This window comes from Ictalurus furcatus, chromosome 26 (genome assembly GCF_023375685.1).
Source record: "Ictalurus furcatus strain D&B chromosome 26, Billie_1.0, whole genome shotgun sequence".
Classification (NCBI taxonomy): Eukaryota; Metazoa; Chordata; class Actinopteri; order Siluriformes; family Ictaluridae; genus Ictalurus; species Ictalurus furcatus.
Genome location: NC_071280.1, coordinates 13,102,824 through 13,247,002, shown reverse-complemented (window position 1 = coordinate 13,247,002; position 144,179 = coordinate 13,102,824). Strand labels below are relative to the sequence as shown.

General features: G+C 39.2%; 4 protein-coding genes and 1 long non-coding RNA gene across 17 annotated transcripts in view; all 5 read right to left on the bottom strand.

Annotated features, from left to right (window-relative positions):
* Positions 1-50,010: 50,010 nt before the first annotated feature.
* atf7ip (activating transcription factor 7 interacting protein) lies at positions 50,011-107,406 on the bottom strand. Of its 4 annotated transcripts, none has more exons than XM_053615192.1 (16): positions 107,090-107,406; positions 86,804-86,874; positions 67,385-67,451; positions 66,089-66,516; positions 65,696-65,846; positions 64,253-64,437; positions 63,929-64,069; positions 62,915-62,989; positions 62,682-62,749; positions 61,306-61,370; positions 60,476-61,165; positions 59,835-59,878; positions 53,246-53,303; positions 53,028-53,123; positions 52,740-52,774; positions 50,011-52,571 (listed from the first exon to the last, which is right to left on the bottom strand). In XM_053615192.1, exons 4-16 carry the CDS (start codon positions 66,497-66,499, stop codon positions 52,104-52,106), a joined length of 2,487 nt encoding a protein of 828 aa, XP_053471167.1. In that variant the 5' UTR covers positions 66,500-66,516; positions 67,385-67,451; positions 86,804-86,874; positions 107,090-107,406; the 3' UTR covers positions 50,011-52,103. The 4 variants fall into 4 exon arrangements, with proteins under 4 accessions (XP_053471167.1, XP_053471164.1, XP_053471166.1 ...); XM_053615189.1 differs by having other exon boundaries at positions 50,012-52,571; positions 65,477-65,846; positions 107,090-107,405; XM_053615191.1 differs by lacking the exons at positions 86,804-86,874; positions 107,090-107,406 and adding an exon at positions 80,386-83,174 and having other exon boundaries at positions 50,012-52,571; positions 65,477-65,846.
* Positions 107,407-109,719: 2,313 nt separating this feature from the next.
* Positions 109,720-111,374, bottom strand: LOC128601805 (uncharacterized). Its single transcript, XR_008384751.1, has 2 exons — positions 111,198-111,374; positions 109,720-109,926 (listed from the first exon to the last, which is right to left on the bottom strand). It is a non-coding gene; the product is annotated as an uncharacterized LOC128601805 (long non-coding RNA).
* Positions 111,375-118,042: 6,668 nt separating this feature from the next.
* septin3 (septin 3) lies at positions 118,043-132,600 on the bottom strand. Of its 6 annotated transcripts, none has more exons than XM_053615854.1 (10): positions 131,410-132,446; positions 124,951-125,187; positions 124,685-124,813; positions 122,735-122,816; positions 122,466-122,603; positions 121,883-122,000; positions 121,612-121,707; positions 121,237-121,333; positions 120,271-120,322; positions 118,043-119,482 (listed from the first exon to the last, which is right to left on the bottom strand). In XM_053615854.1, the coding sequence occupies exons 1-10, from the start codon at positions 132,200-132,202 to the stop codon at positions 119,350-119,352; spliced, it is 1,875 nt and encodes a 624-aa protein (XP_053471829.1). In that variant the 5' UTR covers positions 132,203-132,446; the 3' UTR covers positions 118,043-119,349. The 6 variants fall into 6 exon arrangements, with proteins under 6 accessions (XP_053471829.1, XP_053471834.1, XP_053471831.1 ...); XM_053615859.1 differs by lacking the exon at positions 131,410-132,446 and adding an exon at positions 130,253-130,694; XM_053615856.1 differs by lacking the exon at positions 131,410-132,446 and adding an exon at positions 127,610-127,983.
* Positions 132,601-132,624: 24 nt separating this feature from the next.
* On the bottom strand, positions 132,625-134,180 carry LOC128602409 (putative protein TPRXL). Its single transcript, XM_053616184.1, has 4 exons — positions 134,152-134,180; positions 133,230-133,879; positions 132,735-133,124; positions 132,625-132,640 (listed from the first exon to the last, which is right to left on the bottom strand). Exons 2-4 carry the CDS (start codon positions 133,772-133,774, stop codon positions 132,625-132,627), a joined length of 951 nt encoding a protein of 316 aa, XP_053472159.1. The 5' UTR covers positions 133,775-133,879; positions 134,152-134,180.
* A 4,908-nt stretch (positions 134,181-139,088) lies between these two features.
* Positions 139,089-144,179, bottom strand: part of serhl (serine hydrolase like) — a 9,971-nt gene continuing 4,880 nt past the window's right edge. For all 5 annotated transcript variants that reach the window (XM_053615822.1, XM_053615824.1, XM_053615823.1 and 2 more), the window contains 7 exons: positions 143,887-143,961; positions 143,212-143,321; positions 143,055-143,134; positions 142,575-142,609; positions 142,242-142,318; positions 140,369-140,450; positions 139,089-140,272 (listed from right to left, as the gene is read on the bottom strand). In XM_053615822.1, coding sequence (XP_053471797.1) covers positions 140,126-140,272; positions 140,369-140,450; positions 142,242-142,318; positions 142,575-142,609; positions 143,055-143,134; positions 143,212-143,321; positions 143,887-143,961 — 606 coding nt within the window. In that variant the 3' untranslated portion in view covers positions 139,089-140,125. The remainder of the gene's footprint in view (positions 140,273-140,368; positions 140,451-142,241; positions 142,319-142,574; positions 142,610-143,054; positions 143,135-143,211; positions 143,322-143,886; positions 143,962-144,179) is intronic.

The window sequence follows — 144,179 nt, the reverse complement described above, 5'->3', positions numbered from 1 at the left end:
ACATGATCGAATTATTGTGAAAATGAATATGTATACATATGTATTTTTTGTATATGTGAACTCCAGCTTTGTGTGTGTGTGTGTGTGTGTGTGTGTGTGTGTGTGTGTGTTACTATCCTTGTGAGGACCTTCTTTTGACATAATTGTTAATGCAGCCAATTAATACTGTGCCTACAACTAAATCTAACCTTCAACCTTAACCTCAACTTCACTAACCAAAAAGAAACCATTTGGCTCTTTCAGCTTGTTAAATAAAAGCTGCAGTTTTGTTTTTTAAAAATTAGCATTTTACTTTGTGAGGACCAGCCAAATGCCCCCACATGGTCAAAACGGACAGATATTCCTATCTTCCTATCATCTGGTCCCCATTAAGATATAAACACAGGCCCCCATCATCCTGTTGAAAGACTAGATATGAGAGGAGTATAAATAAGACAGGTTCCACCTGCAATCCCTAAGCAGCTTCTAATCACTGGCACCCAATCTTGAACACCTGAGTCTATTTTTGTATACCTGAGTATATTTTAAATTATGAAAATTACTCCAAAATGAATTAAAAGGCACTGTTTCAAAGATGATTGAATGTTTGCTTGTCCAAATATGCTAAAAAAGCCAACCATTTTCCTGGGGTGTACTTATTTTTTCACATAACTGTATAGCTAAGGGGCTCTTCTGTTGCAATGTTTACCATTTAGTTCTGAAAGGGACAGATCCATTAAGTTTCATTAGCTTAATGAATCAAAGCTATTCACTAGGCTGTGAAACTAAGCGGCACACTGAAAGTGCAAAAATGTCCCCCGTTTATGAAGAGCTCTGATTGTGTGTGTGTGTGTGTGTGTGTGTGTGTGTGGTCTCTCCTGTGTCCATTCAGTCTCTGCACTTTCTCTCTATCGCTAATGTAGGTATGTGTCTAATGAGTGTGCTTGTTTTTCTCTCTCTCTCTCTCTCTCTCTCTCTCTCTCTCTCTCTCTCTCTGTGTGTGTGTGTGTGTGTGTTTCTCTCTACCCCTTCATCTTAAACACACTCGTTTCCACTCCAGCTCACATCCCATCAACTCTTTCTCTCTGCCTGTTTTTTTTCCTCCTCCTAAACTCCTACACCACTTTTCATTTCTCTTCTCATCTCTCCCTCTTTAAAGCTCTCCTTTCTCTCACCCAATCCTCCCTCTGTCAGTTTTCCTCACTGAGTGTGTCTGTCGTACACACACACACACACAGACACACACACACACACACACACACACACACAGTCACTAACGCCCTTCTTACATCTGTTATCCAATGCTTCTCAGCTTATCTCGCCACTCCAGTCCCACCACTCTTCTTCTCTCCCTCTCTCACCTCTCCTCTGCCTATCTCTTTACACAGGCAATTATTTCTTTAAGTTTCCTGTCAATGAAGTCTACCTGTCTTCATATTTCTAAATCAAGACACTCCAGATACTCGCTCGCCTCTGTTTTAAACAAGAATTTCTGCCTGCTTCAAACACTTTCCCACAAGGAACACCTGCACTGACAACAAACAGGCAGAACAAAAAAGAGACTAAACGGAAAAAGGATTAAGAACATAATACAGCCCTCAACAGAATGTATTCATTTCTCAGCATGGTTTTAATTCCCTGACAAAACTTTTGCATCCAGGCGACTATTAAATAATATGTGACAAGTTCCTTTACCCAAGAACCTGGATGTTTGATTACATTTTTAATCGTATTATTTAATAAGAGAAAATTACATTCATGATTTTTCTGCAGATTTAAATCTAAAGTGGGGGTGAGTGAAGTTTCTTCATTTTATCACCTGCCAATTCTCACCCAACATCCAGTTCTCCCCTATCATACGGCAGCTATGTACCAACCAGGGAGGGTGAAGCTAACATGTGCTTTCTTCGAGCCAGCTGCATTTTTTCTAACTGATGCTCATGTGGCAGCGTAATACACTCAGAGGAAAGCGCTATCCACCCGATACACATATATTGTGAGCTCACAGACACTCACAATTGGCTAGTGTCACAGTGATTGACAGGGGAGAGAGAGTATGCCATCCGTCTCACCCAGAGAGCACGGCCAATTTTTTCTCTCTGGCTCCCGGCCATGGGTGGCTGTGGCATCATCAGGATTCGAACCTGCAATCTCCCAACAATACAGTTTCCTGTTTCCAACAAGCAAACTACCAAAATGCCAAATACCAGATTCATAGAGAAAAACTAGTGCATTTCCCATACTTTATTTCTTCTGATACGCCATTTTACTATTAAATTCACGTTATTTTATCACATACTCTACATACATGCATTTACTGTTTGCATTAAAATTACAGTCATGAAACACATCCACCTTACAAATTGCAGTCATTCAAAAGCAACCAATTACATAGAGAAACTGAGGACCTGGCTTGTCAAAAAAACAGAATTTTGGCTACAGTAGGCCACTGAAAGGATCCGTATGAAAATAAAATCACACCTGAGTAGCACCTTTAAAGGGTGGAATAATCTCACTGGCCCACGGAAAACGAATGCCATGGAATAGGGCTGTAGAGAACTGGTGCAACTGGCACTGTAAGAGTGACAAAAACATGAAGGAAAGGAAAGGATAGATGTGATTTTTTTTATGTCATGGAGAGAAAGTGCGCCCAAGGGTCAGCAAGCGGCACCGATAACACATTTCACACACACAAGTGCATTTAGAGCTACAGCATTCCTAGAGAGAGAGAGAGAGAGAGAGAGAGAGAGAGAGAGAGAGAGAGAGAATGGGAGAGAGATGGGAGGAAGTCAGGAGAGATGTCTAATTCAAAGAGACATGCAGCGTTTCCATGGCAACATGGTTTCCATCGTAACGGTCTCGCTAAAGATGCCATTAGAGTGAAAAAATATCCACTTGCACTCCGATGCACTGTACACACATACACACACACACACAAGTACACACACTCATATATACACACAAACAAACAAAATTGCACGTAGACACAAATATGTACTCTATACTGGAGCATTCAGCACTGCAACACACACACGCACACACACACACACATACACACAAACACACACACACACACACACACACATTCACAGAGTGTGCTGCAGTAATGCACAAGAATTTGTCTCCCATAAGAACAAGCCCTTCAGCACATTAAACCTGACTAATAATCTCGTAGAAACATCAGTATGGTTCTAGAAAAATATCTCACTTTAAGCGTGTCCATCTGTATGTGTGTGAGTGTGTGTGGGCATGGATTTAGCTCTTTGTGGTACAAAAGGTTCTCTTTTTGGATATTGAGGTTAACATTAGGTGAGGTTAGGGGTAATGATAGGGTCTTAAATGATATTTCAATGACTACCCCATCATAAGCCATTAGACTCTGTGTTTACATATGGTGAAAAAAGGTGAGGGATTAGGGATAGTGAGGTTAGCGTTAGGAGTTAGAATTATGGTTAATGGGGGTATGGTTTAGGATTAGGGTTAATGATGTTAAGGATAGGGATTAGTGTAGGGTTAGTGAGATTAGGTATTAGGATTAAGGTTGGTGAAGTTAAAATTATGGATTGGGGTTGGGTAAATGAGGTTAGGGATTAGGATTAGGAGTTAGTGAGGTTAGAGTAAAGGATTAGGGCAGGGTAAATGAGGTTAGGGATTAGGATTGGGGTTACTGAGGTTATAGTTAAGGAATAGGGTAGGGTAAATGATTTTAGGGATTAGGATTAGGAGTTAGTGAGGTTAGAGTAAAGGATTAGGGCAGGGTAAGTGAGGTTAGGGATTAGGATTAGGGATTACAGAGGTTATAGTTAAGGATTAGGGTAGGGTAACTGAGATTAGTGATTAGGATTAGGGGTTAGGGAGGTTAGAGTTAAAGAATAGGTTTAGGGGTTATTGAGGTTAAAGTAAAGGATTAGGGTAGGGTTAGTGAGGTTAGGGATTAGGATTTGGAGTTTGTGAGGATAACGTAAAGGATTACGGTAGGGTGAGTGAGGTTAGAGTTATCTAGGATAGGATTAAGAGTTAGGGTGAGATTAGGATTGAGACTGTAGGGTTAGGTGGAGAGTCAGCATTATTTAGCTACTGTAACACATACAGTGCCCTCCACTAATATTGGCACCCTTGGTAAAACCTGAATTTTGTTTTCAATTGTTTGATATCCATGAGAGCAGAGTATTTTTGTGATTTTCTTATGAAAAGATCAGAAGGTTGAACAATAAAGACAATTTACACAGCCTTTTTTGCTTATATTTACCAATGGTGCCAATATTAGTGAAGGGCGCTGTAACTTGATGGACATATCCCACACATAGTAATACTGGACTGTCTGTGTGTGTGTGTGTGTGTGTGTGTGTGTGCGTGCGTGCGTGTGTGTGTGTGTGTGTGTGTGTGTGTGCGTGTTGGTGTGTGTGTGTGTGTGTCCCCTTTTCCTTTTTCATGTTTTAAACTGCTGAACAAGCTACATAAATATTACACTGTGCTGTATGATAAATATTGTATATTGAATGATATTGTATATCACTGCAGAGGCTGTGTGAGTTTATTGGGTGTGTAAGTTAGAAATGTCTTGGGAAATATACATACACCTTGATTAACAACACATATGTGTGTATGTGTGCATAGCACAGGATGTCCACACAGTATTTACTACTCACCAAATGATCTGATAAGATACCTAAGGGCATGTGTGATGTGTGTGTGTGTGTGTGTGTGTGTGTGTGTGTGTGTGTGTGTGTGTGCACGCACAAGTAAATGTGTGTGTTTGTAGGCAATGATTCAGAAAGGGACAGAACAGAGCTTGTGTCAAAACAACTGCTACGACACTGTTATGTCATCATGTCATGCCTCTGTCCCTCGCCCATCTAGATACCAAGTTCCTTTGCATATCACCATGGTCACAGGCCAGGGCCTCTCACTCGTCATGACAACAAGGGCCCCAAGGGTTCTATATTTAAATGGATATCAGGTTCTATATTTAAATGGTGGCTCTCTTAGAACATTCCAGAGGTGAAGAGAGAGATGGAGGCTGTACCTCTACCTGACTGCCATATTACATTATTGAAAAAGGAGAGATATGATGAGGGGAAATGAGATGGAGGGGATGAGATAGATATGAGAGACATCAGGGGAAATGTCAGAAGAACAAAAATGTCCTCTTGATTCTTGGTGATTCAGATATAATTAACAGACGTGCTTCCTTCTCTGTACTTAAACTCTAACCCTCTAACTTGTGATTCTCTCAGCTTTCATGCTTAATATAAGAAGGGAGCAAGACCTTCTTTCAGTCTCAGATGAGAACATTCTTGATAAAATAGTTTAGTGTAGGCAGGCAGTTTATCAGGGTCACCTAACATATGCCATATACTACACCAAAGTATAGTTATGGGTATAAATGCATCATTGTAGTTATACAGTTTTACTGACTGTACCCCATCTGCTGCTATGCAAAATTCGTCTACCCCAATGTTTCCAAAGTTTGTCCTCAGGGACTCAATACAGTCCACATTTGAACACATTCCAAAGCCCCAATGGACCCAAACCAAGCACTCAAGCCCACTAAATACCAAGAAGGAGCATGGTGGGAGACAGAAAAATGTGAATGGTTTTGGGTCCTGGAGGACTGGTTTGGGAAACACTGTAAACCTTGTCCATCATCACATAAACTCATTTATCCATACATCTTCAGCATCTTTATCCTGGTCATGGGTGCTGTGGATCTGGATCTGGAGCCAATCCCCAGGAACACTGAACAGGGGCAATTTCACACTCCAATCTACCTAATTGCATGTTTTGGTTAGTGGAAGGAAACTGGAGAACCCAGAAGAAACCCATGCAAACAGCAGGAGAACATGTGCAACTCCATACATACATTGGAGACCCTGGAGCTGTGAGCATGCAACAATACCTCAGCAGGGAACATATTACAAAGCCATAATCCCTTTTTCTTTTATTTATTACAGCCTATAATTGATTCACAGGATTGCTCTTTTTTTAGTTTATTATATATCATTTTACTTTATTATATATTATAGTATACACTATGCATTATATTGTATTTTATACTTTATATTATATTATACTCTACCATGCAATATATGTAATATTATATACTGTATTTTGTACAATACACACTACATGTTTAATTATATTCTATATAATATTTATACATTACTTTGTTTAACATACTTTACAATATATTATGTTATATACAATACAATACAATAAATATTGTATTATATTACACTATATGTCATATTATACAGCATAATATACATGTGAAGAATGTGAAATGAGTCATGGGCGCTATTGTGGGGTGTACACAATGTGTGTGTGTGTGTGTGTGTGTGTGTGTGTGTGTGCTGGTGTTACATTAGCAGAGTTAATGTCTTCAGGGAGACTAATACGCTTCCTTCATATATCACACACAGTTGACTCAACTCAGCCCGCAGCCATTGTGTGTGTGTGTGTGTGTGTGTGTGTGTGTGTGTGGATCCTCCATCTGCGTATCTGTGATTCTTCCTCTTTTTTCATTTGTCGTGCTTGTGTGTTTTTGTGACAAAACAGGGTGTCTAGAGGTGATGGTTCATCATGTGGTGAGGCATGTTGAGAACAAACTCCTAAAAAAATGCACACACTCTCTCACACACACCTATAATGAGGCATAATTGCCGGTAATAAATACATATCAACCGTACAAGCATACACTCCCACCCACAGCGACATATGGTCTGTACTGTAGTCTGCTGAACAAACACACACACACACACACCGAGTCACAGACTCTAATTTTAAACCATTAACCAAAATGCTCCTGATTTGGAACCAAGAACTGTCGAGGTAAGATGTTTAGTAAGATTGAGTCATTTTGAAACCATGACAACCACTCGAGCAACTCAACTTTGGGGAGGTTACCACATCGCTATCCTCAAGTAATTAGCATATATTAATAGAGCAAGATGGTTTCAAGCCGTTGAGTCTATTTTGTGCCTTTCTTTTCACTTTCGCTCCAGTGATGATTATACATACAGAATAAAGGTATCTTCTTTTTTAGCTTCATTGAAGGATTAAGGTTTCTTAGCCTATTTAAAGTGTTTTACATAGAAACTTTAAGGGTTTCTTCAGAGGGACAACCAATAAAAGTTCGATATTTTCTAAAGTTTTCATACTTATCTTGCAAGCTATCTGTTTTGTCTGCATATTGTTTTATAATAGAGTTATAAATGCTACTTTGATTAACACTTTAGTTTGAGGACATCATAATACACCTGCATCTGATAGATGTAGGTGTATTATGATAGATACATAATATGTGGATTTGAATGCAAGTGGACCACCAGCAGTTCAACTGAAAAGCATTCAGTTCCATTTTTAATAAATACAGCAAACACACCTCCTAAAAGGTAAGATGACAGGTTCATAGATATGGTCGGGAATTAGTCAAAAATAGTTTTGGGATGGGGGCACGGTGGCTTTGTGGTTAGCATGTTTGCCCCATACCTAAGGACTGGGGGGTTCGAATCCCGCCTCCACCCTGTGTGCATGGAGTTTGCATGTTCTCCCCGTGCTTTCCTCCAGGTTTCCTCCCCCAGTCCAAAGACATATTCTATAGAATGACTGGCATCTCCAAATTGTCTGTTGTGTGTGAATGTGTGTGCAATTGTGCCCTGTGTTGGATTGACACCAGGGGGTCCCCTACCTTGTGCGCCAAGTTCCCTGGGTCCCCCATAACCCTGTGTAGGACAAGCAGTATGTAAAATGAATGGATGAATGGATGGATGGAGGAATGGATGGATAGACTCAGGTCCCACTTTTCCCTGGTAGGTTGCTGTGCGAGTGCAGAGAACTAGCTAGTGGGTGGGAATTGGCAATGACTAAAAAATTCAAGATAATATATGGGTCTGCTGCAAACCCAAGTCAGTACTGACTCTGGCACCATGTCAATGAACGGGTTCACCACACACACACACACACACACACAGAGGCCTTGTAAAAATTGGCATGCTTGGTGTCTTCACCACTTTCCCCTTTGATCTATCACACACACTCAGACCCCTGTGATCTTTGAGAAGAGCAGCACACACACACACACACATATGCACATTTCAGCCTAGTACACCACTCCCAAGCACGATCAGAAACTGAATCCCAGAGAGTGTGTGGAGTGTGTTTGTGAGAGGGAGATACTTTAAAGTACCAGAAAATGGACACGAAGGACGTACACTGGACCCAGAAGTTTTGTTCAGCAAAAATTATTTTTAAAAAGTGAAATAAGGAACATTTGCAATATCAGAATAAACATATGGTCCAACTCTACTAAACACCTGGACACCAGAAGGTATATAAATATTTGGGATAGAAAGTGGGGGTGGGGGGGGGGCAGGTGGAGGAGGTAGGAGTGGAGGACGGCAATACACACAAGTGCTCAAGAGAGGGGAGGAGAGGAAACTTTTTTTTTAAAGGGAGACGTGAGGAGTGATAAAGAGAGGAGAGCTAAAGCAGGAAACAGTGGCAAACGTACAGGTCAAGAAAGAAGGAATAAAAGGAAGACAGAGCAGATGAGAGGAGTGAGGAAAGGATAGGAGCGATAAATAGAGACAGGATGAAAGGAAACAAGGAATAAAGACAGGAGACAAAAAGGGAGGAAATTCGATAAAAAGAGGACTGATAAACAGAAGAGGAAAGATAAAAGAGATGAGATGAGAGGATGAATACAGTTAAAGAAAGGATAGGAGAAAAAAAGAAAAGCTAAAGAGGGGAGAGGAAGAGTAGAAACAGAAGAAAAGGGGGGGGGGGGTGGAGCAGAGATAAAGAGAGAAGAAGAGAAGAAAGAGGAGGAGATCAAATGTGATGGCAGATGAGAGGCCAAGACAGAGAGAGAAAAGGAGAGACAGAGAGGAGAGAATGCGTGGGCTGCTTTCGCATTTAAACAAGTCACAGAATTACTTAGCACTAAAAGACCTGGAGAGAACATGATTGTATTTCTTTCTCTTCCTTCTCTAGCTCTTCGGAATAATCTCTCTGTACAGTAGGTTTCATTCCATTCCTCAGTGGAACAATCATACCAGCATGAACAGAGAGAGAGAGAGAGAGAGAGAGAGAGAGAGAGAGAGAGAGAGATCAGAGAGCACTCATCCCTGCAGTAACAGATTTTACACACACACCAGAGACACACCACTAGGGGGCCTTCGACTAGCATAGATATAAATTGTCTGACTTAGACCAAGTGTAATTTCACTTAGTCGCTAATTCACACACCTAACAAAGACATCAGAGAGTTAATTCAACATAAGCAAATGAATATAAATTCACAGAATCTGAAAGAAATCTGGAAATGTTATTGCTTTTGTGGGGCTGAATTTGTTCTTGGAACATTTTTTAACACACAAAGGAAAGAGAAGCCAAAGGAGCACTCTTGCTAGAACATTCCTTACGCTAACCAGGTATCACCAACAAAACCTCTTAACACACACACACACAAAAATACTCCTCATCAGAAAGGTATTGTTTTGTGGAAAGCATGCGATGTTTAGTAGGTATGTTGTCAAGTGGTCAAAAAAGTTGTGAGAACACTGTTGCTAGGCAACTAGGAAACATGGACACTAACCATGGGAGCTAGCTAAAGATTGAAGCTAGTAGTCTTTTATACAGAGAATGTGAAAGAACACTGTCAGAAATATTTTCCTCAGCTGTGTTGATAAATTATTAAGAAAAGACAGTGTACTGCTAATATTACGCTGTAATTGCACTCCAACACACAATTAGGGTCAAATCTGAAATGGCTTCCTATTTAATATATATGCTCACTTTATAGGGTATAAAATGACATTGTTAAACCCTGTGTAGTGAACATTATTTGAGATTCAGATGAAAAAAATTATGATTCAGTCAGTGGCTATTGTTAATTTTTAACTATTTATTTATTTAGGATATATATGGCATTAATTATTTTTAATAAATTAAAATATACAAAATATAATTTGTATGTAATTCCTGCAATTATATATGATATTATACACCTATAATTGACATATAATTGCAATGTGTGTGTATGACTGCATGTCTTTGCAGCACATACAAGCCTAATACACCATCCCAACACAGGATTACTCCACACCTCCGTAGCAACCGTTTGGACCCGTGCGGTGACACTTGGCCCCAAGACAGGCATCCCAGAGCAGCGAGTATTATGGGATGGAAGCATAAATCTCACCTCTTGCCGGTGGCCAGAGCATTATTGCATTGTATTGCCCCAGCTGTGCGACAATAACCATGATCTAATATGAAGAGGATTATTATCAGCACTTTCTAACCAATGGCATAATCGCAGAGAACAATACTGCTGTCATTATCTCTCTAGTGCACACACACATGCATATGTTCACACACTCCTTATTGAGCTAAACAATGAGGAAATGCTGGTTGTTTTGCCAGGACATGAGGGAGTTTGTACTCAGGAGGATAATAAAATCCACACTCATGTGTAGAAGATAACAATGATAATTTAAGAACACCTGAGTCTGGCTAGAGCTGTCATGTCGAGACATTCAGGGAATGGTTTTGCGTCTAGTCATAATACAATGAGCAATTTGTCCACCATTAGTCTCTATCACACAGTTTTTTTTCTCTCTGTCTCTCTGGTGCATGCTGGGTATGTGGCCAGATGGAGTGTGTGATGTGGTAGGAGAATGACCATTTGGGTATCCCTCTTTTCTTAAAGCTTTATTTATTCATTTATGTTTCACTGTGATCATTTCTAGGTCTTACAGGTTAGTACATAAAGTCCAGGCTAAGAAAGAACATCATCAAGATTGTTCGTTAAATTCTATAGATTATAAAACTGTGACATTTCTGCAATGTTCTGAAAAACGTGATATGAATCACAATATTCTTATAACATTGTTCACACAATGTTCTAAGACAAAATAGTGAATTTGTGATTTTGACATGTGGACGTTTGAGATGTGCGCTGTTCATGTGTTCAAGTGCTTGGGAAGAACACTGTTGCTAGGCAACTGGGAAATACACAGAGCATAAAAGCTAACGTCTGAGGCTAACAATTTGAGTAGTTAGCATGTTAGTATCCACAGAATCTTAAAGATTAAAACAGATCTTACAATATCTATTTCAATGCTGCACTCCTACACATACTGTGTAATCATTTTCCAGCAAACTGCATTTCGTTGTCATGCATTATAGAGGGTCCCACTTGTCCTTTTTTTTTCTTTTTCTTTTTTTGTGACAAATTTAAAAAGGCTTTTATGAATCACCTACTACAGTAGACAATCTCTACAGTAGTGCATCTCACTGCAGCTGATCAAAGTCAGGTGTCAAAATCGAGAGCGTACTTTTGGTTGTTACATCCACCCAAGTTCAGTACTTTGATTTGATGCACCCTATGCACTGAAACCCTACTTCACACGAATAAGTGTTAGCAAATGATAGCAAGAGTTTAGTCGGTTTAGTCAGGTTCGTGTATTGCATTTCACCTAATATTTTCATGAACGTCAATCCCATTTCTCTAAAAAAAACAACTCTGTTTGGTATTAAAACATATATTACTACTGTAAAAAATCATCTAAAGTTTGTTAATTTTCTTTTCTGTGCACTCTTTTCTGTACGTTTAGAAAGTTTGTATTTTAACAGATCTGAATAGTTGGTAGAAATTTCTATACGAGTCCATCTGCATCTCGGGCAACCCCTTCTAATCCTTTCCAAGTGACAAAGCTGGACTCCAGTTCTGTCTAATGACTAATCAGTGGTCTTTCTCATAAGTTATGTGCTTGAATAAATCAAACGTGTACAGAATGTTCATAAATATGAATAACCTAGCTACAAGTTAATGATGTCATGCGGTGGCCATTACAATGCACCCAGGACATATAGGCATTCAGATTCAAGGTTTGATTGACAGCTGTTATGAAAGACACTTCCTGTCTATCTCATTCTGTCATAGGTTCTGGTGTGAACTGTTTATCTTGTTAAATTAGTATCACCTCCTACTTTTTCCTGGCCATAAATGTAATTGCTAGCATTAGAGTTAATTAGATAATCAAGTCCATAATTGTGGTAAGTACAAGTTTTTTATTTACTCATCCTATCGCTTTTGCCAGTGACTAAAATTATTTACTCCAATGTACCACCATTTTCTCCTAAAGAGGACATTAAGCGTGAACTTTCTCATTTTGTTAAGTGGGATGGTGCCATTTAACAGAGAGGTATGTTTTCAGATGAGTTTACTTCGAATGTATTGCAGATTGTGGCACAGAGGAAAGATGTGTGTGAGTACACAATGTATTGAGAGCAGCAATGTCAGGAAAAAAAGGCATAAGTGCCCACAAAGAGCATAAACAAATGAAAACACTGAATTGCTATTGGCAGAGGAGGAGCAGTATGTAGTGGACCAAAACAGGGATCAGTCTAACCCCTGAGCTACACACACTACTGCTATTACCAAGACTATTTGCAGAATATTTTGACGAATAGGTTAAAGATACAAGTGCTTTCAAAAAAGAATTTCTACCCATTTCTTTAACATGGATTTGAGCTAGTCTCAGAACTTTGACTATAGAGCCTGCAGATTGCCACTGACTTTTATCCAGACCTTTACTGTACTGATGCTTGTGATCCATCTTGTAGAGAGGAGTTATTGATGGGACTGCTTAAATTGGGGACAGTACAAATCAAATCACTGCACACTGATATTGAATTCCAGGAACTAACTATTGCTGTTCAGCAGCTTTCATTTGGCTGTGCACCTGGTATTGATGGCATACCGAAGCAATCTTATAAATGTTTTTGTCAAGGACTTGGAATGTATGAGATTTTTAAATGGTTCTTTGGTGTTGCAAGACTACCTACTGGTTTAACAAGGGCAGTAGTGCTTCTACTTTCAAAATAGAGCTTTTGAAGAACCGGGAGGCTGGTGATATTATTGTTTCTTGACTACAAAATACGATTAAAGTGCCTTTCTGTGCGAATATGAATATTCAGCTTAAGCAAGTTGCTAGCTCTAATGAACAATCTCTTCTTGGTGTGTAATGGGATTGGATTGGTTGGGCAAGGATTTTTATGAGGATTCAGAAAAGAATTCAGCAAGGTTGCCCACTATATAGTCAAGTATATTATTTAACAATAGATTCTTTGTTGTGTAGCTTGACGACTGAGCTGCAAAGATTGTGTGTTTCCACTGCAGGAACCTTTTCAAGAACTTTAGGTATATTTCATCTGGAGGAACGAAGGACAGTTTTAATTCTTGGGTCATAGGTTTACCTTTTCTATTATATAATGTGTAATATTTTCTTTTTAACATACTATATTTGGCTGACAATTTTATCCAACAACTTAAAGTTTAGACAGGATACAAATGAGCGGTTGAAGGCCCAACAGTGGCAACTTGTTTGTGCTGGGATTTGAACTTTAACCAAAGAGCCACATTCTGCTCAATTTTGGAACGTTTCTGAAACTGCTTGGGTGGAGCTTCCCATACACATTGCTGATTGGTCAACACAAGCTTCACAGAATGACCAAAACCCTCTGCGAATCTTCAAAGCCCCATCTTTATCTAACAAGCATTTACTACTTTAAATCTGATGGTAAGTGACACAATATGCAATGCATAATATTTCCCCACTGCATTTGTTTCATACATAAGTACAATCTTAGGAAAAAAAAAAGCTAATCGATATTTCTTTGCATAGTTGAAGGTTCTCAGCTTTCTAAAATAGTTTCTACTTGAACTCACTTTGTAATGAATCTGTAATTTCATCAACATGTTTCAGAGTATTCACAGCAGCTGGGGAATGTTATAGATGTTGTAGTGGTGATTAATGGCTCCTCACAGTTATTAGTTTGTTGATGGGATCCTCACCTTAGATAAGCTGAGAGAAGGGTTAGAGATTTATCACAGAGCAGGGGTGAGGATTTTGATTTCCCCAATTAATAAGCAATTTACAGTGAAGGAGCATACAAATAAAGAAATTAGAAATGTTTCCCAGCATAGCAGAATATAATTATTTTAAAAAGGGTGGATGGAGTTTTGTTGAACTTTTATAGGCCCTATAGGTTTGTTCTTTGTCATAAACATTTTGGACCAGGTCTAAATGAGAGTTGTGGGTTTTATTCTTGGATGTGGCCTGTGTTTCTGTTCTCTCTCTACAGGCTTGATTGATCTGTTTGGCTGTATGAAGGCTTTCCAGCTTGGTACAGAGACAATCATGAGGAATTATTGTGCTGTAGGATTACACATTGTGCTTTAGACCACACGATGAATTTAGAATAGTTACACACCGCAATGATGATGTAAGACTTATTTTTAATTCAAAATGGCTTTTTAATAAATTATTTAAAATGTGATGCTAAGCTAAGTTAAAACTCTCACTCTCCTTCACTTGTTAAAGTTATTTCTTTTTTCTATTTCTTTTCATGTTCATGTGTGTGTGTGTGTGTGTGTGTGTGCACAAGATCATCCCTTTTGACATGTCCTCTGCATCTCTACTATCAACTCCTGAAGCTATTACCCCCCATCAACTCCCTCAAATACACACTCTCTCTTTCTATCTCAGCTGATTTCTCTCCATTCTGCTCTCGCACGTTCTCTCTCTCTCTCTCTCTCTCTCTCTCTCTCTCTCAGCATCCTTATATATATATATATATATATATATATATATATATATATATATATATATATATATATATATATATATATAGAAATGTATGTGCCACTGGTTGCCATGGTAACCGATTCAGCCCACAGAGCTAGTGTGTGTGTGTGTGTGTGAGTGTGTGTGAGAGAGGGGGAGTGAGAGCGAGGTAATTATTAAGAAAAAGACAGGGTTGAAAACACTCCTCAATCCCCTCTATTTAACCACCTCCTCCTGTGGCATGTCACAGATCTCCCTCCTCCTCAATCCACCCCGCCCTCCTCTCTCTCTTCTCCTCTCCTTTTTGTTCACATGCTTTTTCTCGCTCTCCATCTGCATCTCCCAACTGCAGCTACTCGCTTGCATGTTTTTTTTTCTGACTTTGTGCGCCTTTCTCTCAGCTTCCTGTGCCTCCTTCTCATCTCACTTTCTCTTCCTCTGTATCTTTCTATGTCCCCGGATGATGACTCCAATGCTCAGGTTCTGCCTTCTTTCTGCTGTTCCGCTTTTTTTTTTTTAAATCTTCCTTTTTCAAACTTAAACATGTTGTAATTGCATGTTGAGAAGCATCCTTTATTTGACACCCCCACAGCTCGCTTCGTTTCATAACACCCCCCTTCTTTTTCTTTCTTTTCCTTCTCTCTTGGAGTGTACAGTGTGCTCCTAATCTACCCATCTCTGTCTCCAGATGGCATGTTTATCCCTCCTCTTTCCTGTTCTCCATATTCTCCATCTCTTTTTAGTAGCATTCATATGGCCATTCAACAGTGACTTGTTTAAATCTGTAAAAATACATTTAATCAAAATGGCTTGCACTGTTATACAGCAGTATTGATCAATTTTATTTCATTTAACAGTAACTGATAAATGTAAAATAAACATACACTATACAGTAATTTATTGAAGAAAGCAGGAGTTTCAATTCTAACAGAAGAATATATAGATTACAGCTAGGAAAATTTATATATTTTTTGGTGATGTATAATTCATATATATTTTTATACATGTCATAAAGCTAATATTATGCCTTATATGACATATATTTTTATTTTAATTGCCATTTCAATGTGCTGAATTGTTCTTAATCTTATTTAAAACCTTTATTATAATTGTCTAAATCTTTATAAAGCAAATTTGTTTTGTTAATAATTTGTTCCAAAACTTTAAACTGCTCTCTATACTACCTGTGTAGTTACACATAAACTATACATGCAATCGACTGTATACTGAGAATGTATGCATTTGTATAGATGCATTACAGCAATATATCATATGTAAATGCATGTCTGTAACAATGATAATAAATGTGTAATAAGTTTTTATGGGCTGCTGATTTTTCAGTAAGAATTTTAGTTCCTGTTTGTGACTATTCCCTACACACTAACAGGTATTGTCTACTTATTTTTAAGTGTAGCTGATATAAAAGTTGTAACATCATAAACCAACACTACCTATTGTATGTACAAACTACAATGTGCAAATCCACATTTTAGTGTAAGCTCTACACTGCTAACAAGAAAACCCTACCAAGCAGAAAGAATGAACAGAACTTTACCACCAACAGAAGAGCAATCAGGTTTGCCAAGTTTCAGCAAAATTTCCAGCCCAATTACATCTCAAAAACCACACAAAAAACTGAAACTGGCCCAAAAAAATAATAATAATCTCCATTGGAAAATGGAGGCACATTTTCCCTCTTTTTCTCAGCTTTAGCATGGGAAACAAGGTCACTGTGGTGTACACGTATTTCTGATTTACAGATATTATCCACTCCATAAACTCCCTTTCCCTCTCCCAATATATCTTACAATAGAAGTAGTTCTGTATATCACAGAAACACATTTTGCACTTACACTTTGTCTGTGGAAATTTATTAGATATAACTAAATTATTTGCTATAAAACAAGATCTTGGCTGCCTCGGAATTTGTTTAAACTCTCCAAATTTGGCATAAACACTGTGATCTGACAACCTTGAGATTACTCGTTGTGTCTGCTGCTCCTGCTCCACTGAAGATGTTCATGGAATGAGCATAGGGCAACGTGATTTTTGCCCCAATGGGCCTCTATTAGTGCATTCTGCAGTTCCCATTTTGAAAGCAATAATAAATCTATATATTTGGGCCTGTTTTGCTGCATCTGGCCCAGGACGGCTTGCCTTCATCGAAGGAACATTGAATTCTGAAGTATATCAGCGAATTCTAAAGGAAAATGTCAGGACATCTGTCTGTGATCTGAATCTCAAGAGAAAGTGGGTCATGCAGCAAGACAACGACCCTAAGCACACAAGTCACTCAACCAAAGAATGGTTAAAGAAGAATAAAGTTAATGTTTTGGATTGGCCAAGTCAAAGTCCTGACCTTAATTTGCAATTTTGCAGGTCAAAGTTCACCTATAAAGTCGACATGAAGCAAAGGTAAAACAAATGTTCCCTTAGTAAATTGCGTTTTTTCGCTTAGCAAACAGAGCAAGTGAAGTTTTCAAGTATATCTTCAAAAATTGTAGAAAATGTACACCTCTGTATATGTGCTGTAATATGATAACAGGTTTACTGTCAGTTTTACCCCATAATGTAGGTAAATTAAAACATATCCTGATAGAAACAAAAAGAACAGTATTACTGGAAAACCCACAGTTCATACAAATGTAATTATTCTCACCTTATCACACACATATAATGGCCTGTGCAAGCATGTCCTGTTAAATCTGTTAACATGCACTTGCATACTTTAGATAAAAGTTTACTGCTGTAATCCATTTGTAACAGTACATAAAGTACATGCCCAGTTACAGGATAGTCACATGCATATCTTATATGAACATAAGCACACATTTCACATATCTCTTTGTGGGATCATATCTGTTAAATGTCCCCAAGCAAGTAGTTTTTGTTTACAATTCTCGTTAGGAACAGCAGCCAACAAGCGCACAGCCTGTGTGGAAACTTGTTGAAGACTGCTGGAAACGTGTCCCAGGTGGAAACATCATGAAACCAGTTGAGAGAATGACAGCTATTACAAAGCTGTAATCAAAGCTTCTTTGAGGAATCTGGCGTAGAACAACTTTTAAGAGCTAATTATAAATGTAGGCAAGAATGACGCAAATGAGTATGAAGATAATCAGCATGACCCACATTTTGTGAATCTACTGGTCATTTTTACACACAACTTTACTAAAATATTAATAAAAGAGTACTATTAAAGGCAAGCCTACATATTTATAACTTTAAAAATAGATAGACAGTAAGAGTACTGAAATTCTTATACTCAACTAAATGAAAAACTAATCATCCAAATAAATCCCTTTTGAAGTACAGCTTCAAATTCTGAAGTGAAGTTAAAGTAGCAAATCATAAACTCTTAAATTTACTAAGAAGTATTAAAAAGTAAGTTCCTTTTTCACAAAAGGAAAAGCTGCCTACCTTACATCACACCCTGATTTTAGTTACAGATGGTAATTTAGTGCTTCTTTCACCAAGGATCCAAGGAAAGTCAGAAAATAAAAAATTGGCTAAGGCTAACTTAGAACAGCTTTATTCCTAATCTCTCAAATGTTAGACAGCATGATAATACGTAATATCAATGCCACAAACTAGCTGAATGCTAATTTCTAACTATTACTATACAAATAAAGTGTATGTACAGTAATGACAGATTACAGTATTGAGTATCAGGTCTCATTCTTGCTGTCACATCTGTTATATTTATTAGGAATGGAGATTGACTTCTTGAAGCTGCCTGATGCTAAAAGGTCACGTTATGTCCTAATGTTTAAAAATGTAGTTAATGGAAAGGAGAATTTTTTTCTTTTGGAATGTAGTAAGTAAAAGGCCAAAGTATTAGCTGAATGAAAATAAAATGTAAGGTACATTTGCTTAATTAACAATGTACTTTGTTACTTCATGCAGCTAGAAATATCCATAGGTGAGCTTGTGACTCGATGGCATGAGATATTTTGATGAATATGATAACTATATATGAAAGCCAGCTCATTATAGAACTAAGACAAGCACCAAACCAACTATCCCATCATTTCCATGGTAGCCATCATAATTTACCACTGTACACGTTGCATATTCTGCTCGTTCTAGTTCTGTTGAAGGACAAGGTTCTCCATGCCTACATAATCATCAGCACCCGTAATTCATCTGTTATACGATTCCTGAATGATTTCTGCACACAATTATCCAATATTATCTGAGAAATTAGAGAAAGCAAAAGAGAGAACATAGAGGAAAGAATGTAAGAGACAAAAGCAGGCAGAGAGAGCAAAGGACAAGAATAAAAAAAAATACTAGCTAGAGGGCCCTCCACTAATACTGGCACCCTTGGTAAATTTGAGCAAAGAAGGCTGTGAACATTTGCCTTTATTGTTTAACCTTTTGATCTTTTGCTAAAAAAAAAAAATCACAAAATACTTTGCTCTCATGGATATCAAACAATTGCAAACACAAGACAGGTTTATCAAAAAAATATCTTTGTTAAATATAGGTGTGCAACAATTATTGACACCCCTATGAATTCATATGAGAAAAATATATTTGAAGTATATTCCCACTGATATTTATTTTTTTTTTAGTACACCTGGGTGACTAGGAACAGGAAATTGATCAACCATTACTTCTGGTTTCACAGGGGTATAAATATGAGGTAACACATAGGCCAAATTCCCTTAGTCATTCATTTCAATGGGTAAGACCAAAGAATATAGTTGTGATTTGTGGCAAAAGGTTGTTGAGCTTCACAAAATGGGGCGTGGCTATAAGAAAATAGCACAAGCATTGAAGATGCCAATTTCCACCATCAGGGCAATAATTAAGAAGTTCCAGTCAACTGGAAATGTTATGAATCAACCTGGAATTGTGTGTGTCTATATTGTCTCAACGCACTGTGAAGAGGATGGTTCGAGAGGCCAAAAAATCTCCAAGGATCACAGCTGGAGAATTGCAGAAGTTAGTTGCGTCTTGGGTTCAGAAAGTCTCCAAAACTACAATCCGAAGTCACCTACATCACCACAAGTTGTTGGAAGGGTTTCAAGAAAAAAGCCTCTACTCTCATCCAAAAACAAATTCAAACATCTTCAGTTTGCCAGACACTACTGGAACTTCAAATGGGATCGGGTTCTATGGTCAGATGAAACCAAAATAGAGCTTTTTGCCAATAAACACCAGAGGAGGTTTTAGAGCACACAGAGAGGTAGCCAATAATTGTTACACACCTATATTTAACAAAGAGTTTTTTATAAACCTGTGTTGTGTTTGCAGTTGTTTGATATCCATAGGAGCAGAGTATTTTTATGATTTTTATTTTATTTTTTTAAAGATCAAAAGGTTAAACAATAAAGACAATTTTTCACAGTCTTCTTTGCTCATATTTAACAAGGGTGCCAATATTAGTGGAGGGCATTGTACATTATCAATAAATGTATTGCCTAATTATTGGAACTACAGCATGTGATTGTTGTCTTTGCATAGCAACAATATAACCTAATGGTGTCATATAGTGGTGTAAGAGTTTAATTCTAAGCAGGTTTTAGGACAACATCACTCCATTCCTCTAAGAATGAATGAATGAGCCGTAATAGCCTTCATTCATCACAATGATTATGTAAAGGATAAGTGATTATGTGACTTTCTCCTCCATACAAAGAAAACCAAATATTGCATTATATTCTATCCTATATATAGGATTTTTCTACTTTGTATGCCTGCAGCATTATAACCAGGGAGCAATTCAATATATATATATATCACTTGTAGTGTAATATTACTATAAGACTTAAAGCCTTAAGAAGAAGGTTTTTTTTTTCCTGTAAGAGGGAGAACTATAAAACTAAATTATAAAACAAATAACCGATGGATCATACATAAACTGATAAAGAATTTTTGGTCAGGCAGTTCAAATCTCTGTCATGTCATAATTTCATTCTGCAGTAAAATGTAATCAGAGATACACCGTACACTGATGATGTCATGCAGAAAGATATTTTGGATCCATTCTAGGGAAGGATTATTATTTTTGTGGCAGCTGTATTTCAGCAGTTAAGGTTCTGCTCTATTGACCAGAAGGCTATCAGTTCAGACCCATGGACTGCCAAAGGACTGTAGTTCTGCAGGGCCCTTGAGAAAGATACTTCAAGCATTATCTGCTCAGTTATATAGTGGCTTTGGATAAAGTGTCAGACAAAGAATACATGTAAATATAGAATATAATAAACGAATCATCCCAATTATTACATTGTTTTATTTATACCCCCGTGTTGTTGAATTCTTGAATCTGATTGGTTGGAAGGTATTACTTTCTAAAACAGCAGCTCTAACAGTAGCGCTGGCTGTAAATCGAATCGCAAGTTTATATTAATGTGCTCATTTTAATATGCTATTGTTCTGTAGTAAACCTGAGTTCAAAGGGATTTTTATGGAAGATTCGCCACATAATCTCATAAGTCTAAAGACAAAACAAATGTGTTGTTCTCGGAAAAACAGAAAACATTTTATTGATGTGGTGAAGCTTTCTGTAAGGAGGAATTTATTTAACATTTAAGGAAGGAGTCTCCAGTGTCATAGGACTTTGCGCTTTCTAGTTTCTTGGTAATTGCAAGTTTATTTTTTTTGTCTTATTAACATCAAGAGAGAGAAAAATGAGAAATGAGAAGAGAAAACTGTTTACGGCTGTTCCACAAGATTAAATGTAACTACAAGTGGTTGTAAAATATGAGGTGTAGTTCATTAATAAATCAAACTTTTTAATCATTAATCTACAAATTGCAGTATAACATAAATAAAACTCTTTGAGACATGCTGTTATAGGAAAAAATGGGACCACCCTGTTGTTGATTATTTTCCTGTAGCAGCATGATCTGTCATGTTTTATTTCTTACTCATTGTTATTGGAATTCATATGATTGGTTGGTCCAATGATTTCTCAGCATCACAATTTAGACTCATGCTGAGACACTGGTGCTTTTGTTTTTCTTTTTTCGTTTTTTCTACCTTGTTCCCTTTCTTCTTCTCCAGCATGACAAAACAACTGTATTTGACTCCCACTCTATCAGTCGGTGGCATTTGCTAAAAGTTGTGCTGACATTTCCTTTCTTTCCACGAGCTTTTCTATCTCTGTCCCTGCTTCTATTCATTCCCCTGCTTTCTACAGGGTAAAACCAATACCAGTTCTTTTAGCCTGGCCTTCTCTCTCTCTCTCTCTCTTTCTCTCTCTCTCTCTCTCTCTCTCTCTCACACACACTTTTTTTCTCCTCCCTGTTTACCACTTACTCTTTGACCTTTTTTTCTTTTCTTCATTCTCTCTAGCTGTCGTTCATCAAAGTCTGTTGGTGCAAAAGGCAGCAATGTACTGGTAATAGCAGAAGTGACAGGAATACTAATACTGAATCCATGAGCCCATCGCATTACTACCTAACACAGCACATCTTCAGCTTTCGACTTCAAAGTGCTTAGTTCAATCCCCTTTGAGCCATGTTACCCACGAGCTTTGGACCAGATAAAAGAGTCTTTGACACGTTGGACACTGGGACAGTCTGGATCGCTTTATTACATGACACTCACCAACTGGTGCAATAGTGCAATCACCTTTGTAATTGCTCTGAATAAAACACACAACATTATATACATATATATTTAATATACACCAAAAAAGAGAAGGGTGAATCCAAGAGGTAGTGTGACCAAAAGAGATAAGACAGATAGAAAAATAGAGAGAGACCAATACAGCAAGAGATAGATGCCACAGAGCGATATACTGTAGAAATCACAGTGACCCTGAGCAGGATAGAGCAGTTAGTGAAGATGAATGAATGAAAAAGAAGACAAATAGAAAAACAGAGAAACCAACAGAGACAGAGGCTAAAGGTAAGAGAGAAGAAGCCAAAAAGCAAAAGTCTAAAAGAGGTAAAAGACAAAAGGACAGCTAGAATGACCAAAAAACAGAAGCAGAAGAACGTCAACACAAAAGAGAAGACAGATTGAAGGAATTAGAGAGACCAAAAGAGCAAGAGAGAGAAATCAGATAAATTAGTACAAAAAAAAAAGATTGAATATTGGGTGTGGTCAACCCTAAATCTGACCTCAAATCACATCTCTGAGAGGCTCATTCTTCCTATGCAATTCATGCAGGCTTAATTAATCCTATCATATTATCACTGGAGTATTGTAGGTATTTTAACCACATCCATTAAGTATTCAGAATTATCCAGCAACTATTAAGCCAGCACAGTAATGTCATTACGCAGCCATTCGTTTTGCACAAAATCAGATAATTTGCAAATGGAATTTGAACATGTACATAATTAAGTGTCACCATAATAAGTGTACTCTTACCCCACCTTTTCCACCCCATGTCTACAAACCTCAACATGGCATTGGATAGAGACAAAAAAGGGTCATGAGACCAAAAGAGGGCAGAAAGAAAGAGAACAGAGACAAATTAGAAAAATTTGCCAGAAGATGTTACACTCTCAGAAATAAAGGCATTTCCTTGTCACTTTGATGGTACCATCAAGGTTACATCCTTTGTATCTTTAATTCGTATATTGTACTTAGGAATGTGCATGTGGTTTAAGGATAAAATGGTCCTTGAGGTCTAGTTATTTACCTTAACTTCATGTTTCCAACTGAAAGATACATACTAAAGGTACAAAATATTAACTTTGATGCCAGCTGCAAGGAAAAGTACAGTTTGATACGTTTATTTCTGAGAGAACAGACCAGAGGATAGAAGGGATGCTGAAAGAAACCCTCAATGAGATACTTAACAATAGAGAAAGAGACATGCTTGAGATGGGACATTACCTTGGCAGCCATGATCATGGAGGAGCCTCCACGGATGCCCAGGATGGGGATGTGGGTCTGCGCTGAGATGAAGTCAAGGATCTGGGCAATGGCCTCGTGGTCTGTGTCATCTCCAAACACGACGCCCTGGAGCCAGTGGCGGGACATGAGCGCACATATGCGCGTGATGATGCTCTTTGGGTCTGTTTCATTCATGGTGACCAGGTCGAGCTTGGGTGCCAGCGGTACATGCAGGAAGTCCTCCTTTTCTAGGCCCTCAGCCAGCGCCACCTCACTCGAGTTGCCCACAAGCACCACGGCAATGCTAAGGCCTTGCGCCAACTTGGGCACTGATGCCACCGGATTTGGTGGAGAGTAATGGGGAGGCCCAATGATGTTGCCAGTGGCCACACCCCCAGCCATGCCCCCACCGCCCCGTCGCGACTCGCAAGCTGGGAAGAGGAGCAGCGACAGGAGGAGCACAAAGGAGAAAAGAGGGAGTCTGGAAGGTGAAGGGAGGACGGAGGGCGAGGAGAGGGTACGGCGGAAGGAGGGAAAGAGGCCGAGGCTGACAAGCATGGCAGTGAAGTGAAGACGCAGTCCCTGGAGGAAGGGAGACAGGGAGAGAGTTTAGAAAAATGTGTCATATGCTTTCTCTTCTTCAGCCTTCACTACTAATTAATAGCTAGTAGTTTTTTTGGACAGGGTCCATGGAAACGTCGAAAGCCTACAGACAATTCTGTCATACATGCTGTCGAATTTAGCAACAAGTTTGCCAAACTTCTCAATTTAACATCTATCTTTAAACCAAATCCTCCAGAATTTTCCCCCCTAATTTATATCCGTTGTGATATCCATCTGTAAAATGAGTGATTACCAAAGACATTCATTTTCACATGTTTCCCTGTAATGACAAAAGAAACAAAAATCTATTTACTTAGGAATCATTTATAATGGAAGTTTATGGGCAGTTGCTGATTTCTGTCAATAAATGTTTTAAAAATATATGCGTGACAGTACAGGACAAGTTTAACACTAGAACTTATACTCTAACAAAAAATGGAGAGAATATCTAACCAAAGCTGTGTAATATAGTTTTATCTAACATTCCACTTTCCTGAACATTTTGGTGGTATCCATGTGATATCAGGCAGAATCTGGGGCATTTCTGTGTTAAAGCTACATTTGCAAATACACTGTTACACAGCCACAGAAAAAAATACTAATATTCTGAAAGATTTCTTTTTTAGAGCTTAATTGATAAATATCTTTCTCTGAAGCAATCATGAAACATGCAGCATTCATGAAGCATTCTACAAAACTTTATACAACAGCTGGCCTTAGACTAAATGATGATTGATTTTTGAGTAAATATGTTTGCTGATCTTTTCTTAGTACAGAGAAACGTCAAAATTGTTCTCTAGGGTAATCACACATAAATACAGATGATGAAGATCCATATTAGGCTGAAAAATATTAGAATATCCCTTTCAAAGATTTTTGAATTTGCTTCATACATACACTCTGTACAAGTTAACTAAAATAAGTAGAGGAATTCAAACAAATCAAGCCAGATATTTTTGCATAAGCCATTTCTACTGTATAAGCTGCAACTCTAGGGAGTCAACACAATTGTTCTTCCTTTAAGCCATTTCCATTAACTGCAATACAAAAGAAAGATTTTTCACAAGCCATTTGAGTAAAATGCCCCTCTAACGAGTCAAGGCGAGTTGTCACACAACTGTTATCGTGCAAATTCCACAGACGTAATGCTTATAGTTTATGGTTTGATGCATTACTTCTAAAGGGAGGCTTGTGCATTTGTTACTGTTTTTTTATAGGTTGTAATGCATTGTAGTGCAGAGAACAAATAAAATCCTTTATGTCGACTGAACCTTGAGATTCAGAGTGTGTGCCAGCCTATTGAATAAAAATCAAAGCACACTCTGTTAACATAAAAGCTTTAAAAGAAATTGATTCTGAAGCACAATGAGCTTCGTTTTGAAAGGCCAGTGAGGAAGAGCGTGACAGACAGATGATACAAGATATCGACAGACAGAGAAAGGTTGATGAAGAAAGAGAAAGTGAGACAGCATGCAAATGTGTAGCGCACACTGAAGGTGTTTCGACAGAATGAGACACCAGTTGGTTGATCAGCTGACAGAATGGCACACCAGGGGTATTATATCACAAAACCTTCGTGATACATATCAGAATATTTAATTTTGCCTGCACAACAGCAGTGACCCTTTTTTTTTATTTATCTTTTTAAAGGTAATTTAAAGGCACAGTTTCTAGTCTATTCCTGTGAAATAGATGTGGATAGTTTATTTATTTCAGGCTTCTGTTTATAATTTTTTCTGGGCTGGAAAATTAGTCCTTTACTAAAAAAAAACTGCTCAGCTCCACCCCTTTTCCTTAAAAGGCACTTGGCATATGTATGGTGAGTAGGGGTTGGTTACTCTTGGAAGGCTTGTCAATATTTTCATAGTAATTGTAATTCATTGCGCTCTAAAAATTACAAACAGCTCCTTTAATGTGTGTAAAAAAAAATGCATTGTTTACCAAGTGTTACACATATAGCTTTTAATGGGCAGTTTGAGAATGACTGTGTTGGATGTTGTTGTAAAAGTACTAATTACATTGCAATTTCTTTCTGAGTATGCTTCATTTATTGCAATATTGACAGAATATTATACATCACTCAGGCCTATGGTACACAGTCAATGTCCAACAGATGTCATAAATATCCTTTGAGCTTATCCTGTTAAGAATCCACACCATCTCTCACTCCTTCTTTCCTCCCCTTCCTTTTGCTCACTCCATCTTTCTTTCTATTCCTTTCGAAATGCCTGAAGGAAACTTGTTATTGTTTCCTGCCATTCTCATTAGCAGTAATGCAGAGGCAAACACTTAGTCACCGACAAATGTGCAACGTGTGTGTGTGTGTGTGTGTCTGTGTGTGTATGTGTGTGTGTGTGTCTTTGAAATTAATAAATCAAAATGGGTTAAATGGCAACAAACAAGAGGAATTTTTTTATATATACAGTAAAGCATGTTTAGCATATTAGCACGTTTGCCTCGCACCTCCTGGGTTGGGGGTTCAAATCCCGCCCCCACCCTGCATGTGTGGAGTTTACATGTTCTCCCTGTGCTTCGGGGGTTTCCTCGGGGTACTCCGGTTTCCTCCCACAGTCCAAAGACATGCAATGTAAGCTGATTGGCATTTCCAAATTGTCTATAGTGTGTGAATGGATGTGCGATTGAGCACTGCAATGGGTTGGCACCCTGTCCAGGGTGTCCCCTGCCTTGTGCCCTGAGTCCCCTGGGATAGGCTCCAGGCTCCCTGTGACCCTGTGTTGGATAAGCGGCACAGAAAATGGATGGATGGATGAATGAAAGGAGGTTAAGGTTGGGACAGTTACCTGGTGATTGGTCTCAGCTGGTCAGGTTTTTTTGTCCCTTTCGTGCTTGTTCTACCTGGTCAGGTTTGATGGTTATAGAACTGCTAGCATTAATTAGCTGCATTAATAATTATGTCACTAGAAGTTCCTAATAAGGATAATGTGACAAACGTGTGTGTGTGTGTGTGTCTTGAGAATATCTCTTAAGGGGTTGACACAGTGGCATTTAGGAAAAGTGCACGAGCCAAGTGCCTGGTGTAAACACGCCACGCGCTATAGGGAGGATGAGAGGGGAGGGGGAGAGAGGGGAGGGGGTTTACTCCAAAAGAAAGGCAGCTCTTACAGGATAATTATTGGAGGTTTGTCAGCGCTAATTGCAGGTACGCATGCTAATTGTGAATGCGCTCACTTCTGTTGAGATGAACGACTGGAGCGAGGGAAGAGGCGAAGAGGAGAGCGAGTGGGAGGAAAAGAACCGAGGGAGGAGATACAGAGAGAGAGAGAGAGAGAGAGAGAGAGAGAGAAAGAAAGCTGGCGAAGAATGAAGTAAGCACATGTGGATATTAATTAAATGAGAGTTTAATTAAAATAATAATAAAATGAAATGAGAAATAGCCTTAAGTCACAAATAAGAGAAAGGGCACTGAGGAAGATTAATAATAATAATAAACTTTTTTTACTTAATCAGTTCACAACAAGCATGCATGTAAATAAATAAATAAATAAATAAATAAATAGAGCCTGTTGTGAATAATGAGGGATAGTCATGACAGATAGAAAACAGACAAAATGATTTTTAGAATGACAGAGGAAAAAGCAGAAAAAGCAGAGAGATGCACCATTTGGTTTTGCCTTTCAGTTTAGCAGTAGTTTGTAACCATAGCAACCATTCAAATGAGCCTTCCTACACTCACTAACTCACACACACACACACACACACACACAAACACACACACACACACAGAGAGAGAGAGAGAGAGCTACATACTGATACAGCCATACAGATTTAACAACCTTAAGTCTCCTAGTAACAAATACATACATGTATCACTTTGGTGAAATTATAAGAGTATCATGTGACAGTAATAGAGAATTTGGTATGTCTGTAAAGCACACACACACACACACACACACACACACAAACACACTCATTCACAAACACACACAGTGTATACTTCCACGGATAATTATTGGAAAATCTTCCTGCAGATACAACTTCATTTTCACAATCACGCAAAAATTTTCACTCGAATTTTCTCTCTCTCTCTCTCTCTCTCTCTCTCTCTCTCTCTCTCTCTTTCACACACACACACACACATAGAGTGTTGCCAACTCCTTTCAGGGGAAAGTAACGCTCAAATACTAGAATAAAAGAACTCACCCGATGACGTCACGGGCTAATTTGTCTATTCATTGAATAATCGTGATCATTTGCATATCAAAATGTGAAACATGAAGATTTCCTGAAGACACTTATGGAATAGAAACAAACATGAAGGAAAACAGTTATGGATAGAATAACGTGCTTTTATTACTTGTAAATATAGCCAAGAATAGAGTTTAAAACTAAGAACAAAGACGTCTATGGATGGGACAAACAATGGTGATCAGTGATTGGTTTTTATGAAGATAGGTTCGTGCAATGCCAGCTCAGTCTGGTTTTAAACACTGGTGGTTAAACACTAAGGCTATGTCGACATTCATCCGGATAAATTTGAAAACGCATCTTTTTCTCTCGGTTTTGGGTTCACGTCCACACTGAGATGGCGTTTTTTTGTCTTTTCGAAAACACTCTCCCAAGTGGATCGATTTAAAAATGACATTTTCACATTGTAGTGTGGACTGATACAATGGAGCTATTCAAAAACGATAATGTATTTTTAGTCATGTGATGCAGTCATGTGACCCATTCAACTCAAAACAAACAAGATAGTGGATGATGTTGTACTGCAGTTTTTATGCATGCGCAGTATAGGGATATGAGCGTTTTCAGACGTTTCACTGTGGATGAGCAATTTTTGCAGAATGTTTGAAAAGCCAGTGTAGAGGGAGAGCGTTTTTTAAAAAAAAATGATCTATCCAGATGAATGTGGTCGTAGCCTGTACCTGCTCTCTCAACTCGCATATGCAGCAGGTGCGATATGTGCTGGAGAGCCGTATCAAGTGCAGGACAGTCGCCAACTTCTGCTAAAAAAATAATTTGATTTGTTGCTAGGCCCTTCTCTGCAATAAAATCACTAAAGGGATCTAAAATTCTCCATATCTGAGTCAATCAGTACGTTTACATGGACAACAATAATTCGATATTAACCCGATTAAGACAATACTCTGATTAAGAAACTAGCATGTAAACAGCAATTATCAATGACCTTAATCCAATTAAAGTCATACTCGAAGTAAACACAAATGGAATTAAGACGTGTGGAGTGTTCCTGTTTTAGTCGCATAATCGAGGTGCATTACAGACATGTACACACCTTAATCACATTATTAACATTGTGTGGGAGTTTTCATCGCATTTTGCGACAGGACACAATCACACACAGCAGTGCTCAACCGTTTGACGGTAAACGAAAACATAGCTGCGTACGAAACCACATACTTAACTACTATATAGTAGGTGAAATACATGTATCACGGCTACTATATAGTAGATAAGTACGCGGTTTGGGACACAGCCCGCGGCTTCAAGCAGTCGTCTATTTGCACGTACAGCATGACAAATAATTAACCACACTTGAAGCTTTCATAAAATTAAAAATAAAAACACCCAAAACTGTATACGGTACCATAAAGAAGACCAACTGTATGTCGATACGTGAAATTCTGGAGGGAACGTCGGACGGCATGGCGCGGGAACGTAATGGCGTGTGCCATGTTAAACATGAACATGAAAGGAATATTCCAAAAACAACTCATGTAAACACCTTAATCACAATATTGTCTTATTCAGAATAAGGTCAATAATTAGATTACTGCTGTCCATGTACATGTAGTCATTAAGTTATCATCACTAGAGTGTTTTGATACAGACTTCTCCTATAAATAGTGAGTCATGGTATTAATGCAATGCAATATTCGGTAGCAACAAATTGTTCAAGGGAATCAAATATAATTAGAGATTCATCACATTTTCACTTGATAGATTTGTTGTTTATATGTTTTTGTTTTCCAAAAAAATCTCATGACATCATTATCTACATTGATATAGATGAATCTTTCTCATGATAAAATGTTATAATTTACTGTCACTTTGCAGAGTTAAATTGCAGACGTCTGCTTTAGATAAATGCCAGTTGTTCCCTGATGCATATGGAAGCTACAGTATGCCCAAAGTCCATTAAAAGCATCGGAAAACCTGACAGACACAACATCAAAAAGTATGCTGTTGTGTTCAAATTAGTCTGAAGTTATGTAAGTGCAACATCCATTTATCTATTTCGAAGTACACCAACGTTCTCACTCAGCACCTGCTGAGAGATATCACTGCTTAAATGTCACTGACAGAGTGGAGAAAACTGCCATAAATCACACACACACACACACACACACACGCACACACACACACACACACACACACACACACACATACACATGCTCTCCCTTGTGGTGGTGTCTTATATCCCTTATAGCGTCCCTTCATGTTCCACTTGATGACACTCTCTCAATCATCTGGGACGCATTTGAGCAGAGCCCAAGGCCTAATTTCCCTGATTGGCTGAAGATGAGAGAACGGTTCCAGCACTGAGACCTAATTGGCTGGGGAAGAGAGATGGTCTAAGCCCTGGGGCTTCACTGGCTTCAGTGCTGAAAAGTTGGCCTGAAGGGGCGGGGCTTGTTCATTAGAGTCAGAAAAAGTGACGTTCATAAACAGAATTAATCTGAGCAGCTGGAAAAAGACACACACACACACACACACACACACACACACACACACACACACACACACACACACTACTGGACCAGACCAATGATGATGGAATGAAACACATCACTCTGTGATATGCCATTTTGTCTCCCTTTCATCAAACATTTTATGCTGTGCAATTTTGTTGTATAAAAGAGGATGAAAATCTTTTCAGCATGATTTACCATCATAAAGACCAACATGAAAAATGTATTGTGCATGTATGGCTATGTATAATACATTGGGAATGCTTCTGATAGAAGTTATGCTTTTAGTTTGGATATTAAGCCAAATAATTGTACATGCAATAAACAGGATAATAAATCCATAGCATTGTTTTTTTATTGTGGTATAATATCAAACTGCCAGAAAATGGCTTTTGATGTAATACAGTTTGTTTAAAAGAGTGTTAGGACTAAACAGTCTCCTATTTCTATCCACTTATTCATCCACTAGAGTATTTCTGGTGTAGAACAGTTTATTTGACCACTGGGGAAATGTTATTTGTACCTTTGGGGAGAACACACTGATCAGCCATAACATTAAAACCACTGGAAGGTGACATGAATAGCATTGATTATCTTGTTAGAGTGGCACCTGTGAAGGGGTAGGATATATTAGGCAACAAGTGGAAAGCAGGAAAAATGGGCAAGCATAAGGATCTGAGCGACCTTTGTGACCAAATTGTGATGGCCAGCCGACTCGGTCAGAGCGTCTCCAAAACTGCAGGTCTTGTGAGGTACTCCCAGTATGCAGTGATTAGTACCACTGTTAGATAGTTATTCATGTCTTTGAGGAGAATATCTTGGCTTTCATCCTTTTTCACTTTAGGGTTAAGGACATGAAAAGTAAAGTCTGGCTGCATTTCATATATGCGACCTAGAAAAATGATACACCTAACTGAATTTGATCCTTTTTTTTTTACATATACATAATGTTCTGAAGATGAAAGGTACAGTCAGCGGTTTTGGCAGACGTTAGCTGAAGCTAGCTGTTTTGAAACTCTTTACGTAGCCACGTCCCTAAACACAAGCAGATATGATGCCTAGGCTAGAACATCTGAACATTACTACACTTCAGCTATCTGACGGATAAATAGAACGACTCCTTGTATTCACTGGTTGAAACTTAGTGTTCTGCGTCTTTTGGGGTTTTTTTTTATTTTTTATATCTCATTTACAGAGCCTGGGGTGTCGCAGAGATCTTTTTATAGCAAAGGCCTATTTGGAGATGAGATTTCAATCCCCCTTTACTTAAATGTGGTTTTAATTTGATTGTAATTTAAAAAAAAAAAAAAAAAAAGTAAACTAACCACCATGTGAAGTGGTAACGAAAAGCGAGGCTTTTCTTTCTGGTTTGACTCCTTCAGTCAAATGAGAAAGAGAAATGTTTGTGACTCTGATATCTAAATGAAACACAAGTGAGACTGAATCTCCTGAATCTCCTGACTCCTGATCTACTGAATCTCCTGATATATCAAAGGGAAAAAATTTCTCTGGCTTATACACGTTTATTGTAATATGATAGTGATTATATGATGGTTGTCTTTTTGTTTGACTAAAATGATGTGTTTCAATTCATTCATTGTCTTTTTTTGGGCACGTTTAATATGATGAGGAAAAATTTTATTAAAACATTTCAGTGTCTTAACACTAAAACTAACCTGAAATCAAATGTATGGTGAAATTAACTCAAAATTAACAAGAGGCCAAAATCCATGAATGGATAGTTGGGTTTGTGTCTGTTAGTCTGTAAAAGGTGGCTGTGCATGTGTGTATGCATGTCTATGTGTCGTGTGAGTATATGTCAGCGTGCTTACTGATGCCTATCTCGGCATGTTTCATTTCTTCTGGAACAAACATGAGCATTTTTCCAGCAAGCCTGATCTCTGTTCTTCCTGGCAAATCAATAAATTATGCATCAAACAAAATGTTTGCACAAAAACCCATTGCAAGTTTTATCCAGTTTCAAATTAGTTTAGCTGCAGCTTGGGAGGAAAAAAATCTCTGATAACAAGCAATATTTCTATTTATTGAAGAATTAAATCAGATCAAATTCATGAAATTAAAAAAGATGGCAAAAATGTGTTCGCGTATTGAAGAATGAAATGTGATCAAAGCACAAAACTGATTACCAGTGTTAAGTGATGGTTTGTAACATAAGTAAGGATGCAAGTAAGAATAAATGCATACACACTTATTCATGCATATATACACACATACACACACACACACACACACATACAGCGTTTTGAAGTGGTGCAATGAGTGAGGAGGATTGGGCTGGCATGGTAATCCAGTCTGACACTATGAAAGTGCTGCTGTATGCGCGCACACACACACACACACACACACACACACACACACACACACACAATAATATGCATCCAAATACAGCAAGACTCAGTGAAGAAGAAGAAGATTTCAGTTCAATCACACATGCATACATAATTAGTCCGCATACATGCACATGTCTCTCTCTCTCTCTTTCTCTCACACACACACACACACACACACAAAATACTGTTCATGTACTATACATTAACATAATGCAGACCCACACGTCAGGCTTAAGAAGTAGGTTTTTGGGTGAAGGACCTTTTCCTCACTATAAGCCTTGGTGATGGCCTGCTTCTACCTCCACCAATCAAATGGGATCACACCCTCTCCCCTTTTTCCCCCAGTGGTCATGGGTAATTAATTAGCAAGCTGTTCCTACTTAAGTCCAAATGAACATCAACACATGGATATCAAGAGATACTAGTCTATTCCTAATAGCACTCTCAAACACTCTGAAAAGAACATGTATCTTTCTTTTAATTGGAACCTGGTCACTCAGGGGCAACAGAGAATGTGCTGCAAGAAGTCATTGCAACAGTAGTTTGGGACATTAATTATGGAGTAATTATTAAGTGATTATGTTTCCAATCATCTTCTCATACCTTACTTATTGTTCTTTTGATCAGACATCACCAAAGGAAATGAATCATTTTCAATTATTCAAATGTTAGCTTGGGACATAACTAAATGAGTAATCACAATATAAATTACATTTACAGTTATATATTTGTCAGACAATTTTATTTAAAGTGACATTTGAGGGCTAAGCGTCTTGCTCGAAGGCCCATCAGTGGTTGTCTTGCAAATCTGGAATTTAATCATTAGCTTCTTACCCAGTGACCCATCAGTACACAACAACAATCTGATTTCTTGTCCATTAGTCTAGTCAATTAGCCATGACTACTGCAGTGAGTTGTCATAAAATTTAAGACATTTACATTTACATTTATTCATTTAGCAGACGCTTTTATCCAAAGCGACTTACAAATGAGAAAATACAAGCAAAGCAATATATCAAGTAGAGAACAATACAAGTAGTGCCACCATACAAGATTTTTTAATTGAGTTCTAGAAGAAGCAAAGTGCACAAAGTTTTTTTTGTTTGTTTGTTTGTTCTTTTTAGGGGTTAGTTACTTGTTCACGGAAGAGGTGGGTCTTTAGCTGTTTTTTGAAGATGAGAGTGATCGTATTGTTCATTTGGGGCATGATTAAAGACTGATCATAGCATTGTTTTTGGGACATGAAAGATTGAATGTAACATTGGCTTTTGATATGATGAGTGATCAAAATGGTCGTTTGGGACATGGTGAATGAATAAGTTCTTATAACATATTGGTAAGAGAAATGATGAAAGAGTGATTGCAACACTGTTTTGGGAAATTAATACATAATCGAAATGCTGGTTGGGAATGATGAATGTACATTGTTTTTGACACATAATGAAAGAGTAATCCTAACGGTGGATTGAGACATAATGAAAGAGTGATTGTGACCTGGTCTGAGACATGATGAAGGAGTGATTTTAACATTGGTCTGAGACATGATGAAAGAGTGATTGTAACATTGGTCTGAGACATGATGAAAGAGTGATTGTAACATTGAGACATGATGGAAGAGTGATTGTGACTTGGTGTGAGACATGATGATGGAGTGATAGTAACATTGAGACATGATGATGGCGTGATTGTGACTAGGTCTGAGACATGATGAAAGAGTGATTGTGACTTGGTCTGAGACATGAAAGACTGATTGTGACTTGGTCTGAGACATGATGAAAGAGTGACTATAACTTTGGTTTAAGATGTGATGAGAGGGTCACTGTAACACTGATCTGAGACATCATGAAAAAGTAATTGTAACATTAAGACATGATAAAAGAGTGACTGTAACACTGATCTGAGACATCATGAAAAAGTAATTGTAACATTAAGACGTGATGAAAGAGTGACTGTAACACTGATCTGAGACATAATGAAAAGACTGATCATAACGTTTGATTAATGAAAGACTGTTTACATAACGTTTGACATAATGAAAGACTGTTTGTGAACTTTCTTAGGACATAATTAAATATTCAAAACAATATTTATCTATTTATCTATTTTTAATTGATTTCTGACATGAATGAACTAGTGATTATTGATCATTGGTGTAACATAAATGAAAGATCATATTGTTGGTATGGGATGTAAATGAACGAACGATAATTTCAAAGATTCAAATGTTTGCTTGTACTTATTCTTTCACATGACTGTGGGTGAGATTCTGTCATGGTCTACGGGAACAATGTCAAAATGTCAATGACGGTATGTGCCAAACTCTGAAAAAGTGCCTCTGGAAGTTGTGATTTGAAGCTCACTGACAGAATGAGATGGACACTCAGAGCAGGAGAGTTTCTGAAAATCAGTAAAAAGGAATCTACAAAATAGTGGCAGAAATCAGTTTTCCCCATATTGAATGTTACAGTTTAAACCAAACCAGTATGTCATTAGCTTACCACAGGTGACATATGATAGTCCTGCAGCTTCCCAATGATTTATACAGTAGCTAGTGTGTCAATATGTAAACACTGCATCATACTGCAATGCAAGGTAGGGCTTCTGAACACTTTGCATTTTCATATGTTAGTGGGTTTTATACCACAGTTTTCTGCAAAAAAGATATTTATTCTACACTGGAAGGAGTCTCCAGTATCAGCAGTCAGAGGTAAAGTTTTCCAACACAAGAATTTCTTCATAACATGGTTTTTCACTTTGTGGTTTGTTGGTAACGTGACTAGCTGTCATTTTTTTTTTTTATCTTATTAACATATTAACAGGAATTTTACATATAAACTTGTATCAGATATGTTCTGCACCATTAAACTATAAATAGATTTTTTTTTTTTTTAAAGTATGTCATTCTTTAATGAATAAAAAATTGTTCGTGTTGACAATTCACTCTGGTATAAGAATGTGCTGTTTTAGGAAAATTATTTTCGGGTGGTAACAGTAACTCCACTCTTTGTTGTTCCCCATCACACCACCTCATCATTAATTACTTTCCTATAACAGCACTCCGTGTTGTGTTCTATTACTTACATATGATTTCAAACAAGATATGTCATGTTGCCTACAGCCTTCTGTGTAGCCTCCTAATGCAAAGCCCAATACCACATTAGCAATTAAAACAATATTATTTATACCAAATAATTATGATAAACCATTTTTAACAGGACAGCCAATGATTAGAATAAATGAGCTTTTATTCTTTCTATTTTTACATCTCAGTGAACTAAAGCTGAATAAAGTCGATAGCAAACCGCCACAGCTCGTGATGGATCTATTGTTCTTGAATAAATGTCCAATAGCAATTAAAAAGCATTACAGGCGAAACACGCCGTAACAGATTTGCTAGTATTGTGTGTAATGGTTTAAGAAGCCATTATAATAAACCACTGTCATAAAGACACTGTGTGAGCTGGCCCTCGTCCATGTAGCACAAGAAACAAAGCCAACTGTTCCTCTAATTGCTATGAAGGTAGGAAGAGGTACATACTAATGAACTGATAAACCATAACACAGGTGACCGAACTGTGCGAACATGTCCACACACACGCAAAGTGCTTTCTCCACAAGCTTTTTTTTGTATCTACATTATTAGATTTAGTTTGATTTAATAAGAAAATGCTCTTTTAAACATACCAGAACAACCTATACAGAAGCGCACACACACGGTCTAACCTAAATCCCCTTAATTGTTTGGTCAATGTTGTTCTAGTCGCTTGGATGAGCCCAGTTGTTGTGGATAATGACCTCCGTGTGTATCAGTCCATCTCCCCTGCTGACACAGACACGTACTCCATTGATCAAGAAAGAACAGGTTATCTCTGTCTCTTGTGCAGAGACACAAATACGCAGACGCTTACATGCATCATCACACACCAAACAGGTTAAGCTCATGAGCTAAACACCAGAAATGTCTGCTGTTCATTCAGCGCTATAACAGAACCCATAGGGCAGTTACTGGGTGCTACGCACCAGAATAGGTGGACTTTTAATGAAGGAACCAAGTCAATTTTAGGTACTTATTAAATTTAATGACATGTTAACCAAAGTGCTTCATAAATTTAATTTGATAATTGAAACGCAAGACTTTAACTCAGCATGCACACACAATCCATACATACAGTGAGTACAACAAACCTGAGAATAAAAGTGAGCAGAGATTTAAAGATTTAAAGACATAAAGATTTAAACTGTGGTGATGCTCCTACAGTAAATGGATAGATTATTCCTGAAGCCTCAGTATTTTAAGAGCATAGACACCTTTAAGCCTTAACAAGGACTGAGGTACAAGACCGATCCAGAGAAAGTGAGTCGACAAAGTAAATTGCCAGTACAACAAAAGATGAGGGGGAATTTAAAGCAAATAATAAAACCATGAACTGAATCCTAAAATGAACTGAAAAACCAAAGAAGGGAAGCTAATACCTGAGTCATATCTTCTCTCTTGCTTGGAAAACTGTCAATAGTTGCACAGTGGCATTTTGGACCAATTGTAGGTGGGAGGGAAATGACTAAATAGCACCAACATATAACAAATAATCCAATTAATAATCCAAGAAAAAACAACATGAAAGCAAAATAACAAAAGTAATGTCAAATTTTAGATAAATAAATAAATACAACAAGGTTGTTGGCAGGATGATAAATGCTGCTTCAGGACCAACATCCATCCATCCATCCATCCATCCATCGATTTTAGATACCACTTATCTTACACAGGGGTACAGGGAGCCAATCCCAGGGAGCTGTGGAACGAGGCAGGGGGCATCCTGGATGGGGTGCCAACCTATCGCAAGGCACAACTGCACACCTATTCACACACCCAATTTGTAGATGCCAATCAGCGTACAAAGCATGTTTTTGCACTGGGGAGGACACTGGAGGAGACCCCCGAAGCACGGGGAGAACATGACTAGAATAAATTGCCTTTTATTCTCTCTATTTTTACATCTCAGTGAACTAAAGCTCATAGTGAGCTGCCAAAGCTCATGATGGATCTGTTATTCTTGAAGAAATGTCCAATAGCATTTAAAAAGCATTACAAGGAAAACATGCTAGAAGACATTTATAGCATTGTGTGTAATGGTTTAAAAAGCCATTATAATAAACCACTGTCAAAAAAAAAGCTATCCAGTTTTTAATGTCCTCAAGACAATAACTTTTCAACAGAATTTGGCTTTAGAGAAATATGTATTACTAGCAAAACAACAAAGCAGGTGTTATATTTTTTGATAATATGGCTTAACAGGGACTTCTATATTGAAAACCACCCTAAATATGAGCCATGAAGAATTCCACATGGACCGAAGTCAGAAGAGGAAAAAATCGACAGTTCTGTCTGGGCTAGGAAATAATCAAATCAAGTGCCATTCAGTGAATGCCAATGCAAATCCCCGATTCAGCTTGATTGCATTGCAGGAAATGTCGGCTTTAATTGAGGTGCGTATCACTTACAGTGATCAGAGACGGTGCACCCTGTAAAAATAATTCATCTTCATAACCGCAACAAAATGTCTGACAAAATTCACCACAACAGTTAAGAACCAGAAATGGTTATGTCACACAAGGTCTCTGTAGTGTCCCAATGTTCTGTTGCCATGCCAACTGAACCTTCGTTGCCACGCCACCAGATTCTCAGAGTAATGCAGTGGAAGATTTGAAAGACATTTTCACTCCCTTTGACTTAATCCCTCTGGTATTGTCAATCAAGGACGGGTATGACTGGCAGTTTTGCTGACCCTACTGAGCAAGGCCAAAACAAATCTGTCACCTTACGTTAATAAGCAAAGGCAAGTCAGAAGATAGAGACATATTATCAAACATTTTAGGCTGGCTGATGAGTCGCTGCTCACCTGTATCGCATCAAATGAGTTTTAGTAGTTCTGAAAAAAGAAAACAAGAGAGGAAAGGCCAGCGGGTGTTTTGCTCATTTATTACATCCCTCTTTCTCCTTTCATTTTCTTCTCGTTAACCTACTTAATTAAATTATCTGGACAAGACTCTAGATTTATTACTCAAGCCTGGACGATGGCAGCAAGACTAAGAGCAATTTTGGGAGCATGAGGTTTAGATATTTCACACACACCAATTTGTCTTACTGTTCTTATGAGGATATTGATATATTTATTAAAGTAAGTACTTAATGCATACACCCAAATCTAACCCTAGCCCTAACCTCAGTAACCTAAAAGAAACTTCTGGCTCTTCTAGTTGTTGTTTTTTTGTTTTTTTAAATAAAGGCTCCAGTTTTTGTTTTAAAATAAAATAAATAAATAAAAGCAGTTTTACTATTGGAGCCTAGCCAAATTTGGTCCCCATCTAGATATACACACACACACACACACACACACACACACACACACACACACATACGCGTGCACACATGCTCATACCAACAAATCCGGCGTTATACCAACAAACAATTACAGAAGGAAGGAAGAAAGAAAGAAAGAAAGAAAGAAAGAAAAGAATGATTCATTCCTACCTTGAACATTGCCAGCCCAACTGCCATCCTCTCTGCTCAACTCTGGCATGATGGTTTGAGCTGGGTCTCCTCTCTTCCTCTCATAGCCTCAGATGGAGGGATGACAAATGGATAAAGCAGCACAAGTGGGACCGCAGAGGAAGGAAGGATTGGTGTAAAAAAAAAAAAAACCCACACTGGTTCTGGATGGACCCTGGATTGGTTTGGCCTTACTGTAGATCCAGGTAGATCCAGATTATTTGAGTCCAATGATTAATCAAAAACAATATCTGCTAACTCCCCCTACCTCACAAATTGGATCAATAAAGAATATTATATTAAACTACAAATGTCTGTCTCTTTTAGTAAAAATACACATACAAAAAATGCATCTAAATGCCCTGGATAGCACTCCTGAGGCTTATGTCTCTGGTGGCATCGTCTTCTTACAAAAAAAAAACAACAACTGATATGAGTCAACACTAGTGAGCCGAAAAATGAAAGTTTGCAAGCAGCTGACAGTGAGTTTTGTCCTTTTGGCTTCTTTCTTTGTATCTTAAAAAGATACTATTTTTGAAGAAGAAATATCTTTAGATCTTCACTGATGTAGGTCTCAAGCTGTCGTTCAGTTCTTTTTGAAGATCCCCACCTGCATCCTCCACTGCCTCCTTATTGCATCACTACAAGAAAGGCAAGAAAAAAGCAAACAGTTATTTCTCACCTTTGGTGTACGTGCAGGGTTTGTGCTCTGAGCTGTGCGTGTGCGCAGAGCTTAAACTAAAATTGCTTAATTTTTCTACCGACACCCATTTTAGGTTGTTCTGCTGGGCTGAACACATTTGCCCCTTTTGGCTATATGAGTCATAAAACAAATCAGAGTATTGATTGAAAGCAGTGGTGATACTGAAGTGTGCCAAATGAAGAATGATATATTATATTAGCTGTGGACGTTTACCACTAGTGCATTAAACAGTGGTAAGAAACCTTCAATCTACAATGTTCCGTTTTATACCACAGCTCTGTTAAGTTCTTTATTATGAAGGTGTGGATCCATTTGCTACAACAGCAGCTCTGACAGTAGTTCAAATCACAGGTTTATATTAATGCACACTGTTCTAAGATGCTATTGTTAAGATAGTAACAACTCATTCACAGGGGTCTATATGGTGGACCACATAATTTAAGCCAAATAATAAATGGATTAAGAAAATGTGTTGTTATTAAACAAATAAAAACCTATAACCTGTGATATGGTGAAGCTGTCCATTGTTTAACATTTATGAAAGGAGGTTTGTGTGTCCACGCTTTGTAACGGTCAGTTTGAGACTTTGCGCTGTCCACTAACATGACAAGCAGCATGCTTATTTGTCTTAACTTCAAGAGAGAAAGGAAAGAAAGGCTGGCGAGGGAACAACTATTTATAGCTGTAAGTGTTAATTAAGAACTAACTCGTTTCATGGACATATCACAACATTAAATATAACTATAAACAGTTAAAAGCACTGCATGATGTTCATTAATGGATAAAACATTTTAATCATTGACAAATTGCTGTGGTATAAAAGAAATAAAACACTCGCTGTTGGATGGATGGACGTGCTGTTATTGGAAAATAATCATCTTTGGGGTGGTAACAGTAATTCCGCTTCACATCAGGATGCATAACACCACGTTGTTGTTGATTATTATCTTATAACAACACACACCATTGTGTTTTATTCCTTACATATGCCAACTCACTGCTTCTGTTGTTTTTTTTTATAAAAGAATCAAGTTTTAGAAATTATAAAGTTGCATCCTAAGTACATCCTAAACAGTACATCCTAAACAGTACATCCTAAGTGATCTCTTGCACACTATCTTTTAGCCAAGCTAAAATAGGCTAGAGGTTTTGATTGAATGATATGTAAGATAGAATGGTATGCATTTTCATTTTTCCAGTTTGGATGCTTTTGTTGGATTTTGCAGGATGGCAGTTGAAAAAAATTTGAGCTGGCTTGTCTTGTCTAGGGGTATTTAAAAATAGCATGGTGATCAATTATACTGCTTGATAACTTCTCTCGACATTCAAGCATTCCTTAAAACTTTGACAAATTCTATTTTCCCGCTGAGAGACGTGCATAACCATGCCCACACGCAGCGGAATCTACGTGCACCCAAGAGTTTTTAGCATCTTTACATAGTAGTGCTAGGGAAAATAATCGCTGCTGTGATGCCGTCATCAAGTATTTTGAATAATTGTTGGGTTGGTGACCATAAAAATCAGTCTAGAAGGACTGAGGGTGAAACTGATTCAACAGGCTACAGACAACCAGATTTATGCTTTATGTGTTTTAGCAACTTGAACACTTTGTCTCTTTCAACTACTTTCCTTTTAAATAACAGAAAGCGAATTGGAGCGTTAGCTGGTGCTTTTTCACTTTAAGCCTAGATGTTTCAACTGACTAATATCCAGAAAGGCAACAAGAGGAGACAAAATAAAAGAGTTTCATCGTGTCTTCCTGTGCTACTCACCATTGCAACCTTTTCTGCAGTGTGTCACTGATATCTGGGTGATGGACAAATGGGACAGAGAAAATACAAGAAACACAAGAGGATCTCCACTGACATGTCCATAGAGCCAAATCACAGGCTTTCCAACGATGTCCTTGAAATTCAAGAAAAATGTGAAGTAGGAAGGAGGAGCTGCAATGATAGACTATACAAGAATCTTGTCTGAGTAAATCCAACTGGCTTGTAATGTTTAAACATGCCTAAAATGGCAAAAACTTATTGCGAACCAGAAAATGGACAAAAATGGGGGAGTACAAGCAAGAAATGAATGAAAGGGAGGGATCTTCACAATTGTATCATTCGGTCCATTGGGATACTTCACTTTTTTGTGCATTAAATTTGAAGTAGAATTTGCTTGAGGTCATTTTGAAGACTTCAGTTCATGTACTATTAAAATAAATATATTTTCCCTCCCTGTTTTATTAATTTCAAGAAAGTACAGAGTGTGATTTTCAGTCTTGTGCTACCTAGACAGGACAAGACCTTAAATTGAGATGTTACACCAACTTACAAATGTTCACAGTAGCACAACAAAACAAAAAGTTCTGAAAGGATATAACTTCTTGGAAATCTCCAACTGAGCGAATTTGTGAATGAGTCAGAAAGCTGCCTTTAATTCTCTAATGGGTTTGTTCCCGTGCCATCTGGGAGTGCGGCGCTTTGGCGTGTCAGCTGATTTTTGGTGGCTGATGGGTTGGGGAAGGGGGAGAGAGGGGAGTTTCGAGGGAGATGGTGAGAGGAGCGAGGGTGAGAAAGAGAGACAGATAATGATGAGGCCAGAGAAGTGCGAGCTCGTCCCTCGGATGGTAGACGGACAGAGATGAAGGAGGGAGAGAAAATATAGACGAAGGAGTGACACATGAAAATTAAACACTCGATAAATAGGGATCTATATTGTGGCCGGTTAAACCCAGGGGAAAAAAGGTCGTAAAAGAGGAGGAAGGTGTCAAATAAAAACCAGTGAGCAGAGATGAACTTTAAATAATTTCAAACTAAGGTATGGGGTGATGATATAACAGTTTGACTGTATTAAGGAAGGTCTATTGTTATGCATGTAAATGCTGATGACACTTCCTAGTGTGGCTTGTTCGCTTGATATATGCAATATTTTAAAAACAGGGTTGTCTACTTTATGAAGAACACACCAAGCAGAGAAAAACCTGATAACATTAAAACAACTTAAACATCTAAATCACTGACTGTTAACTAATGGTTAGTGCTAATGGAAAGTGTGATTAGCACGTCAATTTTGCAAACCATGCCATCCGTATTTCAAATATTCCAATGGGATGGTATGACATAAACTAAACGTGGAAACTGGTTCAAGACCTAGAAACCATAAAAATTACCGAGTCCAATGTGTGCTTAATTGAGTGTAATGGTGACAAAAATACATATAGCAAAGCAGATTTTTGTGTCTCAGAGTAAATGACTGCACCAATAAATAAGAAGTCGAGCCTTGTTTTGTCTTATAGAGGTCTGCTGAATTAATGAATAAACTGCTTCACACTGCACCAACATCAAACGCTTTTACTTCATGGGTGTGGTGTTATCCATTCAGGCCCAACACAGATACTAAAGATGGGTTCTGAAGATGGTGGAAATGACTTTTTTTTATGTCTGCGTGTGTATTTCAGGAGGGACAGAATGGCACGGGACTGAAGACCCCTGACTTAACAGATGACAGAAAAAATGGTGGGAGTTTGGAGATGGGCAAGCAAACGGGATGGATGGATGGCATAGGACGAGCGCCGAGATCCTGGTCGCCTTCGTCCGTTTTGTTTAGTGTGTGCATGTGCAAGTGTATGTACGTGTGTGTGTCAATGTGTGTTTCATGTACACATAAAGTAGAGGACACACAGGTACACACACAGACAAACAGGTCAGACAGACACTAAACAAGTTCGTTAAACCTACCTAGAGGAACTTTAAAGCATCCGGAAAAAAAGGAGTGATGTGAAAGGACAGGTATTGGAGGACCAAGGGAAGGAAAAAAGGAAAAGAGGGGGAAAAGAAAGGATGATACAACTAAAAGAAGAGGAATGTGGTAGACTGTAGACTTTTTTTAAGAATTCTGTCCAACTTTCATTCAGTGAATGCCAGAGTTTTTTTGTTGGAGGGGGGCAGGATGGATGGAGAGAGGGATGGTCCGACCGGAGATGGGAAGGAGGGACTGATGGAGGAGTGAAGTCGGATCAAAGTCAGAACCAAGGGCCACTGGAAAGCGAATGAAAGGAAAGAACGGAAAAAAGCCCCTCTCCCCTTCTTTCCCTGCTCCAGTGTGTGTCATAGGTAGACAAAATTGTACACCATGTAGATGGAGAAATAAATCAGGAGGCAAATGATGGAGAGCGCAAACAGGTGAAAAGAAGACGAGCCTCCCAGCACCACAATGAGGAAAAAGAAAAAAACAAAACGAAAGAAAAAAACGAATATCCCAGCGACTTCCGTTTTTCCCTCCTGTCCTCTCTTTCTCTCTCTCTCCTTTAACTGGGGGAGTAGATCGCAGGAGGTGATGTCTGTCTCTCAGTTCCTTCCTCCTGTCCTCCTTGTTGCAATTCCTTCTTGCTTTCTTTTTTGTGCTTTATTTTTTTTTTCTCCAACTCTCTGGTGACTTGTTGAAATGGAGTCCTTCGTTAAAGTGTGAAATAGCCCTTTTCCATGGACAGTGATTGAGGGAGCGCACAGGGGAAACTGGCTGCAGAGGTGCTAGCGGTTGCACTGTCCGCCTATGAATGCCACAATGTGGATCTGCTCTCCTTCTCTCTCTCTCTCTCTCTCTCTCTCTCTCTCTCACTCTGCATTTACTGGTACAAAAGCGAAGAAGTGGGAGAGACAGAGTGAGGTGGGAAGAGGGAGCCCTCTACAGGATTACAAGTCAACTGAGAGAGGCATGGGTTGTTGGATGGATTATTTTGGTGTTGTTTGTTCAGGCCTCCATATTTCTCAATGGTTCTTTAGATTATTAAGGGTTCTCAGAAAAAGAGTCTTCATGGAACCATCTCTGAAATGCTTTGTTAAAGGTTCCACAACAGGACAAACAGATGAATCTAGTGTTGTTTTCAATTACTTGATAGTTATACCCAAATTTTCCCCAATTTGGGTTTCAAGGAATGGATGAGCACTCTTCACTCTCATTTTCAGATGAGAAGACCAGAAGTTCTCATTTTTCTTCTGTCTTATTTTAGCTTGTGTTCACGCCCCCTTCTCAGCCTGTCTTGTCAGGCCCTTTCTCGATCTTTTGATTGCTGACCTGAGCTTGTCCTTGTTTCTTCTTTTGATCCTTTTGTCCTATCTTTCTTCCTCTCATCTCTGGTTGGACAGTTTGTCCTGACAACTGTTCCTACTGTCAGAAAGGAAAAGAAAATGGGGTGTCAAGGATAAGGAGAGGTGAAGGATTAGTGGGAACCATTTTCATGCAGATTTTGGGATGTTTTTGGCTTCTTTTTTAGTCTGGTCTATACACAAGGTAGGCAAAAGACACAGCCATTAGCTATACACTTCTAAGTCAAGTTCTTGTTACACTTTATCCAAATATAAAGATTACACTGAGTCAAAGTGTACTGTAGTGGTCCTACATAGTCTAGATCATGCTGATTCACGTTGTATTGCCCCTGACCACAAGCAGAGGCAAAGCAAGAAGACAAGCAAAAAAAGCAATTGCTTGTGGCACCTGGTCAAAGGGTCCCAAAATCAATTCCTTTGGGACAGAGTTCAAAAGCATTTGGTGATTTTCCTGCTCTAACCTTCTAGAGTGTGCTAATTAACTGCTTAGTTCAATCAGGTATGAGCCATGAAATCACCAAGCTGTGCTGAAGTTTGGCCTTCCAATACCCCTCTGTGACCAACATCACCCTTAATAGAAACCAGTCAGCCAACACAGTTAGCCCATGTGTGCATCAGTATTAAGCTAGCAGTTTATTAGTTAGCTAATGCCAGAACAACATTTTTTAAAATAATAACCCAAGTAGTGCAACAAAGCACCTGAAATCACAGGAAAGTTCAGGAGAAAGTTGAGATCTTACAGACCTGTGTGAGATCCAGGTGAAACATCTGGCAGCACTGAATCTTTGCCAGGGAGCAGGTCACCTTCTCAAAATTTCAAAACTGGTCCCAACTCTGAGCAATGCCACTATTCCGTTGGGAAAATGTTAGTGTAGCTAGCACCTTATGTTCAGATCATGAAACCAAACAATGTAGAAAAGACCCGCTGATCAAGTCACAGATAACCTAAGAAAATGGCCCCAATTATTCTAAGTAGTCTCATACCATGCAATGTGAGATACATGCTTATGGATGGAGCATTATTATATATAGAATTGTGATATAATAGGGACACTACTGTAAAGATTGATTTAGTTTAAGTAGGAATTTAAGTAGGAGATATTGTGGTAATAAACAGTGAAAATACTGGGGGGGGGGGGGTTTCGTGTTGTGGTGCATAATGGAAGGGTGGTTTTTGCTTAGAGGATCTAAATGTTCAGAAACAAATGTTCTAAATGCCACTGATTACATGAACAGATGTAAACCGCAATTCCTGTTAGTAATCTGATTGAGGAACGCGAATGTGAACATTTAAGGGTTTACTGACACCATGTGGTAGACACTGAGTATTACGCAATTCAATCCATTACCAAAAAAAGGTCTTTTGTGGACACCTAATGTCCAAAAGTATTAATGCAATAATTCACTGATAATGAAATATGAAGAGCATGCTGAGAATGAAGAACATGAACATGGTCCACAAAGAACTGGTGCCTCCTGTGTCACTCATTCTTTAGTTAGTGCTTTAGGAATAAAGAGACACTACATGATGTTCTTTACTACTCATGATGCTGATTATTATTGACCAGAGCATTGGCTTCAGTAAAAAAAAAATGTTGATAGCAGATTGACAAGCAGAACTTTTCATTAGTTTAACTACAACAGTTTAACTGTAATATAACAATAATTACAATACTATATAATATAATACTACTAATTACTACTATATTATAACTATAGTAGCATGGTGATTTTATTGTGTTTTAAATTATTCTTACTGACTGTATACAAGTTGTCACATTGTATTTTTTAATATTAAACATCACTGGGAAATCGTGCAGCAAAACCAAACACTTTACCTTATTGAAGAGCGAGAGTTTGTTTCCCATCTATTGTTTGTTTTCCATCCATCCATTTTCCATACTGCTTATCCTACACAGGGTCAGCCTGAAACTCAGGACACAAGGCAGGGGACACCCTGGACAGGGTGCCAACCTATTGCAGGGAACATTCACACACTACGGACAATTTGGGAATGCCAATCAGCCTATCGTGCATGTCTTTGGAGTGGGGAGGAAACCAGAGTACCGGGAGGGAACCATGCAAGCTTGGCGCATACAGGGTAGAAGCAGGATTCAAATGTGCTAACCACTAAGCCACTGTGTCCCCCACCATTATTTTGTTGTTGTTATTTTCATTTGTGAGTACGTGTTGCATTTTTGCTGTATTGTAAGGCTGGTCCAACTTTGGCCATGAGTTTTCTTGATAAAACGAAGCATGTGAGGATTTGGTCTAAATCAGGGCTCACTAAATAGATCTGTATGCGATTGATTGCTAGTTTGGACATGTCCTGTCTGCGTGTGTGTGTGTGTGTGTAACATTAAAATGTGTTCCATGCCCTTGTTTGTGCATTTTTTCCCCTATCACACAACAGCTACCAACTCAGGAGGGTGAAGGCTAACACGTGCTTCCTCCAAGCTACATGAAGCCAGCCAAGCACATCTTTTTTTCGAACTGCTGCTCATTCTGTCACACGGAGAAATAAAATACTCAGAGGAAAGTACTGTCTGCCCTCTTCCGCATGCATGAGCTCACAGATGGCCACAATTGGCTACTGTTGCTGTGTTTGACAAGGGAGAGAGTGTAGAGTTGCAATAAAAATTATTCTACCCCCATTGCAAATCAGATTTATTGTCAAAATGTACAGACTTTCAGCTGTTTGCAATGAACAAATCAAACAAAAGCAATTTAAATAGTTGTGAAAACACAATGAATGCTTCAAGTGGTTTCCCCAAATTCAACAGAAAATGCAACTTATAATGACCTCCAGTTTCAAAATTATTCAACCCCTTCATGGCAAGCAACCCATCCTTTTGCTGTTATGACCTGCTGCAAACGAGATGCATAGCAAGACACCAGCTTCTAGCAGAGTTACTGAGGAATCTTAGCCATTTCCTCATGAGCAATGGCCTCTAGTTCAGTAATATTCTTGGGTTTGCGTGCTGCAACCACCTGCTTCAAATCCCACCAGTTCAAGTCAGGTGACTGTGATGGCCCTGTAGAATCTTCCAGGACTTCTTCCAAAGAGGCCCAAGCTTTAGCTTCCTCACAGACAGCATGACGTTTTCTCCTAGGATTTCCTGATACTACAATAAATCCATTTTGCCTTCCACATGCTGCAGGTTTCCAGTGCCAGAGGATAAAAAGCAGCCCCAGAGCATCATCAAGCCACCACCATGCTTGACTGTGGTCAGAGTGTTCTGTCTTCATTCTTCCTTCTCCAGACATACCGCTGATCCATCGTGCCGAAAAGTTCCAGTTTTGTTTCATCGCTCCACAGAACAGAATCCCAAAACTTCTGTGGCTTATTTATATGATTTTGAGCCGACTTTTCTTGTGCTTTTGGGTCAGTAGTGGCGTATGTCTTGGAGTTGGAGTATGTCATGGAAACCTTCTGCGTTTAGCACGTGCCTTACCGTGCTCACTTGAAACCTCAGTGCCTGTTGCCACGAAGTCTTGCTGCAGGTCTTTTGCTGTCACTCGGGGGTTTTTCACAACCTGCCTTCTCAGAAATCTGGTTGCAGCCAGTGATGGCTTCCTTTTCTGCCCCGTCCAGGTATTTCATTTATTTTATGCCCCTAGCCAGTTCAGGTATTTCATGTGTTCCAGCTCAAGCACACCTGGTGCAAATAATGAAGCTCTTGATTAGTTGCATCAGGTGTGCTTGAGACAACTCCTGTTTTGCATATTTGTGCTGTTGTGAGGGATTCTATTCAGGGGGTTGAATCATTGTGAAACTGGAGAAGCCATTATAAGTAGTATTTTGAGCTGAATTTGGGGAAACCACTTGAAGCATTTACTATTTCAATGGCTTTTGTTTGATTTGTTCATTGCAAACAGGTGAAAGTCTGTACATTTTGACAATAAACCTGATTTGCAATGGGGGTTGAATAATTTTGATTGCAACTGTATACCATCCCTCTCACCCAGAGAGCAAGACTCCCAGTGAAGAGAGCATGGCTGTGGCAACATTGGGATTCAAATTTGTGATCTCTGGACGACAGACATACTTCCCTGTAACGGACTAACAGGATTCATCCAAAATCACTGCAAAACCAAAGATGAAATTATGTTTTATGTGCAATCCTGATCATTTTAAAACGTTTGCAAATTCGTTGCATCTGGATCAATATATTAAATTTTATTTTAATCCAGGTTTAAAATTAATCCTTGCTAGTGTAAACCAGCCAGTATAAAGCAGCACTCCTACAGAGAAAAGTTGTGCTTTTTTTGACCTGTGAATCTCTTTGCTACGTCACGATATATACTGGTCTTGGTTTATTATTATATGGGTGGCAAGCTATCAAAAATATTTTGCTTTCATATACAAATGTGTTCAAGATATTGTATTTAATTGACATAATTAGAGTGCTAATGTGTATTGGTCAGATCCTGATTGTATGGGCTTGTCCAGGTTGATGCCAGTTTGGTCCCTCTGAACGAAGATGCACACTAAAGATACTTGAATAAGACCTCCCCCTTGTGGAGCCATCAGCCTGATAAGTCTGGTTGATGAAGCAATTTTTTGTTCAGAATGTGTACTGCGTTGACCTCTAAACAGTAACCTTACCCTTTAGATGAGTCCATACTTAAAGAGTTGGCTTTTCTGTGTGTGCATATAGAGCAGTTATCACGTTTTGCTTAGAGTGAAACATTTTGTGGAGAGTTTGGATCGATAAAAACGGCTGGATTTGTAATACTTATATGTTAATGGAGCTCAGTTAAAGAAATGTTTTTGCTGGGAATCTCAACATGAGGCAGCAATATACTTACGGAGCACTTTATTAGGAACGCTATACTAATACTGGTTAGAGCCTTCCTTTGCTCTCAAAACAGCCTCAATTCTTTGTGCCATGGATTCCACAAGACGTTGGAAACATTCCTTTGAGATTCTGGTCTATGTTAACATGACTGTATTCCACAATCCCTGCAGATTTTTCAAGTGCACTTTCATGCGGAGACACTCCCATTCTACAACATCCCAATGGATTATTCTTATTGGATTCAGATCTGGTGACTGGGAAGGCCACTGAAGAACATTGAACTCGTCCTGTTCATGAGACCACTTTGAGACAACTTTTGCTTTGTGACATGGTGCATCATCATGCTGGAAGTAGCCATTAGAAGCTAGGTAAATTGTGGCCATGAAGGGATGTACGTGCCATGGTCAGCATCAATACTCAAATACACTGGATTTCAAACGATGATTGATTGGTATTAACAGACCAAAAGAGTGCCAAGAAAATATTCCCCACACCATCACACTACCTCCACCAGCCTGGACTGTTGACACAAGGTAGGTTTGGTCCATGTATAAATGCTGTTGGTGCCAAATTCTGACCCTACCATCAGTGTGCATCAACAGAAATAAAGATTCATCAAACTAGGATACATTTTTCCAGTCTTCAACGGTCCATTTTTGGTGAGTCTGTGCCCATTGCAGCCTCAGCTTTCTGTTCTTGGCTGACAGAAGTGGAATACAATGTGGTCTTTTGCTGTTGTAGCCCATCCACATCAAGGTTCAACATGTTGTGCATGGAGATGCTTTTCTGCTCACCACAAATGTACAGAGTTACTGTAGCCTTTGTGTCAGCTCAAACCAGTCTGGCCATTCTCCACTGACCTCGCTCATCAAGGTTTTTCTCTCAGCAGAACCGCTACTCACTTGAAGTTTTTTTCTTTACTGCACCATTCTGACTAAACCCTAGCGACTGTTCTGTGTGTGAAAATCCCAGCAGTTATAGAAATACTGAAACCAGCCCGTCTGCCACAAACAGCCATGCCAGGGACAAAAATCACAGATCACATTTTCCCCCCATTCTGATGATTGATGGGAAGATTACCCAAAGCTGCTGGCCTGTATCTGCATGATTTTATGCACTGCACTGCTATCACACATTTGGCTGATTAGATAATTGCATGAATGACTAGGTGTACAGGTTTTCTAACATGTTCAGTGAGCGTATAGCTACATCTGTCTAGTTTCACATAGTGGAGGTACTGTATACGTTCTCCAATATATCATTACACATTATACCTTTAAATTAAAGTTACAAAATCAAGTTCAAGCGACAGGGATTTTTTTTCCCTCCATTTTAAATACCTTTATTTGAAGGTTGTTCTTTGGGCGTCTGGTTACCAGACAGAACATTACAAAAGCAATAATGCCACCATTGTCTTTCCATGTAGCTTGATACCATGCTGTTTTATGGAGCATATGTGCAATGGATTGAAAGTCATTTTATTAGAAAAAAAAAAACAAAAAAAAAACCAAACATTCTTTTTTTAAAAAAAAAAAAGAAAGAAAGAAAAGAAAAGAAAAATGAAAAATTTGGAACGGACCAAACACGATGTATAAATATCTGACCTATTGGTTCAACACTTAACTGTACAGTCATTCTACACGTGGAAAATACCGTTTGTGGCACAAGTCAAACCAGTGCCAATTCCCCATTTTCCTTAAAATAGCGTCAAATTACTGACTGGTGTGCAAGTCTGTTTCTGTGGGGTATGTGTGTCTATTTTAAACATCCTATCCAATTCTGGGGACATTTCCTAACTAAACAAGTAGTCTGATGCATCATTAGCAGTTCAGTCTCTCCCACAGTTTGGATATTTCTGACGACTACTCCACAAATTTCCTTCGCTAACTAACACAATTCGTTACATCAACTTAAGACTGTGGGTTGATAACATCGGTACACTGGGGCTCACAGAACAGCCCAAAGCGGCCGTACACGTCTTTGGCCCTGACTGCAAAGTAATACGTAGAACCGGACACAAACTGGGTGAGAGTGCAGGCCATGGGCAGCGGCAGTGCCTTCACTTCACCAATCTTCTTCCACAGCGAGTGTGAGGGCGACTGTGTGGATGATCCCGCCGATGCACTCTGCTGGTCCTGGTGGTAGGCGTAGAGGTGGTAGCTGTCCACAGGTGCACAGTTTCGCTCAGTCTCAGACACGCACCATGACAGCACAATGCCGTTCTGACTCTGCACACGTGCAAGCTTCAGCTGAGGCTGCTGAGGTGGAGACGTGTGAGCTGCCTCTGGAGGCAGACGAGCTGGTGCGGGCGGGGTTAATGGCAACTGCGGAAGAGTAGCCGAGGATGAAGAGCTTGTGCGAGATTTAGAGGGGGAGTCCTGGATGGATGAGAAATGGTAGAACAACTGTTTAATACAAACTCGGTTATAGATCATACACATTTTTCCGACTCAACCAGTTGCATGCTTATAGGCTACAACAACACTGACAATTCATTACTTTTACAACAAGGAAAAGTTTCAAAAGTTTTGGTAACATCCGCTTACCACTGAGGGTCGATGCTGCGCTACAGAGCGACCTGCTGAAAAAAATTAAACAGATTTAACTACAAACCTCAAAACAGGGCCGTAATATTTAAAGAGCTGATAGCCAGGACAAAGGATTTGAGAACTAATCAGAGGGGGAAAAAACAAAACAAAAAGCAATAGGACGTCAACTAGTTAGTCAGATATAAAAATATAAATAAAGAAAGAAAGAAAGAAAGAAAGAAAGAAAGATCTTTAGGGCTGAATAATAAGCAAGGGAGAGCGAAGCAGAAAAATGGAGAAACTCACCAACAGAGGTGGAGCTCACTTGTGATGCTTGAGGCCCTGGAGGTCGCTGGGTATTGGTAGGAATGGCAGGAGCAGTAGCCTTCTGCACACCAGTAACTATCACACACATAGCAGGGCAAGAGAATAAGGGCGTGAAGGGTAAGTGGGTATATGGGCAAGTGAGCAAAAGTAAGAAAAGAGAGGGGCAACAGGAGCCAAGTGGAGATGTAACAATTTACCTTGGACATCATCATCATCCTCAGTTAGGTCAATGACCGAGCCCTTGGGACGAGCAGGCTGTGGAGACGACAGGAAGTAATAAATATTTGAAAATGTCCAAAACAATTTTTTGATATAGCCTAGGTAACCTTACCTACTCACTCGAGAGCTAAATCAACAGACAGAAGTTGAACAGCCTTTAGGTGTTAAGCTAACAACTTTAAGGTTTTATTTGACTGCAGGGACACTATAATGCCCCTTTAAACATGTGGCGAGATGCTCAAAGAGTCGTGCACCATTTTTAAAACAGACTGTGGTCCCTGCTGTAGGCTAGACATACAAATAGAGATGTGATAATGGCAAAAGGGACTTTAAAAGTCACTTGAATTTTACAACAGTGTAGGCAAGTGGAGAGAGCAGGCTGTTGCACAGAGACTGAATAGATACTAGACTGAAGGCCCGAGAAGTTTCCTCATAGACCCAACACGCCCCCCCTCCCCCCCACCCACCCATGAGGAGAAAAATACATATAAAAATCAAAACAAACAAAGCACATACAAGTGCCACAATTTTTTTTTTATTATTTGCACACACCCCCCCCCCCCCCCGCCCTTCTTCTTCTTCTTTTTTTTCCATATATGAAATAAGACATTATGCTACTCTGAAAAGAACATTTCTAAAAAGGTTTTCCCCATTTTAGTTATAAAGGAAAATGAAAAACAAAAACACACAATATGACGTGTGTTATTACAATATATTTGTTCCTGCACTTCATGCAATTCCTCTTATGGTTGATGTGATATGACTTAGTGGGAGTTAAAGACTGCCTGATCCAAACTTAGGACTTCCTAAGTTTCCTGATTCAACTTCCTGATCCAAATATAATAACAATTGCAAGTCTTTGTTCTTTGGTGTTTTACGTGTTGCAGTTTAAAAATGTTCGATTTCTGTAGGCCTGTTCTTCATCATCATTATAATAATACAACAACAACTTTAAAATTACCCTGTTATTGCTATGTTATACACATCACATTGGTTAATTAAAAAAAAAAATGTAAAAAATAAAAATAAAAAATTTAAGATACAGATGTGGCCATTAAGAATGCGCGTCAAAGGAAAGGGGATCCTGCAATTTCGTCACGCAGGATCACGCGCATGCTGCGGGTACAGGAAAGACCAGACCAGGAGGGGGTAGTCATGTTTCATTTGAACAAAACATGGCTTGCTATTAGATACAGTAGTTCTGCCAGGACATGTACTATATCCAGCAGATATGCTTTTCCAACCAAACGGTGCCGTTTCTTGTACTGAAGCCCATGATCTGCTTGTGCTTGGCTCGTGGATCTGTGAACCTCTCTCAGAACCGTTCTGAACAAGCAGCAGAGCACATTAAACAGTGATCCTTATTCAAGTTTGTCCAATATTTGTACTGCGCACATGCTGATAACATTAATAATTCAGTTATTAATAGTAATTTTTTCCACATTTGCCATGACTTTGACTTATATTAATTTACATTTGAAGTTTGATCATTGATGCATTACTATAGCACTCATTTTGCTTTCTTTTTTTTTTTTGCATTGAAAGTTTTGGTCATAATTTTTGTCTTTTGACAAAAATATCATATGAAATTAGTCAGAATTTTGTCATGTTCATTCATCAATTTTACGCTAGCTAAAATCTAATTTTAGTCAAAAACATTAGTTGACAAAAGTGCTAAATTAAACCAAATATTCAAACATTACATGTATTAATTTAAACATGGCAACGTTTATGAAAGAGCATATTCACGACATGATTTACACATCCTGACCATCACGTATAGTTGTGCATGTGGGTTATTTGTGCAGATGCAGGTTGTAACATTGCGTTTGTTGTCTATGAATCGGATCAATCTTACAGGATGCATTTGGGTGAGTTAATTATCCCGCTAGTAAAGTGGTTTAGTGTACTGGTTTTCATTCACTCCACTCAAGCAGGTCATTCCTGCTGAAATATATACGACGACTTTATTAAAAAGGTCAATCCCTGAAATTATCAGCCATTAGTGCATCACATTCTTTCTTAATCACATTGAGTTAATTGTTAATTTTTGTTTTTTGGTCATACTTTCGTCAACAGCATGTTTAAAAACTAATAATTATTAGTCATGATGTGAATTTTTGTCTGGTCTTCATTATCATTTGGGGGGAGGGGACTCTTTGTTAATGAACATTTCAGTAATTTAGTTTTGACGAGATTGACACAGCAGGTCAATCTAAAGACTTACTGTAGCGTAATGTACTAAAGACAATGACCAGGAAGGTAGTTTTAAGCTAATTTTAAGATCACACCTTCCTTGGCTTATGCAGAATTTATCACCAATGATGCCATAATCCAAGGAGAAAAATATTATGTTAAGATTATTCTCCCTCAAGCCTGTTTTTGCTTTAAAGAAGTCAAAATGCTCAAAAGACTAGACAGCACTACCAAGGAAAAGATGAGAAGACACTGTGCAACGTATTAACATGAATTGCAAAGTGTGGTTCTGTGATATTAAGTCTTTGGGAAATAAGATGGACGAGTTGTCTGCACTGATTCAGACCCAGAGGGCGTACTGGGAGAGAAGTATTTTGTGCTTCATGGAGACATGGCTGCACGCGGACTTCCCGGACCACACAGTGCCTCCATACCAGGCTTCAGGATTATTAGGGAGGACAGAGACGTTATGCTGAGCAGTAAAGAAGAAAGTATGCTTCAAGAAGGAAGTATGCTTCACTTTTAACGCATACACTAGGAACAGTGTACTGTACACGCGCACAAATTTCATCAGCACAGTACACGCGTACTATACACACGACGCCCGATTTTTGCACTGTTTAGTTGTTCCACAAGGTGGCAACAGTGACCCAGGGCGGTTGATTCTCAAGGTAGTCGAAGAAGAAAAAAAACCAACGTAATAAATAGAAGAGATGGAAATTAATGCAGGTTAGAAAGTACCCACATTTGTATAATTATAGCCTTAAAAGTGTATAAGGATTTGTATATGGGTGCTAATCATGGCGAGAGGTATATTGTTCTTCGTGTTGAACAATGCCCAAGCATTGTTCTCAGTGTTGTGATTCTTATTCGTTGTCGTCCTTCACACCAAAAGGACAAACTTTACTGCTCTGTACTGACTCTTGCAGGCCAGGGGGGTAGTGCAAGTTGTCGTAATGTGCATGCGTCGACTGCTTGTGTACGCGTACATGTCAAATAGAGTATACTTTGAAAGGCTATGTGTACGATTGTGCGCACACGCTAGCGTAAACATAAAAAAAAAAAAGTATACCAGAGGCTTAAGAAGAAAGCTGGAGGGATTGCAGTTTTTTAGCAGCATGTGACGTTATATCTGCCGCTCTTGCAAAGATACAGTCTAAAAACCCTGAGGATTTTGTGGTAATTCCTAGAGACTTTAACCATGTAAATCTGGATTCCAGAAGATCTCTCAGATCTCCCAACTTTCCACCAGTTTGTTGACTGCATTACACAGGAAAACAGAACACTAGTCCTTTTGTATGCAAATGTTAAATAAGCATACAAAGCTACTACTCTACCCCCAGTTGGCAGATCATAGCCTTGTCTTGTTAACACCTCAGTATGTTTCCGCATTTCAAAGGCAGCCCGTCTCCACAAGGATTGTGAGGTGGACTCAGGAGGCCAGTGTGGCCCTGCAGGACTGCTCTGAAACATTTATCCATACAGATGTCAAGGTGTCATTGGGGAAATGGGCAATAAGTGAGAAAGAGTTGTCGATACTGTAGGCTAGGCAGGCCTATAGCAGGCACGAATTGGGTAAATTCATGGAATGACCCAAAGTCATTAAATTTTTAAACTGTAGAAACACTAACAAAAAAGCAACTTTAGTAAGAATATTGAGTAATTTGAGTAACTATACTCTGTTGAGTCAATGACTGCCATGTTGGGACAACGTTAACATTATTTACATGCGGCACTGAAAACAATATTCGAAACTTCAAAAATTTACTCCAACTTAAAAAAAGAAGAAAAAAAGGGCACTTTTTTTTTTTTTTTTTTACATTCATTCTTTTTTCAGATTCAAAAATTTTAAGTTCAAAATAATTTAGATCAGATTTACTGTCGATATTTTTCCACAGACATTTAGATTTAGATGTGTTGATTACACAATTTGCGATCTATCTTTCCGTTTGTTTGTTTTTTTTATTACTCGTGGGTATTTGTTTTAAAGTCCTTGTCAGTACTTTTCCAAGCAAGTTATTCAGCTTCAGGCACACCCCTAATGGACAGCGTCATGTATGTAAATATTGAAAATAATATATCCAAATAAATAAATTGCTGTTCATGTTCCAATACAATTACGATTTTATTAAATATGAAGTGCAATGAGTACAGTCAGTTATTATCAGAAGTGTTTTCATCCAGTGATTTTTGTAGGAATTTTCAAAAAAGTGGGAAAGTTGTTCGTCTGTTTCGGAGAAGTTCGTTAATTCGATCTCTTATCGGCTTCCAGTCACGGGCTGCGAGTTGGAATTTCCGACCAACCGCATCCGAAAGTGTTTGACGCAGGTTGTTAGGCAGTGCATTTTTCCCCCTGGAGCCATCGAAGTTAACAGAACCTGCCCAGTTCTGATAAACATCGAGGGGAATTAAGCGTTTAAACAAAAGCACAGCGAAGCGATCTGCCCTTGGTCTCCCATCTGGTCCTGCTGAATCCAGATACAGTTTTTTCTCTTTCTCCAGGGACACGTGATTTAAAATCACATCTGGAAGAATCACTCCCTGCAGGAGAGACCGGCGAACATGATGCTGAGAACGTGACGTGTTTCTCTGGGTTTCAGGCAATCTCAAACAGCATTAAATTAAGAGAAATACAAGTTACGCGCTGGTGAAAAGTATCTCTTAAGCACATTAAACTTATTCAACCTTTTGAATAAGTTTTTTTTTTTTTTGGAATAAATTTGAATAATTTTTTCTTCTTCTTTTTTAAAAAAAAAAAAAAAAAAAAAGGCAATGGAATACACCACAAACAAGATGAACACAAACACCAATTATATATAACAAACAGCACAAGCACTCACGGTACGGTCTTGTTTTTTTCCCCTCAGACGTCGTAAATGCGTGAGAGTTGGCAACTCCGCAATTGTGACTTTAGTTAATGGAGTAATATTTAAAATCGCTGCACTAAACAGAGTAATATTTATATACACACATTATCTTGTACCTACAGAGAGCAGAATGAAGTGTGCATTTACAAAGCACACAAAATAATCCGCTGCATTACCCTCATGCAGTCACGTGTAAAAGGATTTTCCAATCTCCGTATTATTCAATATTTATGTCCGGTATTCGTTTTTTTTTTTTACTTTATATTTTTACAGATATTTCATGTTTTCTCAAAATCACGACATTAAACGTGCAGTTAATACATCAGGACACCATCGGAGAATGATGATAAATATATGTAAGGAATAACTGACGACAGGGCGTTGATTTATTGGTAAAGTTGAATTTTTTTAAATAATTCAATGGACCGGAGACAATTATTCCACTTATACCACAGTTACCACACCAAGACATTGTTCAGATGTTTTATTTCAAGACATTTGTCAGGTTTTTGTCCTTTAAACGCTCTCGTGTGTGGGACTAATTTATTACGCATCCCATCTCAAGCCTCCGTTGCCAATTTATTAACGGAGGCTTGAGCCATTTATATGCAGTTACCGGAGGGGAGGGAGAGCGAGATCACAGTTTCTGTTTCATGCTGATAATATAAAAAACAAAAATTATTGATTTGAATACTTGTTCACAGGGTTTTTTGTGTTTTATTACTACAGAAAATATAGGTACTTGTTTGCTGGCTTTTGTCTCATTACTGCAGTCACGCGTGCTCTCTTGCTCTCTCTCTCTCTCTCTAATAACTGCACGTCAATGGCTGAACCGTGGCCGCATTACCACCTCGAGTGCGCGTTATTTTTCGAATAATTAATAGTAACGGCCCCTACTTATTTCTGGAAAATCTAAATTCTGTTGTTTTGTTTGTTGCTAAGTGTGTACGCTGTGGTGGATAGTAGGCCAAGTTCTCACTTGGAGAAGTGATATGGAACTGTAAAGCAGTCAAGACTTCACCGGAAATACTTGAGCTGTGCATTTACTGAAAAGTTCACACACACCTCGGAACATCCGTCATCCAATCAGACTCGAGAATTCAACAGTGCCATTCACAATGTAAGATCGATTCAAGACTAATATCATTGTCAATCCGAAGAGGCAGAGAGTGGTCTGATCTTGCCTAGCTACTATGTGGTGAGCTACAGTAGGGTGTTGCATATTGGATATTGTGGATATTGTGTGAAGCACAACAAATGAATTTAAATTCTAAGGAGCATGCCTGCAGGGTGCTGCGTGATCACAAGTGACAAAACCATGTGGGGTGCGGGGGTGGAGAAAAAAAAAAAAAAAAAACCCAAGGAATCTTAAAGGCCACATCTGCACCACAATATCCATACAACACATTATGGTATATGGTTTTACCAAAATCGTTCATTTGTTACCATGCACATGTACAACATGAGGTTTAAAAACAATAAGGCACCAGCGTACTACACTTACCTGAGCAGGTGATTTGGCTGGAGCAGAATGAGTGGCTTGATTATCTGAAATGAAAAGAACAAGAGAGAGAGAGAGAGAGAGAGATACTAAAGTTATACAGTGTATTGTGATAAAAAATCCAAAATAATGTCAAAATAATTTAATATTTCAGCATCTTCAAAGTAGACGCCCTTTTTGCCTAGCATTTCCAGAAATGTATTCTTGGCATTTTCTCAACTGATTTCTTGAGGAATTTCCCTGAGATGCTTTTTAAACAGTATTAAAAGGAGTTCACACCGACGACAGAGTCTTATTGGCCGCTTTTCGGAATATTTCACTCCGAGTCGTCCGTTTAAAATAAATATTATTTTGATAATGAAAGAAATTAATATGTTGGCACAATTATGCTTTTGTCTACAACACCGATTTCACACATTTAATCATACACCTTCAGATCAAAAGGGTTTTAAGATCCTGAGAAACATTTCAGTCGAGTGTCCACAAACTTTTGACCGGTAGTGTATCTGTGGATGGATATATGGATGGATCGTGAAATTGATGGACAATTGTATGTGGTGAAAGATGATTTCTGTACATGCAAACTAAATTATAAAAGTGTGTTCACTTTAAATAATAGAGCTGGCCTGTAAGAGTGCACACACCTGTTTTGGATGCCATCTCAGAGACTGATGGAGGACCAGCCGCGGCTGCTGCCGAGCCTGTTGCAGCAGGGCCTGTGGTCGCCGGGGACGATGAAGCGGTGGCCATTCCGACGACGGTGGCGCACTGTGTTGGGGCGCGGGCCGTTGTCACAGAGATGCCAGCATTGGGTGAGCTTGCTGTGCCCGTGCCACCCTGGTACACTGGCCTACTAGGTGGCATCTGCGTCACTGCCGAAGACGCTGATGAGGTCAAGGAAGAGGGAGCAGAGGAGGATGATGTCACAACACTTCCTGCAGTCTTCTGCAAGATAAAAGTGGTGGCTGTCGTGGTCTTGGCCTTGCTAAGGCTGGTAACCGTGGCTAAGGAGGACACGGGAATCAGGCCAACTCCTCCAGCTATGGTCCCACCCTGGCCATTAGCCATAGCCAGGGGCAGCTGTATCAGCAAAGGCTGGATGGACATCGGTTGGCCGGCTGACGTGGCTGTGTTGGTTGTCATGCCACCCGTGTTTGGGCGGGACTGCAGAAGTAGAGTGCCTGCTTGGGCCTGGCCACTCAGAGAAGAGCTGGAGGAGGAGGGTGTGGAGTTTGTCGTTGTGGTTATGAGTTGGAGGATGGGCGCAGGTGCAGCCAGTGCCGAGGAGGTCGGTGTACTTGGAGTGGAGAGAGGTTTTGGCTGAGTCGGAGTAGCTGAAGGACATGAGAAAGGCTTTTTAAGTATTATTTGAAAAACAAAACCTAGCTTTAACAACATCTGGAAGAAAAAAAAAATCCAAGACTTTAGCAGCTACCTTCAAGGTGGACTGTATTCAACCAAGATAAACACTCACCAGTAGAACTGGATGCTGCTGCAGAAGGATTGGGCAGCTTTGGGTCCACAGTGGTCCTTATAGTGCTGTAATAAAACAAATATACAACAAAAATATATATAATAAAACAAATATATACAATTCACATTATATAGCAGTCTGCTGTTTAAATCCTACAGATTGCACTGGGGTATAAATACACAGTCTTAAATTTGACACTTTTCTCTGTTGCACATTCCATGTTTACTGAAGTACACATGTTCAAGAGAAAAATTTAACAAGGCACTTTCAATAAAGCTCAGATTTAAATAGTAGTGTACATAAGCATATAATCCTGAACATGTAATGCAAGAAAAGTTTAAAAACATTCATGTGACTATTAAAATGTTCAACGGTTGACAAGAAGGATTACACGGTATACGTAAAACCTAAAACGTTTGCTTGGATTGGTCTTTGCGTTCACTTGTGGAAGACACATTGGAAGGAGTTTTCTCTTGTGTGTCTCATCACCGAGGCCGATAATTCCATCGTATTCGATCAAATCAGCTTTCTGGAAATCAGCCACTGACTAGCCTCCATGCATCCTCAATCCAGTGGTTGGTTTGTTTAAAGGGTTTCCAATCCATCCAGGACTTTCAGGTCACGCGGGCTGTAGTGTTTAAAGCAGTGATTGACGGTGATGCCAAATTCCACCAAGTGTGATAACCAGCAAAGGTGTTATGACTTTCTTTGAGATCTTCGGTCATAAACGTTACAAATAGACCATTTGCTTTTTTCAAGAAGCTGTATGCTCGTCCTCCAAAACAAAAACTCCTCATCCTTTCATAATTCATGTGCAATTCGTTGATATGACAATTTTACTCCGTCACTACACAACAGGGTAATAGGATCGTAAACGTCACTGAAATCTCACACTTCTCTGATGATACCTGATCCATCGTCGTAACAACCAGCAAACATGCCATCAATTTAGTACCAAAAAGGTTAAGCTGGGTTTGAAAGTCTTCGGGTAATTTCTGACACAGGTCCACGTGCAACATCTGAGGTTTATTCCCTTGGAAAACATTTGGACACAGTAGTGTAACTGGCTGATTGATGGGTTGCTGCCAGCAACACTTATGTCCTCAGATGATAACTGGGTCTTTAAAACAACGTGCTTTGTTACCACTTTGTTTCTCTCTGCACTTGAAGACCTCCTCCCGCTTTGTGCCAGTCTTCCAAATTTCCCCGCTGATGCCAGACACCGTTTTCATAGATCACGATGTCAGTCAAAGCACTCCTACTCTCTTAGATCTATTGCTCAGGCTGAGACAGGCCTGAAGACAACAGGAAGTAGACCTTCTCACAGGCACCTGTTAGCTGCCATTAATTAGCAAAACCTTAAATGAAACGCTCACCGTTGAGTTGTTGGGGTTGTCGTGGGTGTTGGAGTAGGCTTAGCAGCATTGGCGGCGGCAGCAGCAGCCTATTAGAGAAAGAAAGAACAAATACTTACTTTCCAAAGCAAGCTGTTCCTTTAGTTGGTTTCTAAATGTTGTTGCTGTTTTCGGATAGTGGAAGGGGAAAAAAAAAAGAAGAAAAAAGGAGGACAGTAGTGATTAACTGATTTGGTTGTAATCTTTCTGCTTACCTCTTGAGCTTTTTTGGAATTCTCAGACGCCTGGTTAGCAGCTCCAAACTTCTTGGTAAGTCGTGCAATCTTACTCTGAAACCAAGAGAGAGTTTGTTACTGACTAGACCAGAGCATTTCAATCACCTTCATAAAATCACTTTGTACATTTTTCTATATTTAACACGGTTCTTCGCGATCAGACACGCCCCTTCGCCTTCTATATTATTATCAGTTTACTGCGGTCATTCTCAAGGACTTTACTTGGATAAGTCTGCATGAATGTGGTACCCAAATTTGTAAACTAAACCAACATTAAAATGTTGCACCACTCTTCAAATTGATTCATTTCTGGCTTGAACGCTTGGTGCCACCCCCACATAAAACAGACTTTTACAAACAAACGGGCTAGCTTCCGATCTCCTTGTTTCCTTCATTCCTCTTTTCAATAGGTGAATGGTGTGAATTTTATACCTATGATAAAGTTACACAGCTTTTGGCTAGACAGTTTGCAACCTGCGATAAAAATGCAAGTCACTACACTACAGAGTACTTTAATATTCCACATTGCCATGAAAAATAGCCTCATAAGGTAGAACAGATAAGCATTCACTTGATCTCCACTCGTTTTTCTTAATATGTATTTTAAATGCAAGCTGACACTTTGACGATTTACTAATTTACACTGAAACCATCTACATCAGTCATGCCCGTCTGGTTAAAAGATCAGATTGTATGCAGGAGCAGCACAGTACATTAATAGGACTAAACAATTTTAGAAATATGCAGCAGCCTTAGAAACCCTTAGAAAAACTCATTTGAAGATCTGGTTTGTAAGCTAATGGCGGTTTTATTGACATTTTTTTATTCCAGAAACGAGCTCCATTCCCCCAGATGTACCAGGGCTGCTCAGCTAGACACCGCTCCTGCTTCGTTAAAACAGCCAAATCTGCTACTTTAGAAAGGGAGTCTCAAATATTTTCGGATATTTACGCCAAGTGTCACAGGACAGCCTGGTCAACAATTAGGGCTCACCTGTAGGGTATGTTGGACAGTTTTCTGCTGTCTGGTGGTGGAATCAATCTTCTCCATTCTGTCCTTAAGCTCTTGTAGATTGCAGTCGAACACGGTCATCTGCAGCACACGCAAGCGCTCCTCCACCAACTGCTGCACCACCTGAGAGAAAGAGAAAAACGGTAAATATACGAGTATAAACAAATGGCTGACTTGACAAAAAACAAACCAACCAACCAAACAAAAGGAGCACACAATGTGCCGTCTCACAAAGCCTTCAAATCTGCACATGAATGAATGGAACGAAGCCAAAGGTGTATATACACAAGAAAGCAAAACACAAACCTTTTCCAGTTTCAGACGGCTTCCTGCGTTGGCAGTGATCTTCAGCTCCAGTTGAGCCTCCAACTGCACTCCCTCCACCCTTGCTCTCTTTCCATCTCTCTCCTCCTTGATCTCCCCATCTTTCCATCCATCTTTTCCCTCGATTGGCGACAAGGACCTCTTTTTACCAGAAGGTGTGCTGGTGCCTGTTTAAGAGGGGACAGAGGAGTGTGTTTGGTTTTGGCTCGAGAAACATTATAATAAATATATTTTATACACACACACACACACACACACGTTATGATGCTGTATTTCAGATAAGCATGTAGTGCAATAAGCTTTGGTTGGCTTGGAGCAATAGTTTCGGGATAAACTTCTACCTGTAACTAAACAGCAATGGACTCCCCTATCAAAGAGCATCAAATGTTCATCATCATACTACAACATCTCTGTTGTCATTTCCAAGAAATTACAATTAACCTCTGGGCCTGAACAGTGCCCGATACCAACACTTTACTCCAATTCTCAACCTGACAATCAGGATTGAGTCGATCTAATTTTCCCCATCATTGCTTATGCAATATCCCCTGCTCAGAGCCCTGCCTCAGTAGGACATCCCAAGTGGTATTCTTCATTCAATGCTCCCTCAACGTCATAATATCTGAATCAACAGGCAATATGATTGACGGGGAAGTAGATACGACTCCTCGTCCTGACTTGATGGGAGATTAACACTGAATGTGCAGAAATTAACACGACCTGTGCTTCTCCACTGAGCAGATGTTTTATTGACGGCTGCTTTGTCTAATCCTCTAAAAACAGTGTTCTGGCCCCAACTTTAACCCCTGCCAGTACAGATTTAAATTCAATCCTAAATCTTAGCGACCACCATTTGCAGGTTGAAATAAACACCTCCTACTTTTTGCATCAGAGCATACTACACAAGTTTGAGCATTTCACGCGTCCTGAGCTATTAAATGACCAGAGACGATATTCCATCACCCTCTTAAATCACTGAAATCTGCTGTTACATTGAAGAAACAAGTTGCGCATGCAAAAGCACCTCCTCTTGCCTAAGAACTGCTGCATGCAATCGTGAAAACACTGCACAGTGTTTAGCCTTGCAAGCCGAACTATCTGCAGTTCATCAAACATCGATTTTCATTCCTACGTGATGACGTTATTTGAGCACTGCCTTCAGGACCTCGGTCTAAAAATGTTTACGTCTTTATAGGCACTAATTACCTGTGCCATCTGCCACATTACACCCTTTCTCTCCCTCTTTCTTCTCCTCTTTCTCAGGATCCACATCCATCTTCTCCTCGTTTCTGTCTTTCGCCTCATCTTGCTCTCCCTGACCCTCATCTTCCTCACTGAGGCAGAGAAACCCCTCTTTCACTTCCGGGTCACACTCCAGGCTGGCGGCCGGAGAGCCGGAAGGAGACGAGGAGGAGATGCTCTTACTGCTTTTGTCCTCCGCTGAACCGTTGTCAAGGGAAGTGCTGTCTGTATCCATGGGCAGCTCGCCGTTCAACGCTTGGTCTGTTGCGGTCTTTTTCTGCTCTGCCTTCTTGTCAGACACCGACGGAGAACCGGTGCGTGCAGATTTGGTGATCTGGAATAAAAGAAGGCAAGAAAGACAGGCGTGACAAAACTATCCGAACAATTCTGGTCTCTGAGAGTCTTGGGTGGAGGAGTCTCGAGATGCAGGAATCTGTCAGATTTGCTTTTCAAGATTCTGTTAGTGTGTTTACATTAGCAGAATACTAAACACTTTAAAATGTTATGTACTAACTCTGTATAAGAATCTCTATTTTCTATGTTCATGGAGTCTTTAAGGTCCTGGGCATGACTCACATCGATCTGGTCAGCTTTGATTTCTTCGGCCTTCTTATCATCCTTCTGGTCTTTCTCGTCACCTTTGCCCTTCTCGGAGCCTTTCTTCATAGAAGGTGAAGGGTTTCGATTTTCACTGACAGCCGGAGATGGCGATCGCGAGATTGAGACTGAGCGAGATGGAGAAGCACGTGACAACGGTGAGGCAGGAGACTTCGTCCCAGTCTCCTTGTCCTTCTCTTTCCCCTTCGCTCCATCCTCCCCGTGCGTTCCGTTCACCAGTGGTGTCTGGGGCCGTGAGGAGGAGGAGTTTGGGTTCGCCGTCACCAAGGTGTTATGCAGCACCTCCAGCTGCTGGCGATCGCTCATCTTCATGGTTTTTCGAGCGCGGAATATTTTCTTCTGAGGCTCTTCTGGAACGGCAACTTCCATTTTTTCACCTGGTTAAACTAAGAGAGAGACAGTTGGCCAATTAGTTCAAGTCAATTGCTTAACTTCATTTAACAGAGAAACACTTTAAAAATATTCCATCTACTCAAGTGCTCTTTTATTGGTCCAAGACAATTATAGTTAAGAACACTAGGTGGCACTCTGCACCCTACATGACACTTTGCTTTAGTCCAGATACCACTAATGTCCTTTAACACAAATCTATAGCTGTCTTTGTCCTAATGCCACTGATCAGCGGTTCTCCACCCAAGGACACAGTTAAGTCCTTAAAATGCAGTTCAACCCCAGAAAGAGGGGAAAAAAAAAATCCTGCACAGATTTCTACACCTAAACAAGTCTGCTTACACTGCCATCTTCAGCAAATCTCCTCAGAGATCAAGCTAGTCTGAAGACAGCAGTTAGATTTAGGCAAGTCCCTGACCGAAAACTAACCCACTTCCCCGATCAAATTAGAATAACTAATACACTTCCTCTACTGAGACAGAACAAAATGCATCTGTTAGGGAAAAACGGGAGGGGTGAAAACCCAGCACTGTATCTCCTCCCACTTCAACCTCACTGGTCAGAGGCACAGCCAATGAGGACAACAGGATACAGAGTCTGCTAGCGACAACAGAGGCTGATTAGGTAATGCTCTGATCTTTTATCAAGTTTCACAGTTGATTCCGAGCTCATGTTCAAGATCGTGTTTAAATTCGTCTGTCCCACTAGCATAGCACAAAGTGATCCAAAACCACAGAGTAACCCGACACAGGGGTGCACAGATCTTTCCCATGGTGTTTCATGAAGGTGTATAAACTACATTTCCTCACATTAAATTAAACATAACCAAGCAGCATAAAGCTCACAAAACAGAGCTTGTCTCACCTGATCGCTGTGTTCCGCTGTACCTCCTTGTTCATGGAGGGAATTGCCCACACAATTTTACAGGAACCTGAGAATAAAGATTTTTTTTTTAAAAAAACAACAAAACACGGTAGCAACATTGACCTTACTTTAGTGTACAGTAGTTTAATGATACATTAACAGTTTATTAATCAGGTACCAGGACTGGCTACAGCTGGCATGTGTTTCTAGTCCCGCAGGACTTCTGACTCAAGACCAGATTCACTTATGGATCTCAGACTCGTAGCAATAATGTATTCCTAACTATAACCACCATAAATACTGCAGCAACTGTTTTGTACATTGTAACCCTACTGCTAACGTACATTAAAACAAATATTTTACCCCTATCAAGCAAAGTACAGAATATCTTCGCTCAGTTTAAGCTTAGACTCGGTACTGCTGACATTTTAACTCCAGTCAAAACAGTGTAGTCATGATGACACTACATAGAAATTGTGTGACACAATGGGCAATTAACATTCAGATTTGTATTACAAAGTAAGCAGAACTGATATCCAAAAGCCCCTTTGTCAAATGAGATTTGCATCTCCGTTCCAGTCTGATCCCTTTTTTCATCTTTTTTTTTTTCCACGAATAGGGATTCGATATGCATGTTTAAATGGCCTTGTATGTCTAGACATGACCGAATTTCTCTTTTTTTTTTTTTTTTTAATTAAAAAGACCAGCCTCATTTCTGTATTGCCCGTGTGAAATCCTGTTAGTGCTGCTTTCTCTCATTTATCCTCAACACGAATAAGCATCTAAAAAAAAAAATCACTAGAACCCTACGAGCCCATCATTAGCATAAACGGATCTTCATTTTCATCTTCTGCATGCTTGAACTAGCCGTTGCATTGCTGCTGCACTGCTGCAGTTCTGCTATTGCACACTGTCTGCTCGCTAAATATAGCAACGTCTCCTTCTGAGCCACGTGCACAGCGCCTCTCGCTTCCTGTCAAACTGTTCATACTCCACCTACAACATGGAATAACTAGTGACCATGACAACAGGTCTGAAAATGTATTTCTACATATACACCGCGTCCGAGCAGAATGATCGAGTCAGGCAAGCTTTTTTTTTTTTAAATAAGAAAAAAAAATATGACGTGATTTCTGGGATGCACAGCCTTAATTGTGATAATCTACGTATTGGCTATTAGTATGTTAGCAAAAATGTACATTTGAATAGAGACATCTAAAACGACACTGAACGTTGTAATCCGAGGAAGATCAGTTACCACACGCAAGGTGCGCTTGGTAATCCAATGCGCACAAATTTTGAATATCAAATAAACATTTTCCACAACTGCATCACTGAACTTTAAATCACATTTATAAAATAAATAAATAGAAGGCAGAGCCACATATTCCCAAATTCTCCCAATTCTGACAAACAGAACACACCTAACAGGAAAACATGGCGTGTGATAAAACAGGAATTAAAAATGCGTGTACTAGATTCTTCCTTCCGCCACGTATTTCCTGGATCAGAGTTCCATTATTTGTCTGGGGGGGAAACAAAAAACAGGCTACTAGCTGGTAGTATGGTCCCCATTTCAAATGTTGTTCATGGTGCTTAACGTTTGCCCTCCCCTCCCCCACAGCATTGCAGGAACCGAGTGTAGTGCTCCTCATAGAAACTCAAGATGGCCACCAGGGCTTGGCCCTCCGCACCTTTTTTTCCCCCCTGTTTAAGCCATTTTTTTCCCTTTTAGGGGAATATTGTTCATAGTGTCACTGCCTGCTAGTTATACCAATATTGATACTCAATACACAATTCCCTCAAAAGGGAGAATGGCCTGCTAGCCCTGATGGCTAATTACAACAAATAATTAAAGAAAAACAGAACGAAAAGGAAAATTCTGTTTAGTTCAATTGAGTTTTTCCAGCTTCCTTTTCCACGAAGAAATGTTAAATCAGTATTTCTCAGCATAATCTGATAGCTGTCAAAATGGATGACTTCACCTAGCCTGTATATCCATTCCAAATGAGCTCATTTGAAGGGGGAAAGAGACCAACACAGAGGTTTACAAGCATATGTAGTCCCTAGCAAGAAACCCAAAAACCACTGAGGAGCAAATCGATGCACAGAAATCGCTCCCCTTCATCATGCATAAACTAAGCTGTAGCAGACTGTAGGACCTGTGTGCATCTAGACAAAAGGCATGTAGTCTTTACCAAATTCAGCACTGGCATAATAGTTCATGTGATTAACTCAGTCACTGGAGATACAAATACTTATGCTAGCAATCACATGCGATAAAACTTGCAAACTTATAAGTCATGAGCTAGAAAAGTGGACCATGACTAATCTTTCAATGCTTCATAGCTAATCACTAGTATCTCTGACTAAGAGTAGGATATTTGTTTAAGGAAATATAAAGTGGTGTAGGGTGGGGTGTTTGTTAGTAGCTCTGGTAGCTTGGACTCTCAAATTTGTAGTTTTCCCTTCAGGTAAAATCAAGGTGTTGTCAATGTCACCAACAGCCAGAGATACAAAAATTCAAAAGCCAAATTTACTAGTTGAAAATATCTTAAACGAAAGCTGTAGCATAAAAATCAACAATTAGGAAGCTTACAGAGGTATATCCCCTCCCCCACTGGTACACTCCACGCACACAGCAACTGCAGAATGTTCCGGCTACACTCAGACTATACCATTCTGCCAATTAAGAGGGGTGATAAGAGACTACTCAAATTCGTAACAAGAGAGCAGAGCTATTTAAAAAGGGCTTCCTGTAATTGTTTACAGGCTATAAGCCTGCTGTTTTTAAACGAACAAAAAACGGAAATCGCTATTTAAAAATAACAAAAACAGACTGTAGAATAGTAAAGAAAAGTATGAACATTCTCAAACCGAATAAACTGCACCCAAAGACCTGAACAATTTGTAGACCAAACACTGAAAGTGTACAAGGCAAATAAATCTGGGTGTAAATGATCTGTAAAAATTTCATATACTACAAGAAAAATAGTCAAAGATCTCATTAGTAAAAGGTTGAAATTGATCCCTACCCCCACTACTGCACAAACAGAGTGGAAAATTACAGCTGGGCATGGATCGTACCACTTTCACAAAGGAGAGGGTGTTCTGCCTCAACACACAAGGTAACAAGGTTAATTACAACACCACCACCAAAAAGCACAATTTTAGCTACTATGTAGCTATGCCAACATGCAGACATAGTCCATGCGTGTGCATAGTGACGTGAGACAGCACATCAAAACTCACTAGTGAGCACAAGGGGTTTTGGGGGTTGTTAAACATTCTGGGACAAAAGGCACAAAGAATAATTTTTCTTTTTTATATCCATAATATTGTGATCTTTCAGAGAAAGTAACATCTCAGGTGTAACCATGTTTGATGTTTACAAGCTCATGTGAGAGTCATGAGGTGTCCAAAAATATCTCCATAAAAATCATAAAGATCAGCTGTATGAATACTGAATGCACAAGGTAGCAAGCTAACATCTATCAAATCTGAATAGCTCAACACACACACACACACACACACACACACACACACACAGAACCACTGGGGGAGGGGAACTAAACAAGCAACCAACACTATATGTTACTGGGTGTAGCAGAAGGTTCGGGTGTCACCATTAACACCACTTGTACAAGTATCATGGTTACAACACACCATGTATGACTGCTCTAGATAAATACTGCTCATGTCCTGGTATTTCATATAGCCTATAAACACAAATGTTATTCAGAACCAACATGGCGAAAGGGACCCCTCCCCCACTGCTACGCAAGAGTGGAAAATTACAGCTACACATGGATTGTACCACTTTCACAAAGAGGGGTGTTCAACTGTTTAGCTCTGCCTCAACACAAGAGGGAGCATGACAAACCTAAACTAAAAGGCTCAGTTTCTAATAAGAGATTAATCAGAAAAATCTCCCCCTCAAATAATGAGAAACAACGTAAATACCCTGTGTGTGGTCTGAGTTTTTAAAAATGGTACAGCACATCAAGACTCACTAGGGAAATTGCGAACACAGTCATGTTTCACAGTAGGGTATTTTGGGTAACAAGGCATGGAGAACAAGTTTCAGATTTTGGGATCTCACAGAAATGGTGTTTTTGTCCTAGCAGAGTGACCTGTATAAACCAAAGTTATAACATTTGTTTTTTTTTTTTGTTTTTTTTTTAAGTGTATGACAGTTGCCTCCAACAAAACCAGAATTGGTTAAAAAGGCAACAATCAGAAAGAAGTAATACACAAGGCAAGTGGGATAGGATCTCTCAGACCGGAGGAAGTCGAAACACACATACACACAAGCATGAACCAGGGAGTGTGTCTAAACAAGCAAACGCCATGTTACTGGGTGGAGCACAGTGTGGTGATAATGCTGAAACCTGAACACAGCGTTGTACGAACACCAACAGTTACAGCACAAATACAACGGGTGTCACAGCAGGGACAATTCCCTACAAGAAATCAAGTCAAAACGTTCTATAGAAACAGGACCATACTTTAAAAAGGTATAAAGGCAAACAAGTCTCAATGTAAAGGTGTGTGTAAATCATCATGTACGACATGAAAAATAGTCAAAGACCATGTGGTGAAAGGTTGAAATAGACCCCCTCCCCCACAGCTCCACAAAGCAAGTGGAAAATTACAGCTAGGCACAGATCATACCACTTTATCACAAAGGAGAGGGGTGTTCTGCTCTGCCTCAACACAAGAGGGAGCTTGACAGGAATAGCCCTAATTTGTAGTTAAGTGATTAACTCAAAACCCAAAGAACATTGCTTTGTTACAATGTAGCTGCTTGTTTGTCCCATGTGTGGGGAATTATGGCACAGCACATCAAGACTCATTTTTCCCCCCGGGAGAAACCGTGGCCAAACAAGGAGATCCGATGAGTTCGTACTAAAAATCTCAAACAGAAAAAAGAACCAGGAAAAGCAAGAAGAAAATCTGAGAAACATTTGTTAAATCACTCATCATCTGTGCACAGTGTAGTGAGCAAAAGGCTCATAACTGAAGAACTCCCAACATATACAGACACAAGTGAGAGAAGCAGCGGGGGATGAGAAGTAAACCAACACGTCGTCAGTGGGTGGAGCAGATGTACTCAGGTGTGACCACCACCACCACACCATGTAGTGACAACGAATTTACAGGGCAAACGTTGTACTAGATAAAATATGCCAAAATTAGGTCTTTGCTCCAAACCTCCATGAACCTTCACACAAACTTTGAAGACGACATAAATGTCTCTAAACAGACATTGTAAACAGTAATCCATGACAAGGTGGTGAAAAGCAGAAACTCCATCCCCTCCCCCACTGCTGTGGAGAGTGGAAAATTACAGCCAGGCACAGATTGTACCACTTTCACAAAGCAGAGGGGTGTTCTGCTGCACAAATCTTTATCAACACAAGAGGGAGCATGACAAGTTCTGGTCCAGATTATAAACGTATTGTCTGTAATGATTAGTTAATCACCAAACCTGAGCTTTCCAGCTCACATCACTATCACAGAAGTTGAGACAGCAAATTATTTAATTTTTTATTTAAAAAAAAAATAAAAACCCCAACCATCTCCTATTCTGATAATATTCAATTCTAATCTTCAAAATGTCTGCCTTTTTCATTCAACAGGTTTTTATTGACAAATGAGTGACAATTCTGTGACTATGCAAGTTAATCCATGGTGCCATTTGGTGACTTCGCGCAAACAGAAGTTGGCAACACTGATGGTACAGCATATTAGGACTCATTAATAAGAGAGCACCATGTTGAGGACACCCTCAACAAATCAGGATGAAAACAGATTTGCGTACATGTATGTAGGACATACGCATGTGAATAACCCCAGACTTTGTGATCCCACGTAAAAAAGCAAAACAAATCCTTGCAACATCAAGGTTTTCCTCTGAACAATGGAAATCAGGGTTTTGCCTACTATAGAAAGGCTTAGGCACAGTGTCCAGGTGTTTCGGCGGAGTGTCTTAAGCAGAATGAACGTAATAAGGCACTCTGGCGACATATCAGAATGAATGTAAAAACAGCAGTGAGAGTTCGCACACACCCCCATTCACACACTACAGACAATCAGCCTAAAACACATCTTTGGGCTGGGGGAGGAAACCAGAGTACCCGGAAGGGGAGAACACACAAACTCCATGCACACAGGGAGGAGGCAGTAATCAAACCCCCAACCCCGGAGGTGCGAGGCAAACATGCTAACCACAAAGTCACCAAGCCCCCAAAGAGTCCCTCCAGGATTTTGTGACCAGACATCATAACCGCAAAAATCAAGGAAACACAACATTTGCAGGACCTTGCAACTTTTCACAGATTTGGGCCAAGACACGTCATGTGACGTTATCATAACATGCATTTAGCCAAAGACCTCTTGGATTCACGCGAGTCGAACATGAGTACAGCTAAAAAGGTCTCATTTACCAAAAAAAAAAAAAAAAAAAAAAAAAAAAAAAAAAAAAAAAAAAAAAAACTGCAAAAGACTTGCAATTGCATTAAATTGTTTTGCACATTTTGCCAAATGAAGTAGTTTTCCGTAAAAAAAAAAACCCCACAAATTGCATCGCAAATTTTGAAAAAACTACAGCAAAATCAAGCATTTTTGGCCACAATAATCACACAAAAAAACTCTGCGAAATCCTGTATGGATTGCCCCAACAAAGAATAAATGAAGTACAAACCTTTTTTGTTAGGAATTAATTCTTGTGGACATTAACATTAGCAAAAGCAGATAGAGGAAAAAAATAACCAATGCAGCCTATTTTACAACTAAAGAAATTGCTAGCCAACTTATACAGATGTTAATCTTACGTTAGCCAGCAAAGCTAGTTAATTGATGTTACATAAAGATACCTCAACTAACTAACATTAGATATTAAACATAGCTTGGTATTTAAAGCTAGGCCATGTTAAAAACCGCTGTTCCAAAATGCAGCTGAGAGCTTCCCAAAAGAAGCTCAGGGCATTTTTGAAAACATAGTATGCTCCATAGGATTATTATGTGAAGCAGGCACTGACCATGTAAAAAAAAAAAAAAAAAAAAAATTAGTCAAGAAAAGCAGCACAAAATTCAAAAGATACGCCTGTTAATTCTCACTCAGTAGCTTGCCCCAATCAGCTACAACGCAAGCAATACACATGAGTGAGCTAACGTGTCAGCCAGGAAGAGCTCATAAACACACGCGCACACAGAACCAGAGGGGCAGGAGGACTACATAAGCAACCAACACCACATGCTCCTCGGTGTAGCACATTGTGTTTAGGTGTCACTATTAACACCTTGTTGTAGGAATATCAACACAGTGTAAACTACAACACTGAACCAGGTAAAACATACCAACACACAAACTAGACCAAGTCCTATAATATGTGTGTGTGTGTATATATATATATAAAAATTAAGTCAAGATATACATTCAAGAGGGCAAAAGAAAAGAATGTCTTGGTGTATAACTGTAAAAAATCATTAAGCAAAATAGTTTTAAAAAAATAAAATAAAAATAACCACATGGTAAGAGCTGCAAATCAATCCCCTCCCCCATTTCTGCACAAAGAGAGTGGAAAATTACAGCTAGGTGCAGATCGTACCATTTTCACAGAGGGGTGTTTTGCTGCGCAGCTCTGTCTCCACACAAGAGGGAGCATGACAGAAATATTGCCTATAATATAGTTCCTCCAATGATGGTCTTAATATATAAGCATGCAGTCTACAATTAAGTAATTAAATAAATAATAATTTAAAAAACAAAACAAAAAAAAAAAAACCTTTACCATAAACTCGGCACCGCTAGTTAGTAGCGCAGTAAAGCACTGCTTGGTAAACATGCGATCACCATCTTAAAAGGTACTTGCAAACAATCTGGGCAAAAAGGACTATGGACAAATTTGTGTACAACTCCAGATCTACTGACATTACAAAAGAAGCAGAGCAAATCACTGCAACAAGCTCTTCCTGTGGTGTCATGGGTGAAGCCTGACCGATGAAAGAAAAAGAAAAAAAAACCATACTGACAGGCATGCTAAAATTCAGAGGTTGAGTGACCAGCCAAAACATACTCATAACCATGTTGGTTTCATGATAGAAATCAAGATTTTTATTCTCTCAGTAGTTATACACAAAGCACAGGATCTGCTGGCACCAGAGAAGTGGAAACATGCTTCCTCTGGTCTAGTACAAGCTTCACACAATATGTATAATTGTAAAATATTTTATATACATTAAAAAAAAAGTCTCTGGCTGTAGTCAATCTCCACATGGTGAAAGGCTGAATAAATCCCCTCCTCCACTTCTGCACAAAGAGAGTGGAAAATTACAGCTACGAACGGATCGTACCACTTTTTCCAAGGACACGGCTGTGGAGCTGCACAGCTCCGTCTCGACATTAGAGGGAGCATAACAAAAATTGTCCTATACAAGCCCACCATTTGAAAACCTCTAAGAAAATGACTTTGGTACTTTGAACACTTGTCATTTTGTGCCTAGATTTATATGTTATTTCAATAACAAGTGTGGTATACCATGAACTGCGAGTACGAGATACACCTCCTGCTATTTTTTCCCCCCCAAGTGCTTTTCTGAAGCAGATCGCCTAACTTTAGCCTAAATTCGTCAGAGCCTGCAGGATTGTCAACACAAGTAAGCCTGTGGTTTAGATGTAGGGCTTTCGTGTGCGTGTTCTTTGCTCACTCCAGATTTGTCCACATAGCCAGTGATTCCATTTGGCTGCATCTATATCTGCAATCTGTAACACTCAGATTTCCCCACTGAGGTTTCCAGGACACATGGAATATTTGTGATTTTCCTGTACCCCACCCCCTCCCCCGAGCATAAAATGTGAAGTTCTGTCAAGTGTTAGTTATGATTGCAAAATCCTTAAACTAGCATTTCAATTATGCATGTGGTATTGACATACATTAATGATGAACAAGGAAAATTCCAAAATGGGTAAGTGTTTGGCTTAGAGGATGTGATGAGGGAAGTTCGTAATTCCAGTAAGTGCAAGAAAACCTCTAGGCCTATATGGTATGTGCTTCTCATTAGCAGATGCTCTATAGAAAAGGCATCCAATATGAAATCTTGAAGAGCATAACCATGGTCATGTCCAAACAGCTTTCTTAAGACTATCATGTACGTTCCGATGCAGTCTGTAAAACGTTACCTTCAGGAATGCAGGTACTAGTCACCAAATACTGGATTTCATTAATGTAATCCAATTCACCAGTCTTCTGATTAAGGCACTGAAGAACCAGAAACCACCATCTTCCATATATTGTAAAAATACACTCTGAATTTTATCCTCAAATTGTGGCTTGGTTCATAAAAGTAAACCACCTTAACAACATGACTGTCATGCTATGTTTGTGGCCTAAAGTTTGTTATTCTAAATTGTGGGACTGCCAAAAAGTTGGATCCTTGAGCATGACCCTATGCTCTCTGCTTGAACTTGATTCTGCCTCACTTGAAAGAGGCTTTGAATCATCTGCCAACTAAATAAACATGTACATAAAAATGCATTCAAAGGAAAACAAACAAGGTATAAAACTAACTTTAGTGCTGCAAAAACATACTGGTTATGAGAAAAAAAATTATAATAATTGGTCATGGTAATTTTAATTGTCAATACAGCAAACAATAACAAACCTTCTGTAATACAAGACCATGCATCTAATCTTCAGGCAAAACTACAGGAAACTATCATTGATGCATGACAAAACATGTCTGGTTAATTAGGAGAAATCTTCAGTCAATGAATTTCTGCACCTCCATAGACTTATTCCTCCTAGATTTATAACCATCTAATGGGTAAATCATTAGAAATTTAGCAGTTAGTGAGCAGTTAAAGAAGAAAAAAAAGAAAAAGAAAAAAAAAGGAAATTGCTCAATATTTACTTGCCTCATTTAAGCATTGCAATATTACACAAACAATAAATCACATTGCTTGTTTACATTGCTTGTATAGGGACACAAGTTTTAAACTATAGCTTTGACTAGTTAAAGTAATTAATATTGCTTTTCAACATGTTACAGTAAAATTCAAAGAGATGTTTTCTGTTGCAGTAATTCAACTTGTACAGCTGAAACTTGGGGATCCATCGATTTGAGATGGAGCATAGACTCGGTCAATACTGGCTTGAAACCTTGATTTGGTATTTTCTGACTGGATTCATTGACAGCGTTATGCTGACTGACAATGCAGATATTGCAACCTAACTTGAAATAATCAGAATCCCTCTTTACATGGTCCTGATCCCACGCAGTTGGTCAGTTAAGACACTGCAGTAAGATCACAAAGAAGAGAAACAAAGAATTCCATGATATGAAAATATCATGACAGTGGTAAAGTGGTAGAGAACAAGAAATCCGAGATCCTTTCCTTCCCGAAATTTTTACCAGATACCAAAAGGTGTGAGCAAAAAGGGAGATGAGAAATTTAAACTTAAAGAAGCAAGGTTTGTCTTAATCCCAGGACTCTCAATGAAATTATTAAAATTCCATATGCCGCAAACTACAGCATGAGACAAAGTCTAAATTATCTTCAATATGAGTTTCCTTTTCTCCTTCCGTGAAACAATAAATCGAACCACCCCTACAATGGGGCCTTCTGCACAAACCACACATTTGTGATCTATGAAATCAGATCTACGAGCCAGAATAAAGCATGTTACACAGATGTGCATAAACATGGATTAATCTCATCACAAATCCAAGAATGGAAGAATATTTAATGTCTTAAAAACCAACTGTGCCTTTGCTAGCATGTATCATGCTACTGCTGGCAAACATTTGGTGGCTTTTTTGAGGAAATCCCCAAGTAAGCTAATCATTAAGTGTAATCAACAACTATGATCATAGTTGATACATAGTTACAATGGTTGTTGGAGCTCATGCAAGACCTGCTTCAATCAACTTCAGAGCTCATGTGAGTAAACTTTAGAGATCTCTGAGCTGCAGCCAGGTTCAAGCTTACTGACATCAGCGGATTTTGTTTTAGCTGCAGGCGTGTACCATGATCACATCTGCGCTTGGAAGTTCTTTGAAGGTTGCAAACCCATGGTTCAGACACGTAGCCGCCACTGGTGTGCATATTCTCCATTTTGGTAATGGCGTTCTCACTAAAAGGTTTTACTGGTTACACTGATTTCAGCTTACACTGATTCCAGCTTAATGTGATGTGGTAACATCTACTGAGAACTCAATACTTCTTAGGAATTCTCAGGTTTTCCTGTTGAGACTAAAGTATTTCTTCCACAAGCAAAAAGGGGTGCAAGTTCTCCCCAGAGAAAACCAGAAGTGTTCCAATACTGTACACTCTTCTTTGATCCTCATCTTCATGTTTCCCAGCCAAACAAGTCAATCAAAATCAAGACAGATGGTGAAGGAGCAAAGTCAAAAATGACTCCAGATGAAAGCCCCAATGTGATCCTCATCACCAGATTTCTGTGGTGACAAGCACACCAGAGATAGCTTCTCAAAGACACTGAAGAGAAAATACATCTCCAGATTTCCACATATTGGTGTACCCATGGGTGGGCCAGGGTGGGTCTGTGCTACCTCGATCTGCAGTGGACACACCCAAATGTGTAGCAGACTATTCCATTTTTAACCAAAATGTGGTATGAACCTCTAAAAACTACCTAGCTACCAGTTTAGCCAGGTGAGACAGTTACCTGTAGTTTTTCCCTGTCTAATTAGTCAATATTACAGACTAGGTTACTGACAAACCTGATTTCTACACAAGATTATGCTCATTAAACAAAAGTTGTTTATAAGAAAGTACAGGGTAAAAATGCACTCCCGAACAATCTAGAAGATAAGACAAGATATGAGTTTCAATAAATCTTATTTAGTGCCTCACTTCTGGCACATCTTTTTCTAGAAGTGCATCTAAATCCATGTTTTGTTATTGCTTTTTCTTGTTATTGCTTATTGCTATTTCATAGGGGGGGGGGGGGGGGGGCACCAAAAAAAAAAAAAAAAAACATAAGCAAATGACAATTTAAAACAATCACTGTGGAAAGCTCTCACAAAAGTGCAAGATCATTTACACATCAATTCATAAATTATAGATTTTGTGTGAAGAGAAGAAAAAAAAGCGACAAAGTAATAGTAATGCAAGTATATGCCAAGTGCAAAATTGTTCAAGGACTGTCAAAAGAGTTAGTAGCTTTGCGCACATTAGTTGACGAGAGAAAGAATGTGAGCAAGCTAGGAAGCATAGCCTCTCGGTCCAAAGAGCACACACCATGTAGACAGGAGCGAGGGAGCAAAAGAGCAATACAGAGTCAGAGAAAGAGGAGGGGGAGGGGTGCACAGCTAGGACTCTACCATGTGCGTCAGGGTGTTGTGCAACAACACCAGTGCCTGGTGATGTGCAACACCACCAGTGCCTGGTGTTGCCAACAACCGCACTGCCCTAATCCAAAGGCCGGAAACAATTTAAGTTGACACTTCAGAAGCGTAATACATTCAAAATGAACCCTTTGCGACGGGAACAAATAGCTGTAAACCAAACAGGCTAATTCATCAAATTATGGCCAATCCGATTTTTTTTTTTAAAAAAGTAGAACTTTTCCAAAGAATATTCATCCTTACCAACAACCCACTGTCCCAAGCCAACATCAACGTACCCACAGCGCACACCATTTTCACAAACAGTAGTATTAAGATCCATACATAATACAGAAAACAAGAGAACAAGCTCTTCCGCACATTAAGAAAACATGAAACACTGAAAATAGATCCAAGAAAACATTTTTGTTAAGAAACCAAGGCGACAATCCAAACCATACCAAGTTTGCGACACTGCTTTCATGCTAACTTCTACGCGACATGACACACAGAACAGAAAAATGTCGAAAATATACTGAACAATGCTGAAAAATATATTTTCACTAAATTATAGTAGTGGCATAAAAGCGAACGAAAAAGATCCGGCATGACAAGAAATATGTAAAAAAAAAATGTTAAATGTAAACCTGCGTGAGCTTCAGACGTAGGCCATGAACAAGAATGCGAGTGCAACTGGCCTTACTCTTGCTCACCCTATATATAGGCGAGACAGAGTGAGGGAGAGAAGTTGAGCTGGGACTGTACCACGTGCACAGAGGGGTGGAGCATATTCTTTGCGATCTTCCCAGCAACACCAGAGCACAGTGTAGGAACACTAGTCACAATCACAAATACCACAAACAACAATAGACTAATAATCTGGACAGTTCTGTATGCAAGATTTGTCTTCACATGGCAAATCTTTCATACCTCAGGACATTTTTTTTAAATAAAAAAAAAAACAAAACTTCAAAATGTCATTTAAATGTGCGGTGCGAAATGTTAACATCTGAAAGGAAAAACTTCTAACTTAAATTAGAAAAAAAAAAGACCAAAATCCATGAAAAAGAAACACCATCCCCATCCCCCACTGCAGCACTGAGCAAACAGGATGGAAAATTACTGCTAGTCCCAGACCAAACCATTTTCAAAAAGTAGAGGGGTGACAGGATGTGCAACTCTGACTCAACACAAGAGGGAGCAAGACAAAGCCATGTGTTTAATAACCTGAAGCCTGTATATGCTTAAATTACAAAATCTAGTCTTCTAATAATAAGTCTGTGAGTTTTCTTACCATAAAGTGTGTAGCAAATCAGAACACTACTTACCACTTTCACATACTCAGTGAAGAAGAAAAATTATCATCATGTCAGGTAACCGAACTCGACTATTCAGTGTTTACCGAATTATGCTTAAAGAAGACAGAGGTTTTGGTTAACAGATTTTTAAAAAGTAGAAGGAAAGAAGGAATAATGAGAACTTGAGTGAGAGTACCACATGTCCTTTAGAGTTGGCATGTTGTAGATCTAATAGCTGAGAAAATTAAGTTTGTCTTTCCTCTGAATTGTGTTAAACCGGCATGTGTTCACACTGTTATATTCAAGTACATGAGTTCAAAGAGAAACTATGATCAGTCTTGTGATTCGACAATGGTAATTCATTTCATAACTTGGTCCAATTCAAAACATGGCTAAATCAGGATCACATAAGCATGGCTCGGTTCATGGGTTATATTTATATCCTTTATTACACTTTCCACAATAAGCTCAATTCTGCACCTTCAGGTGCCAAGTATTGCACAGAGACAAATGTCTCTAGTCAGCCTCCATTGCCAAGAACACCTCTGCCCCTCAAAATAACAGGAGGAAGTAGCCATTTACAAACATTTAAACAAATTTAGCAATATAGTAAAACAAGTTTCCTCATTTGGGACTATTGATCATAACTTGGCGTCTGTCTATGTTTAATGAATCTTGATCTCAAGGGGAATCAACTTTATACCACCTCTTATGGCAGGTTTACACTTTCATGAGTCTTGAGTATCAGGGATAGGGACTATACATATAAAAATTAACATGTAAATGCACCCAAGACACATATGCTACAGATTTAAATCCAGAGGACGGAGATGCATTTTAGCCACATGTTTAACAAGTGTAAATGTCTCTCCAAGCCACATTTAAAAGCCAATCCCCTCCCAACAGGCATCAGACATGCTCCGTTAATGCTGGCACTTTTAAAGTGTTAGTCAGATTTCAAAACCGCACAATTTATGATGCAGCGATCATCTTATCCATAAGTCAAATAAAAATAAAAGAACACTAGAATGGTGTTGAAATGTAATGAGCCGATCTGCATATTAACATACAATATAGCTATTCGATTTCAATAAAATCAGACTACTCCATCAAGGGAAAGATGTTATTAAAGATCCTGGGCAAGTTATTGTTTAATCTGTTATAAAATTCTGAGAAACTGTCTAATCTGCTGAGTCACCCGAGTTCTAGAGCAGGGGTTCCCAACAAAACTTTAGGTGTGTGCATGCTTATATTGTTGTTCAGTGTAACAGAACAAAGCCTGATCCAATTATTGATGCATTTTTATATTCTGTCCAGAACAGAGTTAATTGTGGTTATAGTCCTTATTATTTTTTAATGCAAAAATAACAATGAATATTATTCAATGGTTAGCATTAAAACTGTAAGAATGGATTTCACTGGCACTAAATTAGCCAAGGGTGTGTTTGGAGAGACGGAAAAAGTCGGTTGAAGTGAGAAAGCTATACAGGGTACAGGGCTATACCAAATGTTACCAGTACTGGGGGGTGTCTTTGAATGCCCTTTTCTTACCTATAATTAAAATGTAATATTATCACATGTATTCAACATAGCCAATTCTTCACTATGAGGAAAAACCAATTCACCAGTATATTACCACAGGTCTCATATATGGAAAGACTGTTAGCATGTTATTAATTTTACACATCCTGGTTACCACGCTCCTTCCCTGACACACACACACACACAGAACGGTGTATTCTAAATATCGAGAGTGAGACATTCTCAAAATTCGGCAGGCAATCTATAGCGCAAGTAACAAAGCAAGACTGCAAATATATGAAAAATAAATGCGCACCCCATGCTGAGTGCACAAACGTCCACAAGTCTAGTATGACACAGTGCACAGTCAGGTACTATAGCACTATCATACAGCACTAGACTTTACTCATGCAGTAAGCTTAAAATATCAAGCCTTGTAAAAGAGTAAAACATACTTAGATAAGCATTAGTACAAGATTACTTTAGCAAATAGAAAAACACATTAACAGTGCTGGCCAATCAGAGGTGTGCAGCAGAAACCAGTCTGAACCAGCTGAGACTTGTTCTGCTAAAAACAAAACCCTCCCCCAACAAATGCCCTTTCCTCGATATCCTCCTATTCCAAAATCACTGAACTAATGAAAACACTATACTGAAGAATTAAGGAAAGGTATTTCTTCAAAGAATCTTTTCACTAGATTAAAAACCCCTTTAAATTGAGACTAAATGAGTGTAAATACTTAGATAGTCTGCATAGGAGACTATCTGCAGATAGTCTGTAATTAGATGGTGTGTAATTATTAGATAACTTGAACCAAACATATTGGCTAGATCCAGTGAATTAATTCTAATAATAAACACAAACTGTCTATCACTGACTGCCAGTTAAAGGTCTTGTTGCTAAAGAGAACAAAAAAAAAAGGCAACACACTTCAACATGTGAAGCACAGCACTTCTATGAACTTTACAAAAGCAGCAGAATTAGTTTCTGCAGAATGCAGAAGAAAACAATGTGGCACGACGTTTAGGACGAGGTTCCTTTAAAAGCCCCTCCTATGTTCGTCCATTTCATACCAGCAGCTTGATAGTGCAGTAACACAAAATGGCCACCAGCTTAGCAAGAGCCTTGGCACTTGCTCAGTGAACCTGAATGAGGGCAAGCAGACAAGAAATTGCAGGCATTCCCAATGCGCCAATTTTTACAACTGCAGTTTATCCGATGCCCGTTTTTCTAGAAACGTAATCACTCCCTTAAATCGAGTACTTCATTGCTGTATTTTATTTTATCAAATCTCACTTTTGCTGTTAAAATCCATGCTGGATTATTCTGTTTTCATTGTATATCCACAATCACCTTTTGGAACAATGAAGGTGGTTGGGATCTCTTTGTTCGAGTAAGAACACATCAGTTTGAGAGGTTTTTCACCACCTGATCCCAATATACTGTCTTCTTGTGCATCACATGTAAGGGATGGAAAAGGAGTGAACAAGAATGAAAATGTCCCTGCTATTCCCGTGTAATCAAACACAAGTGCCCTGGGTTCAGTGCTTCAGTCTGGTGTTTCTTGAATTCCAGTGAATTCACCACAGATGGAGGACACAATCAGGTCTCGCACATCTGACGCTGACTGGTTGACAATTCTGCTGATCCACCTTTAGCGTACTTTCCATTCCTCTACACCATATACTTCTGGTTGATCAGTCACTGTGTTTTTAAGAAACTCATGCCAAGAAACTACTTAATTTTTCACATGCCCCAACTTGAGGCTACTGAAAAAAAGTTCCACACTGGTTCACAGGCAAATCTGGGATTTTAGCACACAATCTTAAGGTTATAAGCACTGAATCTTTCTTTTTACACCTATTCTCTCCCAGTGGTCTATTCCCAGCTCCCACTCACTAGTTTTCACTCCATCACATGACAACTGCCAACCAAGACACAAGACCACTACTTCCTCCTAGACACGTGAAGCCAGACAGCTGTGCCATTGTCGGGATTCAAACTCACTGGTTAAGACAGTGGACTACTGATTGGAAGGTTGTGATTCAACTCCCAGTACCACTAAGCTGCCACTACTGGGCCCTCGAGCAAGGCCCTTAACCAGCAACTGTTCAGTTGTATAAATGAGATAAACGTAAGCCGCTCTGTATAAGGGTGTCTGCTAAATGCTGTAAATGTCAAACTCACAGTCTTGTGATGATTGGGGTAAAGCTTTACTGGTGTGCCACTCAGAATCCAACAAACATTGAATCTTAACTCTTCAGTTACCACATTTACCAAAACCAAAGGAAAGATTCCACTGTTAAGATTTAGTAACCAGCAAGATGGGTTTGCCTAATTTTCTTTTAAAATGCTGTCAGTATTCTCTTAATTATAATAGTGACTGGGTCTTGACAATCTGGCCCATGTCCTTGCACATGCTAACAACAAGAAAGAATGTCCAACACTTGCAGGATGCTAGCCAAAATTTGCTACAGCACCCCTTGTAAATTCTTGCAAAATACAAATCAACCCTTAACCGACTTGCAAAACAACCACCGTGACCGATTTCAGTCTTGCTCATATAACTTATTATATTTAGCATTCTGAAGCTTGTTCAGCATTAGAATGATTCATTACAGAGTGTCATGGGGGTATAGGGCATGTTTTGAAAGAGGGACGAGCGGGGCATTGACCTTATACAGCTGTTTTTAAAAGTAGGCCACCACCTATTTGAAGGGAACACACGCAAGCTTCACTAGTGATCATAAGCCTACAGGGAAGGAGGGAGTGAGAAAGAGGCTGGTACTACAGCATGCATCCAATGGGGGTGGAGGAAGTGGGTGGGTACTTAAATTCAGATGATCAATGAATTATCCTGTTAAATTATACATGAACATTTAAGATAACCGATACATAATCATATAGCTGAAACTTCTATGTGAAGTATGCATTTTGAATTCTGGCTTGCTTTATTTGGGTGCAAGACCTCATATCATGTAGATGAAACAAAATGAAACAAAAAGATCAGTAATGTCTGAATGGTCTACCACTTAATGGTTCATGTTCATGCTGGGAATGTTTCCAACTTTAGAGCTGTGCTTTTAATTGGACATTGATGTAATTTCTATATCAGGATTCCAGCTATCCATCCATTTTCCATACCAATTATCTTACACAGGTTTGCAGGGGAGCCTGGAGCCTACCCCAGGTGACTCGGGGCAGAAAGCAGGGGACACCCTGGATGGGGTGCCAACTCATCGCAGGGCACATTCGCACACATTCACACACTATGGACAATTTGGAAATGCCAATCAACCTACAACAATCAGTCTTTGGACTGGAGGAGAAAACTGGAGTACCTGAAGGAAGCCCTGAAGCATGGGGAGAGCATGCAAGCTCTGTGCACACAGAGCAGAGACGGGATTCGAACTCCCCAACCCTGTATGTGTGAGGCAAACATGCAACCACGAACACCATCAGACTGCAAACATCACCCCAGTTCTTGGTTTACCACCAGTAAAAAATAAAGACTTCTGTCCTTCATGAAAATAAAGAACAATTGTTGGATCTAGATCTGTCAGAACTTCATCATAGTTATAATTTTCATCTTTCAAAATTGCTATACTATATTTGAGTTTCTGTTTTGTTTTTTGTTTTTTATTAGAGATGCCTAATGGTACGACACCCTAAAACAAGGCTAAATCAGGGCCCTAAAATGACCCACGTTTCAACGTTTGTTCATTATTGTGTCATTCAGTGTATTTGCAAATATTAGGTTTGGGGGGGGGGGGGTTAAGTACACACAAGACTTATGTATCTTAAGCTCCAGTGTACCAGTTTGTAAATTTGTCATGCACCTTCCCAACCATTCACTGCTTTATTTAATCCTAGATAAAAAGCAAACAGTAACTGCATATGTCTACCTAATGTGCCTTGGGCAAAAACAACAAATGATCGTGAGCAAGCTAATAACACCTTTCTCTAATGGCACCCTCATACACTACTGAAATGTTTTAGTGAAATGGACATTATTATTTGAATTTCATTAGACTACAGGTTCTGCATTCTGGTGTTACATCGAGCACCTTATAAATGGTACTGATATGCGAGTAGTGATTGAATAAACAAGTGTGAGACACCAACTGTGTGTTCCAAAATAATAAGTGTGATATACTGTTTGAATTAAGTAGTTTGTTTTAGGTGCATGTGGGCAGTGCAAAGCATAAGAAACAGGAGAAGTCTATCCATAAAAATAAGACTTACCACAAGTTGATCTGCTTTGCCAATTTTTAGTGCTGAGCAAGAAAAGACGATCAGTGTGTGATGATTGACACCTGTGGGGGGGGGAAAACAAATATTAGTGCCATATGCTACTTGTTAAACACAGACGAAAAAATGAACCATCGTTTCTGCATGTTGCTAAGGATAGAACCTGTCTCCTGGGAGTTCTTTTCTTCCTCTACACATTTAGATTAAACAAGAAACAAGTAAAGAAATTTACATGATTTTTAAAGCCCTTTAATCTACAGCTTTTAAATCACATGGTGCAAACAGGATCCAGGTGCTCTCCTTAATTAGTCATTTATTATCAGGTTTTTTTGCTCTTTAAAAATTTGTCAGAACTAACACAAACTATGAATTAATCATCACGCTCTTGACTGTGAGAAAACTGAAAACTAGATTGCTTGATATTAACACATGAACTCCCTGAATCACATAGCTATTTTTCCATTTATTTTGCTCAAAAATTAAGAGAAGTTCCCCTCCCCCAGCAGACATTATGCTCCACACTTTCCTGCAGTAACTTAAAATGGCCACCGGATTGGCACAATGAAAGAGGAACTGTTCCACAAAATCATGCCTGCAGCAGCACTGGAACGTGAGGTAAGGGGAAAATCTGAATGACCAGCACTTGCTCTATCTTTACATCGTTCCGCATGGTAGGAAAAAACTCCTAAATCATTGGTGAGGTTTACATTGTTCAGCAGTCATTCTCTTTTTTCACTGTTCCTTAAATCAGCCCAATCTTACAGTTTGTGTTGAATTTTGCAAGAAGTTATGAGAAAAGCTATAACGACTAATCCTTGTACAAATTTGCAAAGCTGAGATCAATGTAACAAAACATCCCATAACAACCAGGATTTTTTTTTAATCACTAGCCAAAGCTTATACAATAGCTAATTAACTTAGCATGCTGGCTCCAGGTTCAGAGTAGATTACTGATCTCGCACAAAAAAAAATTGATTAAATTTTGAAGCTCATGCATATTTCATGCATAATTTAAAGGACTGAAAATATGTGAAGTTGCAGCCAACTTAATAGAACAGACAACTTAATAGCTCATTATCAAGATGGCAAGCTACAGAAAATCTGAAACTGATAGGGAGGGGTTAATATTATATTATATTATATTATATTATATTATATTATATTGGGATAAATTCACACATTTAAAATCTGTATCCCGTGTTTATATGTTTCTGTAAAGCTGCTTTGAGATGATGTCCATTGTAAAAAGCACTATACAAATAAAATTGAATTGAATAAATATAAAAAGTAACAGTCAGTATCGGGTGGCCTTCAGCTGTTTTAAGTACTACAGTGCATCTCATCCTCATGGACTGCACCAAATTTGTCAGTTCTTGCTGTGAGATGTTACCCCACTCTTTCCCCAAGGCGTTTGCAAGTTCTCAAACACGTCTGGGGGGGACACATGGTTACATGTAACTTTCCACCGCAAGGACGATCAGCTGTCCTTCCTGTCTCCCAGTAACACTGACTTAGGCATATTACATTACAGACATTGCAGTTTATTGCTCTGGCCACATCTGCAGTCCTCATGCCTCCCTCCAGCAGGCCTATGGCATGTTCACGCAGGTGAGCAGGCACCCTAGGCATCTTTCTCTGTTTTTCAGAGTCAGTAGGAAGGTCTCTTTAGTGTCGTAAGTACAACTGTGGCCTTAATTACCTACTGCCTGTAAACTGCTAGTGATATTTAGTAGTCCTTTGTGACTATTGATTGTCAGACTGTACAAACATGATTCCTGCTGTAAGCCGTGTCACACTGTAGGATCTCAGTTGTCATTAACGTCAGACTGTACGACAGTCAAGACGAGAAAAACAGACGCACGCAAGAAGACTCGTACGGAGTAGGAGAAGCCACACTGCAGGACTTTGCCTCAAATCTTCTGACACTGTCAGAATTTAATCGCAGGAAAAATTTGATTGCAATGGCCATTAATTGGCTGTCAGGGAACATGTCAAACTAGCGATCAAAGACTACAGATTTTGGCCTAGGATTATAGGAATCTTTCAGTATTTTCATAATTTGTCTCACCAAATCGTGGCCAAACTCATACAGTGTGAACTGGCTTTAAGGACTGTACCACAGGTGCATGTGCAATAATTGTTTATGGTTCATTGAACAAGCATGAAAAACATGTTTAAACATATTTAAACCCTTTCCAATAAAGATCTGTAAAGCTTATTTGGATTTTACAAAATTATCTTTAAAATACAGTCTCCTGAAAAAAGCCTGAGGGCACTCTGGGATACAGTATTGTGATTGACCCGCAAGGGGGAGGTTCAAAGAAGTGGATAATAAAAAGATGGAGTGAAACAAGGTCGCATGTTTCTCTGACAAACCACAAGACTAGAAAACTTTGAAAGAAATACCAATAGGACGGTAACCTTAATAATATGTTAAAAATCTAAATATTAAATAAAATTAAAAAATGCGGCTGGTGACATGCCTGGAGATGGCTCCTGAGGTTTGTAGGCTAGTGTTTGCCCATTTAACACTTTTTTTTTTTTCCCCCATAAAGCCGACATATGGCTTCATTCAAATTTATTGGTTCACTTCTCTTGTTAGGCACAAATCCAAAATGTTCCCAGATCACCGATGTAACATTTGGTTTCCCAACAAGATCCATCGCAGCGGCAGAACCTGAAGTGAAATTGCAGCATTCACCTGACTGGATTTTGCCGTGCTGAAACAAACCCAAGCCAAACTAACAGACAACACCATATAAGGCACTTGATTATGATTATGTAATTTTGTATTAAGATAGAATCTCCTGCCATATGGTAGGCTATAAATACAAATTAATATTGCAACTATTATTATTATTATTATTATTATTATTATTATTACACTTATATTCAAAACATTTGTACTTGTCAAAGTGCCCACTCCAGCAGAAACATTAACGTGGCGTGTGAAGTGACACTACCGCAGGTGGCCCTCCACCACCGCTGTGGCAATCTACCACCGTGGTGGTGTGGTTGTCATGGCCACTATCACAGCCCTAGATGGAAGTCCTCAATAGACACTGCTTTGATTAAAAAATTAAAAAATAAAAAAGGGTGGCCAGCTATTTTTTTAAAAGAAAATATAGGGAAAATATAAGGGGGAGGGGTAATGATGTTAGGAATGTACCATGTGTAATATACCAGAGAGGTACCAAACATATGCCCATAAAATCTCACCTTGTTCTATTTCTGCACAATGAGACAGCTCTTGGCCCCCTAACCCCTGTACTTTACAACTTGCAAAGTTCACTGTGGCTGTCGTTCATCCTCCTGGCTATTTCTTTATCCTTTTTGCGCAACACTATGGTATCTCCAGAGTGCACCATATATTCTTCATGCTTTAAGACATATATAAACTATAAAACAACAAATTACCCGAACTAGTTCAAAATATATGGAAATGGATGTGGCTTGCACGTAGGAATGAGTGAACCACCATCTGGACAGACACAAAAAAGCAAAACAAGTAGAAAAGTACACCCTAGCATGGAGTACACCATTTTAACACTGCTTGCAGGATTTAACAAAGCCAAGACTATGGGCTTAATATATATTACTCAAAATCTTATGATTTGTAGTTTCCTATTTTCACAGCTCCTATTAGGTTTGTTTTAGTGTTTGATGACTAAACACTGTAAACCTATTGTCACAACATTCTGGCAAGCACTCCGTTTACATTCCTCTAATAAACAGCAGGGTTTTATCCATGTTAAATATTAACGGTACAGTTTCTTAGGAACAGCAGTGAAGAGAAACATGTATATGAAACGTGTATATTCAGTTCAGTTTGAACAGCAGTCTTTCTAGCTTAGCATGATCCTGACAGTACAGTGAGGGGAAAATGAAGTGGAGTGGGGGATGGGCATCTGTGCTGGACTATACCATTTTCATCTAGAAAAGGTGACAACCATAGCTGAGGATTGTGGAGCTAAACTGCTAACACTTTGTCCCTAGTAACCTAGAGATACTTCTGTGCAAAATTTGTTATAAGCATACATAGAAGACAAGAACACCCTTTCCTCTAACAAAGATAGTTGAATAATATTGCACACACATTTTGAAAAGGTCTATTCCATAAAACTGAATACACAATGAAAGAGATGTGAACTAACTAAGATTATGGGGTAAAAATGTAAAAACCTAAGACCTTACCTGCGTTCACACTACCAAGCAACAAAGCAAAAGAATCATTTCAAGCCTACAACAATGACTCAAAGACTTTCAGAGGCTTTCTCAATTCTTTAAAATAGTTATGAGCCTGCTAAATGACAAAAGCCCTATTCGGATTGGACTAGTTTTATATGAGGAAGTGGGGTAATGTAACTAATCCCTGAGTATCACTGGGATTCTAGTCCGGTCTGAATCGGTGATGTCAGTAATTTTTATATACTGCGTGCACACCTCTGGAAAGATTCTGCCATATTTCACCTTCTATAAAGCAACCAGTAGAAATAACCTCAGATATTATGTCCTGTCCAAATTGGCATGTTGGTAAAGATTCCATTCTATCCTTTGGGAAAAGTGATTTTGTGCTTTTAATTCAGTGCAAAGAAACGCCAGGAAATGCTCTTTTCTGTCATAAAGGTTTCCTGAAACAGTAACAAAACCTAGTATTTGCGGAGTTTAAATTGCATAACGATAAAATATAGACAACATTTAAAGTTACTTGTCAGACCAGCAACAACAACCAAGCATACAGTATCTCACAAAAGTGAGTACACCCCTCACATTTTTGTAAATATTTGATTATATCTTTTCAAGTGACAACACTGAAGAAATGACACTTTGCTACAATGTAAAGTCGTGCGTGTACAGCTTGTATAACAGTGTAAATTTGCTGTCCCCTCAAAATAACTCAACACACAGCCATTAATGTCTAAATTGCTGGCAACAAAAGGGAGTACACCCCTAAGTGAAAATGTCCGAATTGGGCCCAATTAGCCATTTTCCCTCCCCGGTGTCATGTGACTTGTTAGTATTACAAGGTCTCAGGTGTGTCAAATTTGGTGTCATCGCTCTCACACTCACCTCATACTGGTCACTGGAAGTTCAACATGGCACCTCATGGCAAAGAACACTCTGAGGATCTGAAAAAAAGAATTGTTGCTCTACATAAAGATGGTCTAGGCTATAAGAAGTCTGCCAAGACCCTGAGACTGAGCTGCAGCACGGGTGCCAAGACCATACAGCGGTTTAACAGGACTGGTTCCACTCAGAACAGGCCTCGCCATGGTCGACCAAAGAAATTGAGTGCACGTGCTCAGTGTCATATCCAGAGGTTGTCTTTGGGAAATAGACGTATGAATGCAGCAAGCATTGCTGCAGAGGTTGAAGGGGTGGGGGGTCAGCCTGTCAGTGCTCAGACCATACGCTGCACGCTGCATCAAATTGGTCTGCATGGCTGTCGTCCCAGAAGGAAGCCTCTTCTAAAGATGATGCACAAGAAAGCCCACAAACAGTCTGCTGAAGACAAGCAGACTAAGGACATGGATTACTGGAACCATGTCCTGTGGTCTGATGAGACCAAGATAAACTTATTTGGTTCAGATGGTGTCAAGCGTGTGTGGCGGCAACCAGGTGAGGAGTACAAAGACAAGTGTGTCTTGCCTACAGTCAAGCATGGTGGTGGGAGTGTCATGGTCTGGGGCTGCATGAGTGCTGCCGGCACTGGGGAGCTACAGTTCATTGAGGGAACCATGAATGCCAACATGTACAGTGACATACTGAAGCAGAGCATGATCCCCTCCCTTCGGAGACTGGGCCGCAGGGCAGTATTCCAGCATGAAAACAACCCCAAACACACCTCCAAGACGACCACTGCCTTGCTAAAGAAGCTGAGGGTGAAGGTGATGGACTGGCTAAGCATGTCTCCAGACCTAAACCCTATTGAGGGTGCATCCTCAAATGGAAGGTGGAGGAGCACAAGGTCTCTAACATCCACCAGCTCCGTGATGTCATCATGGAAGAGTGAAAGAGGATTCAAGTGGCAACCTGTGAAGCTCTGGTGAACTCCATGCCTAAGAGGGTTAAAGCAGTGCTGGAAAACAATGGTGGCCACACAAAATACTGACACTTTGGGCCCAATTTGGACATTTTCACTTAGGGGTGTACTCACTTTTGTTGCCAGCGGTTTAGACAGTAATGGCTGTGTTGAGTTATTTTAAGGGAACAACAAATTTACACTGTTATATAAGCTATACATTCACTACTTTACATTGTAGCAAAGTGTCATTTCTTCAGTGTTGTCACATGAAAAGATATAATCAAATATTTACAAAAATGTGAGGGGTGTACTCACTTTTGTGAGATACTGTACATCCTGAAGACACTCCTATCTCTGTTATTCATACAGAGATCACTTAACCTGTGTGAATGAATTGTAATTACTAAAGTTGTCCTCTGGCAACATTACTTAACAGACATACACCAAAACCATCTGCGTAATATTGTGTAGGTCCCCCTTGTGCCACCAAAACAGCTCTAACCTGTCGAGGCATGGACTCCACAAGACCTCTGAAGGTGTGATGTGGTATCTGGCACCAAGACATTCACATTAGATCCTTTAAGTCCCTTAAGTTGTGAGGTAGGGCATCCACGGATTGGACTTGTTTGTCCAGCACATCCCACAGATGCTCAATTGGATTGAGAGCTAGGGAATTTGGAAACCAAGTTCCATTTGGAAACCAACCATTCCTGAACTATTTTTGCAGTGTGGCAGGGTGCATTATCCTGTTGAAAGAGGCCACTGCCTTAGGGAATAGCATTACCATGAAGGTACTTGGATGTACTTGGTCTGCAACAATGTGGTATGTGTCAAAGTAACATCCACATGAATGCCAGGACCCAAGGTTTCCCAGCAGAACAATGCCCAGCGCATCACACTTCCTCTGCCAGCTTACCTTCTTCCCATAGTGCATCCTGGTGCCATCTCTTCCCCAGGTAAATGACACAGATGACGCACAACCAGCCATCCACATGATCCATTTTCTATACCACTTATCCTACTGGGTCGCGAGTAACCTGGAGCCTAGGTTCCTGGGTCCCAGGGAGCATCGGGCACAAGGCAGGGTATACCCTGGACAGGGTGCCAATCCATCGCAGGGCACACTCACATACACATTCACACACCTATTCATACACTATGGACAATTTGGACATGCCAATCAGTCTACCATGCATGTCGTTGGACTGGGGGGGGGAACTGGAGTACACAGAAGGAACATGCAACATGCAAGCTCCGCACACACAGGGCTGTGGCGGGAATCGAGCCCCCAGCTCTGGGGGTGTGCGGCAAACGTGTTAACCACTAAGCCACCCAGTCCACATGATGTAAAAGAAAATATGGGATTCATCCAACCACTTTCTTCCATTGCTCCATGCTCTAGTTCTGATGCTCAAGTGCCCATTGCAGGTGCTTTCAGCAGTGTACAGGGGTCACCATGGGCACTCCTTTCTATCATAACCAGCATTAATTTATGCTACAGTAACTCTTCTGTGGGATCGGACCAGACAGGCTAGACTTCGCTCTCCTACGCATCACTGAGCCTTGGGTGCCCATGACCCTGTTGCTGGTTCACCAGTTGTCCTTCCTTGGACAACTTTTGGCAGGTACTAACCACTGCATACCGAGAACACCCCACAAGACCTGCCGATTTGGAGATGCTCTGACCCAGTCACCCAGCCATCACAATTTTGCCCTTTTCAAAGTCGCTCAGATCCTTATGCATGCTCATTTTCCTGTTTTCAACATATCGACTTCGAGAACTGACTGTTTACTTGCTGCCTAATATATCCCACCCCTTGACAGGTGGCACTGTAATGAGACAATCAAAGTTATTCACTTCACCTGTCACTGGTTTTAATGTTATGGCTGATCTGTGTATGGAAATCTTATTATGTTTAGATAGTACTAAAGTTAAACTATTGACCAAATTCCTCAGACCAATCCTATTTAATAGGTTGTACAATGTCCCCTCAATTCTCCAATCTTCTCTAATTTTCGTTCTGCTTTAGCACAAACATAGAAGTAAAACATAACAAAGGTATAATATTTTTAAATACTCGGACATCCTAAACACAACTAACAGTGTTGTGTATAAAGTACACAGCAGACAATATATGTTTTGATTACCACTGTTTCTTATTTCTTACATGGACATGCCATGCCCACAACAGATGAACTGATTGACATCGGTGACTTGTTATTTGCTAGTCTGAAAGCAGGGTTAGTCAGGAATGCTGCTGTCATGCTTTGACAAGGTACCCCCTCCCCTGTTTTCCAAAATCACAAGCACCACCAGAAACGCTGTTTATAACCCACTGTTTATATAGTACCGTGCAACAGTTTTAGGCACATCTAAAGAAATGCTGTAGAGCAAAGATGCCTTCAAAATAATGAAATTAAATGTTCCTACATTAAAAAATATACCATAAAGAGCAGTAAACAGTAGTAAATGAAACAAAGTAAATATTTGGTGTGACAAAAAAATAAAAACAAAAACAAAAATAAAAATGGTAGTCTCTGGTACAATTAGTGCAGTTTTATAATGAAATGAGCTGAAAGTTTTATTGAGCATCTTACAGAACCAGTCATGGTTCTTCTGGGGACTTTGACTGTCGCATTCGCTTCTTATTTTTGCAGCAAAACCCAGCAGCCTTCATTGTGTTTTTTTTTGTCTGAAAAGTGTCTCTTACACAATGTGCTGCTTTCTTTAATCACATACTAACATTTTTCTGTAACATTTAATTTTGTGCTAGAAAACTAATGTTTGGGAATCCAAATTTTTTTTTGTACTGACTTCTACTAAGAATGAAAAAAAAAAAAAAAAATGTGCTAAAAAATAGGGTGCCCAAACGTTACTGTATATAATGTTTCTGACCCACCTGGCATAGATCTCAGTGGAATTTTTATTTATTTAATTTTTTTAGCAAAAATGCTGTCAGCTTTGCACAAGGCTCACCAAGGTTATTAAACAAAATAGGAAATAACCAGTTGCATTTGTCACAGTAAATTCACAGTAAATATTCACATAATGTGGTTCACTACACAAGTCACTGTATTGGTCCTGGAGAAGGCAGAGAACATCCATACATTGGCATACAGAAAAAAAAATAAATAAATAAAAATTAAAAAATTTAAAAAAGATAAATAAAAGGGGGAGGGGGGATTGACTATATTACAATATTAAATGTTAATTCATTCTGGGATGTAAACAGCAGCACAACTTCACTGTGGAACCTGGTGTAGTATTTATGCAATAGGTGGCTACACATAAATTATGTTGCTAAGAGAAGTTCCCTTCTTCCCCGGCAGACATTTTACTCCACACTTTCCTGCAGTAACACAAAATGGCCACCAGCTTGGCTCGGTGGGAGAGGAACTGTCTCACTGAGCCATTCCTGCTCCAATGCTGTAGCACACAAAATGTAAAAAGAATCGAAAGGTGTGTATTGCGTGCTCTACCTTATACATTGCAGCACACAGCAGGACAAAGCTCTTTATTTGAGCTTTTCCTTTTTCAGTTTGTATCTATGATTCTAATTTGTTTAAACCCTTACATGTCTGTATCCTATATCCCAAATATTTATCTTTTGCAGAACAACTAATGTTCACAAGTCAGGATCCTTTAAAATGTCTTCTTTGAAGTGGTCAGAGCAGCACTGTGTAATAAAATTCTAACCATGATGTTCTTAACACCCCAAGTCCTATTTGATACATTAACCCAAATGTATACCATACTGAGATATAGGCTATAATGTTAAAATATACACAAATTAATCTATGAATATTCATCACGGTACACATAGTGATGTTTGGGATCGCAGAGACAAAACTGGGGAAAAATGAAGCGCTCATAAAATCAATCCTGTTATTGTAGTTTGCAACACACTGAGACTGGAGCTGCTTGCAGACAGTTCTCTCATTTTATATAACCCATGTTAATAGTATCTGTAGCTATTATTTTGGTTCATTTGTTAATATTACTAATAGATTTCAAGATGCGATGCAGGATCCCACTATATGGTCATTTTGCTCTAGTTACCTAGAACGTTATCCAGGGTTATTAGAGGACCATAGCACAATAGTGTTTTAAGAATGAAATAGCTAGAAAGCTGTGGGAGAAGAAAAATGTGTTTGAGATATTTTCACAGTTGTTGGCCAATCAGGAAACGCTGTTGGTATATCGGTTTAAACCAGTTAACCCCCCACCCCACACACACACACACTTTGAGAAACATGCTTTACATGTATTTTCTAGTTTATCCCTTTTTATACTATGGGTATATTTTAATGAGAGTAACAATCATCCTGGCTGAATAACCTGAACAATATTAAGGTTTTCTTTCCAAAGAAAAAACAATATTGGAAAAAACACTAAATTTGATACTTTTCAAATCTTTTTTTAACTGTAATAAAAGAAAAACATTCTGGGTACAATGGAAACTGTTGGAGCCAATAGTATGCTTTTAAAACCACCCTCCCCCATGTAACACTTTCCTGCAGTAACAAAAAATCACCACCAGCTTAGCTGACACGCCTAATGTGCAGCAAATGCACATGGAGAAATCTGCAGTAGCCTGATCATTTTCTGAATGATTTTTAATAGATATAGAAATCATGTTTAGGACTCTCATAAACCCTGGGCTATAAAAAGACTGATGAAGGACGTTTTTTAAAGGGTCATGAAACACTAAACTTCGTTTTCTGAGATTTTAACAGAGGTGTTTGTGTCACACATCATAAAAGACAATGTTAGCATCCATTAATTTTAACTGTAGCTGAAACCTGGTTAATTTTTAGAGATGCTGCCAGGGCTAGACTCTGGCTGCATGCAGGTGATTGACTCGATTACTGACGCATTGAAATTGTTTGTGTGTAGCAAGCATTTTCCTACAAGAATTGGAGAAAGGTGGACTTCGGCCTTGCTCATGAAAGCTGTTTGCATCTAGACAGTGATGCCGTACCAAGTCCCGAGGACTTTTCCATCCCTTCAAAGGAGATATGTGTCTAATTTTTAACCATAAGTTTCACTTGCCTTTTGCGCTAATTAACCGCAAAAAGCTCCATGGCCCGCCAGCTGGCCGTTTGGAAAGCTAAGATTCTTGATTCAAATGATACAAACAGTTTCAAGATAGAATCACAACAGCAGCTACAATCAAGGTCTCTGTCAGACCACCAACATACAAACAAACACCTACAAAACTGCAGCGACTCGCCTATGAAGTCTCATAGTAGTCCACTGATCGAAAACATCCAGACAAATGCGGTCTTGTTACACTGGCCAAGGTCCAAATGATCCAATCATGTAAAAATATTTAGTCCAAAACACATTATTACATTGGTAAATAATTTTATTTTTATATATATACAATATGTGTATAATATAAATATAAATGATTACTGGCAGATTATGGTGCCTAATCTTTCACATATTCTCCGTTGTAACTTCAGTTTGCTTGTAAATATACCTTATCTCTTGACTTTTAACCTCTTAACTTTCCAATTGACACATCATTTGAACCAATAGGAGCTTCCATGTCCTGTCCTTCGCCTTCAATAGCCAATGAGCATCCATGTTGAAGGGAAGTGCCTTTCCTTTGTGAAAAGCTTGGGCCTATTGCAACCGATTGTGTGGATGACTGGTTTTGGTCACCATTTCGACATTTCTCCCATCCGCACTGCCTCCGGTACGTCCATGTTTTCCTCCACAGTCACGCCAGGGGTTAATGGTTCAATTAGATAGGGCAGAGGACCTGCACTGCTATCCATCGTGTCTCCATTTAACCCTGGGGTTTCAGGAGGAAAGAAGTCCTCCACCTCATCAGAGCCCTGCGTACTGCTACCACTGGGAACTTCTATGTCACTAGCCTTCTTTATTGTGAACCTACGTGTTCAGAAGGTACGTAGATCTACATACAGAACCGTTTTTTTGGGCATCATTACAAACTTATTTTCAAATATATGCATCTATAGTGTGTCTATATAATATATAAACATTTAAAATAATATAGTATGTACATTTATATGTATACAATTATATGAAATGACGTTTTAATCTATATAATACGTGTACCAGGGCATTCAGTTACTTTTAAAGGGAAAAAACAGTGTAGTCAGTGTGTAGTCAATGTATTTCATTGGACTTTAACTTTGCCAGCTATAAAAATCTTGCAATTCCTCCCACTTTACCACTGATATTTAGTGAGAGTCGGCATGGGCCACTGACAGATGACCGTTGCTCACCCCCTTTTTCCTTCCTTGCCTTGCCCTGCCACACCCACTCCCCTCCCTTCTTCTCCCAGCCATCCACACCCATTTAAGTTGCGTTTTTCAAAAAGATTGTGAGGTAGACTTGAGCTGAAAGAGTGGGGTTTCATGACCCTTTAAATCCTTTGTCAGTATTTTTCATTAGTTCGCGCTTAATCTATAAGCAAACTGAATGGCATGTTTCACTGAGTGAGAAATATAATCAATAATTAACATAGTGATGATTTCAAAAAAATGGACATTAGTGGTGTATATAATATTATACATATTTTTATGGAAAAGCATGCAATATCGAGAAATTCTGACTTTTGTGCTGCAGGTGTCTTGTCAAATGTGTAAAAGATCGAAAATTGTGCAAATGTAATCTATTTCTAAAGAGGAAATTTGTCAAAAACATAAATAACTAGCATCAAGGGGCTATCATCAGGTGAGACTAAGACCATTTAACCAGTAATATATTTTATTACCATGTTACTTGTGAAGCAAGCGTTACATAAGATTAAAACAAGTCTACTTTGATTATTTTTGACTACCAGGCACATTCAGAACACTGATCTATATTAATCTTAAACGATATACTGCTTTACATAGCATCAGCAGTGGCGCTGACCTTTGATCATAAAAATGGGCCTTGCTCCAATTTAATCCTAACCACATTTGGACTGAGTGAGCAAAAGTATGATTAAGGGTTGTTGATTCATAGCCACCCGGCATGCTGGGCAGGAGTGAAGAATGTGTGGGTACTGTATTAGCAGTCTTTAGCTTAAACTCAGTGGGGTCTGTTTAAAAATCTGTCTAAATAACATTGGTTTTGAAGCTATACACATCTGTAGCATTGCAGTAGAAAGCCAAACCAGTTGTCATAAGGTCATTTGATGTTCGCTAAGAAATCTATTTTTGTGCCCCTTGTTTGTGAAAGAAACAATAAAAAAATTACGTTAATTCACCATAAACAAGTTTTTAAAAAAATCCACAAACTAATAGAGAAATCAAGGTATGCACAGGAAAATGCAGCACAGTCAGGCTGTGCACCAAGGACATGCACAGTTATGCCCCTCCCCTTAGTGAACACAGTGAATGCAGAGGAGTGAGTGGAAAATTACTGGAGGATGGGCCATACCATTTTTACACAAACTAGGGGGTGGGGTTTTTTTGTTTGATTGTTTGTTTTGTTGTAGTTTTTTTTTTTTTTAAGATTAACAATAATATTTTAAAAATCCTAATTGACCTACACTACACAAATATAATTTCATATTTTTAAGAAAAAACTGATATGCTTACAGAATGCAGCAAAATGTACATTTTAAAAACATTACTGAGATGTGACCAAGGAGTCGAACAATGAAATCTGAGTTGTGGTATGTAACTTTGAAAGAGCAAGAAACAGCAAAAACAGTGAGAGAACAAGGCACAATGCCCAGTCCATGTGCTACTGGAATACAGAAGCAGAAAACCTAAAAGAAGGCAGGATAACAGGATCAGAGTGCTGAAAGCACTGTGAAGTTGTGGGGTAGTGTGGCACGTAAACACTACTACTTATCATTGTCCTTTTCACTAACTAATCCGTACTAAGGTTTATTTCATTAGTTGGTGCTGTTTGAACATTTTTTTTTTAAATAAATGAGTGGCATAATCATGCAAAAATCCAATGGCGTAATCAAACAGGGCCACTCTACATGCATCAACATGCATTATATTGGTATTCATGCACTCAGTATTTTAGCAAAAAATCAGGAGTTCAATCATTTTCTGTTAATGACAATTTGCCTTTGTGTCTCATTCATGAATAACCTATTAAAATTTTAATAATGTTGGGACCAAAATCATTTTGATGTATTCTGTTGAAATCTGTTGCTAATGAAATATTTGGTATCACCAAAAAATGTAAACATAATTCATTCTGAACTAGCAGACTATTCCCATGTACTTGTTTACCATCCAAGTACAAACCGTTAAGTATCACCTCATGACCAATAACCCATGTGGGAAGAGTACAAAAGGTCCATGCTATATCACTCATTGGTTTTTCCAAGGATTTGATCATTTTTAATTTGTGAACATTTCCAACCTCGGTTCAGGGCAGCATGCCAGACCCAACGGAGTTGGATGATGGATATGATAATTGCCCAAACTGTTTGGGACCTTGACAAGCAGCTTGACAAGTACCTTCATAGTCTTGCCCTAACTGCAGCATAATGCACCTCTCATGCTATGGAAATACTACTGACTATTACCTTGCTTTGATGCTGCATATTACAACATGGAGTGAAACACGCAGCACGAACTGCTGCATAGCCCTCTAGAAATAATAAAAATAAGCTGCTTTCCTGCATTGTTGCAGCAAACAGAAACAGAAATGGGCAAAAAGCTTAGCTGCTCAGCCATCATGGAAATGTAAGAGTGAAATGCAGTGGAGCTGGAAACAGACACTGGCCAAATGCAGGAGCTGTTGGGGGTAAAGCAGTAGCCTAATGAAGAGAAGACTTGGACGAACTTTGTACAGCTGCCTGGCATACAGCAACAAAGTCCAGTGGCTTTGTTCAATTCTCTAACATTGAGGCCCACCTGGGCTGAAAGCGCTGCTAGTACACGTTCTGGGGGTTGGTTGCGGCTCAGCAGCAGCAGTGAATGAGAAGCAGGTTGAAATTAAGGCTGAGAATCTGCCACCTGACACAGCTGATCAGACGCCAAATCCATTTTGCCCAAACAAGTAACTGGAGTATTCCATAACGGAGCCATTTCATTAAAGAGTTGTTCATGTTTAAGAACACATTGAAGCTGTGATCTAATAACAGAGCATGCATACTGGGTACAGTGGCAGATGCAGAAGGCCTAGGGCTGAGCTCAATGCTTCTCATAGATAGACCAGTGGTCTCACTAGTGGTACAGGCTGATGAAGACCTGCGCTGCATACACGCTGGGCACAGAAATCCTTCAGGCAGTACTCCAAGCTATGAGAGCCATAGCAGTGTAATTCACTGGGTCTGTTAATATTAACAAGTAGTCAGGTTTGGCTCACTCAAATACCAATGCCAGAGCCTGGTTAAAAAAACAAACAAAAAAAACACGAGTACCACCTGCCAGTACCTGGAGAGATCTTTGGCACACAGACCAGGAGGAACTAGATGATCATGTCTTTTTGTCTGAAACACAAACTTAATGTCAGCTTACTTTTAGCTGCCCCTGTCTGCAGTCACATTCTTCCTGCTAAGTTATGTTTCAAATACAGCAGATAGAGAGAGTTACACAGGCTACAATCTAGGCCATGTTTGTGCCACTGCAACAACGTAGACCACAATGGTGATTGCGTGCAGGTTGTGACCAAACGTCCAGAGCAAGAGTCACTGAAGATGCCAGGGGACATTTCTGAAAATGCATGGTTGATCTGGGCTGGTTTTCCTCCTGCAGTTTAAACATTCTAGTTTGATAACATCAGATCAGTGGGTCCTGACCACACTGTCTGCTGTCCAAAATCCATTTTATCACACTGCAGTTGCTGTGGAGCGGAGTCAATTCCACAGTTATCACATGAGTCGAGTGACATACCAATTCAGTCCATCTCTTAGGGTTTGCTGTAGCATCCAGGGTGTTTACAAAGTGTGTGTGAGTTGCCTTAGTGCCCCTGCAATGACAGGGTCTGCATGTACTCTCTCTTCATATGTGACAACTAAACAAAGCTCCTGATCTCGCATGTGGAAGATTTGGGACAATCACAAAAGAGACTGTGCCGTGCCACTTGCAAGCCATGTGAATCATCCTGAGAGGAGCTGGAGTTGTCTCGATTATGGAGGCAGTCTGTAAATTGCAAGGAATCTGCAGATCTTATAAACATGGCCGGGATGTTGGAAGCAACAACCCAAGTAGTGAAAGAGAATACTACACCTCAATAGTCGGTAGTAATTTCAAAAGTCTGTGCATATGCCCTAAGGTGTGGGACCACTGCAAATTTTGAGGTGCCATTGAAGGTTTCTCTCTGAGAAAAAGGGAGGAGTAACAACAATTGCCTCCCAGCAAGCATTGCTGAGGTGGGTGAATGAGCTCTCAAAGTGGGCAGATGCACACCTTCTGCATCTAAGAGCTTGCAGCAAGCCTGTACCTGAAGATTGGCAGCAGGTGATCTGGCTAATTTAGAACAGGAACAGCAGATCCACAGTCAGTTTGTTTGCGAACAGATTCAATATCCAATGTGGTTCACAGGCAGGGCAGAGGTAGGGACTTTGGGCCAGGGTGCGTCAATGCACCACTGGCCAAATCTACAGATATATGCTTTTCTGTATACATCTACAGCACATCCAACAGACTATGTAATCAGTGAAGGCCCAATCTGGCCAAACAGGCCATGGGTTCTCCTGCTACCCATCAGACCAGACATGCTGACTAGACATGTAAGGGTTACAGTGGCACAGTAAAGCACACCTCTTGAAACTGAGTCTGGCGTCTGGGAGCCATTCCAGCATACTGGCATGTTCACAAGTGGTCACTTAGGCTCTTACTGTATGTGCTTTTTCCAACTAAGGGCCAGTTGTATGCGAGCAAATTTTTCCCTATAGTGTGCAAATTTTTTTTCTTTTTATGTATCATTTTGTATTATCAATCAGCATACAGTGTGTGCATCTGGGCACTAAAGTTCATGCAGGTCACAATGTAGCTGAACCCAGACTTCCTGACATATTAATAAATCTATGTATCTTCTGTTGCAGATGAGTATGCACCCACGGCAGCCATGTGTTCTGTGAGGGTTCTCAAGCAATACGTGGAGGTGACCGTTAGCTGGTGGTGCCCAGTGGTTTGTGTGCTTTGGGGAGCACCATAAAGGGGTTGCATGCTCTAAACACAGGGTATTCCACTGGGTATTCCTGATTTTTCAGGCATATCTGAACATAAGGCAAGAGAGTTCTTCTTCCATCAAATGCCACTCAACATGCTTGATCAATACCTGCAGGGCAGCACTAAAAGGAGTACCACTTGCAGACAATGGTAAAGCGGCAACATGCATATCATGTCTACCTTCCCAACATTTTAAAGATTGATTGCTGGTTCATCACACCCCATGTGCTTGGCGGTGAACATGAGCAATTGTCTTCCTCAATAAAGTACAGCATCAGAAGTTTTTATGAGGTTGCCCTATCAGGACATGTTAGGAACCCTTGGAAGGACTTTGATGTATGGACTCCAGTAGTCCCATGGAAACCCCCCCAGCAGGTCTGGAACATGAGTAGAATGGAAGGCTACAAATGTGAATGTGGTTTTACTAATAAGTGGAGGACTGCCAGGCCACTTGGGTCAGTTGGATTGGACAACAATGGGCAAATGATCAGCAAGGACCTTTTATAGGATAAAACATGAGGTCAAGGTCACAAGGTGATGGAAATGCACACAGGAATACTTCACTAGGAATATTCCACTAGGTAATTACTTCTGCAAGGTCCACTATGTAATTACCTCTCCAATTAGTTATAGAAGCTTGGTTACGTATGACAATTTCTTTCATAAAATATATGACTAAATGTTCAACACTTCAAAGAGCTGCCAGTCTATCTTCTACGGATTTGAAATATTTTAACTAATAGGTGGATTCACCATAGCTTAAGTACAATTGCAGAAATACATGGCCTTGGCACCCAGCTGGCTGTAAATGCTTTATTTAAAGGTGACTGTTTTACTTGGGCAGTTCCATCACAGTTTATTCTAAATTAGCCAAGTCAAACACCCACTGTTTAAAGTATATGGTACAACCCATAATTATTTATAGAAGGCAAATACTGCAATATTTTTATCTTGCTACTAAGATACACTGATGGGCACTACCATTCAACCAAGTACAGTAGATACATCCAAGGATAATAGATTCAAGGTAATAGAAATGAACATTTAAGCCCAAAGTATACTCAGATTTTTTATGTTTACTCTAGCGTATGTGCACAGTCGTACGCATAGCCTTTCAAAGTATATTCCATTTGACATGTACGCGTACACAGGTGGTCGACGCATATACATTACGACACCTTGCACTACCCCTCCTGGCCTGCAAGAGTCAGTACAGAACAGTAAAGCAGGTCTACTGGTGTGAAGGAGGACAACGAAGAAGAATCACGACACCACGAACAATGGAGGAGAAAGACATGCTGCTTCAATTGTTGAAGAAATTTCAAACAAAGAAAGAGAAGATGGTCTGACGTAGCCATCCGTTGTTGTTCTAACTCGCACTTGTTTCCATCTCTTCCGTTTATTCCATTTTTTTCTTCGACTACCTTGAGAATCAATGGCACTGGGTCACTGTTGCCACCTTGTGGAACAACTAAATGGTGCAAAAGAATTAAATGCGCATGTGCGACCTGCGTGTACAAAATATGCGCGGTTAGAAAAATCTGGTAGCGTACATACAGTACACGCATACTTTGATGACGAAATTTGCGTCACATGTACTGTACACTGTTCCTAGCATACGCATAAAAAGTGAAGTATACTCTGGACTTAATGCTAGGCTTGCAGTAAACGAGTTATCATATCTAGAGTTAATATCACTAGTAATGTATGATCTATTAATGCTAGATAACCACCAGAGCCGTTGTGAAACACTTAGGGACCACCTTGAGCATATGTTCCTACATGCCGAGATTTTCTCAAAAGGTCACATAGTGACATATGATGCAGTATTTTCAACTAATACTGACTCATAATGAAATAATTTCCTTTTCCTTTCTTATCTGTGCACATGTTGGATTACCCGATGTGTGCATCGGAGAATGTGGGCAACATGAGAACTTAAACATGGGAAAAAAAATTTTATGCCCTTGAAAATATTGACAATAGGAAAGTACAAATAATATTAAAATACTTAAATAGTGCAGATCTATCATGAGAGATGTTTTCCATATCAGCAATGTCCTGTTATGTATTCAGCGCAGACTGCACCAACGAAAACTAAACAGGGTCCTATTATCGCTGTTGCTTCACTGCAGACACTACAGATTCTCCCCAATGTATCGTATGCATACAGTTTATGGTCCTCCCATGAACTAGGCTCTTGTTGGTTTTCGACTGTGTTGTTTACCTTAAATATCTCACATCGCGAAATGCACACACCAAACAATAGCATGATGATTTGAAGCTAAATTTAAATGTGGCTTGAATATGATTTGAAAAAGTCAGATTTAAATAGGATATATTTTTTGCCTGTTCAGACAGTAGAAAATTTTTCGCACTCAAATCAGATAGGCCAAAAAAATGATTTGACCTGCCTTTCCAAATACAGCTTTATGTTATTCCTCTTGTTTTGTCATTCTTATTTGCTTTCCCGTGGACAAGTGCAGAAGAATTGACTTTTTGCTAGGCAAATTTTATTCACAATTAGCGTAACAGCCACTAGCTGCCTTAGCTAGCTGCTGGTCCAAAGGACTCAACAGGATGGCAACTTGTTTCAAGGGGGCAGCACTTGAACTGGATGGTAGAACTTGTCATAATGTGGTAATTTAATTAGGTCATGATGTGTTCATTTCATCAGGGCACAGTAATTATGTGCTTTTGCACAAACACCATGTTATGTTTAATTCATGGCATTTCGGTATCATAATTAATCATGCTTTGGCATGCAATGACTTGTAGTCACTAAAAATGACTGGTTAGTTCCAATTAGGAACTGTTAAATATGAATTGTGCATTGACATGTGATCACTAAAAAATTACATCTAACATAAAAACAGATACATGTTGGAGGTAAAATAAACATTTTAGAAAAAATAAATATATAAAAGTATAACAATGTTGTCCAGTACTGTAATCTCAAAACCTCAGAACCTTCCTACACCAGCAACAGGGTTAACAGTTATAGTCAAAAGCCATGTAACAGGCTGAAACTCAATTAAAACTAGCAGTAGATACTGCAAATTGATAAACAGTGATAAATGCAGTAGTTCTATAAATGCGATTCAAAAACCGGCAAACCAAGTTAGTAAAGTGTAAAAACTCACCCAGTGTTTTTAGACCGGCGATGCGCGTGTACTTTCACCGGTACCTCCAGAATGTCTTGAGCAAAGCGCCGGTCTTTGCTTTTGTTATTGTTTACATGCACTGATTCAGTTCCTAATTTGAATGTGCCTGGCTTACAGCGTGATTCGTCAACGCGTAAGGGTGACGGAATTGCATACAGTCAGACAAACATACAAGTGGACTGACTGTAGACAGTAGGATTGTATGTGTGTGCGCGCGCGCGTATCTGTATGTGTGTGTGCGCGGTCTTGGTGAAACAGTGTAGACTCTCGAGCGTTGTTCCTCTCTCGCGCGCACGGCGTTACAAAGCCGAAAGGAGGGGGCAAGGACTGCGCGCGCGAGAGCGAAGAGAAAACGACTACCTCCTACCTGCTGTAAAAGAGTTAGCAGAAAAAAACACCCTCTGACGCTAAATAAGCGAAATATCAACACAAAATAGTATGAATTGTTGTGAATTTAAATGTAGACTGATGTAAACGTGAATGATGTAATAGTGTGCGGAAGTAAAACTGAAATCATCTCATGTTTGCAGATATTAAACTATGATTTTACGCCGCGTTTTAACATAACGTAATATAAAGAAATGCTCGAGTTTTATTCGTAAATAGCCACATTAAATTGCATTGCCATTCAGGTTTACTGATACTAGTATGCTAACGATGCTCTATATAAAATATGTTTACATTTTATTTTTGAAATGATAGTTAACACTTATTCTTATATGTGCCTTTGTATATTCCAGCTAAACGCATTCAAGAACGACTTTCCTGGGATCGTTTCTCTGTGCCCGGCCCTTCCCCCCACATCCACCCTCCTCCTCTCACACAAATCCCAATGCCACGACATGCGGTGGGGGAGGGGGGTTGTTGGGGAATAAATGACCAGTATCGGATCTACGAAAAATGTGGTCGTCATCGTGTATTCGGGGGTGGGGTGTAACTAAAATGAAGTGGATTTAGATCTGATAGCTAATAGGTTAAAAACTGCACATACAAAAACAAAAAAGAGAAAAGAAATATGTTTGTGGTGAGGGAAAAGGGGGAAGGGAAACAAGAGATGTGCGCGAGAGGGGGAAGGGAAGTGGGCGGAGCCTGTGCTTTCACAATGGCAATGCAAAATGTTCAAACAGCTCTCTAACATGTCTCAAATATACAACAGATATAGTATATTACAAGTTATAATAGATTAGTTATCACAGAACAATGGGCTTATTAAAAGTCTAGGTTGTGTGCATGGCTGTAATTAGGTTTGTCATGTAATTTTTCTATCACGTGATACATTTTATTTTGTAATTTTGAAATTCTATTGGCTAATGTGAGTGGGGGAAAAATAAATAAACAGATGACTAATCTCAAAAGACCAGCTGATTTTACCTCATTGGTTAATGTCTATGTTCATACCGTGCATGATTCATCCGTATTAATGACTCGTATCAAAATAATCTTTTCCATAATCTTCCATTAAAAGGCCTCTAAACATTAACAAAGATAAATGTATCAGTTTTTGTATCATACTGTCTTTAAAGCAATCTTGCTATATTGAAATTAGCAACATTGGGGGGACCAAGCACCTTCCGGAGAAATAGAGACATAAAAGTGCAAAGAAAATCATATGAAAGAGCTCGAATGAAAATTTGATAACAGCTCTTACTACTGTATATAGTCAGCCATTTTGTTTCCATGCCACGTTCTGTTAGTCTTGATGTGTGTGTTCTCTCTGCCCAAAATGTCTGCTAGCCTATTTACACTGCAGTTCCACCAAGGACCTCTAGGGGTTTTACATTTGTTTGTGGGGGGGGGGGGTATATTTATTTTATTTTATTTTTATCACATGCTTATTAAGACCTGATCTGAAATGTGGCCCCAGAACTAAAAGTAATTCTTGTTTATTGTTCCGCTTGTTGCTGTCAGATGAGGGGAAAAAGAGACACCCAGTATAGGCTATTATTTGGTTAAACAAGAACAGCGTGGACTTTGTTTGGTTACGCAGTTTTGAGTTAATCTTAACATTACAGTTTCGCAAAAAAAAATAATAACGTGGCAGTATCTGATTAAAAAGAACAACAAAAAGCAAAAAAAAGTGTTGTTTTTTTGTTTTTTTAAAGTGCAGTTGAGTATGTGAATTTACATGCATAAGAAAACAACAAAATAGTCCTAAACATAGGAGCTCAAGAATATATAAAGTGAAAAGCTGAATTGTATCATATGTAAAATGGTGAGTATACAGTCCTCCATTTTTTTTCTGCTCTAGAATTTTCTAAAGCATACTCTCTGGCCACGCCCATTTCCCCCTCAAAGACGAGGGAGGGGCTGAGGAGAGAAGCGCCCGCGAAGCACACTACAGTCAGACTGAGGGAGGGACGAGGAGGAGGGAGGAAAAGAGCGCGAGCACAAACATGGCGACATTGTCGCATGACAGCCATGTAGAAAACGTCAAAACAGCATTTTTGTTTTTGTGCAATGACTCATTTATACCATAACGAGTCTTTATTCTATTATGCAAACAATATTTAATGAAGGTTCCAACTTTAGATGCTGCGATTAAAAAGTTGTCACATGACTGTTGTTTTCTACCACATTTTATGGCAATATGTTTAATGAAATTAGTAATATTGTTATATATTCGTGTCAGTTTATTTTCGATATCTGCGATATTCGTTACACATCGAAAACCCGCGTGCTTCAACGAGCCGTGATTGGCGCGTTTCACGTGGCGATCCAGTTTCCCGCGTTGGGCTGTGTGCCATCCTGTGGCCATGTTGAACAGCTTGGAGGTTCTGCTTATTGTCCTACGCCGCCCCCTGCTGGCGAGCATCTTTCTATAAAAAAAACATTTTTATCTTGAGGAATGTTGAGCTCGTACACAGACCGTCACCATTATCAGATTTAAGCAATTACCATGCAGATCTACTAAACTGTCATGTCAACAGCACATGTATGGGATTAAAACGTTTGAAGGAAAAAAAAAATCCTTATCCTTGCATGGAAAAAAGTTCTGAATACGTTCATATGCATGGCATTTATGAATGTCTTTCGCACAATAATTTGATTTCCTTAAATGTGCCAAGCGTTAAGCAGCTTAATAAATGTGGATTGTTCTTAGCTGTTGTGCATGTGCAAGTCTCTATTGTGTGTTACTTTAGATAAAAGCGACAGCCAAATTAGGGAAAATGCAATTTATTGCATTTCAACTGAACAGTACAAGTACCCAACCCTGGTCCTGGAGTACACCCTGTCCACCAGCAGTTCCTGAAAGTGCTTATTATTGAGAAAACCAGGGAGCACATGTTGTGAGTCAGTGTAGGGGAAACAGGAGACTTTCAGACATCCTATATTGCGGACATAAACTGATTCAGTGATGGCTGGGAAATGCTCCTATCCCAATTTTATCTGTGCAGTTTATAAGAATGCTGAACATGCACATGCTTTCTTCACACAACATGACACGCAACATCCACCATCACAAGAAGCTACATGGTGCATCCATTAATATGCCATCTCCATTGCTCTTTTAAGTCTGAGTATAAATACCCCTGCTGGAAAAAAAAACAACAGAACCCATGACAGAAATCCTTATGGTTTCCTCTACAAATACCATTACAGACCACCAGCTAAACATTAAAACTATTACCATCACTGGTCCATTGCTACCAATAGAAGGCAACAGATTACCAGTAGAGACTGTGAGGGAAATTATTCATTTTTACTTTGTAATAGTTTTGTTCTTGTTCTATTTCATTCTCATCTGAGGATAACGCCTAAGAAGGCCATGTCATGTCACTGAGATCAGTACAGAATGTTTATCTGCTTACAGAGACACAAACATGTTCTTCTGTTCAAGGTTCGTCTGTCTAAGACCCTGAAACAAAGCCTGTTTGAACTGCCTCAAACTGCTTCTTATCGGTACACAGAAGTGTGTCATGCTCTGCGTTTCATATATATATATATATATATATATATATATATATATATATATATATATATATATATATAGTAGTGGTCCAGTACAAGCGCTTCAGAGCGCTCTCATTATTCTATCCTGCTTTATTCTATCCTGTATTAACCATCTTTCTGTAATAAACCTTTTTACCTTCAGAGGATGAGTCTGCAAGTGTTGTCTAATTCCACGACAATTTGGCTTCTCCTGGCTGGGCTGCGTGAGTCTTTCAGCTTTACTGGACAACAAGCAAACAGGAGGACGCTCGTGGAAAAGTTTCATCCTGAAGTCCATGTTGAGCGAAATACCGATGCAGCATTACCGCTGACTGGTAGGAATCATCAAGAATTTAGAATTAGAATTAGAATTTTATGAAGTCATAGTGTATTGCTGTCTCTATGGAAGGGAGTCAAAGATTTAGAATTAGAATTTTATGAAGTCATTGTGTATTGCTGTCTGTACGGAAGGGAGTCAATGATATAAGAAATGTGTGTATTACATTGAGAGAGAAGTATTACATGGAGCGATTTCTTATAAGAAGTTCAGGAACTTTGCCTCTGCGACGGCAGAGATATCGGTGTTTCTTAGATCACAGATTCAAAACTAAGATATATACAGACGGGTATATATACAGAGAGAGAGATAATAACGGTAAAAATATTTGCTAATGGAAAGAGTCCGGTTCGAGCAATGAATAAGTAAAGAGAGTACTTATTAAGAAGCGCAAGAGGCGCAGTATTTTTGCGGTGGGTTATTATCATGTGTCAGGCCCCATTGACTCATTCCATTATATCAGCGGTACGTGATATATTTATTAAATTTAACCCACAAGTAAATTCTACTGAGATTTGTATTTATTTATTTTTAATTATTATTATTTTATTTTTTTAAAAGAAGGAAAGAGAAAACTGTAAGTCCTACCAAATTGCTGTATGTGGACTCGCCCTCACAGGTAAACACTTTTACATTCTTAAGGTTTGGGCAAAGTGTCACATTTCTGGTAGAATCGGGAGCAACGTATTCAGTAATAAAACACTGCGAATTAAAAGAAACCCCGATAACGAGTTCACGGTCACTGCACTTCATGGGTGTAACAGGACATTCAGCATTAGACCTAATTTTGTCTTCATGTCCAGACAACTACTGGGCAGAGACTTAATGTGTGTTTTACACTTAAATTTTATGTCCTCACCTCAGGGAGTAAGAAGAAATGATGACTCATCATTGTAACTCTGTTTGTTAAAGAAACAGAGCTCTGTGTTTATCAATGGTCCAAGCATAACAAGCCTAGAGCATGTGCTCGTTTGTTGACGTTGGCACATGATAAAATGAAGGACAACTATGTAGATTTTATGCTGTCCTCTGCCCTTCATTGCACAGCGCAAGTGCATGAAGGAAGAGACTTTAATTTTGAGAAAGAATGGTTTATGGATATCCCAGAAAGCGAAGAGCTGTACCTATGTTGGTGGAAAAATTTTGTGCATGTCCAGTCAAATTGAGTGACATGCAGCTGCGTGCATTTTTTGTCCCAGAATCAGCGCCTCATGTCTCATTAGCCAAAATAAAGAACAAACAGTAGAAAGACGTGGGGCTGTGGGTCAGATTATATGAGAGTGGGAAAGTTACAGATTGGGAACAGAAACCCACCTCCAACATGTGGTACAGCCTGAAGCTGGGAATTTATAAAAAAATTCTTTCTGGAAATGTGCAAGGTTAACCGGGATGTTTGTCATGAAAAGAGAATGTTTCTGAACCTTGGAACAAGCCCCACACCCCTAGAGACACACCCACAATTGAAGAAGGTGCCTCTCGGGCTGTGGGCCCAAGGGAAACATGACGTAGGCCTGATTTAAAAGTGCACCACCAGTCGTGATCACGCCCAAATCTGACTTTAGGCCCAGACAATCTCAGTACCCTCTTAAATCAGAAGCTATTGAGGGCATTGGACCAGGTTTCAATTCATTATTGAAGGCAGGGGTCATTGTTCCCCACCTGATTTTTTCAGTGCGCACTCCAATATATCCGGTAAAGAAAGCAAGAAAACCTCCACAACCTGATGAATGGAGATTTGTACAAGATTTGCAAGCAGTTAATGCAGCAGTCAAACAGAGAGTTCCAGACATGCCAAATTCTTACACTATATTAAGCCAGGTTCCAGCAAATAGCGAATCGTTTTCAGTCGTAGATTTAGCTAATGCATTTTTAAAAAGTATATAATTTGATTAAGACATACAGTTTCGATTTGCATTCATATTTGATGGATGTCCTTACACTTTCACTCGCTTGTGTTAAGGGAATTGAGAGTCACTAACATTCCCACCGTGGCCCTGTGTGTGCGGAGTTTGCATGTTCTCCCTGTGCTGCCAGGGTTTCCTCCGGGTACTCCGGTTTCCTCCCCCAGTCCAAAGACATGCATGGTAGGCTGATTGGCATGTCCAAAGTGTTCGTAGTGTATGAATGGGTGTGTGAATGTGTATGAGATTGTGCCCTGTAATGGATTGGCACCCTGTCCAAGGTGTACCCCGCCTTGTGCCCCACGCTCCCTGGGATAGGTTCTAGGTTTCCCCGTGACCCTGAAGGAAGGATAAGCAGTATAGAAGATGGATGGATGGATGGATGGAGAGTCACTAACGATATACAACCAAATGCTAAAGGACAGCTTAGCACCTCTACCACTTTCTCCAGGGCACAGTGTGAAACTGACACCATTAAATTGTTGCGGCATCTTGCCAAAGAAGGACACAAAGCCAGTCTCTCCAAATTACAGTATGTACAACAAGAAGTGAGATTTCTAAGGCATGACATTTCTGCAAAGGGAAAGAAACACTCAGCTGAAAGAGTATCTGCAATCCAGAAGATTCCCAAGCCTCAGACGAAGAAACAGGTTCTCTCTATCCTAGGTATGTGTTCGTATCGCAGAACTTTCATTCTAAACTATACCATTCTAGAAGCACCGCTCAGAGAGATGGCATATGTGACAGGTTGGACAGCTCATTCTCAGGTAAGTTGGATCCAGTTGCTGCAGAGTTTCCCCCGTGGGTATGTTCAGTAGCAGCAGCTGAGAAAGCTGTGATGGCATCCAGAGATCTGGTAGGTTACACAGAATTTAACCTCTTGGTTCCACATGAGGTGTTGTTACTCCTACTTGAACAGAAAACCTCACACCTGTCCACCCAATGGTGGCTGAACCATAACACTATACTACTAGACATGCAGAATGTCACTATGAAACAATGTACTGTCCTTAACCCTGCTACTCTTCTTCCAACAGAGGGAGACGGAGAACCACATGACTGTGTCGTACTGACTAACGAATTCTGCTCTCATAGAGTCGACCTGAAAGGTGTTCTATTGGAAAACGTAGAGCTGATCCTCTTTGTGGACGGGTCAGCGTCATGTGACCCAGAGACAGGTAAAAATCGAGTGGGCTATGCAGTAGTAACTGCACACGAGTCGGTCTGTCAGAAAATCTCCCTTCAAACCTTTCAACACAAGCAGCTGAACTGTATGCCCTCATACAGGCATGAAAACATGTTGAGGGACAGTCAGTAAATATCTATACAGACAGTAGATATGCCTTTGAGGTAGTCCATGAGTTGGGGACAATTTGGAAATACAGGAACTTACTGACGAGTTCAGGAACACACATAGCCCACCACAAACTAGTCTCTGAGCTGCTGGACGCAGTCCTACTCCCCAAAACTATTGCAGTATGCAAATGTGATGCGCACACTAACAAATTAGACCCTGTTTTCCTAGGAAAGCTTCAGTGGATAGTGCAGCAAAGCAAGCAGCTGCATCTGTGGTCCCAAAACACAAAAGAAAATAATCACACCTTCTTTACAGCTTTCAGACCTCCAAACATGGGCTACGCGGACAAGGAAAAGGCTGTGTGGCGCAAAGCAGGCTGCATGGTTGTTGACTGAGTTTGGCGGTGCCCCCAGGGCTGTCCTTGTCTTCAAAGTTGACACATGGCAGGGACCATGTTTACAGTTTGTGCAACTCATAACATGGGTTGAGGTTTGAAGGTAGAGAAGACCACATCCCTACGTCCAAACAGGACTCAGACGCGGTAGTGATAATGATAATCTCCAGTGATAATGGCACACCTTTTGTGAGCCATGCCCTTATGTAGGTGGGTGAATATTTGGGTATTGAATTAAAGCAGCACTGTGCATATCATCCAGCTAGTGGTGGGGCGGTAGACAGAGAAAATGGGACACTAAAAAACAGACTGAGCAAATGCTGTTCTGAAACAGGCTTAGGATGGGTTTAGTCCCTTTGGGATACTGTTTGGGATACCTCCACACACAGGAATTGGACCTGTGACAGCTCCTCTTCCTGACGCTGCAGCATGTGATGATGCAATGTTAAATTACTGTGCAACCCTGTCCTCTGCTCTGCACTCTATACACAAGCAGGTAAAGGCAGCACTTCCAGCTCCAGCCACAAGTCCGCTGCATGATCTGAAGCCTGGAGAGTAGATCGTGATCGAGGACTTCCGCAGGACCAGGTGGAACAAGCCACGGTGGTCGGGCCATTCCAGGTTCTATTTGTCACTCATTCAGCAGTGAAAGTCAACCAGAGAGCCACATGGATGCATGCGAGCCACTGCAGGAGGGTGCCAGAGCCAAGCATTGAGCTGGAGAAGACGGGACTTCGACAGAAGGACTAGAAAGTGATTCTCTATCAAGAGGCCTCTAGGAGTACCGACGCTCACCAGCGATGATCTGCATATACACACCCACATAACGTCACACGTCCCCTCGTCATGCAGACACATAATGGTTATTCTATCATTGAACACATGCGGTCTGCGATATGCAAACCCTCCACAGGCTAGTGAGATGGGGTTTGTTTGGCTTAACTCAGTACTCGGGTGATGGGGCTCATGGATATTAACCATCTGTCTACCAGTAGGTACAATAATTCTTCTTGTCTTGCTCATTTTGCCTTGTATCGTTTCTCTCGTTCGGAGCAGTCTCTCACACTCGTTGAAATCACTAATGACCAAACGCTAATGTTGACAAAGACAGAGTACGATCCCTATGATGACCAATCTGACTTGTATCCTAAACCTGACTGGGTACCAGATCCTCCCAGCGACACTGATGATGACGACCAATTGACATCCATTTCACAACTATTGTAAATATTCCTTTGACCAGGACGACTCTCATTTCACTCTAAAATAAGCTTGCTTGACTACAGGATACTTTATATCCGCAAAAACAACCTTAGCAGTTTCATTATGTCTGTTTCATGATGAATTCAGTTGAATCGTGAAAGGTTTCTGAAGTTCTGATGTACTCATAGAATAGTAATTTCTCTGTTAATTTTAGTTATCATATTTTGTAATGATAAAATGGGGGAAATGTGAGGGAAATTATTCATTTTTACTTTGTAATAGTTTTGTTCTTGTTCTATTTCATTCTCATTAGGGGATAACGCATAAGAAGGCCATGTCATGTCACTGAGATCAGTACAGAATGCTTATCTGCTTACAGAGACACAAACATCATGTTCTGTTCAAGGTTTGTCTGTCCAAGATCCTAAAACAAAGCCTGTTTGAACTGCCTCAAACTGCTTCTTATCGGTACACAGAATTATGTCATGCTCTGCGTTTCATATATATAGTAGTGGTTTAGTACAAGCGCTTCAGAACGCTCTCATTATTCTATCCTACTTTATTCTATCCTGTATTAACCATCTTTCTGTAATAAACCTTTTTACCTTCAGAGGACGAGTCTGCGAGTGTTGTCTAATTCCCATGACAAGCCTCACAGGGATCATTACAGTTTCCATTAAAATCAATACAATTCCCATTATAACCATTAAACCCATTACAAATTCTATGAGGGGTTTCTATTGTTAGCAGGGAAAAACATGCTTGCATTTAACAGTAATTGTAATTACCAAAATGCAGCAGCCTAAAAACTTTGTATGTCATTCAGTTCAAACGGTCAGGCAACACATTCCACTTACAGTTTAATTTCTATCCCTGGGCACCCGATCCATTTACCCAGTTTGGTTTACGCTACACATAAAGGGACATAATGAGTTACTGTCTGTGTGAAATTTTACATTTTCTCAGTGTCCATGTGGGTATCCTCTGGGTTCTCTGGTTTCCTCCCCATATCCCAAAATCATGCAGGTAGGTGGTCTTGGCTATGTTAAATTGCCCCTAGGTGTGTATGAGTGTATTCCTGCCTTGCACCTAGTGTTCCTGAGAAAGGCTCTGTATCCACCACCAACCTGACCAGGATAAAGTGGTTACTGAAGATGAATGGGGCAGGGAGACTATATCATTGTCTCAAATGGTGTGTGTAGTAGAACTTGGATATAGGATGTAGTGGTATAAATTTCACTTAATGGCTGACGCACTAAGGAAGGTTGCTGCTGCACCTAGGGATGAACAGATTTACTCCTTTATCTTCAATGAGTCAACAGGATACTATTGTAACAAGCTAGCAGCTTGATGTGTGTTTGCCCAACACTTCTTACTCTAGGTACTAGCTAGCTAGTTAGCAACTAACTTTTTCTATTTCAATGACATAAACAAGCGTAAGCAAGAAAGCAGTCACACTGACTAAATCCAATTAATTAGCATTACATTCTTACAGGTTTTTTGGCTCTGTTTCTGCTTTTTCCCTTTTGTACCACCCCCCGGGAAATAGATATGAATGCATCAGGATCGCCACTTCTTAATGATTTTCTGACATTAGTTACCTAACTCAGTTATGTAACATGCAGGTTCTATTCTTTTCACACCACACCCCTGCAACTGCCTGATGCAAACATTTTTGCCAAATGATAGTGAAGTATATATTTTTTTGCATATCTTTTTTTAAGAATCATAGGGCCCCCTGGTGGTCTGGGGGCTTGAAGCAACCACTTATGCCACTTATAGCATGAAACTGCCCTGGCTACAACAAAGCCACAATTTAGTAGGGGAAAAATTAGAACCATAAATTTGGGTTTTAAAATCAGCAGTTGTTCCTGGGTAGGCTGTTCTTGTGCAGGTCAGTGTTGTGATTTGTTATTTCTGTTTCTGCTGTTTTTCATACAGCAGAGTGATTGTAGATGATGATATAGTTACAGAAAAGTCAAAGGAAGTCAAAAAGTGATGGAAAACATTTATTAAATGATGTAATAAATAACACTTAAAAACATAACACTAGGCAAGAATACGTCCTTGTGATTTAATATTTCACAAAAAGCATTAATGAGAAAAAACTTAGATTAAATAAATAAAAAGGGGTATTCATCCTAAGATTTATGGCAGAATGTAAAAGATGATCTGAGGTGTGATACAGTTCAATTTCTCTTGCCTAAATAGACCATGAATTGACCTGTGCATTGACTGAAACATCAAGTGGTTAACACCAAAGTGAACTTTTAGACATCAAGCAGTTCCTTTGTTCCAGCGATATACATGCACACTGATATAAATAATGGCACACATGAAATATTTGTTTAAAAAAAATTAAGGTTGAATATTATGTTCTTTTTGAATTGCTTGAACACTTGAAAGATGGATCTAAAAGATATAAAGGCACATTCTCTCTCTCTCATATACACACTCATACTAGCATACACATTCACACACACTTATGCACACGGTCTAGAAACATGTTTACAAAATGTATTCGGGTAAACCTTCAAAAACCTTGGGTTTAGAGGATTTCTGCTTAGTACTTGGTGTGCTATTCTGGATAATACGGGAGTCCTGAATTGGTGTACAAAAGGATCATTGGTCATCTGGGTGAGCTACATAAAAGAAGCAGCCAGTGGAAAATGCTGCAGTGTGTTTAGGAATAGTTAAATATGAGTACATTGATGTGCACATCAATATATCACCATCAAGGCTTGCAAAAACGTTATGAGTTCTGAATTGTTTGGCAGGTAGAGAATAAAGTCTGTTAGACAAAGTGATCACACACAGGAGACTTCACACAAAGATTTATAGACTCCTATGTATTGTGTGCAGTTGAATGGCAGTGCTGTCATCCATCTATACTGTGGCACCTTAACTTCTAGGCGTAAATGTAATATCTAGAGGCTATACTCATGAACGTTTCTGTCTGTCTCCATCTTAGGTTGATGTGCTGTTATTATGAGTTTTAAAAAGGACGTTTTGCAGAAAGAGAGGCAATGACGAACATGCTCAGATGGTTAAAAAGCTTTAAGATGAACTCCACAAGGTCACGTGCTAATGTATTTATCCTATCCTCAAAAATATTATTCGTTATCATCTTTCATTATCGACCTCTCGCTACTCATTCTCTCGCTCACTGATTCCCTCTTACAGGTTGCTTTCCTGTGTGCTGTTGCTGGTTGAGATTGGATGGAGTCCTCCATTGTCGTTGAGCCTTTTGGCCCGGTACATCTCGTAATAGATGTTGTGAGTGACCTCCTTCAGGTCTTGGAGGTGAGACCTATAAAGAGACAAAGTCAGTAATCAGTACATAGTGTTTAACATTCACTGAAGCACTTACACCTGAATTGAGCCTTTAAAAGATATGCTTGAAGATAAGATTAAGATACAAACGGTTTCCTCTTATTTACTCTAAATCTGAATAATATACAAGTTTATACCACAGCACTGTTGAATGCTCAATTCTAACTGATCAGAAGGTGTTGATTAATTTTCTAATTAACAGCAGCTTAGACAGTAGTTCTATCTGCAGGATAAATCACAGGCTAATTAATGTGCTTATTCTAATATCATTATCGTTATGGTTTTTATAGTAACAGCTACATCGCGAGGACTAATGTATGATGGACAGTCTGCATAATCTAATCTACTAGGTCTAATCTAATAACAAACGGATTAGTAAACGTTATTTGACAAAGAAAAATCAAAGATATGGTGACGCTTTCTGTAAGGAGATATTTATTTAGCATTTATGGAAGGAGTCTCCAGTGTCGGCACTGTAACCTTTTCCACGACTGTAAAATCATCAGTATGATATTCCCTTCATTAATTAATACCAAAATTTAATTGCTGGAAATTGCAGTCATATAAGAGGAATAAAACACTTCAGGACATGCTGTTATAGGAAAATAAACTTTGAAGTGGAAATACATCACACCACACTGTCACTGATTATTTTCCTATAACAGCACTCGTTGTTGTGTTTTATTTGTTACTTATAAGCTGTCTGTAATGAGAACTGAAGTGATCACAGAACAAAAAAAAAAACAATCTAGCAGTGTGTTTTACCTGATCAGGAAATCCCGAAGTTGAGAGAATTCACAGTGATTTGGGTTTTCAACTGAGAGGAGAACAATATAAGAAATTGATTGTTAATTATCTTACAATCTCCAAAAAGATCTGCAAAAACAATCCAAAAAAAAGATCAGAGTTTAAGTGGCTGTGGGACTGGCATCTAGGGAGAAGCATACATGAGGTGAACGGGTACAATGACTGACATCAAAGATGCCCTCAAAATGTCTCCCAGTAGTGACATGCTAAATAGGAGAGATAATTAGTTATCTCTCTCTCTCTCTCTCTCTCTCTCTTCTCCCTAGCTCTTTCACTCTCTCTCACACATACACACATACACACATACACACACTCTCTATGTCTCACTCTGCTTCCTTGTTGAGTGAGCTCAGTGAAGCAGAATCCTCTTTGACGCCTTGCCAGTGGCATGGAACTGACCGATTCACACACTGCTGTGACCAAATACACACACGCACACACACAACCATCTTATTTCTCCATATTTATTGTAAATCAATAGCATTTGGACATTACTTTATCGTTCTATAAAATCGTCAAACCTTTACTGTAATCAGCTATAGAGTGTAAAAAATCCATACACTGATGCATGTTCATCAAATAAGTGATAACAGGAATTTATTTCCCTGACATTCCACAACATTAAGGTTAACCTTGAATGGATAAATATTAAAATGTGTCATTCTATAATAACTGAAAATTGCAGTTATTGGCAAATTGCTGTGGTATAAGAGGAATAAAACAATACAGTAGTTGCTGTTATAGGAAAATAAGAATGGGGATAATGGCATCACAACACCATGCTTTTGATTATTTTCCTATAAAACCATGTCCTGCAGTGTTATAGTCCTTAGATGAGCAAGTCAGTACTGGGATGAGTCCTACTACAACTGAATCCTTCTAGTCGTATCTGATTTAGATGGAAGGCTAGAGAATGACACACACCTTCTACTATTCCCCAGGCAGTTTTCCGACCCAGAACCCGTTTGCAGTTGACTTGGTACTCTTTGTCACTTCCCACTACTGCAAAAGGCATGGCCTCCTGTACACACACACACACACACACACACACACACACAGATTTAATAAGGCATGCTATGTTAACATATGAATTCATTTATGAGGGAAGACTGGTGAGTCACCAGTACAATAATAATATAATAGTATAATACAAATGGAGCAACAGAGCACAAAAAATAGGACAGGAATAATGGAAATAAGGCAAGAAAAAAACCCAGTAATACAGAACATGAGGCAGTAACATTACAGCTGTGTTTTCTGAGTATCGTAAAGCGCTGTATCAATCAATTTGCACTGTACCCTGATCTTATCGTTATCAGCCTTGTCTTCCTGGTCTTCATCAAACTCCTTTTGTGGATAAAATTCGATTCCACACACTTCCAGCTCCTTCCTCACCTGGACAAGGGAATAGAATTTAAAATATATATTTATCATATATGAGATTTTTGTCAACAAAATTAACATCGAGCCATCTAGCCAACCACTCAGCTGACCATCCATCCATCTACTGACCCACCTATGAATCTACCTACCCATCCATCCAACCATCCATCCATATACTCTTTCTCACCTTCTGCTTGAACTCTGTTTTTTCCTCAGGGGTGAGAGTATCTGCTTTGGCAATGACAGGAATGATGTTCACAGTTCGACTTAAGTGCTTCATGAACTCAATGTCCAGCTGCCGGAGACTGACACAAAGTGGAAGAGAGAGATAGATAGAAAGGCAGAAGGTCAGAGAGAGACGATACAGGACAATGAAGAGAAGGGGGTAGGGGGCAGTTAATAGAGTGAAGAGGCAGAGAGATCACTGCAGTGACCGTGGCAAGACTCAAATGAGCCTGATTTGATTCATGTATCTCGGACAACCATTACGACAGATCATATTAACTGGCTGTTCCAAGCAAACTGCCTTAAATTAAGCTATTCTCTGCAGCGACCAGTGGGTACATTACTTTGTATTAACGATCTTCCCTGGAGGCTCAAATCTGAGCATTTTTTCCAGTTCATGTTCACATTGTTTAGAAATTTTTACACAGAAATTCAATCACTATATGCCTTTACACAACTTATTTCAGTTAGTGAATTAATTAATAAGATAATTTTTTGCAAGAAGAGGTGTGTTGAGTTTCAGAATGTGAGATATTTGCACTCACGAGTGTCCAGTTGGAGATATGAAGTACAAGCAGCAGTGCACTCGGGTGTCCGGAATCCGTTTTTTACGGGCGATGTTAACTTCCTCCTTCAGAAACTTTTCATACTGCTCATTGATATATTTAGATATCGGCTCCCAACTGTAAACACAAGCGGGGAGCTTTAGATCACTGAATAGAGTATAATTCAATGACCGACGACAGGATGGACAACGGGCTATATCGACAAATTATAAATAAAATAGCCAATCTATGAAAACCTCCTCACTCACCAGTTTTCGTTGTTTATCTGGTCCCCAAACCCAGGAGTATCAATCACTGTCAGTTTCATCTTCACCCCACCTTCCTCTATCACTAGAGTATAAAATAACCATGACATCAGAAAAATTCACTCTTGTCAATAACAAAACCACAAAATAGTACATGACTAAACCCATAACTTGATCAAATAGCAGAAAATCACTAAGATTTGTACCAATATCAAAATCAGTTATAATGAAAGAGAGAAAATCTGGAATGCTATAGAAAATTGGCTTGTATGTCAAACCTGCCTGTAAACATAAAGCGCTAGTGGGAAAAATGGAGGCTTGTTTAGGCAGTTAAATTTAAAAATTTTACTTGTACATTAACGATACCTCAAACATTGTTTGCCCATTCCAAGGATGTGCAGCGTGTATTGTACATACATTTTTGTTTTTTATAAAATGCAACAAAAACAAATAGCCAGAAATAGCAAGAAACTAACACTAAAAACACATTTAAAATAAGCTAAAATTAAACCTAAATTCAAACAACAATGGAAAATACATAAATAAATAAATAACTACATTTAGTGAATTGTTTTGTATAGAAACATGTAAATGTAAACTTATTCACATACATCATCAGCAATATGCATATATTCACGTATTGACCAAAATATAGCCTCTTGTCCTAAAAGTTCTGTTGAACTAGTGACATGCTTTAATTTTCCAAGATATTTTTGGACAAATGCAAAGCAGCGGCAACGTCCACACAGAAAGCTTTTCATGAAGTACAGCGACAACCCCAAAGACATACAGCTGACAATACAAAAAAATCTTTCAAATATACAAAAGGGGGATTTTTCTACATGGAAAGAACCCAACACTGGTATACTATATCTGCCTGCACATTCAGCACACTTGAAACATTAAGCCTACACAGCAGTGTGTCTCCGCAGATTTAGGGTCTGGGCCGAATGCCATGGCCTACAGTTTTCCAGCTGTGCACAAACGCTGGTACCCAAAGGGCATTCAGTATCAGGCCTGTGGCATTGCCCTGGGCAGAGGACACACCAGGCTGACTGTGACTCTGTCAACACCCTTAAAGACAAAGGGTCCTTGTTTCCATGATGAAAGTTAGGACAAAGAGAACATTAGGAACTTATCTCCCAGTGAAACATATAGTGCTGTGATCTCTGTGAAATGGGGATTTATTTCAGATAATACTTGGGCTATTGCATTAGGGTTGACTTTTGTTTTGGTTTATTTTTCATTGCTCAATAAATTAAGTTTATTAGTTCAGCCAAGAACAGTAATCTGACAGGGAATACTGGGATAATGGGACTATTTAACATCATTGCATTTGTAATTATTGAAGAAACTGAAGAATATTTTATAGACATCCTGCATTTTAAATCCAAAAGCCAATGAAAGAGAATTTGCAGCGAGCCGCTTCTACCAGGTTTCAATGTGACATACAGCTGTGCATCATCAGCGTAAAAAACGGTAGACCCAAGGGTAAGAATATACAAAGAAAACAGCATACAGCCCAAGATGTAGCCCTGACATACACCACAACTGACCAATTCTAACAGAAAATGGTCTGTCTTTGAGGTAAGAGGAACTCCAATTTAGAGCAGTTTTCTGGATGCAAACACCACACATAAGATGATCCAAAAGACTAATATCAAAAGCTGTGCTGAGCTCCAGTAAAATGAAAATTATACACTTCCTACAATCACTGGATACTTTGAGGAAAGGAGGACTTTGTTCTGCAGTGTACTCTAAAACCTGAGTGGAATTTCTCCAAAATATTTATTTTGCATAGAAATGAGAAAGCTCAGAAAAGGCAACTATTCCCCAAAACTTTGCGATATAATGCACCTTACAGATTGGCCTGAAGTTATTAAGAATTGATGCATGTAGACTTGCGTGCTTAAAACAAAAAGGATCTAAAGCACTGGCTCTGTTAGATCTTACCGTGTGACACAGATTTAATCTCCACAGTTTTGGGGATCTTCTCATCACGACTCCAGCCAGAGCTCCGCCTGCTCACCTGAGACTTAAATAGAGTATTCACCAAGGTGGATTTCCCCAAGCCACTTTGACCTAGGAGAAAGGACAAAAAACATGGGAATGATGGAACAGGCTATAGGAGAACTAATTTACAGAAAGTTATCTTGTGGGGTTTACTGCTGAAGATAAAACTTGAACTTCTCGATTCACAGTTCAGGATTGTCACTAACCTACAACCATGAGGTTGAAATCAAAGCCGGTCTTCATGGTTTTCTTCCTCATCTGTTCAATTATGGTGTCTATCCCAACATATCCCAGCAATGTTGAGCCTCCTCCTGACCCCTGACCTCCAGACCCTGACCCCTGGAGGGGCGCAGGGGGGATGCCGGTGGGCGGTACCACATGAGAGGGCTTAGCAGGGACGACAGGTTTGGGTCTCACTTCTGGGGGCACGATTTCTGACATGTCTTTAGCAAGAGGAAGCAAAAGTGAGACTCAGACATCAGGAATTCAGACACAGATAGCTACACATCTAGCCTAGTGATTCCCAGTACTCTGGTCCTGGACTACCTCTGCATGTTTTCATGTTGATGTAGGGGTTTTAGGTAAGCTACCGATTTCCTAGCACAGGTACAGCCTATAGATATGTTATGGTTATGTAACCATCTAATAATCAAGCGCAGCTTGGGTGGCCACACCCTCGACAATAAGTGCTTATAATAAAGGTCAAAACCTTCAATAGTCTGCCGTTGTGACATCTATTCAATTAGCACATCTTATCAACGCTTCTGCTCTATCTAGGTTATAACACAAGAGCGTGTAAGATGGCAGCACATGAATAAAATACACTTTTTTTTTTCTTTTTTTTAAAGATCTAGGCCAAGTTTTTGGGAAATAAGCTAAATCACACTTAAAGTCACCTAATTCCCTGAAGCAAAAAAACAATTCTGGAGTATATTGGCATCATAATATTTTAAGAAAGGATATGTGGATGCAGGGTTTCCTTCTTTTTTACTTTATTTTATTTTATTTAATTTTTATAGGACATTCATCTCAACCTGCTCCAAGTCCACGTGTTCGACTGCAGCGGAAAGTGATGAGATGCACAAACGCCTCACTAACTAACCTCATTGCATGACACATTCAATCAAATGTAATCCCAGTAAAGATCTGCAAGCGTTTTGTCTTTTTCCTGGTTTCAATCATATGAAATTAACATCCCGACTCTTGGTGAACATTGTACGATGCATACATAGTGCATTAGAGTTTCTCAAACCATCTTCTGAACTCTAAAGTATTTGACAAAATGAAAACCTGAAACTATTTTCATATTGAAGCATTAAATTACAATCCAGATCAAGTAGTATAGGAAGAGAAATATCTCTCCTGAACAACACGGATATCTTTTTTAGGCAAGTCCAAGTCCACAGGACAAGAATTTGACATTATTTAATCCTTTTATAAGGCTTCTTAAAGCTTATGAAGCCACAAAGACATGCGGTATAAATAGGATTAATCTCAGTCCACTGCTGCATCCCTGTGGAGTCGTGTCCTATATTCACGCTGCTTAAATTAGCAGAAAATAATAACACACATTGCACTTTCCCAGACACCAAGAACAACAAACAGGTTTGATCGGGAAGCCAACAAACCCTGCAACGTTGAGCCCATAACACTGATCCTTCAGGAGGATGTGAGCATCCCTAAACCTCGTGACGGTGGATGGATGTCCATTGTGTTCATCACTCTCTCTGTGTTCATCAGTCTCGCGTTTCCGTTACCGCACCTTAACGGTTTTTTTTATTTATTTTGTTTTGTTTTTTTTATAGCAACACAGACTCACCAGTTCAGATTCTCCGGAGCTTCTCGAAGGGAAACGCAAGTTCTGCACCGTATTTATGTCCTGCAGCTGCTTAATTAAGTCCAATATTTGAAAGACTTCGCGTGATTTGTTAACCCGTCCTTCTCCCCCTCTGCTCGCTCCCTCTTTCTGCCGTTACTCCCTCCCTACTCCGACCTTTCCCGTTGCTACGGAGACGAGAGAGAATGATGCAGCGCGCATGCGCAGACGTGCTATTTAGGCTTTGAAATATTTCAAATGTATTTATAGATATTCAAATTAATAAGCATGATGTATTTATTCAATATTTATTATATATTCTTTTAAATTATACATACATTATTTTGCATCACTGTGATATATATGTATATACACACATATATATACACACACACATATATAGGGTGCATGGTGGTTAACGCCTCACACCTCCTGGGTTTGGGGTTCGATTCCCGCCCCTGCCCTGTGTGTGCGGAGTTTGCATGTTCTCCCTGTGCTTTGGGGGTTTCCTCCCCTAGTCCAAAGACATGCAAGGTAGGCTGATTGGCGTGTCCAAAGTGTGCGAATGGGTGTGTGTAGGTGTACCCCGCCTTGTGCCTGATGCTCCCTGGGATAGGCTCCAGGTTCCCCGCGACCTTGAAGGATAAGCGGTATAGAAGATGGATGGATATATATATAGAGCACAGGCAGACATATAGGCAGGTGTCCATCACAACCAACAGGACCCAATGTGCAATGTAACATATAGTAGCAGGGTGCAAGATGCAAGCTGGAACAGCATAGACAGAGAGGTATAAACGAGTGGCTGGGATAGTGTATAGAAACATCTATATCAAGTGTGGGTTAGAAGTCCCCAAAACCCAATGGGACACACCACAGACAGCTAAGATTCTGAGGGACGTCAAGTTCCAGACTGGCAAGCAGCTGCTGGCTAACCAACCAGACATAGTGGTGGTTGACAAGGAGCAGAAAATGGAGTTGTGATAGATGTGCCAATTTCAGCTGATAGTAACATCAGGAAGAAGGAGCATGAGAAGATCAAGACGTACCAGAGGCTGAAGGAAAAACCGGAACAGATGTGGAAGGTGAAGTCCAAAGTGGTAATAGGGGCATTAGGGTCTGTGACCCCCAAACTGGGAGAATGGCTCCAGCAGATTCCAGGTACAACATCTGAGGTCTCTGTCAAGAAGAGTGCAGTCCTAGGAACAGCTAAGATATTGCGCAGAACCCACAAACTCACAGGCCTCTGGTAGAGGTTGGAAACATCGCTACTTATTAGCTACAGTAATGTTCTGCTTCACGTTGGCTCTTTTAAAAGTTGCTTCTGCCAGGATAGCTTCCAGCTGCTTCAGTTTCTCTGCGCTCTGAATCATTTATTTTTGCATTGCCCAGGATTTGTTTCATGATATTAAATTACCACAACAGTCTCTTGACATATGTGGCACACACATTTGGTATGGCTTTTGATGAAAAAGAATTCTTGTTTCCATCTCGCTGTTAACTTTGTGCTTTTTTTTCCTGTAGTCATGACTAAATATTAGGGATGCACCAAAATGAAAATTCTTGGCCGGAGCCAAAACCGAATATAATGAAAAACTTGGCCGAAAGCCAAAGGCCGAATACCGAACACGTTTTTTCGCGTTTTTACCATTTATTTTGCCATTTTTTTCACCATTGCATAAATTAAATAGTCAAAATGTGCTTTTTACTATTTTGTCTTGCTTTTTAAAGAAAAAAAATAAATTACAAAAACTACAATTTCAAAATATTTATTTAACACTGAACATTTTTTTAAATTCCAGCAGGCATAAGCTACCAATAAGGCACAATATAACTTTAAATAAATAAATTGCTAAAATAAAAATATTTTGATGTGGTCATCTTTGAGCCCCCCTTGAATAGCCGATGTTAGGCCTATAACTGACTGCTGAAAGAATTTAACACTCTGTAGCCTACAACTAAAAGTGCATTAAAAAGTGCATTGACAAGAGTGCAAAAAATGTTTCTATATGGCTGATTATATTGGGGATATATACTGCTCGCGTCCCTGTAGATATAAGATCTGTCTGCCTCCATCCATCCATCTTCTATACCGCTTAACCTTTTCAGGGTCACAGGGAACCTATCCCGGGAAGCATCAGGCCCAAGGCGGGGTACACCCTGGACAAGGTGCCAATCCATCACAGGGGACAATCACGTACATATTCACACACCCATTCATACACTACAGACACATAATCAACCTACCATCTTTGGACTGGGGAGGAAACCGGAGTACCCGGAGGAAACCCCCGCAGCATGGGGAGAACATGCAAACTCTGCACACACGCCCCGCCAGGACTCAAACCCCGGACCCTGGAGGCGTGAGGCGAACGTGCTAACCACTAAGCCATTGTGCGTACCTCCATACTCCCTTACGTCTCGTGACGTGACAGAAACATGCTCCGGAACAGAAACAAAACAAACGCGCGTGTCCACAGCTTGTGCATGTGCGCGCCCCCTCATCGAGGTCGTGACATTCGCGCGTCTCACTCTGGTTGCTGAAAAGGTTGCGTCATAAAACACGTCATTGTTCGGTCAAATTTATTCGGCCTTTTCACTTATAGTAAATAAATAATTTTGGTTGCCGAACATTTGGTGCATCCCTACTAAATATCATTCAGTACATTAATTTGCAGGTGTATTCAGAAAAATGGCTCTTGAAAATTGCTGCCACCATAGAAATAAAAATAATAATAACTCAAATGTTACAAAAAGTTTTTTTCTTTGTTTGTTAAGTTAATCCGGTATGGTAGTGCAGTAGGTAGCATTCCCACCTCCCAAAAACATGTGACTAGATGTCTTGACTATGCTAAACTGCGTCTAGTTGTGTGAATGAATGTGTGTGTGTGTGTGTGTGTGTGTGCGTGCATGCATGCGTGCGTGCGTGCGTGCATGCGTGTGTGTGCGTTTGGGATAAAGTGGTTACTAAGTAATAGACTTTATTTGATAATGTTTCTGAGAGCAGTGTTATAGGCTGTCTCGAATTTATTCTGATCCTGTAGAGACAGACGAACTGTAGCAAGATCTTCAAGAAGCCTGGCTCAATCTAGCAGCCAACTTCAGATAATCAAATGTAAATTATACTTTAATTAGAATGAATTTTTTGCTAGTTATTTTATTGTTTTCTGCTCAATATATTAATTGGTTTGCTGCTTGCAAAATTTCTTTAAATGTTCCTTTAGATGCACTGTACTGCCAGTTTCATATTGGTTCATTTTGTTTGTTTTTATGAATCAAATACACACTGTTGCAGATGCTTTCATATTATTGAGACTGAATTCCAATGAAACTACAGTAGCAGTAATGTTGCAAGTAAAATTACCTCTAAAATGGGATGACTATATATAAAACCTGTTGCTCATAGCCTATAGACTAAAGATCTGAGAGCAGCTAAGTCTTCTTAAATACAATAAATTAGGTTATAAACGCAATAAAACTTGTTTAATATTTCTCCTTATTTAATTGCCATTCTGTTTGTATGCATACAGGAGTTCTTCAAAATATTCTTAAATGCATATTAAAAAGTATGGCAATCTTCCAGGACACGTACAAATGCTGGCACAGCTCTCTTACAGGCCAAGACCACTACACAGACTCAATAACATAGTGAGAAAACACCCATTAGCACTCAGACTATTTTAGCTACTCACATTTAACAGCTTTGTCCCATGCTGCACTCTCATGTGCATCCTGTTTACATGTGTGCCAGCTCTTTAGCTCATATTTACGAGATCACATGTCAGTGTACTGTGCATGTTGGTATATGCTGTGGCAGTGAGAGGCAAACACTTGCCTCATACACTGTTTTATCTTCCTATGCGGAAACATGCATGTGTGCAGCCTGATAAGACAGCGCATCTCTCTTTTCCCAAGCCACAATGTTATTTATCATAGTGTTGGTGTGCAATATATAGCACCTGATATATCAGTATACATCAGGGCTTAAAATTAAGTTTGGAGATCATCAGCTGATGCTGCTAGTTGTTTTAGTAGCCAGTTTAGTAGCCAATTATTAAAGTAGTTGTAAAATATAGACCGTAGACAGTACTATAAGGGTCTAGTACATGAACATTGTTACCAAATGATTGTGATTGTGAATTTTACCCAATTTCAAATGTTGATAACAATTATATAGACCAATCCTTTATCTAGAATTGGTGTAGGATACTCAGGATCCTTTGTGGATCATTTATTTTCAACCTAAACCTGACATATGTTGTTCTTCTTTCGGCTGCTCCCGTTAGGGGTCACCACAGAGGAACATTGTTCCACATGTTTGATTTGGCACACGCCTGATGCCCTTCCTGATGCAACCTTCCCATTTTATCTGGGCTTGGGTTGCACTGAGAGTGCACTGTCTTGTGCAACCCCCAGTGGCTGGGTTGGTTCCCTGTCTGGCAATTGAACCCAGGCCGTGGTGTTGAGAGCACAGGATCCTTAGCTACTTAGCTGCTTCATGTTCAGGGGCAGGAGATAGAAATTAAAGCTGAAGATAAGTTCTGCAGAGAGTTAAATCTCTACGATCAGGATTGGACAATGCATTCAGGCTATTTAATCTAATGTTATTAGCTAAATATGAGTGTGTGCATATATTTATGCAACTAATTTGCTTGTTCCTTAGTCTTGCTATTAAAATCTAGTCAGAATAATTCATATTAATGCTGAAGACTACTTATTGCCTTATACTGAAAATATATTTCCAGTTTCTAAAATTGTATTTACCAATTTTCAAACGTTATAATATGATGAACTTACATAATTATCATGTTACCTATTGTGTCTTACAAATCATATGGTTTGTACTCACGTGTAAATGCACATATACCAAGAAGTGGGATTATTTCTTGCTTGCTTTTCCTCGCCTCCGTAACAGATGGCTTCCTCAGTAGGGAATCGTCCTGCTGATGTAACTGAGCAAAATTTACTTGTTCAACTGTCAAACTGTCTTCTTCTGTTAATGACTGTTCACATGCTTTGTTAGCTCCGGATTGAGGCATCCAGTCAACCATGGAAAGTTCTGGAATGGCTGTATGTGTTTGCTGGTCAGGATGATTGTACAGGTCTCGTTGAGAGCCAGTTTGGGGCAGGTCATGGGAGGCCATTGGAATCACTGCATCATCCCTTGTATGTGTGTGGCTGGCTGTGTTTGTGCTTGTAGGTTGTTTGCTACAAGATATACCACACTTTATCTGTACCTCTAAACGTTTGTGTTTTCTCAAGTGTGCCTCTAGAGAGCTTGTTCGACTTGAGTTAGATTTGGAGGAATCAGTATCTGAACCATGATGGTTCTTTTGTGATAGCTTGGAAATATCTTTTTTCTGAGACCCTCTTCTCCCTGTTTCCTGAGTGGATGAGTCTTTCTTTCGTGCCTGAGTAGATATCAGATATGTGGACTTTCTGTCAGAAAAACTACCTGCTCCTTTGATCACACGTCTGCAGGTTCTGCTCTTCAAAGGGAATTGGTCAGTCTGGTTGAGTTGTCTGGGTGTGTAAATATAATTTGATGTGGTTGGTTCTGATTCAGGTCTACAGATTCTGGACAAATGACTGGATTCAACAGATGATCCATGAGTCTTCAAAGGGAATCGGAAGTAGTCCATCTGCTTGGTTTGACTTAGTGGGCTAATACATGTGTCTGTTTCTGAAGCTGTGAATCGAGGCTTGCTGTGATGAGTAGACTTATGGTTTTCAGTAACACTGGTATTTAAATCAAGCAAAGAAGAGTTGCTGTTCTCATGAATATCTGGAGGGCCTTCACTTTTTATTTTCTGTGAAACCCCAGTGATTGGACAAGTGTGAATGTCTGGATCACAATGTGGAGCTTTGGAAGAGGATGAGGAAGCCACTATTTTTGATTGTTTTGGAGATACAAACTCTTCTTGGTCTTTAGGAATCTCAGAGGATGGTTTGAATTGACTGTCAGGTCTTGGGTTGCTCTGAAGCTTGTTGGTAAGACCTGATGTTTGATCTCCTGCTTCAGACTTTGCCATGTGTGGCTTGGATTGAGACATTTCTGCACCACTCACATCTTTATTATTCTGCATTTTTAACAAAGCTTGATTTAACTTTGACTTTGCCTTGTCAAATAAAAGTGTTGATCCAGGGTTTTCAGTCTTCCCTGTTTTGTTTAACCCTAGGCGGGCTTGAATTAAGACAGGGTTCTGGGTTAGATGTTTCCTTTTATAGAATGCAAGGCTTTGTGGTCCTCTTCCTATGTGTTTCAGGTTTTGGCGACTTGTGCTTTCCTTCTTAGTCACAATATCTCTGATGGATTTGTCTTCAGAACTGACATCTTTATGAAGCATGCCTTGGTTCTGGTACCTAGGTAACTGTTCCTGTCTTTGCTTTTGCTGAATTCTTGTTTTGGAGATGGGGATTGATTTAGCCCTTCTCTCACTGCATGATGTTATTGCCAATCTAGACTGCTCAGTGTCTGACTGGACAGTGGTTTGGACTGAAGGCTGATTGCTTGGAAGGGATTGCTTGGAGTATTCCAGACTATCAGTAACAGACGCTGCTTTGCTGTGAAGAAAAACAGCAATATGCAGAACAATTATTCCCATCAGTTCTTGAAATTTAAGTGGCCACTTTAAGGATAACAGGTGCATTACATTCTGAAACAAGTACCTGCTGCATGGAAAAGTGTGGGTTGAAGGATCCAGGGGACTCCCACTGTAACTGAATGAGGAGATGTGGATGGGCCTTTTCAGGATGACAGGGGGAGAGAGTGGTATGGAACATGGAGAAAGTCTAGTAGGGCTATGAGAAGCAAGCAGGTGGGGACATGGAGAAAGCCGTGTAGGGGATGAATGGAGAGGCTGTGGGCAAGGGGAAAGCCTTATTGCAGGGGAAGAAGAGGACAGAGGGGATGGACAAGGGGATGTACACATAGGAGAGGAAGATGATGAAACAGGTTGGGGAGATGGAGAAAGCCTTGAAGGTGAAGATGAATTGATGAGAACCAGACTTGGGGAGAAACAAGCAGGAGAGCTGGATGAGGGCGAAGAAGAAAGATTTTGAAGGGTTGGAGAAAGACGAGTAGGGGATGTGGAGGATGGACGCTGCGGACAAGGTGAAAGTCTTGTAACATTGTGAGAGGAGACATATAGGGGACATTGAAAGGAAGCAGGGAATAATGACGATTCTGTATGGTCTAGCTCACTTTGGTTCATGTTGTAGTAGTGGGTTTTAGTTAAACATTTAGCGTACAATCCAAGCAATTGCAACAGGTTAAGATGTATTTTTAGGCAGTAAAAATTACGACAAGCAAAAGTAATCTTGAAAAATAAAGTCAGTGAAAGAGTGTTACAAAATAATGCCATTAGATATAGTCTGAGGATTTTGTACACATCATTACTTAAAGTAGCATTCAATTAATTAAAATATCACTTACTATAAAAACATCATCCATAAAGTTTAAGAACCACACATGTTCAAATGAGAGGAATTATATATATATATATATATATATATATATATATATATATATATATATATATATATATTTAAAAAAATAAGACCGAATGAAAAGAGAAGAATTAAAACTAACCTGTTAGTCTGCATATCTCCGCTGGCTTGGAGAGATGGAATGAGAAAACAAGAGAAAAACAGGGCAACAGGAAGTAGTGGGTACCAGAATCACATTCTCTCCATTCTTTTTGTCTAAAGCCTCGCTGTCTCACTCACCCACTCCCATCACTCCATGCTTGATAAACGATGGAGTGTGTGAAACTCCAAAATGAGCATGAAGGAAAAACTTGAAGTGCTTTTAATTGTTGAGAATTTTATACAAAATATTTTGTCTTAAAACCTTGGCTAAAACTTGACCCCTTTATTAATGTAGGTTATCTATGATGACATTTAATGTGTGAAAGGGTAAATCCTTTGTTTGTAAAATCTTTAACCAGCATTACACTTAAAAGAAACACAATGTGGGAAAATTCAGTATTCTGAATAACCATTATATATAAGCTCTAACTGAACCTAAAAATAAGATATCTATGATATAGTGTAGTATTTTAACAGTACATACAATGCAATTACACTATCTGCAGTGCAAAAAATTTCACCTAAGCAAGTGGAAATATCTTAAAGATAATAATATCTCCTATTGTAAGAATAAAATTATATATATATATATATATATATATATATATATATATATATATATATATATATATATATATAACATAATTAAACCTATTTCTAGACATTTTACTAATTTCTAGCTTGAAATGGTCTCATTCAATTTTGCAAATTTAAGCATTTATCTTTAGAAGGAAGCAAAATGATCTGTCAATAGAATCAGATAATACAGATCGAAACCCTGAAATGAGTACTCTCTACTTTCTATGCCTTGAAGGGTGGATTCTGTAATCCGCTGCCTCTTCAATATCTATCCACTGAGTGATTTGTAATGAGTTATTGTAATGAGTGTGTGTGTGTGTGTGTGTGTGTGCGCACTCTGTTGTTACAGGAAGTTCTGAGGTGAACTGATCATCTGCCGAGCCAACTGGAGCCTAAAAACTCAGATTGATGACCAAATTGTTTCACGTTGTATATAAACCAGGATGTGACTGACATCCAGATAATTGATGGAGATTTTCTTCTGAGCCATATGCGGAAATTTTCTACATTTATCTATGCCTTAACCAATCAGAATCATCCAACCTGACGTAATAACTAGCTTAGTGATTGTATGAAAGTATAATTGTTGATGTAATGAGTGTGTACACAGAGCTGCATACGAACTCCTTGCTGAGTGTTGAAGCTGACTTCTACTGTTGAAACTGCAAACTATTCTTCAGTAAAATTGTCTTCAGTTGATTGCATCTCTTGCCTCCTAGTCTTCATTCATCATATCTGGTCCTTGGGTCTTTAACTGTAAGTTTCTCTACAGCCTCCAGAAACACTGGACAAAAACAGAGGTAGGAATGCCAGAGCTGTCAGCAATGTTGTGTGAATTCTGGCTCTGACAGTTCCTCAGCCTCAGCATGTGGGACTGATTTTTCTTTTTATCCCATTCACACAGGTTTTTTTGTTTGTTTGTTTGTTTGTTTGTTTGGACCTGCCTGGGATATTTTCTAATGAATTTAGTTGTTTGCCCCCCCAAAAGTATAAAAAAAAAAAGCAGTTACTAAGGATGCTGCAAACTCATTATACCTTCCTAGCTCACACAGTGTCTTTCTTATATTAAAGCCAAACCTCCTGCTAGCATGACATTTTTGCTGTGTCCCATTGGACCCAGTCTCAATGCATAGCTTCAACAAGCCTGTGAAACTTTCCGGAAAGATTAATGCACCCTCTATATATGTATTTGTATCTTTTTAGAAGACATTATCTGTTCATTCCAAGTAATATATTTGTATTCAATTTAATCTTTTAGTCAACATTTTTCAAATACATTTCTCACATTTATTGATGTTATTTATTGAACAACAACCGACATTGTCTCACATGTATCAGACAATTACTAATATATCCTTTCGCTTATTGTAAAGTTTGGCATTTTTTAAAATCTAATATAACACAAACATGGTTCTAAAATTCTGTCTAGGGAGTAAGATGTAACACTGACAACACTGATTTGTCTGATCAGATTTTTCTGTTCACAGATATGCATCCTGCTATATGCCTATAATAATTCGAATAATACATCAGGTTGCTCAAAAGACAACAACAATTGGTATAGAACAAAAACAATATCAAGAGGTATAAGGGAATAGAAATCAGGTATAAAGTACATATGTAAAAAAAAAACTCACCCAAAGATTTGAAGTATATTAAATTGTTTTAAACAATGAATGGCAGACTCAAGCTACCAGAACAGTCCAAAGCTTGCATGATTAAAGGACAAACACAAATTACCATAAACCATACATTCTCAAAATATATCTACTCATACTGTATACTGTATATCCTGTAGAAAACCCCCAAATATGTAATCTGTCTATATAACATTTGACCATTTTTCCACATGTTCTAAATGGTACAATATTTATACTGTTCAATATGTTCAATACTGTTAAAAAAAAAAAAAAGTACTAAACTGTACCTTTCATTGTCACAGGGTTGGTATCTTCTACATGGTAATGTGAATGTTGAGTACCTTTAAAAAATCATTTAAGGTACATAATTGTACCTTAGGAACCACAACTGTCACCTTTCCAGGTGAAACATTGTGAAACACTAAATGTACAAAAGGTGTACCTTTGAAGGTAACACAACAGTGACAAGGTACAGTTTGATACAATTTTTTCTGGAAGTGAACCAAAAAATAACCAAAGCAGATCTAAATATCTCTATAATACATATTCATTGTCAACCTCTTGATGTTAACCAATCAAGGACAATCAGAGGACTTATTGCACAAAAGTATCCGTGGAAATTTTGGTGAACTCATCTTTTTAAACATCTGCTGATCGCTGATCTGAATCCAATCACTTTTTCAGTCCCTCCTCCACACATCTTATCATATGAGCGCACTGCTGTCGTCGTCTAGGTGGGTTTTCAGCGTGGGCACCAGAGGCTGGTGCTTGATGGACTTGTTACTCCATTTGTGAGCATCTTGAAGCCCGGGCTCCAGGAAGTAGAGGCAGGCTCCAAACCCAGCCAGGACCAGCACAGAAACAAGCAGATAGACCGGAACGAACCAGTCCACAAACATCCTGTGCTGAATACGATGGAGAGAAGTGGAATTTATTCTCTGAGTAGCATGCACTGAACCTGATTCAACAGTACATCTAATCTCATAAGCCACGGGTTTATAAATTACACTGCAGTTTTAACCATAAAATGTCCAAACAAAGTGAGCATATCTTGACTAGGCTTATACCACACCTATGCACATGAACATCCAGCATGTATGACTTCATACATGGTATGCATGCTTGGAATCAGCACATACCTGGATTAATACGCTGCTGTATTGCTTCTGGCTGTGTGAATTCACACTGGTTGGACGGTGAGAACACCTGTGCTGCAGTATGACTAGTAAAATCCGTGGAAGGTTGTGAAGGTGAATGGAAAGATACAGCGATTTGATGATGTACTTAAGGGGCTGCTCACCATTCTCTCTCTCTCAGTCCAAATCAGGGCTGTGCCAACCTTGTTTCACATGGGGGGGGGGGGGGGGGGGGTTGAGTAGGGAGTGCGTTACTATAGTAACAGTTGTGGCAATGACGAGGGAATGGTGGGTGAGTGATAGAGTCTTATATAAGGGATTTTTCATCATTCTGACCTGCTTTCTCTCCCTCCTTCACTCTCTGCAGTAGCTGAAACAGAGTGATGCTATTATGGGATGTAGTTGTTAGGCATGACCAGTCATTATTAGTGAGTTGCAAGGTGCATAATTGTGCATGGTGGGTTTTTCATTTGCAAACACACCCACTCTGCATCTAAACTGCCTCTCAAAATAGTCCCCTTTTCTTACACAAGCTGCCTTTCAAGACTCCAGATTAAACTACTACTCACACACAAACAACTAACATTGTGATTACCAAGATGGTAATCTTGGTAAAACCATCTAAAGATGTGTTGGTAAAACCAAAAGAAGATTGTAGAGACAATCTGTGTAATGGCTATGACTTATATTAAGTTATTTTAGCTAGAGAGTCTGGTGCATTTAGTAAAAAAAAAAACATGGCAGAGAACCATCTACGTTAACAGAACAATGCAATTTGAACTTCTTGTCTGTCATCAAACACACGATATTATCCTTTGCCACTTATTGATTTACTACAAAAAAAATCTTTTAAAGTTGGGATTCGATGAACTTTTTTCAGTCCAGTAACTGTATTGTGACTATATTTTGTCATGTGTTTCAAAATGTTTATTTTTCCCCTCTGAATTGCACCTTTTGGATCCTGAAGCTTGTGGACAGAAAAGTGTACAAAAGAGATCAGATACTGATGTCACTGGTGTCTGAGTTGAGACTAAAATTGTTGATGTAAATGAATGTTAAAGTTTCCAAACCATTTTCCCCAAAATGTTCTAGTTGGTTTGCAGTCATGGATGCTTAATTTAATGCATTTTACTAGAGACACAGTCCCTCCGAATCTAAAGTATCAGTATAAAATCTTTATGGACTTTGGAGACCTTTCTGGTCAAAATATGTTTTATGCAAGGATATGCAGTTGAGATTGATACTAGCTAGCTTAGTCTAATAGTACTGCTAAAAAAAAAAACAAAACAGACAGAGGTTAATGAATCATTCACATCTCAAATCCATGCTGTAGCTCTGACCTTAAATTACAGTTCTAGGCAGCAGCTCAACACCTTTTTTTAGGTGAGTTACATACAATATTTTAACACAGAAATGTTTAGCAGTCAGTTAGTTTACACTAGTGCTGTAGAAAATGCATGTTCACGTCTTTACATATATGCCAACGACTATAGATGGTTTGACATAAAAGGGCAGCTCAGACATGGTAAAACAGATACACTCGGATTATGGCGTGGTGAAACACACACACAAAACCACACATAGCAGGGTTTCTTTTTTATTTAACACATCAAAAATATTTCATAGTCAGATTATAACAAAGACTATGAATAAAACATGTTATAAATTAATAAAAATGACCATAAAGCTAGTTTTGTTCATCAAGAAAAAGACAATATATGATCAGCAATCTGATATGTAAATATAACCAATGACTCAGTGAGATATGTGATTCATTATTGTGCAAATGGTTTGATTTGTGATTTGTTTCTTTTCTATAAGTGTTAGCACCAAAGACACACTTTCGTTATTAGGACTAACACACAGAGAGAGGGGTTAGGGTTAGCTATGTGCTTTAGAGAAATGGCCATAAACCTAATCCTTTCAGTTTGTAATCAGATATCAAAATCTGCTGTCAAGATGTCTGTGATGCTTCTGCACCACTTTCAAGGGAATCTTTAACAAAATCTTTCAATGCAGTTTTCTGTTTTTTTCACTTTTGGAGGTAATCAGGTTTGCAAATGCTAGAACTTTACTTGTGGTTGATGTATGTACAGAAGGTAAGCATATTTCAGTTCAGTTTTCAGAACTACATGTAGTTTGTTTTTTTTTATAAAAGAAATATATGTAGCACCATGTGAAATGTATTCCCAGGCTGTCACACATATTTTGAGAATTTCTCCTTGATAAAATACCTCGGTGCATATCCCAGGCTAGAAAGGGGTGAAATGACAAATGAAATGAACCATCAATATCCAACCAATCAGGAAAAGGGGGCATCTCTACCTTCCTGTCAATCATGCTGTCTGGCAATTCAGAAAACTCCTCCTCATACACTGGGGGGGGGGGGGGGTCACTGAAATGAGGCCTGTTTGGAGCTTGACTTTCAAAACCGTAGCTTCAGTAAAAACCAAAAATTACTGAGTATACCCTTATACATTAGCTTATAACCACCACCCTGTCCCACCTTGACTAACACTCTCATCTCTCAGTTACTTGTACTAAAACCCAGCTATGGGTAGTATGTGCAGCTCTGAAAATAAAAAAAAGTCCATACAAGTACATGCATGGAAGGCGGAATTTATAATTTAGGAGTCTGATTAAAGTCAGATGCATTGGCAATGTGTTGAGACGTCTGGGACAGCAGGAAGTCAGTGATGATAGGTGCTACACGCTCAGGGTTGTTCAAATGCACATGATGATCTCCTTCCACTGTCACAATGGTGCTCTGAAGAAGAAAGTGAGAGAAAGGGAGAAATGATGCTGAGGGAGTGTGTCTATATGTATGAGTGGAGTGCATGAGTGAAATGATGTAGGCACTCACTTTTCGTTCTGACCAGCCCTTTAGTAAGGGAACTGCTATCTCCTCAGGTTGGGGTAAGGTCTTCTGCAAACCCTCACTCGCCCTGAATTCAACCCAGGAATTAAAAATATGCTGAATGCATCACAGTTTAATGATCAAGAACTAGGTGATAATGCTCATGTTAGTGCAGTCAACACAATGTTTTTCTGCTAGTGGTTTAGGGATTCAAGCTGGATATTAGGGGTTGTATGACCACAAATTTTACGAGTAATTGAAAAAAGTATATGACTAGCGAAATCGCTGATTAACTGAGAGTGCAGTGTGGTGCAGAAACTCCTTATGGCTTAATGATGATAAATTCTTTGCCTTAATGATGGTTGAAGTATGCAATATCTTTTAATCCCATGTTTAACTCCATCCTCAGTAACATCAAAAAATAAGTCTGGATGAGCCACTGATCTGATTCTTACCTACAAAGTATATTTATCTGCTTTCTTTATCACTGTCTGCTTCGCTTTGTTTTTTTCTCCCTATAAATGTGGAGATGCACCAGTGTATCGGCCAATAAAGGCCATTTTCACGCTCTTGGCCACCGGCACACAGAGACACAGACACACATCTACTTCCAGGTTGATTAATAACATTTCCAATTGACTGGTGGAAATGTGCATTTTCAATGGTGGTGCTATTTTCTTATAGCCACTTCCCATTTTGTGAAGCTCAACAACCTTTTGCTGCACATCACAGCTATATTCCTTGGTCTTACCCATTGTTATAAATGACTAAGGGAATTTGGCCTATGTGTTCCCTCATATTTATACCCTTGCGAAACAGGAAGTCATGGTTGAACAATTTCCGGTTCCTAGTCACCCAGGTGTACAAAAATTTTTTAAACTATCAATGGAAATATGAGAAAAATATATTTGAAGTATATGAATTCATAGGGGTGCCAATAATTGTTGGACACCTATATTTAACAAAGATTTTTTTTCTTTTGGATAAACCGGTTTTGTGGTTGCAATTGTTTGATATCCATGAGAGCAGATTATTTTTGTGAATTTTTTCAACAAAAAGATCAAAAGGTTGAACAACAAAGACAATTTTTCACAGCCTTCTTTGCTCATATTTACCAAGGGTGCCAATATTAGTGGAGGGCACTGTGTGGAAAAAAAATAAAAATAAATATATATTATATTTATAACATTATAAATAATATATATTTAATCATATTATATATTTAATGTATGTTTAATACATACACACACACACACACACACACACACACACAAATATATATATATATATATATATATATATATATATATATATATATATATATATATATATATATATATATACACATACACACACACACACACACACACACACGCATACATACATACATACACACACAGTGCCCACTGATGAAGGTAGAACCGCTGTTGTGCTGGCAAACATAGTCCCCTATGTATGGTGACTCATGGGACACCCTAAACTTAAAAAAAAAAAAAAAAGGCTATCTTTTTCCAAATAAATTGTATGTTTTGATTCATTGAAAGCCACATTTATCAAGTACCCCTCGCTGCAGAACCACAAGTCCAGCTGGTGGAGACGTGGTGTTGTTCTGTGTTGTACAGCATCTGATGGGTTAAGGGTTATAAGATTCCATCCTCTGGAATTTTGGGTTTGCAGTGAGGATTCTCTCCCATTTATGCCACCACTAATGCCCGAGTTACTGCCACCCAAGCTGCTTAAAGGTATTTCTAAAAATACATTAAATGACACTGCAACTATTTGAAGTTGTTGTTGTTGTTGTTATGCAAGATGGAGTTAAAATACAGTGCAGTCAAGTAAAGTAGTGTTTTTAGTGCAGTAATTAGGATTTGTGACTCACCGCAGCATTAGCACTTTAGCGTTTATCTGTGACTGGAACTCTAGACACTGCTCCAACGAGTTCCGAAAAATGTTCGTCTGAAATAAACCAAATACTGAATACGAATGGTATTTTATTACAGTGCAAAATCTCAATTAGCAATATAGATGTGTTTATTATTTTGGCATTCTACATAGATTTTTTATATATTTTGAATACATTTGCATCAAAATGACAAATCTGTGTGTCTTATCCCCGATTAATGTTACAACCCTTGCTTCATATTGCTACAGCGAGCCTGACGTTTTAAACAGAGGAATGTTACTAAAAATAAAAATTAAAATAGTGACTCACCAGGTTGAGTCTGATGTCTCTGGTGAACACCACCCCTTCAAGAGAGAAAAACATGGAGAAATGGAGTAGATGAAATGAAATACGTCACTATTTACCTCCATCCATCCAAATATTGACAATATTGTCATGACTATTGATAGATTTTATTTCTGTGATTTAACACACCAAAGGGCACTATATAATGTGCATGATAAATGTATAGGAAGTAATGTCTCATGTTTGGCTGTAACACAGAGAATATCCAGATGCAACAAAGTATTGGATATGAGAAGGAAGAATTTTAGCAATAATTTGTGACAGCATACATTAAAATTTGTCTTTCATTGTCTTCCATTTTTTCAATCACACCTCTGGATCTTCACACAAGGTTCCTGCAAGGCTCTGCAAACTATGCTTACCTACAAACCCCTTCTTTGCATCATCTTCCTACCAATTATTAATATTTGTTCCCTGGGAGTCAAATCATCACCAACATCTAACCTCCATCCACCTTCTGGACTCCTCGTTCTAGAAGAATCTCTACTGACTCATCTGAGAGAAACTCATTCGCTGTCTTCAGCCTAGAAAAAGAAGCAGAGCCATGAGATGAACATATTTTTTTACCTAGAAGAAGAGATACCTCTCTGGGATACTTTACCTCTCTTTGGCGTTCTCATAGGTGTAGATCCTTTCTTTTCTCTCAGGCAGCTTTTTCTCATATTCTATCATTTCCTCAATCCCTCTTTTCATGATCCTGCTCATTCTTTTCTGTGAGGAAAAATTGGGCAGAATAAATTACCAATAATTAATTAACCAACTAAATAAAACAAGCTTCTGGCTTTCACTATTGCATTAAACCAAGCAGAGGACACAATATTTATACGTACTGCTTAATGTAATTAAAAAGACTTTAATTGTTCAGTCCCTCCAAGATTTCGCAATTTTGCGATCGGAGAAAGTATTAATTGCAGCAAACGCCGCAATATTCAAAGGAGCTTGCAATTTTTCAAAATTACCGCAGATTTTCATCACAACGCACATTCAGTCAAAGCACTCTTTGATTCACGTGCGTTGAACACGAGTACAGCTAAAAAGATCTAATTTACCAATAAACATCACTGTCAAAGACTGTGCAAAACAATTTCATGCAACTGCAAATTTCACCAATACAAGTATTTTTCCACACAAAAAACCTTTTTTTTTTTTTTATAAAAACACCGCAAATTTCCTTGCACATCGGCCACAACAATCACAACAAAATAATAACTCTGCAAAATCCTGTACGGATTGATTGTTCCATTTGTTTGTTTCATCTGGTGTTTTGTGTTTGTACCACATCTACTGGAAGATATCCATAGGAGTCCATGAGCACTAATGCATCCACCATGTCTGGATACAACGCACAGAACTGGAGGAAGAAAAAAAATCTGTTAATTAACCGTATACATGCCATACAAAGTACATATCATCTGCACATCATAAAACTTATTTTTTTAAATTCTAGATAATGTAATCATATTTATATTATTTTAAATAATTCTTCATTCGCTTTTGTTTTTAGTTGACCTTTCTCCTTCCTTTTATTAATTGTGTGTTTACTTTTTTTTTTTTGGGTTGTGGTGGGTT

Excerpts from the sequence above, each read along its gene's own strand:
- LOC128602409 (XM_053616184.1), bottom strand. The coding sequence starts at position 133,774 with ATGAACCAAAGTGAGCTAGACCATACAGAATCGTCATTATTCCCTGCT. Across the intron at positions 133,125-133,229 it reads CACACTTTTCCATGCAGCAG|CAAAGCAGCGTCTGTTACTG; the intron begins GTACTTGTTTCA and ends TTTTCTTCACAG.
- atf7ip (XM_053615189.1), bottom strand. The coding sequence starts at position 66,499 with ATGGAAGTTGCCGTTCCAGAAGAGCCTCAGAAGAAAATATTCCGCGCT. Across the intron at positions 64,070-64,252 it reads GCCGTCTGAAACTGGAAAAG|GTGGTGCAGCAGTTGGTGGA; the intron begins GTTTGTGTTTTG and ends TCTTTCTCTCAG. Across the intron at positions 53,304-59,834 it reads CAGCCAAATCACCTGCTCAG|CCTGCTCGTCCCAAGGGCTC; the intron begins GTAAGTGTAGTA and ends TCGTCTCCACAG.
- septin3 (XM_053615855.1), bottom strand. The coding sequence starts at position 132,592 with ATGGCAAAGTCTGAAGCAGGAGATCAAACATCAGGTCTTACCAACAAG. Across the intron at positions 122,817-124,684 it reads GATTAAATCTGTGTCACACG|TGATAGAGGAAGGTGGGGTG; the intron begins GTAAGATCTAAC and ends TTTATACTCTAG. Across the intron at positions 122,001-122,465 it reads ATATCTCCAACTGGACACTC|TCTCCGGCAGCTGGACATTG; the intron begins GTGAGTGCAAAT and ends ACTTTGTGTCAG.